Consider the following 144,179-nt stretch of genomic DNA (forward strand, 5'->3'; position numbering starts at 1 on the left):
TCATTTTTGTTGCTCTCTGATGTCAAATGTTTTAATCTCATCAAGGTCGTTTCAAATGAATAGGAAGTGCTCCAGGAAAGGTTGAAATCATTTCTCTGAGCCCTAGGGATCATTCTGATCTTCATTCATGATGCTCTAATTAAAATGTTGCGGCCATGCTTTATGAATGAGAGCCCACTTATTCTTTTGTTCAGTGCCCCTGCAGGGTAGGCCCAGGGTAGGCAAGTCAGTGGAAACTATGTGCTTGAATCATAAGAATACAAGATAAGAAAGGGCCCTACCATCTCACTCACCACCACCCATTGACATCTATTGACACCCAGCACAACCCAGAGTGTCCATCACCACCCACCGCCACCCACTGCCATTCACCACCACCCATCACTCCCATTCTTTAAAAGGTTAATAGCCACTCCATTTTACTCTATGTAGTTGTTAAGCCTAATAACAAAAATTTAAAACCCATGCATAATCTGTAGAAAACCATCCTTTATAGAGGATGAATCCCCTTATTTAGCTGTTCCATCTCTTTCTAGTATATTCAAGCCCATGCAGAGATTTCTCGAGGGCTTCTTTCTCCTAATTCTCCCCAGACTGACACATGGGTATAGAAGAGGGGGTGTCTGTGAATGCTGGCAGTGAGGTGAGGCCTCCAGTCAGCATGCTCTACCCCAGGTTCGCCAAGCTCCCCCTGACCTTCGAGATCGCTGCTGCCTGCTATGGATGTCCCTGATCCCTTTGTCTCAGATCTCAAAGCTTGAGCACTCTCCCCCTTGTGTCCTATGCCAAGACGATGTTGGACATTAGTCTTCCAGGTCTAACACATCCCCCCAACTTCGGCCCACAAGAGCTTCAGCAGTTCCTGCTTGTAGTCACAGGTCTGGGGAACCAGGGCTGCCCTGTCGGGCCCTGTGTCTGCCTAGCTTCACCACTCAGCCGTGTCCAAACTTGTGAGGGGGGCTCCTCCCAAAGTTCTAGACAACAAGAGGAGCAAAGGGTCCTTCCTTTTCAGACTCTCTCCTGGGGAACCTACTAGGGTTTCTGCAGCCTCAGGCCCAGGCCTACATCCCTGCACTATTTGGTTTTCTGTCCACATTAGGTCTAAGTGGTGGGACGTGGCTCCTTCTTTAAGCTTGGTCTGGACACTTTGGCACTTCTCACTTCTGCTCTCTGATGGACCATCTTCCTCTCTTGTCCCTCCCAGTGGTCTCTACTCAACATTTCTCTGTCATCAGTCCTCCAAGCCACAGTGTGTTGGAGCAAATTAATCTTGCCTTCTTCCTTTCAACCAAACATGGCTTTTCAAGTCGACAATAGTTTCTCTTCAGGCTATTCTACTATGAACCTAGAAAGCGTCTTATGAAACACACAGTCTAGGAAAGATTTCTTTGGGGGTGTGCCCTCCCACTCCCAAAGTCAAGAAGAGCTGCCAATCAAATAAGGCACTAGATACATTTCCAGTAATGAGGATACATTGGTTTCATATTTTCAAAAATATTATCGTCCCCTCCCATCCCTCTGCTTTAGACATATATGTACATTCAGAGAACTGCATTCTAGTCCGTATCTCGGAACTTCCATAGTCAAGTGTATATCCCCACAGACTCAGTCCCATTAGGAATGCCATTTTAGCATAGAGAGCCACAAGCCTGGAAGCACATTAAATTCACGGGCGGGGAGGGGAAGCACATGGCATCATGCCCTAATTTGGCTCTTAACATTTCTCTTTGATTTGATTTTCCAGGGAAAACCTGGAGCCCCAGGGCCTCCAGGAGTTCCAGGGGAACCGGTGAGTGCCAGCCACTTACTTCACAGTTGTACTTGCATGCTATTTCAAAGCTTTTCATAGCAATTAATATTTGTCTGTGAACATGCCTATAGGGTGACAGAGGGCCTGTTGGAGATATAGGTTTCCCTGGACCAGAAGGACCCTCCGGAAGGCCAGTAAGTACTTTTTACTATTTAAAATTTGCCAGTTTGAGAAATATTCCAAGCAGTGACTCTTTCCATATCTCCTTGGAAAATCTGACATTTGTAGTTTCTAAGGAAGTAAGAGCAAGTTCCACAAATGGATCTTTGGGGGTGTGCTTCTCGCTGAGTGTCCCAGCTCTGTATGAGGTATCTTCATGTCTTAAACAGTGATGAAAAAAGTGATATTTCTTTGTTTGTTTGTTTGTTTGTTTGTTTGTTTGTTTTAAGAGTCAGGAGATGAGACTCATTATTTCTTAAGTCTTATATTCTCTGAGTTAAAAAACAAAATGGCCTGTCACATCCTAAAATATAAAGAAGCTGAAGACTCACAGATATAACTCCTGGGTGCTAAGCTAAAAACTAAAGTAGAAGCTGTTTTCTCAGATTCCCTTCTTTATCTATGGACTTTGTTCTTATACTTTCATAAATCATGCTTCTAAACATAGCATCGCCTTGATTCCTCAAAGAGCTCTTGGATACTGACATATCTTGCTGTAATGTGGTAATAATTATTCTTACTAATTCAGTTCAGTTCAACAAATACTCATCTAGTCTCTGCTGTTTGCTAAGGATGTGCTGGGCCATGGCGGAGGGGGTGTAAAGATGAATGACAGATAGCCCCCTCTTGGGTTTACTCTTTATAGAAGGTCTCTGCTCCCTCTGCTTGTTTATTTGTGTGGGGGGAGGGAGTGCTATTAGAAGGAGGATACTGAAGGTGAACAAGCAACAGAGTTCACGAGCCTGGTGGTTCAGCACCTCTGGGAAACCTTCTGGGTCTGAGTGCTCCCTGGCCACCAGCTCCTCAGGGAAGGCAACATAAACATATAGGCAGCATATACAATTTAGAGTCAGAAAGATACAGGTTTGAATTGTGACTCAAAGCGTGTTGTGAGTCACTGAAGTAATATGGCATATGGTAAGCATTTCCAGTGCCTGGCCCTGAGAGGGGCTCAATAAATAGCTTCGATCCCTGCCTCCCCCTTCACCTCCTTTCGCAACTCCCTATCCCGGGCCCCTGACCATTTCCTAAATGCTTGCCCAGGAGATGATGCAAAAAGCAATTTGTTTATTCAACAACTATTTCTTGAGCACCTACGAAAATGCTAAGCACGCTTCTGGGTGCCAGCACCTCGTGGCTTTACGTTCTAGTACAGGGACACAGACAACAAACAAATACACATACACACACAATTTCAGGTAGAAAAAGCTCTAAATAGGGTGACGCACTGGAGTAGCATTTAAATAGAGCAGTTAAGAAAGGCATGCCGTTTAAGCAGAAACCTGCATGAAGTGCGAGATCAAACCTGGAGTGGTTGTCAAAGGCATTGCTTCAAGGAAGAGAAATGACCATAGAGGAGTGAGCCTGGTGTGTTGAAGGAACAACAAAAGGCATGAGGTCAAGAATGCACTAAGCTAACCAAGAGTGGGAAAGATACCAAGAGAGAAGTTGGCAGTGGCCCGGCCGTAAGGAATTCTAAGCCATGAGTGGAGTTTGGATTTCATTTGAAGTATGATGGAGACCCGTTGAAACATTTGTAGTGGAGAAGGAAAATGACTGGAGTAGATTTTAAAGTATCAATCTGACTATTATGTGGAGAGCAGACTGTAGGAAGCAGAATGGAAGCAGACAGAGCACTGAGGAAACATTGCCATAATCCCCATGAGAAATAATGACGGGGAGAACAGGGAGATCATGAGGAGTAAGTACATCGAAGGGGGAGTCAGCAAACTCACTGATGGACCAGATGTGGGGTGTGAGGGAGAGATAAGGCACAGCTGTGGTGTGGGGTCTGAGCAGCCATGTCACAGTGATGCTTTTGGTGAGATGGGAAAGATTGGAGATGGGTTGGTTTGGGAGGGAAAACCAAGAATTCTCTGTGTTGGACACATTCAACTTCAAGCACTATTAGACATCCAAGTGGAAATGTCAAGTAAGCAGTAGATATACACATCTTAAATTAATGGAGAGATCAGGACTGGAGAGGCTGATTTGGGTATTTAAATCCGAGCCTGGATGAAATGGAGTCATTGTGGATTGGAAGGGAAGAGAGCACTTCAAGTATTAGGAAAAAGAGCCTTCAAAAAGACTGGGAAGGTACAGCTGATGAGATAGGAAGAAAAGCAGTTGAATGAGGTTTCCTGGATGTCAAGGGAACTAAGTGTTTTAAGACAGAGAAATGATGAACATCTAGATAAGTCATGTGAGAGCTGACAGTTCTCCACTGGGTTTAGAAATGTGGTGGTCCTTGGTGGGAGAGGTTACAGCACGCTTGTATTTTGATAAGAATGATCCAGTTGAGAGGGGAAGTTTTGATGATACCATGCGAGTAGAGAGAACTTTGAGTAGGGGGAGAAGACTGCTATTCCACTCAGAAGTGGAAATCGGTCTTCACAAGAAACAGGGGCAGCTCATCTTTCTTACCGGGAGGAAAGAGGCAGGCAGAAGTTGGTGTACAAATGCGTGTAGGTTGGTGGATCCCGTGGAGGGAAGGAAGGTGAGATGGTTCTCTCCTATTTATTTTCTCAGTGGAAGAAGAATCGAGGTCATCAGTTGGGTGTAAGGAATCAGGTGGTGATGCTGGAGATCTGGAGACACAGGAAAATCTGCGCAAGAGTACTTTGGGAGAGAAGGAAAGGGAGTTGAATCAGGAAATCCAGGATAGCCTGGTAATACAGAGGGGCTACTTGCCATCTGCTTTCGTACGTTTAGATGGGAACAAGTGAGCAAGGAGATGTGTTTCTCTTCCAGTGCACTCAGGTGCTCACTCAGAGGCAGACATGCGGTAGACAGAAAGTTGTTACACCCAGGGATGGAGTTCTTCCAGATAAGTGAGATGAGGGAGGGAAACACAAATCCATACAGGCTATTCTAAAAATCTCTAAAAAGCAGTACTTGTCTAGGGAAAGCAAGTTAATAACACCTTTATATACAAAGGAGAACACACATGATAGTCTTTGATGAACTACAAAAGACAAAAGAAAAAAAAAAAGACTGTAGTGTATTTCTTTTCTTACATTGTTACCAAAAGCATGAATTACATTTTAATACTAGATTTATCTTCTTTTATCCAAGTGATACAGTTGGGTTGTTTTTGGGTTTTTTTTTTTACCCACATCCTCTCCTTAATCAGATTTATCTTTGTTGCTTGTGTTTCTGGATGTAATAAATTCTTTGAACCATGCACCGCAGGTAGCATGTTCTTAGTTAAAGCACTCTAGATAATTCCCAGGATGTTCAGAGACGTTGGGGGACTTTGGTTGGGTTATCAACTGTGACGGATTTTAGTGTAATTTATAGCAGTGAAACATGCGCTCGTCTGCAGTTCCATCCTCATAGAATCCATTCCAGCAAAATAAAACTCCCCTCGGCTTTTCGGAGGAGCGTGTCCGTGCAGTTGCCTGCTGGCTAAGAAATCATTTTCCTCACCTTGATCTCTCTCTTCAAACCAAATCTCAAAAACACATCTGCTATTGGACTCTAGGTGTTTGATTTGACCCCAAGTGCTTTCCCTTCTCACATCTCCCGGCCAAAAGTTCTCTCCGTCTTACAAATCTCTGAGCAGGGGGCTCTATTTCCACCTCCAGAACTGCCTTGTAAAGTTTGGGAAACTTCCAGTTTACTAATAAAAAATCACTATTTAGTGCTCTCAAAAACCGTGATCACAGATCTCCTACTTTTCTTTCATATTCTCCCACTGATAAATAACAAATTGTTCTCTGGCTGACAGTTCATTTCATGCTCTGGCCATGTTATGAAATTTCCCGAGCAGCGACGAGACCATTTACAGAGAATGACTCTCCGTGCTGGAAAATTGTTGGAGGGTAACAATAAATGCCACACACCAGCCACCCAGCACCGCGGGGCACCTTATTTTTCAGAATGTACCTAACGGAATAAGTAAGGAAAAATAATCCCATTGACTATTTACAGTGAGCTAGGCATTTTCTGTTACTTCACCAAATCCTTAGTTTTAAAGTCACGATGTTATCCTCACTTTGTAAGGAAAGAAGCTGATGCTATTAAGGGTCAGTAAATTGCCTGAAGTAAATGGAACTTGTCGGAGACAGAGTCAAAATTTGAACTCAGGGCCATCTCTTCTATCAACTTTGTTTTCTGTTTTGCCATATTGCCTTACCAAAATAGCAGAAATATGGTGACTAAGACCTCCAAACTTCAGCTTTCTGTTGTGTTTAACTATGTCTACTGATGCAGAATTAGAAATATTAATCAACTTTTGTCTTTATAGGGAATAAATGGAAAAGATGGATTGCCAGGTGCTCAGGTATGGAAAATACCACTTCGAGTAAATGTTCTGATGTAAAACGTCATCCACAGTACCTGTCAGAATACTTGACAGCAGGCTGGGGAGGAACCTTGGCAAGCAGTGATCTTTTAGCGTTGACATTTGTTTTTCAGGGTATCACGGGTAAACCTGGAGACAGAGGCCCCAAAGGAGAACGTGTATGTATAATACTCTTGTGATCGTGATTTAAGCCTGTTGGCTGCAATTGCCTTATGCTTTGAGTTATGCAATATGTGTGTGGATCCCTGCAAATCCCCCAGTATGACACATCTAGGGCGTATGTGATCCAAGATCTCTCCTAGGCATAAACTAGGCCAAGTAAAGGACCCAGAAGCAGGCCGTATGGCAGGTACACCTACAGCGATGCCCTTTATTCAGAACTAAGTCTGGTGTGCTATTCCAGTTTGGAAAGCTTTGATCCTCCTGTCTCAGACCCATAGTCCTACTAGAACGATCACCCATTTCTTGTTCCTTGGAGAAGGGTTTCTCAACCTCAGCACTGTTGATGTTTGGAGGCAGACAGGTCTTTGCTGTAAGTGTCCGTCCCGTGCACTTAGGACATTTCGCAGCACCCCTGGCCTCTAGCCACCAGATGCAGTACCACCACCTTCCCTCCAGTTGCGACAACCAAAAATGTCTCCAGACATCACCAGATGCCTTCTGAGGATGAGAGTGGCCCTTGTTGAGAACCCCTGACCTTGTGGAATATGAAGTCGAGTCAAGGCAGTGGTGGGAGGAGGTAGAGCGGTGAGAGTGGAACGGAACACAAAGAGCGACGAGTCATGCCAATTCTGTTATATGCTTTTATTGGAATTGTTTTGGTTGTTATTGTTCCAACGTCCCGTTATTTTCTTTAGTGAATCCTAATGTTTTCTAGGAGAGTTGGAGTCATTCCACTGCAAAGATTATTCACGCATTGTTATTCAGTGGAATTCTCACGAGGGCTGCTAGTGTGTTGTGTGTGTGTGTTTTATGTACTGGTGTCTAGTTTACTTGTTTTTATTTTTTACACAAATAATTTGTGATAACTGAAGGACATGTGAAAACAGAGGTAATATAAATTTAAAAAAAAGAAAAAGGTCTACATTATCCCACTGCATATAGATAAGGATTCTTGATTTTGGACAATCACTATTTTGGACATATTTCTATTTCTCTCTTACACGTGATATACATATATACTTAATGTATCAATACAAATGAATAGATGCTCTTCCAAAAATGTGTTCAGACTGTTTTGTAAATGGCTTTTTTCACCTAACACTATATAATGACCATCTTTCCACGCCAGTAAATATAGACCTACATGTGACTTTTAGTGGCTATGTGTTATTCCTCTGTTTGGATACACCTTACTTCACTTTCCTAGTCCCCTTTTTCTGATATGTAGGTTCTTCCCAGTTTTCATAATAATAAACATCACAGTAATGAACATCCTTGTGCCTAAATTATAAAACAATTTTAATATGCTAAAGACTGATGATTTTACACTCGATCACGGTATTGATCAGCATGTGTTAGTACTTCTTTTCTTTGTTTTTTGTTTTTTTATTTGGCTCATCTCAGCTATTTCCCCAACTGTGAGTTGATATGTTCCTATGCAGATACATTTGTATAACTAAGACAGTAGCATTGGAATTAGGTCCATCTGCTTTTTCTTCTTTCTATATGGCTTCTTTCTACATCTCTTCCTTCCATGATCGAAGAGATCCCTGTAATTGTTCATTTGTTTTCATTACTTTTTTTAAATCCAGAGAAATGGAGTTTGGCCTTTTGCACAGTAGTCACAAATAAAAGAATAGCACAGTGAAATACAGGGCAGCCTCAGTGCACCATTCCATCATATTTGGTGTGATCACCAGCTCCTGCCTTTGTGGAACTGAGTATTTGGAATATCTGTAACTGAAACTCACACTGTGCTACATGTATACACCTCTCTCCTGAAACCCTGCCATCCTCTAATGCACAAACACATGCAGTAGTAGACACCTTGCTGGATAAAGGTCAGCATTAAATAAACTTCATATCACAGTCAAGCCACCTAATACTATCTTACACCTAATTTACTGAGGCACTTTACTCAGTGAATCCTCTCATAGGTCATTTATGTTATGGAGTATATGATCTCAGTGATGACCCTCCACCCCAGGCACCTGCTCTGAACTTTTCCAAAGGCTCTCCTGTCTCATCTTCCTGAGTTGTATGTCTTTGGGACACAGAATGTGTGCACGTGTACACACACACACACACACACACACTCACACAGTCACATCTGTAAAACATGACTAAAGAAACCAACCCACAGAATCTAGCAAAGATTCTGATAAAGGTAAAAGAAGAAGAAAAGTGCATGATTTGGGAAGGATTTTGAGGGTCCTGAAGTTTTTACTTAGTGTAAAATCTCAGTGACCATTCAAGTGCAAAATCCTCTTGGCCATCTTCCTTTATTATTGCCAAGGAGACCCAGGCCTGAAGTGAGAGCTGCTGTTGACTTTCAAAAGTGTCATCATTCTAGACTGGCAATCAAGTACAACTAACATTGTCACTAACTTTTTACTGAGTACCTTCGACATGCCAGGCATTGTTCTAAGCACTTGACTTGACTCATTCATTTCTCAGCATCACCCTCCTTAGAGGCTACTATTAATATCTCCACTTTATGGGACAGGAAAGTAGGGCACAGAGGGCTTAATTCCCTTATCTGAGGTCCCACAGCTAGTAGGTGCCAGTATGAATCCAGAACCTTTTCTCTTAACCACAGCTTATGTGTTCTAGAAGAAGTCATTATTATTAAGTTTTTCCTTCACAGGGTGACCAGGGAATTCCAGGAGACAGAGGCCCACAAGGTGAACAGGGAAAACCAGGCCTTCCAGGCATGAAGGGAGCCATAGGTCCTGTGGGGCCACCTGGAAACAAGGGTTCCACGGGATCCCCCGGGCACCAAGGCCCTCCAGGCAATCCAGGCATCCCAGGCACTGCGGTGAGTGGTGCCAAGATCTCCAGCAGCTCCTGGCTAGGATTGACCACATATCCCTTTACAGTGAAAGCAATCATAATCCTTTTAAAAGAAATACAGTGAACCTAAATTGGTCTCTACAAGGATAGCAATAGCTGCCATTTATTTCAAGGTATTATTTCAAGATCCTTCACTAAGTCCTTACTATACGTCACCTCAGTAGGTCCTCACAACAGGGAGGATCGGTGTCCTATCAGCCCCACTTTACAAATGCAAAAACTGAGAGTTGACTTGTTCAGGGTCACAGTTATTTAGTGGGTTAGACCCAGGTCTGACTGACTCCAAAGCCATGCTCTTAAATACCATCTATAATGTCTCCTTATACTACACAGACAACATATGTCTGTTTCATATTAAAACACTATGTGTTGAGTAGGAGAACAACAAACCCGCCCTGAGGGGTACTTTGAGGTGGAAAACAGGCCAAGAAGGAGCGTTTGGTTAAGGAAGCCCATATTAATATTAATATGCTCCAGGAGGTGTGGTGGATGGCCATTCACAGAGGAACTTAACCAGAAAATATCCTTGTCGGGGAGAAGGGAGGGTCCTGGAGTGGGGAGGGTGGGGCGGGGAGTTAAGGACACACTGTCCTCAGATAATCAGCCAATACCAGATGGAGGGCCAAATTAGGCATTCCCACAATATTGAGATTCTTTATTTTTACCCACTGTCCCTAAGCTCTATTTGAATAAAGCCTGTATAATGAGCTCTCAGTGCTGTGTCAATAATTGGTATTAGATGCATTAACTCAAGTTCATATGTCCCATATTCCATGAAAATAAAATATTGAAAGAGAGCATTTTTGGAACTATTTTGTCCTACAGAAATCATCATTTTATGAGCCCATCACATTGTCTTTAATGTCACACATATACCCCTGGATAATAACCACTAAAAAAAAAAAAAAAAAAAAAAAAAAAAAAAAGAGAGAGAGTAATAAAATACTTCGAAATCCTAACGGTCATGAAAAATAATAGCTCTCTTTTAAAAATGCCAAAGTACCACAGTAAAATATTACTATTATAAATGTTAGATTCTTTGCCAAATTCATGTAGCTTCATTTGTCAAGGGGTTAAAAATTCAACTGACATCATTTACCTACTTTCCTTTCTCATGGCCCATAGCATTTTCTATTTAAAAAAATTGCTTAATACAAATATGCTTACAAAGTGTAAATTACAGAATAAACTATACTGTAAAAATGACTAAAACTTGGCAAGTTTGATCCCATGAATAAAACATTTTAAAGAATAATCCAGCTTACTTGGAGTTCTCTTCCTTTGAAGATGCACAGTATCAGTGAGATGTTGACTTTACCAGTGCCCGGGGATTGGTTAGAAGTTAAATTGTGCCTGGGATATTAATGTCATGATAACACTGTTCAAGTCCTGTAACTTCAGAAAATGAAGTAATAGGAAACATCTTTCCTAATCATATGAAGCCATGTCTCTCCATTTAATAAGAAATATGTTTGAATCACTGGTTATGATTCCAGCCCACAGCTTTTAAAGCAATTATGCACTTCAAGTTCTTCCCAGCATTTGGTCAAAACAAAGATATTTATTTCCTAATGTAGTCAATTGCCAAAAGCATTTTGCTTGCAATGTATCTGCACAAAAGTTTTGAGTATGCACACCAACCCAGGATTCCTATTCTTTCTTCATTTGTGCTATGCTCTACTTTAACAGACCTTTTTCTCCCCTTCTTTAGGCTGATGCAGTTTCATTTGAAGAGATAAAGAAGTATATTAATCAAGAGGTTCTAAGGATTTTTGAAGGTTAGATTTACCTAATAAACATTTCTGAAATTTTCGCCAATTACTACCTCCCATCCACTGTGGAGGACCCCTTTAGCGCTCTCTCAACAGATGGCCATGCAACAACAATGTGCAGAGGCAACCTATTTTATGAGGGGGATGGGGCATCTCTGTTTGATAGAAAATTCTTCCTTACACTGAGTTAAATTTGCCTCTTTCTAACTTCCTCTCATCATTCCTGGTCTGTGAAATAGCACAGGTAAAGTATCTTCCTCTATTCCCATGACAGCCCTTATGATATTTTTCCATATCCATGGTGCTCCTCCTTACTTTTCTCTTTTATGGTGCAAGTGTATCCAGCCCCTCCACTGTCACCACCGTTGAGAAACACTTCATTTTTAAATGGCCCTCATTCACCCAGGAGTATTTTGACCAACAGAGTATAGGGTGTTTTGATCTAGACCCAGGTCGGCAAACTGTGGCCCACCAGTCAAGTTCACCTGCCCCCTGTTTTTGTGCGGCCCACAAGCTGACTTGGTTTTTACTTTTTTTGGGGGGGGGATAGTGAAGGGGAGCACGTAGGGAGTACACATTTTAATGTTTTTTTAAAATCAAAAGACTATTTCATGATATGATAATGATCTGAAATGCAAATTTATTTCCATAAATAAATTTAATTGGAGCACAGTCAGATTCATTCTTTTATGAAATTTCTCTCTCTGTTTTCATGCTAGGGCTGATGAATTGACTAGTTGTCAGACTTAACTGTTTATTATCTGCCCCTTTGCAGAGAAAGTTTTCTAACCCTTGATACAGGCACTTCAATATTGCTGCCTAAGAGAGCATCCCTTAAAAAAGAAAAAAAGCCTTCCTTGATTTTGATTTTTCAATTACCTAACAACCCTGGATCGTGTTTACACAAACTTTTAAAAATCAGGTGTTTCTCATTGTGCGCTGTGTCCATTTTTAAAATCTAAGTGTGTGATTTTATGTTTCTCCGTATTAAATTTCAAAAGGTTTGCATTCACACATTGTCCCAAACTGAAGATATCCTGCGGAATGTTGTCTTCCTGTAGGGCAGGTGGGCTGACCCCCATCACTTTGTGCCATCTCTGAATTTTATAACCATGTCATCATTCTAACTGTAGGTAGAAAATGTTGAAGGAAAGAGTCAAGAGTCAAGGATTAGGCCTTTCTTAATGCCTTAATTGCATTCCTGCTGTTCGCTTATAAATTCTGTTAATCCATTGTTTCAGTGACCTCTGAATCCATATAGTTTTCTAAAATCTACTCTACATTTTTTTAACCTGTACCTAAGATACCACATGATTTTGTCAAATGACTTGCTAAAATCAGGATCACTCCCCACTGTGAGCTTGATAAAGCGGGAAATTTTTGACTTTATTTTTTTTAAAGATTTTATTTATTTATTTGACAGAGAGAGAGACATCCAACAAGAGAGGGAACACAAGCAGGGGGAGTGGGAGAGGAAGAAGCAGGCTCCCAGCGGAGCAGGAAGCCCGATGCGGGGCTCGATTCAAGGACCCTGGGCCTGAGCCAAAGGCAGACGCTTAATGACCGAGCCACAGTGGCGCCCCCAAATTTTTGTCTTTAAAAAATGAATCCACATTGGCTCTCCTGGTTCCTGCTTCTTTTGCACAGCATCCTTTCTTTGCTAAGCTAAACATATATTATTGAATTTTGCAAGGAATAAGATTACAAAATGCCCCAAGTTCACCGGAAGTCTTCCTACTGCAAACATGGAATCAGCTACTTTAAGACGCTCTGATTATTTTAAGCAGTAATTAGTATTAGAGACCAAAATCTCCATGCTTGAGTGCACGTTATCTTATTTCACACGAGCCCTAGAGATGGAGCAGAGTTAACGCAGGAACTTTGGCTGCTTCCATGACAAAATAAAAAAAAATTTTTTTTTAAGATAATGAATTCATGCTGTTGATTTCAATTTACATTGATTTCTACTAAGTATCTTTACCATGCTCTGGCATGATAGGTCATTAATACAGTTGTCTACTGTTTTTATTTCAAGCTACCAGTTTTCTCTTTATAATTCTAATGTTGCCCTTCAATCTAGAAATCCTTTTTTACTGTCTTTTTTTTTTTTTTGATCTTTGAATCAAGCATCATGAAAGAGCCTCCAAACTTTGCAATCCAAACATTCCCTCTCAACAAGCATTCCTCAAGCATCAACTGCCTGAAAAAGAAAAAGGCATCTCAAGTGTTTCAAGAGAAACACTGAAAAATATAGAGGCATAGACAGGTACAGCTAATTTGCAGGACTCGATGCAGAATAAAAATGTAGGTGCCCTGATTCAAAAATGATTAAGACAGCCATAGTTAAACACTATACCAAGCATAGGACCCTTTTGAGCAAGGGACTCTGTGTGACTGCACTGGTGGCTTGTCCTTGAAGCCAGCCCTGGGCACAGGACCTCCAGGACCTCAGAAAGCATCCACACATTTACTAGACACAATCATGGAAGGGAAAATGCCAGTGAATATGTTTTTGAATTGTGATCTAAAATTCTCCTTTAACTCTTAACATCCATGGGCTCTAGTGTCAATCATCTTTTATCTCAGGCAGCTTTAATGTGGAACTTCAATGCCTTTAACGACTTTAGATTTAGTCTGAGATGTGGGAAGTATTCATTCTGCCCAGTGGACACTGGATGAAGGCATGGCCCCTGGTGGCCTGCCCCCCGCATTCAGCAGAGGAGACGTGCCACTTCCACCCACAGAAAGCTTCCTGCTACCCACTCGCAGGCCACTGTGGGGTTGTTCCTGTGAAGGACTATGCTTCTGAGGAGAGAGATCAGGGGAAATGGACCATTCTCCATCTGTCTTGGGGCAGGCTCTTGCGGCTGGCACTTCCCCCTCAGTCTGTGAGCTCCCCCTCTGCTGTCCTGCCCCAGCTTCCTCTCCCAGTCACTCCCTGCCTGCCAGGAAACAAAGGGTGGGTTCTCCCCCATTTCCCCTACCACCTTCCCCAGTCTTTCCAGCCTGGCAAGGTCCTTCAGAAGCCACATGTCTTGTCTCAAAACCACATTTTAAGGTGGCCCACAAGGGAGCTCTTTTGGGAGACTTGCAGACTCTGAGATTCTGAAATGATACCCCCTCTCCTTTCATCTCTGTTGGTACGAGTCCGGCAACACTTTCTCTCAAACAAAATTCTATCTCAAACCCAGGATTTGGTTATTTAGCACTTCTGTTAATGTGTCCCAAGATTATTCGAATTCAGTCCATTTAACTTTCCACTTAGAAGTCACTTTTCCAAGACTTCTGAACATCATTTACAGAAAGGAATAAAGAAAAACTCCATTTTCACAAATCCTAGAGCTCCCAGGCCACATTTCTCCCTTTTGGAAAGCTTTCTCTGTAAAAGCAAATGCTAATCTTCACACGTTACAGTTGTTACCTAACGTTAAACAGTGTGCCTCCGCCTCCCTCTTTGCCCTTTCACAGGACAGTGGTCTCTGTGGCAGCTAATAGTTGTCTCTGCCCCATTCACCCCTGCACAACTACAGCCTCAGGGGCAACTCTCTTTGCCCAGCAAGTCGTGGACTGTCTATGGGGGCTCAAGGGAGTGCTTGAGGGATCCCACTCCCCACTTTATCATCCTTTCACTGGAGGTCCACACTGGAGCCTAGAGTGAAGCCCAGACCAAAACCCCAAACTTGGGCTCTCCAGCTCCCTTCAGGGATTCCCAGGTCGCTGCTTTCTACAGATCTCACACTTTGGGCTCTGCCCCAAGCCAGCAAGCCTCCTTCAGCATCCTGATGCCCCCATCTCAAACCTACCCATGGTGCAAGAAGGTGATTTCCTACCAACTCCAACTCTGGGCTTCTACTGGGTCACAATGGACAAATATGAGCCCAATCCAAAGTTAAATTAAATTCCCTATTTGATTAGCCAATAGGTCAAATCCTTTTGCAAATAAGGTGACTGTACCATACAGAGTGGGGCAAGATGCTACATGTCTCGCCTTAGCCTCTTTTGGCTTTATGAGGGCTTTGCAGCTACCCACACAAATTAGGATCTTGCTAGATCTGAGCAGCTTAATTCTTGCTGTGACGCCACCCTATTATACTTGGAGGTTTTCATCAACATGCTGGAAGAATTTGCCAACCTGTGCAGGAATGTGGACACATATCCTGCTCTCTTGGTTCTTGAGACAAACTTGGAACCAACTGCAACTGTGGGAAGACAGGAAGGTTAGGGCTCTGTGTCCCTGAGTATTTCTGCCTCCAGAGCCAATGTCCCAGAAAGCCCTTTTATCCATGTTTTCCATACGTATATTTCATATATATGTGAATATGTATGAATACGTGTTATCCTGTTCTCTTGTTTCAAGTATAACACCCCTCTTGCATCTCAACAACTAAGACAGTAAATTACATATGTGTACGTACATGCATCATATATGCATACACATCTCATCTGATAGATACACATCTTGAAGATGTACGTAGACCTTTTAAATACTTCCCACAGCATAGCCTCTATTTCTTTCAATGGCCTCTTTCCATTTCTTTGTTTGGGTCTGTCATTCAGCTTATAGGCTTTCCTTAGTGCCAGGAATCCTTGGATGTCTGTTCATACAAAAGAGTAAGTTCTAAAAACCTAATCAAACGTTACGAGGGAATGGTGGGACTCACCAACCATGAGCTTCACTGAAGGGTCGTCTAACCGGGCGTTTTAAATGAGACGACTTCAATTTCAGTGCCTTTAAGTCTTTCCTCCTATTCTGGCTGGATTTCCCAGAGGAAGTGCTTCCATTTCCTGCCTGGCTGCCAGCATTTGGAGAGCAAAGTAGGGGAATAAATGAGCGCTCATTTATTCTTCTTGTTTTCAGATAGGGAAGCCCAAGACTCAGTGGGATCTTGAGCCCCCCCCCCCAGGGCACACATGATCTATTTACCCTTTTCAGATAATAAACCTTCAGTTTTTTTGCTAGGTTTGGGGAGAAAAAACTACCTACCTGTATAGAGAAAGAAATTGCTAAGACTACTTCTTAAAAAGGCATTCAACTAATTCTTTCGGTTTTAGTTCCCCTTCTTTACCACGCTTCCAGAAGTAATGTGCATTGCCAATTCCTGAGCCTTTTAAGGATTTCGCGGTTTAGAACAGGTTGTTTGTCAGTTTCTAGTATGAAGATTTGGTTTTCTTGAGTCTGCTAAGTCATCTGTCACTCAGCCATCTGGGTCTCAGCTTCCAAAATTTTATCGTGTTATCTTCTTCCGTAGTCTCCCCATTCTTATGCTTTTATGCCTTTTTAAAAAATGTTACTATTGCTTTACAGGGATTCTGGTGCATGTGTTTAATCCCCGTCTTTACTGCAGTAACATTTCAAAGCAGCTTGTTTACAGAGGTGGCAAAAGATTAGGTCAGAAATAAAATGTAGCCGTTACAACCACAAAATGCATATGACTCCACCAAATGATACTGTGGAACTCACAGTTAAAATGAAACTAGAGAGTAACTACTTAAGTATATGAAAGGAAATTACTCTCCTGGTATTTTCTACCCCTTAGGAGAGAACCATATCTAATTTTGGTTTCCACATTTAAGAGATGTTATGGAAAAGCCCTGGAATAGTGAAGCCAAAAAGTGATTTACAAAACAGATTACCAAATCTATAGTTAAAGTTATTTAACCTGAAGGCTAAGAGGTAACAATAGTATCAAACAGATGACTGATTTCCCAAGGGAAATACACGTTAACTACTTTCTGTTTCCATCATAGAGTAACAAAAGAAAGTAAGTTGAAGCTGTACCAAGAAAATGGGCAATTAAACATTGGAATGGGGGGCGCCTGGGTTGCTCAGTCGTTAAGCGTCTGCCTTCGGCTCAGGGCATGGTCCTGGGGTTCTGGGATCGAGCCCCACGTCGGGCTTTTCCGCTGGGAGCCTGCTTCTTCCTCTCCCACTCCCCCTGCTTATGTTCCCTCTCTCGCTGGCTGTCTCTCTCTCTGTCAAATGAATAAATAAAATCTTTAAAAAAAAAATAAACATTGGAATGGGCGTTGGGAGAAAACGATGAATTTCTTTGTTTGAAAATATTTACAAATTCTGTCTGTGAAATAGAAGGTAGACATGAGCCGAATGACGTTCAAATGCCCCTTCATTCTCCATGTAACATAGTTTATCAACACATTAATATTAATGTCTGCATTATGTTGATGAGCCCATTCTCTAAGGAAGGCAAGCCATGGTCTTATTTCTGCATTGGCAGATGGCATATGTGTGTTTGGTTTACATAAGCTCCTATCTGAACTCTTCAATTTCCTGCCTCATTAGCAAGCATAGCCAAAAATGGTTTAATTGACCAAAGATCCCTGAAAACAGAGGAAAGGCAATTAAGAATACAGGTCTTTACAATTTATTTAGAGGCTCAAAAATGTATTATTTTAAATTATAGAGCTTTAGAGTAAGGTTCCGAAGAAGTAATTATCCTTTTGCTAAATGACTATTTCTGAGTGTATCTTAAAGCTAGATAATTTATAGCTAGAAGTAATTATCTAAAAGAATTCTGTTTTACTAAAAATATTAAAAACCGCCTAAAGCAAATTGCTTATAAATTCAATTCATGCATTAAAGAGGAAAAACTTAGTACCGTGAATATTTGTGTTGAGACACTGAAGGTATTCAAAGAGATATATCTCAAATTAATAAAAATTATACTCAGGCCCCTGCATGGCTCAGTCAGTTGAGCATCCAACTCTTTTTTTTTTAAGATTTTATTTATTTATTTGACAGAGAGAGACAGCCAGAGAGAGAGGGAACACAAGCAGGGGGAGTGGGAGAGGAAGAAGCAGGCTCTTAGTGGAGGAGCCTGATGTGGGGCTCAAACCCAGAACGCTGGGATCATGCCCTGAGCCGAAGGCAGATGCTTAACCGCTGCACTACCCAGGCACCCTGAGCATCCAACTCTTGATTTTAGCTCAGGTCATGATCTCATGTGTCGTGAGATCGAGCCCTGCCTCGGGCTCTGCGCTCAGCGGGGAGTCTGCTTGGAGATTCTCTCTCTCCCTCTCCCTCTGCCCCTACCCCACTTGCACAGGCGTGCTCACATGTGCTCTCTCTCTCTCAAATAAATAAATTAATTAAAAAAAAAAGAAAAATTGTACTGAAATATATATCTCTTTTTAGTGCAAAACAGCAAATAATATGCAGAGTTTTAAACTGAATTTCATATTTGTTTGTAAAACACCCAGTTTACAATTTCATATAATAAAGAGATATCTACATTCAATATAATGATTTGCAAAACTATAACTATATACTAATTACAAACTTGTTTTATCCATTTAGTTATTGGGAACAAATGTATGAACACCAGCCAAACATATCCCAGGTGGATAGTGAGGTAATAAGTTTTGCCCAAAGGACTGTATTTTAATACCACTCAGGGATGATTCGTCAGATCCTTACTGGTCTTCTACCATCCCTGTCAATCAATCTGCATCCAGAGATTCTCATTCGTGGGTGTTGTGATGCTTCCATTCTGCTTGCTTTATAATGTGAGAAAAGCAGTGCAGAGTGATTGCTCCTTTGATAATTATACCTAATAGTCCATGTTTTTTAGGGCTTTTCCCTTAATAATTTCATTTAAAAATAAGTTTGTTTTACTTTCTCAAGCAGCACAGGGCCTACATTTTTTAAGTAAATTTTTTATTGAAAGCCTTTTGAAAAATAGGTTTTCCTAGGGAATAATTTGCTCTTTATCAGAAGTTTGTAAAACACACATATCTGCTTAAGTGAAATGTGCCTTTAGAGTTCAGCTGAATGAACTAAACTGAGTGAAGAGGCTAGAGAAAATTGAAGTAACTCTTTACAAGGTCTTCATGATTTGGCCTTTGTTTTTCTAATTGGCAGCTATAGTTTCCAGAATGTTGCTGTCCTTTGGTCTTATCTACAAAGTAAATACTAATTTAATCAGTAAGAAAATTTTCTGGAAGGTTTGTCTATACCAAACCCATGCTGAATTCTTTACATTAAAGATTCATTTTTTTCTTACACACTAGGTGTATCCTTGGAAAATTGGGTGTAAGTTAGTTTTACAAATGAAATCATTTGAATTTGCTTTTTGAAGAAAATATATGAAAAGAAAAAAAAAGAAAGAATGCGGTGAATATCTTTTGTCATGCTAAGGACATGCCCTGCTCCAGTTTCTGTTTTAAATCTAGTTATGCATGTATTCTATTTGTTAAATGTGAGGTATATAAAATATAAACAAACCAAGCAAGTTTAAATAAAGAATCCAATGATAGATTGTATTTATAATGAGCTTTGGATTAATTTGCAGTAATGATTTCACTAAAATTAATTCCTATGGTAGTAAAGTATTGAAGATGGTTTTGAGGAAAAATTGAACTGGACAATGGCCTATGTAGAATTTTATAACAGAGAAGTCAATAGTAATAAGTACAATCTTAGAATGATTATTCAAAAAAGCAATTCCAAGAAGGAATGTCTTATATAATGGGACGAGATTTTAGTCATAAAATAAAGTTTATCAGCAGATAATCTTTATAGCATATGGGGCTTATAAAACGTGGATAATAGCATAGGATGATAATCTCTTTCAGGCCTTATCTAGGATTCCTGAACAAGAGCACTTATGCAGAAAGTATAAAATGCCCAATACAGAGCCCTGCTTACAGAGACTGTTTAATGTAATTAATGATATGTCTTATTTAGGAATTTATTTTAGAGTGAAAATTCTCATTTATATTTTCATTTTTCATATTTCCATTTTCTTTGAACTTCCTAAGTTTCCAGATCCTTTCAATTTCATGAGTTACTAATGCACTGACGTTCTGGATTGTACTCACTTTTATCCAAAGGCATTATTGGTCTATTAATAAATCTCTAAATAAAGTACTAATAGTTGCATGACACTAATGCCGCCTATAACGATACGTTCATGGTCTGATGACTGAGCTCACCCCATAGAAACCCTTTTAATCCATCCTCGCTTCCCTCCCTGGAGTCTTTCTTTAGGACCCAGATAAACAGTGTCAGGCTCCAGGCAGTTTGGTGAATGAACAAAAGGGCAAATGGCAATGATGTGTTCCTTGGGAAGGCAGCATTACCTCCAGGGGAAGTATTGAATTCATAAAGGTCACATCACTCAACACCTGCAAAAGATTTTGCTATTTTTATTGACATTTCTAAATGTTCTGGGTAATTTGTCAACTTCTCATAACTCCTGTGTTCTTTGTTTCAATGTTTTCTTCAGGTTCACGGGAAAGCATAGAAGCTTTTTATTGTTTTACTCTGGCTATGATGGGAATTCAGTGAGAGCATGTTCATAGGGACCAATGCTGAATTTTCTTCTTTGGCCAAATTAGATGTAGTCCCTACTAAAACCATGCCTGAATAATGAGACTAACTGGAAATCAAACCAGAAAAAGTGAATAACATTGAGGGTGTATAATAAGACATTTTTTTAAAAAAAGCAGAATTTGGGATGCCTGGGTGGCTCAGTTGGTTAAGCATCTGCCTTCGGCTCAGGTCATGATCCTGGGGTCCTGGGATCGAGCCCCACATTGGGCTCCCTGCTCCACGGAGAGCCTGCTTCTCCCTCTCCTCCCTGCTTGTGCTCTCTCTCATTATCTCTGTCTCTTTCTCTCTCTCTCAAATAAATAAATAAAATCTTTAGGGGGAAAAAACCCATCTTTTAATAGAAACCTAAAATTCTCTCTGTAGCTCATTACCAGGAGTTAATTAGATTCCAGCAGTAGACTTGCTGCATCTCTGAAACACGGAAAATTCTCAGGCCCTCTGATCAGCACAGGTGGTCTGCATTTATATTCAGACAACTTTATACAATCCATTTTGTTCGACCAATCAATAAAACAACTCTCTCAGCAGTCAGGCCAGTTAGTAAATTAGATGTGCTTAAATTGAAAACCAAGTAGGGTTTTGTTGTTGTTGTTGAATTTCATGTAAAAAAATTGGAAAAATGTTGATGTAAAAAATATTTCTATTACATGATATACTATTTTTTTCTTTCATAAATAAAGAAAGGATGGCCGTGTTCCTATCACAGCTGAAGCTGCCTGCTGCAATGTTGGCTGCTCAAGCTCACGGGAGGCCTGGTCCACCAGGAAAGGATGGATTACCTGGGCCACCAGGAGACCCTGGACCGCAAGGTAAGTCTTCAAGTATAGTACTTGTTTAGAACATGCTAATCACAGTGAAAGCAAATATCTATGCATATACATATGTATGTGTATATATGTACATACACATAGTGATTTATCCTAGTGACATTCTAGCAGTTGATATTTAACTATTACGACGTCAAGGTTAAAACTGACTAATAATTACATGCTACTATAAGTGTATTTTAATAATATTTGTTATAAGAATAGCTGCAACAATGATTGCTTATATGCCATTATTTGGTGGGCATCAAGAGTTGTTTATGCCTCCCTATTGATGTAATTCGACAACAACAAGAATCATCTTAGTAGCCCAAAGAAACTGAGGAAAGAGTCATAAGAGATGCCACTGCAGTAGTGATTTAGGTCCAAGTAAAATTTTAAGAAATGTTAGAATCCTTCCCCATATGGTTTCTAAAATTTTTAAAACAACACTTTACTTAAATTGGCAAAAAATTAAGGTTCCACTGGTAACAAATTGACAGAAGACATGATTTTGAGCACAGCTTGACTAAATTAAGCCGGCAAGACCATTTTCTGGAAATCTGGTTAGCAATCAGCAGAGAACCCAAATAGACCCTGATTTAGAAGTCACAGCTCTGACAAGGAAATATTAAATCTAGTAAGTGCATAGCATGAAAGAGAAAAAAAGGGAAACTCCGTTTCATGTGTTACCACTGAGGAGCTCAAGGGTCCTCCTTGAAATAATCAAAAGTTTGTATAAAGGAGAAAACAGAGAGTGAACATCGAAAGTGCGAGAGAATACAGTCCAGAATACTATCTATGCAGAGAATTACTTTTCTTTCACTAGTTCACTGTCCTCCCTACTGCTTTTCTGTAGCATGAGCCTGGTTTTCCATAGGAAGTGCCCAAGTGACTGACAGGCCCTTCCTCATCGGAAAAAACAACTATCTCCAATCACTGGGTCTGTTGGAGTCTTACCTTCCGTCACAGCTGACAAGGCTTTCAATTTAGTTAGCACGATGTGAAGCAACAGAGACACCGCTCTAGTTCACCTAAACTAAACAGTATATTCTACGTGTCCCTGAGATCATAGAGAAGTTTGGCTGATGGTTGGAAGAAAATGTATGGAGACAGGTAGAGCCTTCTGTGTGTAGACTGTTGTCTAGAAGGTAGTTAATTATTATCTTTTGCTAGTTGGGTCTGTTCTGAAGTCAGAGTCTATGAATCTAGAACCAAGAGCTTGAAGGCTCACCTAAAGATGGATGATGGCTCAAAGCACCTGAAGCATAAGATCTGTTAACACCAATAGCAGAAAAAATACGGACTGATGCTACAAATAGCTGTGGTCAAAGAGGACAAGAATAGTAGGAAAATCAGGATTATCAAGGGAAATAGTTGTGGAACTGAAGTCACCTGTCCGCACAAACTCCTGTCTCCAGGCTCCCTCCCCATGTAGGGAAGGCCCATCTGGAAGGCCTTCAGTCAGAGGCAATGCCAAGACAGCCATGTTAGTGAAGCTTTTGGAAAAAGACTGTTCACCACTCAAATTATCTTCCATTTTGTGCAAGATTTCTGTTGAATTTATCTATTTACTTAAGAAATCTTCTAGACGACTTCTACTCTTGATAGGACTTTTGGGCTCAATTCTTGATTTGGAAAGACTTCCCTATATGATTTCCAACTTTTTAAAAACCAACGTTTAGTGAAATTGACAAAGCTTGTGCTCGCTCCAGCAGCACATATGCTAAAACTGACAAAACTTTTGTCCTGCCATGGAGTTTCTAACAGACATACTTTGACTCCAATTCAGTTAGCTGTCTTTTCAACTTTCATATGATAGCTCCTTTCCAGTATTTGTTAAATTTGCCAGAAAAGCAGCAGAAAAATTAAAACCTACATGAAATGGGGTCCATTTTTAAGGAGTACTTGCCTGTAGTCACACTATACTGATAAAGCCACCAAGAAATCTTGCTGTAAAAGAGAAAACAAGAGGCTGCTGTTTGATTTTTGGTGCCTCTCCAAGAGTTCACAAGTAATTGAAGGGTTTGTCTGTGGTAGAGAAATAGGAAGTGTTCAGAGGATAAAGTTATGCATATAGGCTCCAAGTTTTGCTCTGCCTGACTTAAAAGTTTTCTCCAAAAGGAAGGAAACAAAATGCATATAAAACTGTTACCCTAGTGTCCATTGCAGACGTCAGACGCTGTTGGCTGAATTAGTCCTCTTCGTGACACAGCATGATTGAGTTTGAGAAAAGATTGAAGTGAGAAAAGCAGCACAGAAAGGGAAAGAAAGTGTGGGCACTGAGCCTGGCACAGCATGTCCTGCCCACTCATGGATTCTGTTTGATGGTGGCTCTTCTGAAATTTTTAAGAGACTTTTCTTCCCAGTATTTTTTAGGAAAGAAATCCACTTTCATTTAAAAGGTGGTTTGAATTGAAATGTGTCCTTTAGGAGGAGTCCTTTATTATCTGATTATCTTAAGAGCAGGACAGAAATTTTAGGGGTCTCGTAAGTTTCCTGTGCAATCCTGAGAAGCAGGCGACACGCAGAAAGCAATGAGGACATTGACGGGACCCTAGGACCGACACTCAATCCTAGCTGAGAAAGGGAGGTACTGCTCCTACCCAGATTCTGACAATAGAAATTCAGATCCTCTTTCAGTGCCCTGTCTTCTTGCGGTGAAAATAGAAACCACTGTGTTCTGGGTTGACACGCTTCATTTGCATTTTCCCTGAAGTTCCAAAGGGGGTGATCGTTGACGTCTTTTTTAAATTTAAAAGCACTTCTAGACAACTTTATATTTTAACCATGCCGTGGGATTCTGACTATTGCCTTCCCTCTGTGCAGTGGGAGAACTTTCCTTAGTGTTTGTTCCCACCCCGGATCTGCAGCGTACGTTCCGATGGCTTGTGCAGCGGGGGTGAGCAGGAAGGTGCCACCCTAGGATCAAAGAAGCCCAGCGGCAGGATGCAGCTGGGTTTCCATATACACACGAGCGAGGCGGGTCCTCCCAACAGCCCTGAACCTCTTGGAGTTTCATGAGAAAGAACTTTATTTAAACTTTTTCCAAACACAACTGATTCTCCACTTCTGAAAATTCTGAAGAGCAGATGCTACCCTTGAAAGTCCTGTTTCAGAAAGAGCCCCACCCACAGAGTAGATGTGGAATCAGCAGTGTCCTCCATCCATTTTGAAAGGACATTATTGGGAATGGTTGTTCTTACTTTGGAATTTTTAAAGTTTTGCTGTTTGGGGTTTATAATGAAGAAAGCCTTCTGTTCTATGTCAGCCGCTGCCCCATAGAGGAGTTCACGTGACTGATACAGATCAGACCTGTTGCGTCTGTTAGTGTAAGGGCCTCTGGAAACGGGAGGCGAGTGTGTCACAAGGCCTGAGGCGCTCGGCAGCCCGTCGGTGGGCTGGGACACAGGAGCCTGAGTGACTACTCAGGTGTGCCGCAGGCCCCCACGGAAGAACTGTCCCTCCCCAAATGCTGGAGACACTCCTTTCATGGCCATTTTGTCCAGTATCCAGATAGACGCACTGATTTACAGATTTGGAAGTAAATCCCCGGGGTCGAAACAGAAATCTGTCTACGGAAAGTGCCTCAAGTCTGCCATCTAAAACACGCCAACAAGCACCAAGTTTCTTTAATGACTAGGACATCGCTAGTCAGACGCTGTAGATTAGGACATCACTGTGGTTTTCTTTCCCCACCTAAACTACGGTGATATCGAACTGTCACCCTGAATACTTACAGGCCATGGAGATACGTGTCCATTGACGGGTAGACCTGCCTTTTATTCTTTTCTAAATTTCAAGAGAGGCCTACCCTAAAGGGGTGAAAAAGCTTAATTCTAGAAAATGGGAAAGCTCTTTTTGACTTTATTAGCATTCTTATCTGAAGTTTTGTTGTGAAGCAATTATAAGATAAGACCCTATGGCTTTAGGACAACCTTCATAAGGAACTAGCTTGAGACCTTATTAGGAAAATTGAGAGTAAAAGGTCTCATGTGCTTGTACAATTCAACAGCAATAGTAGGTAGTTATTAACCTAATGAACTGAGAGCTTTGTACAAATAAATCATTACATTTGACAGGAGAAATGTACATGTTACCCTCGTCTGCAAATATGCGAACTGCTGTTTCTTTGTTTTGTGACCCCATGTGCACTGAAATCCACGTGGAACGATAAATTATTGCATTGTATTAAAATCTGAGAACTGAATTTGAATATGTAAGTTTTAGCAGATACGGTCTCCGTTTGGAATTGTGTCACAGGCTTGTTAATCCACTTGATAATCGAAAGTTCATACACCTTTTGCTTTTCTTCTTTCTTCCTCATTTTTTAGCCTATGATCTAAAGCACTTACTGAGATAGCTTGAGGGTCAACTTTATAATTTTTCATAATAGTCGGACCTGCGTTGAACTATCAAATACACCTCATGTAACAAATGTTATTTTACTGCAGAAATGTTCAAATAATGGAATTGGATGGGTGTTTTCAAATGACCCTAAAGATAAGCCTTTTTCCTTGCTTTTCACACAAGTTAAATGAAAGTTACTTATATAAAAGAAATTCTGGTAATATTTTAAATTTGAATATGTATCAACTTCAGATATCATGCCACATGTTCAAACCACTATTGTCTCTATAATCCACGATTTTATTGAATGTCCGTAACAGTTTTCAGGTATAAATGTATGAAAATTTCTCCCTGGTTATATTTCCAATATGTGCCTCAAAATATTTCCTGAATATGTATGCTTTTTTCCCCACTATTTTCACATATATGCTCAGGTGACACCTCTAAAGTAAAAAAAAAATACTGGTGTGACCCCATTGCTTATCATTTCAATTATAATGTGTGTACTGTATGGTCAAGTAAAAATGAAGATGCCAGCCCCAAAACTGATGTCTAATTTTCAACAGTAACGGGAAATCATTTGTCTTACATTGTGCTCATAGAAAACATTAAAATTTGTCCTCTTGTCATGTTCTGCTGTAATAACACCCCTTTACAGAAAGGCACAGCTAAGTCAGGACCTACTTCTCCGACTGAGAGGCTCTCCTGATTGTCTCTGTTGTGCGTTTGCAAGTTTCAGCGTGACTGCTTTGTTAATTTCAAACTAGGTGTAGTCTGTAAGCTGCTGTTTAAGTATGAGAAATTAGAAATTAAACTCCATTTACCATCATCATGAAACTTCAGAGCCACAAAACCTTTTCATCTAACAGAGTCTTACATGGATGCCAATATATAAAACACAGGTAAAAAGTGTTTTATACTTTATATTTTTTATTTGCAAATTTATCTTTTTTTTAAGTATCATTGACACACAATGGTACATTAGTTTCAGGTGTACAACACAGTGCTTAACAAGTCTGTGCATTACACTGTGCTCACCACAGGTGTAGCTACCATCTGTCACCATACAACACTATTACAATATCATTGACTATGTTCACTATGCTGGACCTCTTATTTCCGTGACTTATTCATTCCATAGCAGGAAGCCTGTGTCTCCCACCCCCCTTCACCCATTTTCCCCATCCCACCACTCCCCTCCCCTCTAGCAACCATCAGTTTGTTCCCTGTATTTACAGGTCTGTTTTGCTTTTGTTTATTTATTCACTTGTTTCGTTTTTTAGATTCTACATATAAGTGAAATCATATGGTATTTGTCTTTTTGCTTTTTAAAAGCAGAGATAAGTGTTCCCAGAGGCAAAAATTACTCTGCACTAGTCTAACTCAGGTGACAACAAGCATATTCAAGGATAAGAATGATTTTATCTTAAAATGTATACAGATCTTAGACCTAATTCACTTTGGCTAAGGGATCTTAAATTGATGAAGTGAGCTTGGATGAATCTCAACCTCCTTGCTTTCTGGCATTGTTGAAGCACCTAGTCCTTTGGAGTTATGAACTGCCATGTGAAAACATGGGCTTTCTGGTTTAACACTCCTTGGAAGGGATGTAATGTTGATATAGGTGGTGATTTGAACAAAGATCTGATTTGTCCTCTCCTGACCTCTGGAATGGATGTCCATATACTCACACTGTTACTGTCATTTATTAAAATCATGAATTTTTGTTCCTTTCATTGCCTTTAATTCTTGGACTAAGGTCCAGATTCTTGTTGTCATATCATCTTGTCCTCATACTAAGCAGAACTCTGTCAGTAAGCTTCTTATATTTAACCTATATCTAGCCTCCTGTCAGAATTCTAACTGAAGAGGGTTCACGCACCTTGTCATAGCTATTTATAGGTGATATGAATGATTGATTTGAGTTATTTAGGTATCATTTTTCAGGGTCAAAAAATCTCACTATCAGTAGTTTGACTAGTTGGAACTTTTATGGTAGCTGCATATTTCAAAGCTCCTCATTGTGTATTGCACCTAATCTGTTTCATGTGTAAGCCTAAGGAGATGATCGTGCAAAACAGATAGCTAATGTATTGTTTAGGTTAAGTGAAGGAATAACGTAAATTTTGTGGATTAAGAACATGATTCTCGTATGTGCTCTGTTGCCACAGAACACTCTTACTTCTTGTGTCTCTCTTTTATGTATCTCTCATTTAGGCTACCGAGGACAGAAGGGAGAAAGAGGGGAGCCTGGAATTGGGCTTCCAGGGAGTCCGGGTCTTCCTGGGACTTCAGGTAATAGTGATATTGTCTTCACAACCCGAGCAAGCCTCTAAAAACAGGACCTGCACCTTCTTGCCTGTGGCGCTTGTGTGTTGCTGCACATGAAGTTGAATGACCATGTTGGTTGGAGTGAGGGAGGACGAGCCATGTGTGATCTGCATTCTGATGGGGGTCTTTTATTTCATTAGCTCCGGGTTTGCCAGGCTCACCGGGTGCCCCAGGGCCCCAGGGCCCCCCAGGACCTAGTGGAAGATGTAATCCAGAAGATTGCCTCTATCCTGTGTCTCATGCCCGTCAGCGGACAGGTGGGAAATAAACACACCTGAGGAAGACTTGACACTGAGCTATCTTAATACTCTCAACCCTCATGATATGTGGGTGACTTTTTTTTTCTTGGTTTTTGTTTTTGGTAGGCCAGACATTAAAGGCAACAATTGGAATCCTATTCCTATAGTAATTGGGATATCAGCATTTTCAGCTTTTCCCAATTCATTCCATATGTTTTGCTTTACCATTACTATGATTTTTATTCAGGATCTTCTATGAACTAAGCAAGCAAATCTTGTCATTAGTTCTTCTTCAAGATGAAATTATATCTTATGATTTACTAGGCTGATGGTGATATACATTTTCTAGTCTTATCAACTTGTTTTTGGCCTTTGAGTTCTGCATTTTAAAGTTTTCTTGGAGTTTAAATTTGCCATCATTGCTAAAAATTTCAACTTTTTTGACATAGTGCATTGCTCCTGCTCAATGTTTTTTGAATACTTTTATAGCTGAAGAATTCTTATACCATCCTATGTCCATCCTGCTTACACAGAGAAATAGATAGGCAATAAGAGCTTCACTTCATAACTCATTTTGGAAAAAAAAAAAAAACCAAAACCCAGGAGGCTATTTTATCAGGGAGCCCCAAACCCACCATAGCCAATGACTGAAATGATTTTGTTAATTCTGTATAATGAGCTCAGTTCAAAGCAATCACCACTGGCATGAATCTGTGCTGCATGAAAAGAGGGGAACAGAGTCTAATTGTACAAGAGCTCCACAAGAAAAGCCCAACACTGCAGTCTCTTCACTGAGAGACAGAAGGCAGTTTTCCCTAAGAGGTGTTTGATGGTGGAGTCATCAAGCTGCCTTTGGTACCTTTGAAACTTAAATGGCCTAGCAAAGTCTTGGGGTCCTGGTATCCATTATCCTTCTGGCTGGATCACTCTCCGATTTTAAGACAAGAACTGGCCATCAGAGTAAAGGATGGGATTTGTAGCAACTGGGAAAGAATGCCCTTGATCTAGAAGATGAATGTGCGATGTGTATTGAGGAGGTGAAGCCCAAGAGCTCTTACGGAGAAACAGAATTCTGGAGAAACAGGGCAGCCAAGGAAAGCCATGGGACCGGATATGCAAGTAGCACTCACCAAAGAGTTAGCACTAACCTCGGGGGAAACAACAGGCACTGTGAAGACTGCGGCCTCTGACAGGGAACCAAAGTACAGTGACCACCGACCCAACTGCTTACTGAAGTATTTTTATTGCCTAGCTATACATTATTTTGAGAGGTTGAAAACTGATTTTCTAGAACCTTGGGCATGAGGATGTCGCTGAAGTCTAAACAGTGGGTCCCACAGATGCGGGGAGTGTGCCGCGCAGAGCCCTCCTGTTGAGGAAATGGGGAGGCCCTGCCTCTTCAAAGGGCAGCGCAGATTCCAGTTTGGCTACAACAGGCCAGAATGGTTGCTTTTATTTGTTAATTGGAAAATGAATTTAGAAAGACAAGCCCACTGAGACTGGAACAAGCTATGAACCGAGTTGTGTAGGGAGGCTTTTGTTCAAAGGCACCCATGATTTGAACTGGTTTTCATTATAGACGAACGAACTGCGGGTCAGGTACTGTCTACATGGCTGTGCGCACACACAACCATTTCGTTATTTCGTATTGAATTATGTTGTGTATTTCAATTCCAGGTTTGTTTATTTTATTCGCTAAGGTTATTTTATTTATTTCCAATGTTTTCAACTTTAAATGGATTTTCTTCTTCATTTTCTTTCCTGTGCAATACCTACAATGGTGCTGTGTTGTAGATTACACAATTGGAATATACATATGCACTTTCTTAGTAAAATGATAAATTATCCCTCCCAAAAATGTACAGAGATCCAAAATCTGGTGCTATGTGTATATCTTGAGCTTTTAATTCATTGAACTTTAGTTTTATGGATTTTCTGAAAGCTTCCAACTCATCTGCCACTCCTTTATTTACTTGAACTTGTCACGAAGCTACACATTTTATATGTTTTCAGAGATTATTTTTTCATATTAATTAGTAGGTTGTTTATCCTTTGCCTCTTTGCTGATCCAGAAGTACTCACATTAGCATGTTCGTGCTCTCATGAACTTTTTTGCTGCTGGTGATCAGTGTATTTTTCCTTGTTTTCTTTGAGTCTTAGATATCCAGAAAAAGACTCCATTCATTTTCTTGTTTTATAACTTCTGTTCATTTTAATTCCACAGAATACATCATGCATCCTTTCTTACAAATTGTATGTTTAGGAACCTTTCTTTTTCTAAATTCCATTAATTGCTGGGCTGGTTTATTCCTGTTCCAAGAATTTGGATTTATTCAAGTGGATTAAGGGGGACGGGAAATGTCATGTTCTACGATGCATACAACAAAATAGAGCTCATTGATTCAAGCTCATTTGTTATAACTGACACATATGACAATCTACCTTTGGCATAAGTAGAAAAATGGGACTGTGTCCACATGGAGCGAGCTCCTCTCACCCTATTGAACATTTACCTTCCAACGCTTGTTCTTGTCTCACATGATCGGCAACCAAGAGCGAGGACAAAACCTGGGCCCAGCTAACACAACACCAAATAAAGTGGACATTTGGCAATTGTCTAATGCCCTTAATATTAAGGAAGTGGATAATTAAGACCCCTAATTTGGTGGTTGCAAACTCTGTTGTATCATTTTATGCCATTCCAAAGCATTTGTTTACTTTCAGATAGATGTCAGTAGTGTCCACAGCAGGGAAGAATTACCAAATTTCCTGAATTATCTCTTATTTGAACTCCAGAATAATTATAGGCCATGATGAAAATTAGTAAAAAAAACTGGGTTTGTCCTATGTAAGTATGTTTGGATTCCAGTCTAACATTTTGTACCAAGATCAGTTAACACTTTCAGATAGAAGTCTTTCTATGCAAAGAACAAGATAGACTTCAATTAATATTCATAGCCTTTGGAATCTAAAGAAGGAAGAATAATTCATGAGTTTGTTCATTGTTCTTTCCTGTTGAAGACATTAACCACTTCTTCCTAACCATAAGAGAAACACAACCAGTCTTAACCTTTGAAATTTTTCACTATGTGATCGCAGTAATTTAGTTATGACTTTAAAGTAATCCCATACTCTATTTCTGTATTTCATGACATTGTTGAAACTGCAAATTTTGTCACTTATGGAGCTTAAGTAATTACCTTAAGATATGTTGTAAAAATGTCATTTGATGTTTGGATTATAAAATATTTTTTTATGAATATGTTTTAGGAGTTAAATAAGACTTAGCTTTTCTGCAGTCTTTCTCATCTATTGAGAACCTGTGATATACCTCCTTTTGTCCACAAGATGGTGTCTAAAGCAATTTGAATCAGAAGAACTGAACAGACTTGCAGAAATACAAGGCTAGAAGCAGTTTAGTGGACAACTAAATCAGACCCTTGCCTTTGCACTTATTTTATTTTTTTTTACTTTTGTAAATAATTTCTTATTAATTTGTGTTTTGTTAATTTATGTTCTTCCTCATTTTAAATATCTTTATGAAGAAGGCACAATAACCTGTGATTCCTTGGCTGTTTCCATTTTATTTCTTAAGTGGATTTATATAACTAGTTAACTTGCAACTTTACTATTGGTAACTTTAGTTTGTATACTACCCTCATATTTTGGTGATTAACATGAAAACACCTAAGTATTCATCCTACTTTTTAGACAGGATACTCTCTTTTGATGGACAAGTAAAAAGCAATTAGCTTATCTCAAGAAGTAGACCATTTATTAAGTTACACAATGTCTAAATCTCCATAATGTTCAAGGTACCTAAAATTTTTAAATTTAAAAATTAGATTTGTATAATGTTTCTATTTTTCTAGAAATATATCACTATTTACAAAAGTAAGATAAGGAACACTATTTTTCAAATTACCATTTTAATTTTCCTAACAGAGGTAATAATACCCTGATATTGAGAATTCCTAGGTTAAATTATATTCTTCAGTTTTTTCAGTGAATTCTCAGTATCATTTTGCAGATTGGTTCATTGCTTTTGTTCATTTTTTCCCCCACATTTGCCTGTGTTCACTTTCTTAAGACACATAAGTGTTTATCGTTCTTTCTTCCCCATGTTCTTTCTTAGAACTCGAGTGTTGAGGGACATACCTTCTCCCCCCGCTCTCTTTCTTCTCACAGAGACTACACAGGCTTCTAAAAGGAGGAAATGAAGAAAGAATGAATTTCTGTCTTTCATGCCTCAGTGCTTCTAAGTGACTTGCTCATTGAATTCATTTACTAGTTGGCTGGCAGTGGTAGCATTATTTCCATTAATTTTTTTAATTACCAGGAGACTCAGGAACTCAGACAAATGGATGTCTTCGGTTTTACTGTGTTGGTAGCTGGAGCTATAATCCGAACATTTTCCTCAACAAAATCGTGCCAGACTAACCGGTCAGGTTAACCTGACTGAAGAACCAGTTGAGCGCAGAGAAAACTCACTCAGAAGCAAACCCAGACGAGCAAAACTTACCTCAAAGATAAGGCAGGTTTATAAAACCAAAGCTAAGCCTAAGAAAATCTAAATGGAAAACATTTCATGCTCAGACAATACAGTAATGAGTGATACATGGTACAACTCAAGGAGTTAGCTACTTGCTTCATGAATTCGTCAAAAGTGAATACTAATAAAGTAGGAGATTTCATTAAACTTACGGGGTAGTTCAGTAAGAATTAAGTTTATTAGAAGGGTGTGTGTCATTTGACCATAATAAGCTTATGGGTGTAAAGATGCTAATTAATTTACAGTTTTTTATTTTGCTGTATTATTTAAAGTATATTTTAGGGATAAATACTTTTCAATGTATTGATGTATTTAAATTCAGATTGTTTTATGGCATATTTTATAACTATTTATTTTTTAAAATAACATCTAGGGTGTATTTTTCCCCATTTTGTTTGTTCTCTCTCTTACCTCATCCAACTATTTAAGATTTCATTCTACATACTCAAGTTAAGTGGAATGGCACTCGTCTTATTCCAAATCCCAATTGGATATAATGCTTTGAGGCCTTGATTCCTATCTGTCCATGACACATAATGAGCTTTTCGCTTATCTTAGCAATAACGGATTTGACCCTAAATCAGGGAATTCTAAGGTGCAGTTATTAACACCATTTCTACTCTTCACCACTTCACCATTTCTCATGGCTGAAGCTCCACACTTCAGCTCCATTCTGGTAGATCTCAGCCACAAAGGTGCCCCCAAAGCACTCACATACCAAGCGTGAGCCACACAGATGTCCAGGAAACCTGTAACTTGGACTGTTGTAGGGTTTGTGTCTATACCATGCTGGAGATTATGTTTTTGCTTGTGACAGGAATCAGTGCTTAGCTTATAATAATTAAGTGTATTACCCAACTCCCTGGCAGCTCATAAAAAGCCTGGTCTAATGACTGCGGATAAGAATTACAAGCAGAAAAAAAAAGCCAGAGAGCAATCCGTCCTTCGCCCCTTTTGTCCCACAAAAGTGATCTCCTCACTCATTGGTATAGAGGGGCCTGAGAAAGACAAGAAATGTCACAGTTCACTTTTCTCATAAATGTAAGCTCTTACATCATTAATGGTAAGGCAATAGGCAATAAGAAGTTCAATACATGACATGTTTCCTTAGCAGAAATTAATCACATCAAAACATGCCAGTGCATTTATATGTCTGTTTAGACTGGGGAATGATTTAAATGGGTATTAACTATTCTCATCGTCAGGTCTTCTTATGATATAGTCAATTAGCCAGGTGCTCTCTGAAGAATATTCTTAAGTCTTTTCACACACAGACCTTCGACATGGAGGCCAAAAACAAATTCAAATAAATCTTAAAAGAAAGGTAGTTTCTTGGAGCCAGTTTCCCTCATTTGTTCTCTCTCTAGTTAGTCTTAGAAAACTTGTTGGAGTCAAGAGTAAGATGTGGAAGCATGTTAAGGAGAAAGTCAGCATGGATTGCCATTTATGAAGACTAAAAATAATCAGCGTCCTCTTCCTGGTAACTGGATCTAACAAATAGATTATACTTTCCCTAATTAGTCATTTAAAGAGCATTTGAGCATGTGTATTTAGAGTGCTACATTGTCATGGCCAACGGATTGTGATTTCATATTTACTGAGCCCGTATGCACTCAATACCACCACCCCGGATCACAAGCTCACCGAAAAGGGGTAAATACACAATTGGAAAGGATTTGCTTTACTCAATGAAGAAAAGGACTTGACCTATATTTATTGAGCACAAATATTCTTTATTAAAGATATTTAAAACCATTTATGTCCATTGCAAAATTTGTAAATGGCAGAATCACTAGTTTGCCAGTATTTTTTTATTCTCATTAGTACTTTCTCACTCCTTTTACCGGGGCAAACAGAAAACAAATTTCTTGATATTTGGTATGATTTTATGTATTTTTAGTGATCTTCTCCCTATATTGGTTTATTTTTAAATGCATGGATATTTTATGTCAGAAACACTGTCGTAGCCAAAAAATCAAATAATAGTCAGAGGTGATCTTCTAAAGCAGGGATTCACCTTAGCTTATTTCAGGTGGCAAATCAGATTTTACTAATGATGTTTAAGAATAGCTATATTTGTTTAGACAGCTTGACATATAAAGTGTCTGTAATCAAATCAATCACATAACTGATATGACTACTGGTTCACACTCTTCTGCTAGACAGAAGTCGATTATCCCAAACCATGCCAGTGAATTTATGTGCTCAGTCAACCTGGGAAGTGATTTCCATAGTTCTTAGCCAACCTGTCAGATATTTGGGATGAAAATCATATTGTAATGCGTTAGAAGCACTGCCTAAAAATAAGTCAGCAATCATTTGCCCTTGAGTAATATGCCAGTTTCTAACCAACCTTAATTATTCACACACTCTTCTCTCTAGGTGAGTGCTCTAGGTGACACTTCACCCAACTCTCAAAAATATCTCAAAGAGGTTTGGAACTTTCCATTTTGCTAGAGAGAGAGAGAGAGAGAGATTTGGCTTAATTAAATATTTATCAACTCTCTTTCATTGGAGAGGATTTGCTGGATGCTTTTCTTTGCAATTTCTCAGTCAAGTATTTACTGCTTCTGTAAACTATTTCACTTAACTGAATTTACAATGGATTGTTCCCACCATTTGGAATGTGCTAGTTTTGCGTAATCTATTTGTAAGTGGTTGTTTCCGATATTGCTTATGGTATCCGTGAGCTTGTGTACAGCCTTTTATATATCAAGTTTGTAAAACAGTTGAATGAACTCGTCTTTGAAATTTTATTTTTTAAAAATTTTCTTATGAATACAATATTCTAGAGCTGGGAAACATATTTATTTGGTTATCTAATTTTTCTTTTGTTGTATTTGATTATGTCACTCCTGTTAAAATAAAACCATCTTTGTGGGAAGACAAGGCAATTTCTTTGCATTTATTTGGTTAGATGTTGCAGTACCTCAAAAGGTTTGCCATTTATGTAAAGATCTTGTTTAGTAGTTATAACAGATATCTCTATTTCCAAAAATTACCTATTCCACATGAAGGAAAAACATCCTTCTCAGTGTGTGTAAATGGCACTCATTATGCAGCCAAGTTGGAATCATTCTCCTTAAGCACAATCCATGCTCAAATCACAGAACTAGATGCTATAAGCAGTTTTAAAGAAATCCAAATTGGGGGGGGGGGGTAGAAGGAGTATCTGGATGGCTCATTCAGTAGAGTATGCAACTCTTGATCTCGGGGTCATAAGTTCAAGCCCCATGTTGGGTGTGGAGATTACTTAAATAAATAAATAAATCTTTTTTTAGAAATTAAAGAAATCCAAATACAAATTAAATAATGATTGATTTGGCCAAAAGAATGGGGCTAAAATTTTTAAATGTATAGCAAGTATACAGAAGAAAAAAATTGGTATCAAAGATCCTATTAGGGCTCATTTCCCCTTGACTTGAGATAACTGAATTCCATAAACCAACTGGAGATATTGACTGTTTCAAGCATTGTGCTACGCCCCTGGGAGAAGTTACTGTGACATAAAATTAATATAAGTCTGATCAATAGTTTATAGAAATGTCGATAAAACAGCCACTCAATGTGACTATGTAAATAGTAATAAAGTGCTTGAGTGGTCAGGCGTTCTTATCTTATTGATAAGAATACAGTGCTTTAGCTGAGCTGCCATTACAAAATGTCTAAGAAAAATGGTGAGACATAATTTATCTTTGCAGCAGTGAAGTTCTGAATAGGAAGGAGCTAACAAACCATTGAAACAAAAGCAGTGGTTCCTAACCTTGAAACCAAGCACGGAAGTGGTCTATGAAGTCGAAATAGTCTGCAAACATGTTTGTACATATGCACTCGTGTGTTTTTCTGGGATGATGACCCCATAGCTTTCAATAAATTTCCAAAAGGTCCTTGAAGCTCGACCCCACGCTGCACACATACACACAAAGAACTTCTATCCCCAGGGTAACACCCCCTAGGGAACAGGAAGGGCTTTTTAATTTCTCCATAGAGAAAAAGCGCTGATATTCTAAAAATGCCTATAGAAATACCAGTAACTAAAAATTTTTCAATGTATCTAAATAAGTTCAGTCACTTCATTGAACATGATTATTTATAAGAAAACATGCACGAGATTAAGAAACCATATTTATTTCTTCTTTGGTACAACCAGGGATGTTACCTCAAACCTTGAAAATAAATAACCTCGTTAAAACTGATGAATGGCAGGATATTAAAGTTCCTTCTTTGCTTCACACAGAAGCGCTCAGAACATGGATGGGTTTGGGATACGGTGCAGTTCACCCGACATCCAGGCTGACTACCAAACACGGGCCTAAGGAAACCCCTGCGGGCGGCTCCCGAGAGGACGCGCGGCAGGGCTTTTTGAGCGTGGGTTCTAGTGGCTGCAGTGAGCTTTCTCCCTAACTAGCCTGATAGTCCTCGGTGTACCGGAAGCAGTCATCTGAGAACAACATCTACATAAAAAAGGGAAAGCACTCCTGCCCCTTATTGGCATGGCGCCCCCATGCGTGGCATTTGCACGGCGCGCTCAAGTTCAACATCCCGGGGGTAGGATTATAAATTTATTTAAAGGGAGGGTTTGGGGTTTCTGTTTTTGGTTTTTGTTTTTCATCTGATGACTCTCCTGTCTCCCCTCCACGGGAAAAGAAAGAGGATTTATTGAATAGCACCATTGTTTTAAATCTGTCAAATAAGACTTATGTAATAATATTGAAGGTAATGTCTCTTGCCTCAGCTTCGGTGGTGTTTCTCCTCCACGCTCCTTTGCCAGGCACGGTTTATGCAGACAGCCACGTGGCGCTAAGCTTTTCACTGATCGGGCCCTTTGCTAAAGGCCCGTTGCCCAGCCTGCAGGGTGCAGGAGGCTGGCTCACAAAACCCAGGAGGGCCAGGAGGGCCCGGGGGGCCAGGTACCCCGGGAATTCCTGCCACCCCTGGGGGGCCTCGCTCGCCATCCCGGCCATTCCTCCCGTAGCTGGCAGGACCTGGTTCACCTGAAACAAACAATCGCACATGTGAACAGGAGAACCCCCGATGGCTGCACACTCCCTCCCCCAGCACAGCAGGGGGTGCACACAGGGCCTTGGTAACTGCTTTTGGAAAGGATGGATGAGGACCGATGCTGCTGCTGCTGCTGATGATGATAAAATTTCTTCACTGGACTCGGGTTTCTTAGGAATTAAAAATGGAAGGGGGCCTCGGCATCTCCCATATGGTAGCCTCCGGCCACATATGTCTGTTGAGCACTGAAATGTGGCTAAGTCAAATTGGGATGAACTGTAAGAGTGTAAAACACACCTGGACTTTGAAAACTTAGTGTAAAATTTTAAAAATATATTTCATTAATAATTTTTGTTATTACTACATGATAAAATAATACTTTGGACACTATGGGTTAAACAAACTATATTATTAAAATTAATTTCACCTGATTCTTTTGACGTTGATAATGTGGCTACTAGCAGATTTAAAATCACGCACACAACTCTCCTTGTGGCTCACATTGTATTTCTCCAGTGGCATCATCGCTCACAGGTGACCAATCTCCAGACAGGGAGTATAAGTATAGCTCAGCAGTTAGGAGCACAGGACTTAGAGACAAATAGCTCTAAGTTCTTACTCTGCCATTTGTGAATAGGGTGACATTAGCAAGCCACTAACCTTTCAGTTTTTTCATCTCCAAGATGGGATGATACTTTCCTTAAAACTAAACTCCATGCCTGAAAGTATCTAATAAACAGGGGCTATTATGACTACGAGGATATCACCGATGGATGTCCTAGAAGCCTGTGCAACGCACCTACAAACTTCCCAGATGTGCTCCCATCAAGGGCTCACCCCTGTGTGAACTTCCTCATGGCCTGAGTTCCTTGGGAGCTTTTTTCCCTTTGTCAGGTTCCAAGGTTGTTTGGTCACCCAGTGGGGCACATTCTCTGAGGCAGGGCACCCCATAACAGAGAGGAGTCTCTGCTGAGTGTTTACCCACCCCATCATACCAGCAGGGTTTCCATACTATTAACGTAAAGATGGCGGGGAGAAACTGTAAGACAAGCTGTACATGCCATGATGATTCCATCTCAGCCATCCCACCTCGGCCATTCAGCCAAAACGGTGAACATGCTCAATTACATACTTGCTTAGGTTTAGTTACTTTCTTTCTCAGTGGTTTTAGTTTTCTTTTTCTATTTTCGTGGTCTTTTATTGGTCTTATTATAGTGGTCTGGTCTTATTAAGTGGTCTTACTACATATATCTCACTTACTTTCATTTATTTATTTATTTTAGGTTTTATTCATTTATTTGACAGAGAGAGAGAGAGCACAAGTAGGCAAAGCAGCAGAGAGAGGGAGAAGCAGGCTCCCCACTGAGCAGGGAGCCCGAGACGGGGCTGGATCCTAGGACCCTGGGATCATGACCTCAGCCAAAGGCAGATGCTTAACAGACTGAGCCACCCAGGCACCCTCTCACATACTTTTAGAAGGAAGCTAGATTAGAGGTCTTATTTTACATATAAGATCTCATTCTTCCTGTTATGCTTACAATTAGATCCACACAAAGCAAAACTATAGAACAACACATTAAGTTTTAAGAGAATAATTATCTTTGATTCTATCCATCTCAAGGCTGTAGATAAGCAGAGATGTAAGTAATTCCCCCTAATTTATCCCATAAGCTTCCATTTAGCTGTATTAAGTTGTAGTGAAGCAGATGATTGTGTTTTCCTCTAAAGACAAAGCCCCTGAGAAAGTTCTTCCCTAATCGAGAGCACCTATAAATAAGCCTCTAGCGGAGCCTCTTCAGGTCTCTTGACACAAGTGGTTGTTCAAAGTTGCTCTTTTAAGGTTTAAAAGATAGGCCAGATAAAGGTGCGTGTAAAGGGTAGCTTTCATACGCCTTAGGAGCAGCAATGTTCCCATGGAGACATACCAGGTCTGCCTTAACAAAATCAGATCAAGATTAAGAGGAGAAAAATGCCCAAAGGAGAGGTCACAGACCAAATGACCACAGAGGCAAAGCGGGTAAGGCAGGTCAGGGTGGGTGAACATGGGGGAGCCCATGAGCCAACCCCTGTTTTTGCAAATAGTTTTAGAACAGAGCCATGGCCATTTGTGTATGTATTGCCTGCGGCTGCTTTTTCACTCCAAAGGCAGAGCTATGTAACTGCCACAGAGACCGCAGGGCCCACCGAACCAAAAACTCCGGTCCTTCACAGAAAAAGTCGGCTGACCCTTCAGGTAGTAAAGAAATAGCCCTGGATTAAGAAATGTCCTGCTGTCTTTACAAGAAGATAACTGGTAACACAGGTACAACGAAAACTGATATAATGAGCAGCCCCCGTCAGTGGTGGGGAGGCAGCAGGGAGGACGGAGGCCTGTGGCAGCTCTACTCCAGCCACCAGCGGCCACCAGAGAAGACGGCCAGTGCCTGCAGAACCTCGGATAACTGTCAAGGAAAGCTAGAAGCTGCGTTCTTGAATAGGCCTCTCAGTTCCTAAATGTTAGAATTCAAATTTTTACTGAGCATTTGTAGAGCCAGCTTCCTGCCTCAAACCTTAAACTCCTTCTCTACTACACAGTATTAGAAAGCAGAAGGAAAGCTTTTTAGGTTTTCCTATTTAGCTCCCCATCACTACACATTCCAGGAGAGGTTTTTCACTTGCTGCATTTATTCCAGATTCCTGCTCGTCCTTTGAGGAAAGAGTTGATGAAGCCATCCTGTGTACCACCGGTTTATTTTATGCAAAGCACACCTAGTCCAATTCTCCCCTGGGCAAATACAGCGACTGACCCCCTGGAGCTTTGGATAATGTCATCGTCGTCATCCTCACCAACACTTACAAAATATTTCCACTCTGCCGTGGCAGTGAACTGTGCTCGTTATTGAGCCTAGTTTCCTCCTGTGTGAACTGAGCGTTAAGAAGGCGAAATAATCGTCCATCGTCGCACAGCTAGAGGGTGTTGCAGCGAGAAACAAGGCCCCTTCCACGCTTCTCTAACCCCAGCGGATCCCCACACCCACTGATGAGCTAATTCCGCCCGGTGTGCGCGTGCGTGCGCCTGTCCCGCGTGCGTGGCGGGGAGGGTGTTTTTCTGTTTAATTCTTTGCACCTGAATTGACTAGGAAGTAAAAAGAGGCACAGTAACCAAGAGCGGTCCTGATTCTTCTGCAGCTCTAACTATCAGAAGAAACGAAAGATATTTTTTCTGAGGTTTTGTCCCGTAGAAATGACCAGAGAAAAAAAAACGGCCGTCACATAACAGATCATCAGTTTCTGGTGAGTCCAGACCCTGGGCATTTACTCTCAAATGTTCTGCTTACTGTTTAGGAGTGTCATTTTGGGGTGACACTGTGTCACAGTCCAAATCATTCGAGAAGTCCGGCAGCTGCATTAGCGAGTATCTATAAACTACCCTCCAACTCCTCCGGAGAAAACAGCTCTGAAGTGTCCTCATTCTGCTTCGTCTGCCTCATGGGTGTGTTAGCGGCACTAACTAGCTCATCATTGCACAGCTTTCTGAAATTTCAAGGACCTATTCAAACGTTATGGCCAAACAGTTCGTTATTTTAAAAAAGAAATGTCTGTCATTCTCTGTGCGGACACTAGAGGGTAGTCATGTTACACTGATGGAGACCAGTCCCCGGGCCGGAATGTTCTGAAGGCTCTAATACACGCTGCAGAGTGAAAGGGACTGTGTATAAAGGCCTTTAAAAAAAAACAACCTGAAAGTAATTTTCAGCATTAATTTGGTGATTTATCCACGGGTTATGTAAAATGTTTGTATGTGGCAGGGACTTCCTTATGCTGAGCTTACTTTTGTGTTTGACAAAGCATTTGTTTAAGGAAGTGGCAAAAAGCGGTTTGTTTATATAAGATCCCCATAGCCAAATAAAATAGCTGCAGTGATGGAAATAGGATAAATGGCTACCGCTAAACCAGCCTAAACGGAGTGTGCCCTTGGTTTGGGGCTTGTTGGAGTTTTTTTCCCCACTCAATATTCACAAGCAAAGCTCACTTCCGCGCAAACTTTGCGTCAGAAACCTAAATAGCCCAGTTGCCTAGTGTGACCCCACACAAAGCCAGCTCTACCCTTCTCTCCTCGTCCAAGAAGGGAAGAAAGCATGTCGGCTCACAAGCCACATTTCTGGTGGTCACAAACATATGAGTCCTTATTTAACTGACTTCTTCCCCTCATGAATTTGAATGCACGGTGAAGATCAGGACCTATTATTAAATACGTTTCTTTAAAATCCTCAGAGCGTCAAGGAATTGGTCCCAAGTAGGCAAGCTTAGTGGCAGCAGGCATAGAGAGTTACTCTTAATGAGACAACCCAATCAAGAGATACCACCAGAGGCCTGTGGTAAGAAACTGAAGGTGGGGATGGGGGGTTGAGGACATCTGAAGTCCCAGGGATCGCTAATGTGATCCACTCTGCTCTGTGAAAGAGGCAAAAAGGAATCAAGACACTAACTAAGTGGTTATGGGACATGCCGAAGTCATATGGTTAGAGTGGCAAAGACAAACTGATCACATGACTAGACAGCCAACCCAACATTCTGTCTACTGTATGAACCTGGACCTAGAAAGCAGGAATATCTGCATCTGTCACTTATTACCTGAGAGACCTGTGTCAGAACAGGTGACCTTTGTAAGTCTGTATTTACTCAAACATAAACAGAGGAATACAAAATAATAATAGCTAAGTTTGCAACATGCTGGCCAGATGCCAGGCACTGTTCTAAGTGTTTCACGTGTATTAACATGTACACAGATCCTCCTAGGTAACTCAAGAGGGTAGATGTGGTTTTTAACCTTGTGATACGGAGGAGAAACTGAAGCGCTAAGAGGTAGAGTGGCTGCAAGAAAGTGACAGAGCCTTGTGCCCACCCTGGAAGCCTGGCTCCAGAGCCCATCCTTCCTAAATACCCAGTCCGCATCCCTCCGGCTGCGGGAAACAGACTGGAGGATTCATGGGTACTTTTTAGACAACAGAGCACCACAGCCAAAATGATGTCAGCGTGGCGGTTATAACGAAACAATGTCCCATTACAGCCCCACAGGGCCACATAATACTTAGCACTGAACAGAGAGATACAAGATAGAGAGGAGACAAAGAACTAAAACCATCCACAAAGAGCAAAGGAATTCTGATAACTGATAGATAATGTATTAGTTACATTTTTCAAATATGTCAGGTATGTTTGCATCCGGAAGAATGATCAAATGAACTTTTTTCATCCAGGAGGATTTAAGTCCCGAATCCAAGTCCCAGTAGGGACAACAAGGAAGGTTGCGGGATATCCTGTTCTACAGGCTGTTTCTTTTAGGTACCAGACAAGTGCCTGCACGGAGTGCTGTTAGAAGGTCCTCCAGGCCCTAACGTCCTATTACTATTACATTTGTGAGAGACCAGAAACCACAGTCCTAATCACATCCCAAGCTCTGCCAGGGACATTAAAAGGCCCAGCCTCTCAGTGGACAGTGAACTTGGTTCAATAATTTACTGTGGACCAGTACTTTGCATTTATGATTTGGAGCCGGAAGTCACTTGATGTCATAGAGCTAGTAAGTGACACAGGCAAGATTTGAACCCAGGATGTCTGAACTGTGGTGCTCCCAATAGCCCACTTTCACAGTACCAGCTTAAGCGGAGGAATGACCCACAAAGCTCTTGTCTGGATTTGAGAAATTGTTAGCTAAGCGTATTCATAGTGTGGAATGTGAGCTGACCTAAAAACCAAAGCACCAGCTGGCACTTCCGGCGTTGGGGGAAACATGAACCCTTTGTGCCTGTGCGTTACAGCACTTGCAAAACTGCATGCTTTTGAAAGGTAGCAGAAACTTTTAAAATATAATCTGAAACTCAGATTTCCCACTAAATAATGTCAATATCCTTTCAAGGGAAATACAACAAAAGCATAGACAAAGACCAGATTTCAGAGTGGTGCCAGGAAGCAAGGGGCAAGGACTGGCAAAAGGCAGAAAGGAAAAGGCAAAGGGCAGGTGCAGCAGTCCTGAAATAGACCATAAAAGTTTTTTTAACAAATCATATTTAAGTATTAAATCCAAGACCAGCTATAACAAATTAATTTTTTCCTAAGGGGGACAAGATGAGGACCAGGCAGAGCTCGTCCGGCCTTAACTGTTGTGCCCACACACGAATGTCTGATGTATTCAAAAGCAAATCAGGGAAGCCCCTTCCTGGGAGAGCAGTGGCCCAAGAGCACAGGTAAACCCCTCCCAGTCCGATTCAGCAACTCTGAGTGGGTTACTGCACGTGGGGAATAATGAGCCCCTTGCAACAGCCTGGGACACTGTGTAGAGCTGGGTCTGCCTCAGTGTTCCCATTTGAAACTTAAAACAGGGTTTATCAACAGAGTTTTTGAAACTAAGAGTCACCAGAAATAATAATATATTTTTGATAAAGGAAAATCTTGCCAAGAATGCAAGTTGCTGGTCTGAGAACTGTTACATGATTTGTCAATAAAATGGGAGAAGGAGAAATTGTAAGGCAATCTTGTAATACATAGATAATTAAGTAAACTGTAATGGTTTTATCAGCTTTAAACCACCTATTGCTACCACTGATAAAGGAGGAAAGCACTCAGTAAATTCTATTTCCTTTTCCTCTTCTAAACGTCCATCAGTGAATACAGATTTTATCATACACTGAAATCTTCTCTTGGTCTCATGTAGCTTCAACCAGATTTTCTTCCCTTTTCCAATCATAAAAACTTCCTTTCCCAATCACGAAAATTTATCAATTTGTGAAAGCATCTTGACAGACCCATGAATCACAGTTTTAGCAAAGCAGTGTTTGAGCCATCTCCAAAATGTATTCATATTTTTAAAAAAAATTTTTTAATGAGAAAGCAATTCTCAGGAGCAATGAAATGGCTAATGAGAAAGCAGGGATGTTTTTGGCTGCAATTAGAGTCATGATTGAATAGGTGAGCGTCTGTCAGAATTAGAAAATGAGCATTTTTTTTTTTATAAATTTCCCTACACCATGTTTTCCAAATCCACTGTAGAGGCGTGGACCACCTTTTTTCTGCAGAACGTCTCACCCTGACTCTCCTCAGCTCCAGGGTTTGGGAGCCTTGCTTAGCCTCTGCCTCAGCAGCTGTGAGAGTTCGCTGGGAGGCTGCGTGTCATTCACGCCCTCAAACCGAACTGACTTTCCACCCCACAGTGCTGCGTCTGTGGTTGGGCTGCCAGGTCACTTCCCAGCGGAGGAGTGTGCGGCAGCCTGGACTGTGGAGACAGAGTAGCCAGTGTGTAAAGAGCAAACAGACGCCCAGTGAGTGAACCCAGGCTCTTCACACAGAAGCAACTTTGTCGCCTCAGCCAACGCAGCTGCGATACGTGGCTTGTGCATGGCTCTTTGTGGTTATATGAATAGGAATGTTCAGGTCTATTTATTTTATTATTTTTATTTTTGGGATGTGGGTTTCTGGAGGGTCTGGGTATTTGAAACAGGAGCTTTTAAAATAAGATTTCAGTTACTCCCTATGCAACATGAGTAGTTTAAAAACTTGAATTAATTTTCTTGTTGCTCTGACTTTTTGGTTAAAAAATAAACAGAGAACTATCAACGAGGCTGAAAATGGATAGGACCTCATTCATTCAGAATTTTCTAACAAGTGCATTGTGGCTGGACCTTGACTTTTTAGAAGTCATCTATTCAAGAAATTAATATTTTAAGCCCTGACACTTGTTTTCTCACAAGGAACACAAGCATGATTTTCAAATCATTTAACTCGTCGTTAAAGTTGGTCTTGGAAAATCTGTGCCAGCCGTTATTGAGAATCACATGACAGGCTTAAGTAATCAAAGAGCAATTCTTTAAAATGGTATCCAATTCACACTGCCTACTTGCTACCAATTTCTCAACCCCATGCGGCCATATAACACACTTACCTGGGAGACCTGTAGCTCCGGGCAAGCCCTTAGGACCTCTTCCTGGAGGGCCTCGTTCCCCCCTTTCTCCCAAGTCACCTGCATTTCATTAGAGAAATGTTATTTTTCTATATGTTTATAAAAAGAAACTGTCATGTTTTTAAACTGTAAGCACACCCAGCACTGAGAAAGCCAAAGGTCATGAAGTTGCCACAAACTAGGTTGTAGTAAATATGAAGGAAGGCAAAAGTTAAGTCAATTATATGAAGAGATCTAAGGGGGAAAAAAACCAAATAACCATATTCATCAAATGATAAACTAAATCAAATATCAAATGATCAACATTCAGCAAAATAACAATCAAATGTTACCTCCTTCACATGAGAAAATAGACCTACCTCAACCCAAGAGTTAGTTAGCATAATGCTTCATGAGAAACAGGAGAAGCAAGTCCACTACACACAACATTACAGAGATGCCCAGTTTATCACTAGTACTTGTCATTTGGTTTGAGAGTCAAAAACATCCCTGCTTTCAAGTGGTATCAGTAGCTATCTTAAATCCTTGAAAATCAACTCAAAACCTACAAGCAATGAGAGAATTCAGTAAAGGAGCAACATACAAAATTAGTATATGAAAATCAATAATTTTCATATATACAAACAACCACCAGAACTAAGATGTAGTGAAAAAATATCCCATTTATAATAGCAATTAAATTAATAATAAGGAATAAGTTTAATTAGAAATATGCAAATCTAACATTAAAAAATTACATTTCTAAAGGATGCAAAAGGACTTGACAACTGTTCTTAGGTGAAATGATATCATCACAAAAAGGTGTGAGTTCTCTCTAAGCTGAAGTTTCATCATGATACCAATAAAAATATTTTTTTGACCGAAAAAGGGGATTCTGAAGTTTGTACAGAAAAACCACGTAAGCCAGAGTAGCCACAAAAAAAGATAGCCTCCAAAAAAGAAAAGCTACATAAGGGATTAATCATACCACATACTAAACCAATTAAAATGGTGTGGTACTGGTAAGCGAATAGGTTGACCACTGAACCAGCCCAAAAAACAGGCTCCTGTACGTACAGGATTTTGTTTTGTAATAAATGTGCCATCTTAAAGTGGGAAGCAGTCGAACAAGTCAATAAATGGTATTGGAAAAAGTGGGTAGCCAGCTGGAAAGAAAAAATAAAGTTGAATCCGTTCCTCACAACATAATCTAGGATAAATTACAAGTGGATGAAATATTTAAATGTAATTTAAGAACCAGAAGAAAACAAGGGAGAATTATTTTATAACTTCAGATTTGAGTTGGCCTTTCTGTTATGATTCAAATATGAAGCGTTGCTAAAATCAATACAAAAAGGTCAACAACAATAAAAAGAGAATATATAAGCAAGGAAGTCACTAAAAGGAAACAAAAATAGCTCTGAAATAGATGAAAAATTCCTTGACTTCACTCTCACGTCAAAATAAATGGAAATTAAAAATAACACGAAAGCTACTTTGAACTATACAATCGGCAAAAATTCCAAAGTTGAATTAAACATACGCTAGCAAGTCTGTGGAAAAACACATTATTACATATTGCGAATAAGACTGCAAATTGGGACAGTCTCCTGGAGGATAATTTAACAGTTATCATTCAAAATTACAAATGGTAGTACCATTTTACCTGGCAATTCCACTTCTAGGAATTTATCGTGGACACATAGAGGTTATGTTGATAGTTAGACAAAAATGAAATAGCGTTGTCTATGGCAGCTTTGCCGTGGTGGCAGAAGACTGGAAACTAAGTGTCCGTGAGAGGATGAAACGCACTATGCTACTTCTGCAGAATGGCGTACTATGCAGCAATGCAGGAGAACTGGGAAGTCTTCGAAAGATCTCAAGTCCTGATCAGTAAAAAAACTCAAGGTCCAGATCACTACTAAAGGGCAATGTGACTTGCTTCTAAAAGGCTGCAGGGAACGTATGTAATCATATGTTGTACATCATCACTGGTAAGGATACGTAGGAAACTAATAAAAAGGATTACCTAATGGGAAGGATAAAGGAATCTAGGCAGATGGGAGACTGGGGTGGGAAAAAAAAACTCTTCGCTAAATATCTTTTCGGACATTTTTAAATTCTCAAACACTGTAAATTTAGTGTCACTGAAAATAAATTGATGAATTTTCAAAATTTAAAACGTGCTGTCACAAGTGCCTACATTTCACTTATGAGTCATTATTTATAGAGAATGTGCTTTGGATTACAACCAACCATGTGTATTTGCAAGACAGCTGATTGAATTTAGGGATCCAGCAGCCACAGAACCAAGTTCCAATAATTATCCGGGCCCCTGCAGAGAAACCCAGAAACTTGGCCTCATTAACAAAATGCCCTAATACCTAGTCAACTGGCCCTGAATGACGTTTACAGCTCCTAGTAGAAGATATTCTTCTACTATCCCATTGGTGTGGCATTATATTATCCTACTACTCTTTTAGAAGATGCAGTGGCATTTTGCAACAGATTCCATACATAGTCATTTTTTCCAAACATTTGTATCAGCCCAACTTTATTCAATATTGAGTCAAGTTTGTTATAATTTAAAAAACAAAAGCATGCATGCCAAAATAGTAAAAAAAAACAAAAAACAAAAAACTCTAATTATGAAGTGAATGTTTAGTCACCATACTTTGATTTTAGCTGTGAATGTCCTTGTATGAATATTTTTATCAAGAATCAACTATATTTTAAAAACAATTTTAAATGTATATAAATACTGTGTAAGGATACAGAGCTCAAGTTGAACTCATATCCGCATAAGCTGTTTTTTTACATTCATCATCAGTATGGCCTTACTATATTAGGAAGATATGATAATTAGCATTTTAAAAACTAACAACTTAAGCGCTCTTGTTAACTTAGCAATTTAAATGTCATATCACTGTAATTCTGGAGGCTAGCAACGAGAGGAGAACCAATAAATGTGCCACATTTTCCAAAGCTAGGAGATGAAGATTATAAATTAAAATGTAACTTTCACGCAGACAGCGAAAGTTAAACATTCTAGCATGAAGCCACATCCCCTTCACAATGTCACTTGCAAGGAAGAAGACTACCGTCTTCGTGGTGGTGCTGCCATGTGGTTATCAGTCGTAGAAACGTGATTTTTAGATGGGCTCCAGGACAGAGCCACAGGGCAGGCTGCTGCCCCTTCACAGCAGACGGAGCTGCTCTGTGATCCCCAGGGTTAACCCGCTTCTCCAAACCCTGAGCATGTCTTCTTTTGACAGGTCTGAAAAATGGCTCAGGGAGCTAAAAGTCCACCTTTACTAGCTAGCCTAGTGTGTGGAAAAATAGAGCGAGCGAGCTTGTAAAATGAGCTTTAGATAAGGTAAAAGAGGGAAATGTGCAGTGTGAGCAGCAAAACAGCTCCATCTGACCAGAGAGGCTAAAATGAAAGAAATTCTCATTGCTCCATAGCTGCTGTTTATTTCATTTATTTGAAAGCTATAACTGATACTCCGACCCATGCAAGTTTAGATTAATACCAAAAAAAAAGTGTTAATAATGACATGTGTATTTTCTCAAGCTGTCATTTACATATCGACACATCTGTTTGACTCACACTAAAGTATCTAAAAATATATATATAGCCTTACTCAAAGGGGCTTAAAATTAATCCAAACCATGAACATTTAAAAATAGTACTTATGACACGGAAGACTAATACTAAACAAAGTGAACATAAAGCCAATTAGGTATCTCTCATGCTCCTGTTTGAGTATACATAAAAAATGCACATGCGGCAGGGGTCTTGGCCCTGTTTGTGTGATATTGCACAGAACATGTCAATGAAAACAAAAAAAATTATAAATACGATTTAAGATTTGGGTATGACTTCTGGCATATTTCTATTAGTTCCTACTGAAAACGTTGCACTGTGTTTTGCAGACTAATTTTTTAGGAAAAAATGATTTTACTAAAGACATAGTTTGAACTGCTAAAAGCCTTAGTAAAATTTATTTGTTCATTATTTATGTAGTAATTTTCTTGGAAAAAGACTCTCAAAGTAATATGGTGAGCAAGACTCAGACTATGCCTTTGTGAGGCATGGGACAAAGGCCGCAGGTGACACTGAAATACATCTCTTCTCTAATTGGCTGAACATTGAAGTTTCAAATGCCGGAGTATTTGTTCTCCGGGGAAAATTGATCTATAACCTTTGGCTAGTGGGACATTATGTTTTCAATCAAATATTAGTGTTATAATGTATGTGGTAGGACAAGAAAGGCCAAGTCGGGTTACCCGGAATCATACATTTCCAAATTTGTGACAGCACTGGTTGATAAAATCCCGAGGATAGTACTCTTTTCTTCCCACACCCCAAATTTCAAGAAGTAAAACAGAGAAGATGCTGCTTTAAAGGAACCCAGTGATAATAAAGTGATGGAGGAGGGTGGGGAGAAAAAGTTCTTTAGAAAAAACAAAAAGGCTATATCTCTTCTAGACTATAGACTATGTCATAAATACTGAAGAAACATTAGGGGGAAGTCCCTTACACCATCAAACTATGCTTGATGAATAAACTCTGTGCCAGGGGCACTTTCCAGGTTCCAAAAATAGAAATAGATTTTTCTTCCCTTCAAAATACGGTTCATCTGCTAGAGCCAGGTCAGCCCAACCCAGCCACAATTCAATGCTGCCAGGAGCTTCCCAGGAAGCTTCCTGAACATTTCACCTTTGTTTCCTGTGGTTCCCAATCCTGGTTGTATATTAAAACCACATGGGGAGTGTTTTTAAATCCTGCTGCTCAGGCCTATTAAGTCGGAATCTCTGGGAATGGGATCCAGCCGTGGACAGTTTTTAAAGCACCCGAGATGACCCCACGGTGCACCCCAGGCTGAGAAACGCTGCTTCAGGCAGACCCTGCTAGCATAGCAAGTAGACACAGACCTTCTTACTTCTTAGGAAGTAAAATGCGACTTGAGGCAAGTTCTCTCCCTAACTCAAAGTAACGTTCTACCGCACATGTGGAGACTTCCTGTAGGCCACAGGGAATAGGCTGGGATTTCTCTAGGCCCTACAAGGTGTTTCTCTTCAGCCGGAAGGCGGGTGACTATTCTAATGCTGATGCGTTCAGCGGCATGAGATCCACCTGCGGGCTTGCTGGGTCACAGACTGCTGCCCCCCCCCCCAGAGTCTCCGGTCAGTGGGACTGCGGTGGGCTGGAGAATCTGTGTCCCAAACAGGGTCCCTGGTGGTGCAGACGCTCCAGGGAGCCCCCTCACAGAACCGCTGCCCTAAAGGGGACTTACGAGAAAGGCTGAGGAGTCACAGCGGGCTGTGGTTCTACAGAACCAGCCAAGTCAACAATCCACTCGAAGCAGCAGACTTTCTCGGAAATTGTGAACAGAATGAACGGGGACTAACCACAGAGAGTAGCTACTCAGGAGCTCCTGAACCAGTAGCTACAAGCAGGACGAAGGTGAGTGGCGATGTGATTCTTTCAAAGAAAATACTCGGTTCTCTTGAAGATGAGCTCTGAGCTCTCTCCATGTTTGATTTTGTCCAGCCTCTGAAAGCTTGGAAATTGTGCCAGCCTTACAAGGGGCTCCAATTAGGGCTCATTTTTTCACATACGGCAATGCACATGCCAAAAAAAAAAATCAAATATAATTAACAAAATTGTTCCAGCTGAAAGTGTAGTTAGCCAAATACCTCAGCAACTCATTTATAGATCCAAAGAGGCAGCTTGCTTGCCCTCTGACCCTTCACACCATAATATTTATCCCTAATTGGAGCACCACCATTAAAAAAAAAAAAAGCCCGTCTCTTGTTTCTGATGCCACATCTTTCTGAAGCTCCCTAGAGAACTGTCACTCACCAAGGTATAGAAATGCTTCATTTTATTTAGCCCTCTCTGTAAATTATCCAGGGCACACACCCACCCCACGCTAACGTACTCACTTCAACTAGTAAACACCATCTGAGGCAACCAGTCCTTCTGCGGGTCCTGCTGAATACCTAACACACTCACAGTACTATTTTTTTTTTATTTTTTATTTTTTGCAAAACACTGATTTTAAGGGCTTAATTTCAATAGAAGGGGAAGAAGCAAATGTTCTCACATTCCCTCATATGTTAACGAAAAATTTCAATTGTACTTCTGAGCCGAAAAAAATCCATCAAAACTAAATATCCCCAATGTCACTTTTTAAAAGAAGGAGGCAGCCTCAATTGATGATGAAATTTATGTCTTATGACCTGCTAACAAATGTTGTTAGTTTAAGTAACGGATACATTCTAAGGCTGGTTGCTGCCATCTTAGAAGAGCTCCACAGTGATTTTTGAGTCTCAAAAAAAAAAAAAAAAGTCTGAATGATCCTTTACAAGATCCTATAAAGTTTATTTTGAACCATGATGGAGGCAGAGGGTAACTGCAAATGACCAGTACTAAGAATCAAGGGACCTTAGTTGTAGGTTTCAGTCTCCTGTTGTCATACTGCAGGGTCAAGAGGATGTCGTATAATGGTTTTCTGATCTTTACTATCACCACTGTGCAAGAGAACAATACGTCTCCTTGTCTCACAGGATATCTGGAGCTTGGAAGGGTGTGTGGAAATATCTGAAAAAGGACAGTGTGTGTTCTTTTGTTCCCCCCAGGGCAAACTGGCTTACCTTTAGGCCCCCTTAAACCAAGAGCACCAGGGGGGCCTTTAATGCCTGGGAGGCCACGCAGTCCCATCTGGCCTGGGAAACCATTCTCTCCAGGTGGTCCTGGGGGGCCAGGGGGGCCAGGCCGACCAGGGAGGCCAGAGGCTCCTGAGTCCGGTCGCTTGAGACTAGCAGCCATCTCAGCAAGGTGCTCTAGAAAAGAGAATAAACAAAACAGCCCGGAAGAGTCAGAAACATGAAAGTGACTCAAATGAAAAAAAAGGGGTATTTCAAGTGTCTTTTTTTCTAGACGTGTCACCAGAGCTTCAAAATTGGTGGTGGGAAGTGAATAAAGTTGGATCATTTTTCCATGGATTTTCTGCCAAGAAGCTTCACTGGTGCTGTTTGATTTGGCTCTTTTTGGATATATTTGGTCCTGCTGTTCGGAGACAAGGGGAGGGGGATTAAAAAAAAAAATACACAGCAAGGCTTTCAGGTGAGTAGTGTCCTAAAAGGATGAGTCTGTCACCTGAGTCCCAGCTGGTTATCTGAAAACCCAGGATGGCAAGAAAATGAGTTTCTTCACAGAGGGAGAAGTGGATGTCTAGAAGCTTTTTAAAAGTCAAGGACATTGTCCAGAATTAGTATTGAGAGGGCATTTGAGACCTGGCCCCACATTTTCAGTTTGAAGATATTACGTGACCTAAAATATCCTGAGCATTCACGACTGCTTATAAATTCCCCTCTCAAAAGTTTTCTCAGGCTTGGAATAGACAACAGACATTAAAAATAGCCTGCTTCTTGGGAATGTTCACAGTCTGTCTTAAAAATTAATAACTGTGTGGGCTTTTTCAGGAACCATTAAATAGATTAAGAATCATCCACTGAAACCAAGAAGAGCAAGAAAACTTTCCTATGAAAATACTCTCAGGGAAATATGCCAGTGTAATATTTTCTAAAGGTGTGAAGGAGATTATGAATCGGAAACAAATTTCTAACGAACATTTTAAAATTGCTTAAATGTGAGCATTCTAGTTTGCCTTATGTAAGTAAGAGTTAGCATAAAATTATAATTTCCTAGGGATGTAATGTTTAAAATTGAAATATCCTTTCAAGATTAAATGTCTGCCATGAAGAGACTTATATTGGTTTTCAAATATAGAAGTGACAATTTCATTCTGGAAAACTCTATAAGACAAATTAGACTATCTCATGAGCTTGCAAGAGAAGAGTATTTATCATGACAGAATTGGTTCCAGCTAAAATAAGGTAATTATTTGTTAGAAGGCCCCAATGTTTCAGGATCTTCCCAGTTCCTGTCTCCCCAATTTCTTCCTTTTCTATGTTATTTTAGAACTAGACCAATTCTAAAACAGCTATGACAAATAGCAATTGCTATACTATAGATGAATTTAGATAAAGGTGAACAAATGTAAAAACATATCACCATTTTGGTAAAATACTATTCACTCTCTACATACATGATACAGGAGTAGAGAGAATGTTCTTATGCTTCTTATGGACATGAAGACTGTCAGTTACTTCACATATAAGCTACAGAGAGAGCCAGGGGTCAGCACCAGCACGTGTGTGCGTGCCCACGCGTGCGCATGCTTTCTTGCAAATTAACCTCCTTGGCAAAAAACAAGAGCAAAAATAGGCTAACCCAGGGATGCCTGGGTGGCTCAGTTGATTAAGCGTCGGACTCTTGGTTTCGGCTCAGGTCGTGATCTCAGGGTCGTGATCTCAGGGTCATGATCTCAGGGTGGTGAAGTCGAGCCCTGCGAGCCCTGAGCCCTGCGTTGGGCTCCATGCTCAGTGGGGAGTCTGCTTAAGACTTTCTCTCTCTTTCCCCCTGCTCCTTCCCCCACTTGTGTGCCCACTCTTTCTCTCTCTCTCAAATAAATATTTTTTTAAAAAATGGGGTAACCTAGAAAGATAAAATTTTTCTTTGAGGCTATAAGCTATTCTGTGGCAACAAATTAGATAAAACAATTAATATTATTCAAAATCTCCCACCTTTAAAACACACCAAAATTCAAGACATTATGATTTATTTACCTTGCATGACTCTCATGCAAACCTGCTTAATGTGCTGATCTGTCGGTGCTCTACCCTGAGACAGGAAAATTAAAAAAAAAGATGATTAGATGGTTTATACATAGAACCATAAAGAAGACATTGTTAAACGGTAACCTGACAGACTCAGCAAGTGGCCAGGTGCCTGGATTTACAAGAGAACTCGCCCACACTGCTGAGGAGCTGATGTCTGGGCTAGCCTGGCTCCCCACCCCCTTCTGGTGCTATGAGATGGAGTCTCCAAAGGGAAACCCCGGGGACGGCCCACCACTCACTGGAGGGCCCTCGATGCCAGGCAGGCCGGTGGCACCCTGCTCTCCCTGCACGCCTCGTGGTCCAGGCGGTCCTCTTGGTCCTTCCACTCCAGGAAGCCCCCGACTTCCTTCAGGCCCTCTCAAGCCGGGCTCCCCAGGGTTACCCACCTAGGACAAGATGGCACATTACAAAACCAGGGCTATCCACAAGTAATATGTCTGCTTAATATTAATACAAGACTTACATGAAATTTTGGGTTTGCTTACGTTCTTGTCTCCCAAGAGTTGTTTGTTCGGAGGTTACAAGTTCTCAAGGTAAAGACACAGAATGCCACAGTGTCTGAGAATTCCAGTTCAAGTAAAGTTTTTCAAAATCTTTCTTTTTGGTATAGTTAGTATTTCAAAATGTTAATTGAAATAATGCATTTTTAAACTACATTCTTTATACTTTAAGCCACTTCCTAAGAACAAGTTAGTTTTTAATAAGAATTGTGAACTTATTCTGGCCACAAAAAGGCCACTGAGTTCATACAAGACTTGTTACTTTGTATATCACCAATACAGAAAGCACAAAATAAAGATATTTCCAAGGGCATAAGTTATTTAGCTTTATAACACTTTGGAGAATTTGAAGAAGCACATGTACCCAGGAATTATAAAATACTAACATTAACTGAATACATTTAAAATGCCACATTTAAAATATTGCACTTAGAATGAATGCATTTAAAATACTGGAACAAAAAGATTGAGTCCATAATTTACGTCTTGAGGAAGTTAAAAATCTAAATAGTAAAGAAGTTAAAAAATAAACCATTTCCTTAGCTCAAAAGCATATACCAGGTAGATTTTTTTTCCTGAAAGCAGACCCCTAAAAGCATTTTTAAAAGTCCCCATCTACAATAACTGCTTTAAAACGAGACTAAATTAATTCACTTTCTGCTAAACTACCTCTGTTAGAACTGATGGCATTAGTAGTTACAATGTGCCATTGTTTATAGAATAAGAATGAGAAGATAAAAGGACAGGGGGCCTTAGGGGAGTGCTGGGGCTCAAGATAAAGTTCATAAAGCAACTTAATCCTGCTTCTTTTTCGTATGCAACATTTATCTAGAAAGAGTTAACTCTGTCAGTCAGCTGTTTTCAGCTGAAGGGAGAAGGTGATGAGGCAGGGCTTCCACTAGACACATCTGAATAAAGCTCAGCACAAATGCTTTTCCAATCTTTCTTTATGCAAAAAAATTGATAGCTAAGTCAACTTGTCAGAATTGCTTCTATAAAGAAATTATGGCCTAAAAGACTTCCCGAAAGACTGTCAACAGAGAGACCTAAGGATGTGCTGTGGAGGGTTCCGGGCTGACAGATGACTACAGTATGAAACTGTTAACAACTTCTCCAACAGCCCTGAGCAGAAGCCAAAATGAATTTGGAAGAGCCTAAAGAACTGGGAGAAAACAGAGGAGGCCAAACCAGAGTCTGTCATCTTGTTGACACTATCTGAAATACTGCTACAACAAGAGGAAAGCGTTTTCCAATGAAGAGATCAAGGGCCCCGGGGTCTTTGGAAAGAATTCCTCAATTGAGTGGTATACTGAAGTAGAAACTGGGGTACAGACTTCACCCACTTATCAGGTTTGTCTCCGCTGAGATCACTGAGCAAAGTGGAAGTGTGTCTCCCTGACTCTGGGACAACACACTTCAGCTGCATCAGAATTACGTGGGTAGTGTCAGAGAAGAAAGGGGTAGGAAGAGAGGTGATAAATCAGGAGTTAAGTCCTAGTAATATACCCAGATTTAAATGAAACTAACTCCTTTTGACCGCTGCATTGTTCATTCACTTTTTCCTTTTATAACAAATTCTTACCATTGAACATTACCGATTATTTCTAGATAGTGAAGCAGGATTTCTATTATCAAATCCTATCAAGGTTTACTCTTCACATTTTTTCTCAATCCTAAACCATTTCTGTCAAGGATTCTTAGGTGTAAAGATGTTACTTGAAGCCTGAGACTGTCAATGGTGTTTAGAGGTGGTGTGTAAACAGGTGAGTTAATACAACATAATAGTTTCCATCTCAGGGGTATGTAAAGAGCCCAGGGCTGGCACTGCAACCAAGTCTGGGGGCAGGTGGTCCTCCAGGGGAAAGTTGAGCTAAGGATCGGGCTACAATGCCTAGGTAGGAGGTAGCTATACTAAGGAAAGAGGAAGAGTGTTCCAGACTAGGAGAACAGCACAAGGCATTCAATAGCATGCCAAGTAAAAACAACTGCAAACAGATGAAGTTCCAGATAGATAGAGAGGAGGTTGGCAAGGCAGAGACCACTTCACCAAAGACTTTGTATATTTTGCTAAGAGTCTGATTTTATTCTATCAAATGTTATTCCTGAAGGGTTTATGGAAAGGAGGGATAAATAGTGGGCTTTATATTTCTCTCTAGATGACACTGGCTTCTATGAGGATAATGTGTTGTACAGGGACCGAGAAGAGTGGAGAAGATTCCAGAAATAGGAGGGAATAAAAGATTAACTGGCAGCTGGTGGCGGTGGCATTTGAGGTTAAGGTATGCTTCATCTTTTCCCTTATACTCTCTTAAATTTCTTACTGTATCAAATGTGCATTCCTTTCAAATTAGTGAATCATCCCAGGTTTGCTGGTTCTCTAATTGGGTCTATACTTGATTCTATTTATTTCATTCTCATAATTGGTTCTATTATTGGTTCTATAATTCTGAATACATCTAATCTCTAAGGACTTCAGTTTAGTTTCTGTAAAATGATGAACTGAATGATATGATCACTTTCTAGCTTTAATCATTATTAAATTTTCTTATGCATTACGACTTTACTTCCCCAACTAGAACAAACAGGAGATTAATAAAATTACTGAAATATTTGCAATGGTATGAGTGCCCATGAAATTCATTTTTACTCTTGTCACCACAAAGGACAAGTCAGTTCTTTTAAAATGACCCATTTGTGAAAGAAATTACCATGTATACTCACTGACCTACTTATGAAAAAACTTCCTTTAAAGTGGATTAGTTCAAAAGGCAGATCCATTTACAATGTTGTGAGGTGGTCCCCCCTCCCCCACGCCTTGGATGAATCCATTACTTAAAGAATAAATTTAGACATTAATTTCCTTGAAGGTAAGTCTTTTAAGAATTGAATTTTATAGTGATTTCATAAAGCAGAGCATTGCATTTTCTATAGCTTTATTGATATTTTTACTTTTTTATACTATTATTGTTCATTGTACTTACAGATCCCTTTGGCCCAGGTAATCCTATTTCTCCCTAAATCAATAAAACAAAATTATGTTAGAACAATGCATTCACGTTTGATAGTTTACTAAAAACATTTAAAAGGTTATTGCGCTGCTGAAATCTATAAAAAACCATGAAGAGATCAACTCTGGCACTGCAGAAAATCATGAGATTCAAAATTTGGATTCTAGTCCCAGTTCTGCTACTTAGCTTTGTGAGCTTTGCAACCTGCTAGCCTTTGACTGAGTTATCTGTTAAATCACAGGGTTGAATAGGAGCTCTACAAGACTCCAACCAGGTCTAAAATGCTAGGTGTTGAGACTTAGAATGTGTAAATCAAGAGACATTAAACTAGCATGCTGTTTTAAAACACAGTAGACATTTAAACCTGACGGTTTCATTTTTGAAACTCGAATAGCATTGTGAAACTCATCTGCAAAAGTCTATCAAACCAAATATGCCTGATTTTATGCTTAAAAAAGAAAACTTGGAAATCTCCCACCCCTGATTCTAGATATGAATTCTGTTCAAGTTCAAGCACATCAGTTCATCTCTACCACAGAACAACGACCTAAAACATCCTCTTAGCCCATCAAATTTTAACTGAAAATAAAATTAAAATAATCCTTTTTCAAATTTACTTAATAGAGAGCTTTGCCTAGTTCAGATGTTACATTTATATTAGCTCTAAATCCTGAAAATCTGAATAAAACAACATTACGAGATTTTTTCCCCTGCACTAAGTGCTCTCTGGCACTATTTTGTGAGAAATCTATCCCCACTCCAAAGGACCAAACATAAGTTTCCACATTAGGTCGTGTTAGATTGTGTCAAAGCCATAAAGAGGAGCCAGCAGATGTAGGAGTTCTGGCAGTAAAGATAACTTCTTCTCATTCTTGCTGCCTTCCTGGGGATTTACCTGCAGCGTCCTCTGGAGATGGAGGTCACTTCTTTGGAAGGTTTTAGACTACGGAAAATACCCATGGGCAAACTTGTGAGCCACAGCTTTCTAGCTGTAATAAAATTAATTTTGTTTCCACAATAGGCACTATTCATAGACTTTCTATAGTCATCTAAGAATCACTTCGAATGTCTAGGTGTAAACCCACAAGAAAGTCACCACCTATAAGAGAAAAATTTGTTCTCCAAAGGCTTAAGCCAGGCCTATCAGTTTTGGGATGTTTACCCTCTGCTTTACTTGAACTTGGCTGCAGTCTTGGGGAGTCTTTCATCAGTTTAAAAAAAACAACAACAACCATAGCAGCTGCTGAAGAAGTCAGCAAGGGTAGCAGTATCAGAGAGAAGAAAAATCATGTACCTAGTACAGTTAACCAAAGTAACCAAACATTAACCAAAACAAAATGTCTTACAAGTTCGCCCCTTTCTCCTGCTTCACCTTCTTCACCGGAGGAACCCTAAAAATTAAGATTAAAAGTCACAGTTTTGAATTCTTAGTCCCTTGCCTCAGTTGTAAGCAGTCAACATTGATAAGCATTCCTCGGTGGCCACAGGGCCCCCCGGATCATGCCGAAGTACAACATGCTCTTGACGGCTTTTCAATCTAGCTGTCAGTGTCTAGCTAGTCCAAATCAGAGAAGCGCCTAGAGAAAAGATAGCAGGTGAGGTTGAGTTTCTTCTAAAGGTAAGGGTTAATGAGTGTTTCCAGCAATTTTATAATTAGGTAATCCTTGAAAAAAGGCTTTCACTGTACAAAAAGGAACGCAGAAAAAGGACCAGCTCTAATTGACGTTCACACTTGATTTGTTAAGGCCTCGATACAGAAAAACTCAAAATGTGATGATGGGGCTAGAGAAGGCTCCATCGGTCACAAGTAAACCAACCCGGTGACTGGGAGGGAGGGACGCTCTTTTCAATGTGTGGTCTTGGAAGCAGAGCCATCAGCAGCTCCAGCTTGTTAAAGTAGTAGATAAGGTTATAGACCAAACTAAGCTCTAGCTTTCACTCACTATGAAGCGCACTGAGAAACACTAGCGCCTCCATCCTTTTACTCACACCCATAACCCAGCCAGTGCCCCCTGCTGGTGAGGCACCTCCGTGCACATCACTGACTGCACTGCAGACTCCGGACAGGACCTACCTGTTCACCCTTTGGCCCAGGTTCACCGACTGCTCCCTGTAATGAATAAAATATAATACTTTTTCAGTATTTTGAGATGTTCAACGCTATAATTTCAAGTGAACCAACTTCCCTTCTCAGGCTGGTAGATGAGGGCAAGTATGAATAATGTGACAGATGAGGACTTGCTCCTCTCCCCACAACCTAACAACAGAGCTCCAGGCTGGGCTCGGAGCCTACTTAAAAAAATAAGTAAATAAATCAGGATGACAACCTAACAACAGCCAGGTAAGGCCTGGAGAAACAGACAGCTATCCAAAAGCTGGCCACTCAGGGTGCTCCCTGATCACATCCACATAAAATTTAACTGGTAGGAATGTAAATTTAAAACTAAACAGGAAATATGATTACAACTGGAATTTTTCCTTTTCTCAACTTTTATATATTCCTTCTGATAAATTATTATATTGATACTTTTTGCTTCTTAATCTTAACTCTCAGTAATTTAGGATACCTTTCTTGATAGCTGTCTATGAAATCTCCACTGTGCCAAAAGCAAGCTTGTTTCTCAATATAGTAAAACTCATCCTTCCAAATAAGGAAATTTCGGGGGGCGGGGGGGAGGGCTAGATAGCTTACCCTGTCACCTTTCATTCCAGGAAGGCCAGGGGGGCCAGGCAAGCCAGGGAGGCCAGGACTACCAGGAGAACCCTGAAAAACAAACACAGTGTCTCCAGAATCAGTTAGTACCGCACTGTAATCACACGAGGCAGACACAGCCTTGGTTGGGTGTGTGGACTCCTGTCTAAAATAAATGCGCCGTGGTTGGCTTAACACTGCTCCTCAATTCTGCCTCTCTCCCACACTCTCCGGAAAAAATAGGCCAGTCCCTCCACCACCTCGGTCCCACCTCGGCGGTCCTCAGTTCCTGGGTTTGCACCCTTCCCCACAGTGGGCTCTTTCAGTGGAGTCCCTGCAACGGCGCTGCCTCTCGCTGGGTAAACAAGCACTGCTCAAGAAGTAAAAGGCAGCATTCACGCCCACCTCTCTTAGATTCCAAGAACAACTAGGGGCCCAGTGTAGCACTTCACGGCTCTCCCGGTTTCAAAATGTATGCTACAAACCACACTGATTAAAATACCCTCGGCGGGTATCCTAGACATAATTTGAAATTTCGCATTTACATTTTCACGCATTCGCATAACAACAGAAATCAAGTAAAGATGATTAAATCACCCTCCGTCCATTGTTTTTCTCTTCTTGTTTATTTTTAAAAACGAATGGTGTTTTGTAGAAAGCAAATAAACTTCTAGAGACTGAACTTTTACTTACCAGTTTACCTGGTGGTCCTGGAGGTCCCACTGGTCCTATTTCTCCTCTGCTGCCCTGGAAAAACACGAACACGAGTGTCAACTGGCTGGTCTTCCAAAACTCAAAGCCTTACTTACTACGTCAGTAAAATAACACTCTACTTAGGTTTTTGTTTAAATATAAAAGTCATCAAAGTCCTCTCCCCATCTTCGACTGAAGGCAGAGACCTTTACAGAAAATGCCTATAGCCTCCCCAGGGTTTAACCTTCAGCGAATGTGTTCCTGCTGTTCTTTGTCATTACGGCCCAGGAGATAAAAACGATGTCTGCTACATCTCTGTGGAATGACAATTAGTAATTTTCAGCATCTGAATTACAATATAACTTATATTATGGCTGTCTGTGTATATGTCCTATCCTCTCATTTAGATGATAGGTTCTTGAGGTATGGGTTTATCAATGTTGAATTCCACCTAACGCCTAAAACACAGTAAATTTCGGGTCTACAGTACATTTTAAAGCAGGATCTGGCAAATGATCTTGAACTGCAAAAGGATGAAAAAGAGAGAAACAGGACAGGGATGTTCGCCTTTAAATTACTAATGCAACTTCAAAAAGACAGAGATAATAGAAATTTACAAAGTTTTTGACATACAAAATTCTTCGTTCTATTCATTCTTGTTCTAAACATGTCTTAAAAGATTAAACAAACTTTGGAAAGTACAATTTATAATGAAAATACACCAAAAGCAACGTTTCATTTTGTGAGCCAATTTCAATTCTTTATTTGAAACTCTAAGCCCTTTGAGAAAAGGAGACACATGAATTCTTCAATTTCTTTCCCCAAGAACCTCATACAGTCTTATACAGTCTGATGAAAGCTTGTTTTATTTCTAACACATATTCAACTAAACCGAACATGAGATTATTGGATAAATAATCACATTTCCTGGACGGTGTATATGAAAATGAAAGTAGTCTTTTGAGTCCATTTTATTTTAAAATGACATGACAACTTCATCTTCACTCTTGAGATTTATAAATGCTCCTGCTAAGGTTGTGCTGATCTGGCCCATATGCTATTCACTTATCTCTAAGTTGAACCAAGTGTCAAGGTCCATAATCCTTCTGAATTTTCAGTTTCTTTAAAGGATTAAGAAATGTTTGCCAAGTTACAAGTCTCTCACTTTGAGCTATACTTAAGTGGCAGTTGTCTCAAGTGACTTATTGGTGATTTAAATGAAATGCTCTTAAATACTTTTCAAAAAATTTTATATAGGCAACCTGTCTAGTATATAAGTTTGGGTGATACACTGGCCCTTAACCCTTGTGAGCAGCTTAGAAGCCTGAGGCAGTCTTATGAGAATGGGCACTGGAAAGATGTAAGACTAGATGAAAACCAGCCACTGTGATAGATTCTTCTATCCATCTATAAAGACAAAGATTGGGTTCTATCCCATTAATTTAGCCCAGCACTTCAAAGTTCAAGACAGATTTTCTTCAGTATATCTGCTCTCTTGGCATTTTCAAATAATTTCTGAACTGCATCATGATTAAGATCCTAAATGTCATCGGGCTAACATGACTTTAATTCTCAGAATAATTGTCACTGGTGGGAAAACTAATTAATGGTGTCAGAAGGGGAAAGCAGTTCTTGACACAATCTCAAGTATTCACTTCTAAATAAATGAACCATTATGCCAAATTAAGATGATTGATGTACTTTTTTTCTCTTTCACAAACCAAAGGGCTAAGTTAAAACAAAGGATTGTCTAACTTTTCATTTCTTTTTGGTGGGATTATTTTGTCAACCAAAGACAAAGATTTTCTTTGCGGGTATCTTATTTTCTCTGTCTTTCATGAGCTCCTATTAGTCAATTCATAAGTGTTTTCCAACCACTGGCAGGCCCTTGGTAACACATATGAATGGCTCAGAACCCCAGCGTAGACAGCCTGTTCTGCTGACCTTCTGTACCCATGAGAGCCCAGCATGCACAGCACTAGAGGGTGAGTAAAATTACAAGCATTTGCTCCTTTGTTACTGTACAAACAGACAGCACGTGCTTCTCATTTTTTTCTTCTTCCATCCTTTAAATTCTTGGCCTTTTTAAACATAGGTATTTCTATAGAAATCATCTCAAGGTTGAAAAAGGTAGTGTTTATTTTCACAACAATGACCAAGCAGTTATGAATAAAGTGTTAGGACAGGATTTTCTGATGGTCATTCCTATGATTTCTATGTATTCTAATAACATGTAAGATGAACGTGAATAATCAAGATATAAATAGTAACCTCTAAAAACACAGGTTAAACTAAACACATGTTGTAGGGAGCAATTAACCATGACCTTGTAACCACAGGTGTGCTAAACTTAGAAATGGCAAATCTCCTATGTCTCAACAGCTGTGATGTTAACCATCTTCTCAGATGTGGGCAAGGGAGACTGATAGGGCTATGGCTTTTGTGCCCAGTAGCTAATATTTACGAACCCCGTGACAATAAGAGTTAGGATTTGTAACAAAAGAATTGTAAGAAACCAGAAAAAAAGGCAAAATCCTACCATTAAAAACATGAGGACCATAATAAAAGGCTTTTTTTCCCCTCTTGGATGCTCTGTGCCGCCATATACGTCTCCAACATGTTCAGACACATCTGCCAACCGCTCCGTACTTAGGAAGTCAATCGAGACTTTAAAAAAAGTTGCAGACCCTCTACCAGTGATTCCCAACTCTGGCTGTGCATCAGAATCCCGGAAAGAGTGCTTTAGAAATATATTTCACGAGATGTCTTCCACCACTCCATCTCCCTGTTCTTCCTCCTGTCTTCCCCCATCTCCCCTAGATTCTTCCTCTGTGATTTTGAGGTCAGACCCAGGAATCTATTTGGGTTTATGTTGTGTTTGTTTGTCTTCACCAGCTTTATTTTAGACCTTTGTTAAATGCTCACTACGAAAATTCCATACACACCAAAATTTAAAGCTAAATATGTCTTGTACCATTAGAATTGGGTAAGCTAACTTCAAATAAAAACCGTCCTGCAGAGCCTTGACTCGAGCTGTCGAGGCACTGGAGGGTGGAGAGGAGGCCGCGGGCACTGAGCCCCACTGCCAGGTCTGAAGCCTGGCTCCACCAACTCCAGCCCTGCAACTTCACCTCTCTGTGCCTCTGTTTCCTCACCTGGAGAGTGGGGATGAAAACAGTACTGATCTCATAGGGTTTTTGAAAGGATTGAATAGATACATAAAGCACTTAGAACAGTATCTGGCTCACAGTAAGCACTATGAAAGCCTTAGTTATTTTTATTCAAGGTTTTACCCAAGAACTATAGAAATCAATCAAAATTAAGTATTTTAATCTATTTAATTAAATGTTCTTTGCCTTTCAAATCTCCCAACTTTCTTTAAAAATACAAGTTGCTCTTGAAAAATAAAATAAGTCTCTAGTCATCATTTCTCCAGTTTCTGTCAAGACCACTAATCACCAAGAAGAAATCTTTTTTTTTTTTTTTTTTTTTTTTTTTTTTTTTAGAGAGGGAGGGTGGAGCGGCAGGGGGAGAAGGAGAGAGAGATTCGCAAGCAGGTTCCACACCCAGTGCGGAGCCTGATGTGGGGCTCAGTCTCACAGCCCTGAGATCATGACTTGACCCAAAATCAAGAGTCAGACCCTTAACCGACTGAGCCACCCAGGCACCCCAAAAGGCACCTTCTTTATAAACAAGTACTGAGAGCTATTTTGTAAAACTCATTTCAATAAATACAGACAAAATAATTCCACCTGGAGGTCTTCCTTTTAAAATGGAACTACTAGACTTTTAAAATATCACAGAAAAAAAATCTATTTCATTATACTTGTGTTGTCTTAAGTATTTTGCAAAAAAATAATTTTTTTTAGATTTTATCCCATTGTGCTCTAGATTGTGATAGTGGTTGTATTTGCCTGATTACCCAAAATGCTAACTAGCTGAAGAATGAACATTATTCTTAGTACCATGCTAATTTTAGAAATGAAAAATTATAAATCATTATACTTAGTCTGAATTATATACTTAAGTGCCTCTCTCTGGGAAGAAGGATGCTGATTAACCCAGAAGATCAATTATGATTTCTATAGATTGTTGCTTTTACAAACCCATCTTCATATTAACATTGGAAGATCATATTAGTCCTACTACAATGATAATTTTTAGGTTTGCCACAGATATTTTAAAAATCTATTCAATTTCACAGCATTGTATTTTTATCTGGTGTAGGCTTAAATATTCCCTCACACACAGAAGCAGATCACAGTCTATAACCATCAGAGCTGCTTCACGAATTATTGACAGGGATAACATTCCGTGGCTTGGGTGGCACAGGGATGCAGTTTCAGTCATTCAACAATGCGCCGTATGGGGACCTCTGTGCTCAGAGCTGTTGGTGATAGGGTGAGGGGGGACTTCAAGAGACAATGAGAGAGGCTTCTGTGCTCCAGGAGCGTATAATCTTCAGAAAACTGGAAGTAGATCAGCATGGTACTCATCCCAGTCAGAATCACAAGAGTAGAGCAAACACAAGTCACTCAGCAAAAGCCCTGGCAAGTTCTGGGAAGCCTGAAAGAGGGAAATGGACCAGGAGCCGTGGCATCCAAGGTGCCCACCATTCTCCTGCTGGAAACCAGGAGTCACCCAGATCCAGGTATAAGCCAGTAGAGTGTGAGCGAGAAAGCCAGAAGCACGATCCAAGTGGTAAAGATACGTGCTCATATGTAAGCACTGGAGGTGACCAAAAAAACTCCAACATATTTTGCTGGGGCACCAGCTAAAACTGTTATAACAATGGCTTGAAAGGAGAATACCACTCAATTTCAAAGACGTGCTCCAATTAGCCCTGGTCCATTAGTAGAACACATTAGAAATAGGTTTTCATTCCTTCTACTCAGCTTTTCGACTTGACATTTGCAAGAAAAACTGATAGAACTTGTGAGGAATCGTTGAAAATGTGTTAACTTATCTATGAAACTAAAGGTAATGATGTAAGATGAAAGAACAAATGTATCTTTCAGTCAGTAGATTTGGTGTTAAAACTCTGCTCCAGAACTATAATCCTTCCAACCTCTCATGACACTTTCCTATAGAATTTATAGTAGGTGAAAAGTCAATTATTACCAACATAAGCAGCATAGCAAGATTTATTATACCTCCAATTCAATTCATTCTTAGAAATATTTATTGAGCACCACCCTGCGACAGGCCCTGAGGGAAGGGATGTAGGGAATGCAAAGGCGGGTCAGAGGTGCCCCTGCTTCCCTGCAGTTTCCACAGCATGTGGCGGAGGGGCCCCGGGTTACAGGGTCCGGAATAAGGAGACAGCACTTCTGTCTGGGGGATAGAGCATGATCAGAGATGGTTTCACTGTCGAATTAACATTTCAATTCCATCTAAGAAGGTACAGGGGATGTTGAGTCAGAGAAACAGACAAGAAAGCCATCTGAGGGCAGAGTGTAACAAAAGAACACAGGTGGGCTGAGAAGTGCAGAGACTATTTGGAAATGAGCATGGAGTCCAGCTTGACTTGAACACAGGCTCTGAGCAAGGCAGAAGTGAGACATAAAACTACAGGATAAACAGTTTAAGATTTGGTACTTCCTTTTCTTGCCTGTTGAAATCCATTGAAGATCTTTAAATGGAGAAGAAGTGATGATGGAAGCTGTACTTCAAAAAGACCAATATGGCAGTGTGCGCAGACTGGGATCACTGCCATTCCCCAGGCCTTTGACATTGTGTCTGACACTCTTATTTGTCACCATGATTGGCGGAACCCTACTGGAGTTCTAGGGTGGAATCCCGGGGAACGAAGAACTATCCCAGCCAACATACCAGGAGTACCTTGTTGGGGAACACCAGTTGAGGGAAGGAAAGACACGCTGGAAAGGCAAATCGGGAGACACCTGATAATCTAAGCAGCAGCTAATGATCTGAGCTGGGTTGGTGGAGGTGGGCTTAGAAAAGAAGAGTCAAATACAAGAGACCTTAAAAAGGAGGAGGTAGAAAGCCCTTGGGTGGCTCAGTCAGTTGGGTGTCTGCTTTCAGCTTGAGTCATGATGCCGGACTCCCAGAATTGAGTCCCAAGTCAGGCTCCTGCTCAGTGGAGAGTTTGCTTCTCCCTCTGCCCTTCACCCCGCTTGTGCTCTCCCCCCCACCTCAAATAAATAAATAAAATCTTTAAAAAAAAAAAAAAAGGAGGTGGTAGATCAACAGGTCCTATTGGAGATAGGAAACATGATGGAAGAAGAACACCAAGGCTTTGAGCTGCAGTGATCGGAGCAATAAGAATCTGGAAATTTACAGAAACTCAAAAATCAAAACCAAAATCAGGCTCAAAGTTTGCATAGGCATAACAGATCTGCCTCCCCTCACATGAGAGAACTGAACACCCCCCACCCCATCTCCTTCTACAGTTCTTGCCTCTAGTTCTCCATATATCCCATGGCACGTAATCGATGATGGGCCAAGCCCTCTCTGCTGTGTCACTTCAGTGCATGGACCTGACATACAGCAGGTGCCCCTTCAACTTTACTGTTCTCTGCTCTATAAAATGAATATTAGACTTAATAGCCAACATTCCCAAAGTTCCAGTGCCCTCTCCCACACTGTTATGGTGTGGACCAGTCATGTAGCATCTTCATTGTTTTAGGAATATGATCTAGCTATAAACTCATTGCTTTGGCAGTCAATTTCTAAATATTTTAGAAGTTCACAGGCTTCAAGCAAGAGAAAAGAAAAGGATAACTGAGCAGTGAATGAGCAAGGACCATGATGAGGAGCAGTAGCTAGTTTCTCTGGCTGCAGAGAAACTTCTGGAAACCGTGTGATAGAGGTCAGTTGACAAACACCTGTGAGAAGTGGGAAAACTCCCCTCTCATGTCAAGACAGCTGGAATATTTCACTTCCTTGAAACATGAAAATCGTCATTCAACATGCTCATGAAAATACTTTTAAAAAAATAACAATATTTGGAAATGTTTCTGGGTTCTCACTTCGAGTTCTTTTTGTTACCCAGCAGATTTTTAAAACAAGAACTTAAACTGAAGGCCAGAGAAAATTTTTTAGAGTTAACATTAAGTGTATAGTGTTTAATTTCCTAATCAGTTTCTCTCTAAGGGTTAAAGTGTATCTAGTGAAACAATACACGTTGCTGTATTGGCTGCAAAATAGACACATTTATAAACTCACCCTAAAAGATGTCTAGCAATCTCTCAAAAGATTAAATATAGTTACCACATGACCCAGAAATTCCATTCCTAGGTGTTCTACTCAAGAGAAATAAAAACATGTGTCCACACGAAAACTTGTAGAAAAAATGTTCACAGCAGCATTATTCATAATGGCCCAAAACTGGAAATAACCCAAATGTCCATTAGTGGATGAAAGAATGAAGGGAAGGTGGTATACCTATATAATAGTGTTCATATTACTGAACATTAGTCAGCACTAAGAAGAAAGGAGTACTGATAGATGCTACAGCATAGGTAAGCCTTGAAACATGCTGAAGGGAGCCATTCACTGAAAACCCCCGTATTGTGTATTCCATGTATATGAAATTCTCAGAACAGGTAGATCTACCTGAAAGTGGATTAGTGGTTGCCTAGGGCGGAGAGGATTGGGGGCGGGGCAATGCTGAGTGACTGCAAGTGGACACAGAGTTTCTTTGCTGGGTGATTAAAAGGTTTTAAAATTAACCATGGCAATGGTTGCACAATTCTATAAATATGCTAAAAATCAATGACTCATATGCTTTAAATGGTTGAATTATATAGTATATGAATTATATCTCAGTAAAGTTGTTTTTTTAGCCACGCTAAAATATTTCCTTCAACATGAGATGAGAGTAAAAAAGGGTCCTCGTGCTTTTAAAAATACTTTAAAAATTTTTTTGAGTTTTATTTCCACTTTCTGAATTTAAACACGCAGATTGTATTCATGAATAGCATTCCCGTTTCACAGTCTTTCTCGACTAGCCCGCGCTCACACTGGAGAAGGCATTCACAGATAAATGAATAAATGATTGGAAGGTCACCCAGCAAAAACCCTGGGAAGGTACTTCAGAAGGTTCTACAGAAAAGGAGTACTCACAGGAAGCCCCCGGGGTCCTCGGGGTCCCACCTCTCCTGGCGGCCCCTGTTGGCCCTGTGATGAGGAAGGCAGGGAAAGAAAAAAGTTAACACTCCCTAACTCTTTGCTGAGTGATTGCAACTGGTAATAACATAAGGAAAGGTAACTCATGTCGTCTTACCGGTTTGCCTGAATTCCCCAGCTGACCAGGCTTCCCTGGAGCACCTGTGTTACCCTAAAGGTAAAAGGCGACATTCTAAGTAATTCAGACAGCAAGAAAGCAAAATCATCAACCTGTCCTACCCTGGCAGGGCCTTTCTTACACCTGAGTAGCATTAACTTCCCAATTTCACATGGAGAATTTGGGACGATATAGGATCTCTTTCTTGGCGGATACATTAAAGTTCTTTCGATTCAGGATACTATTCTGTTATTCCCAGAAGTATAGTAAAGGTATCAAAAAATGTTGCAAAATGAAGGTCAAATGTGAAAAAATGAAGGTCTTTACCCAGACAGGAATAGAAGATTTTTCTTTCTTCACAATATTAATTATATGTGTCTTTCCTTTACCATTTCTATCTCCCGTAAACTTCTTGGAGCCCTTTTACCTGACACTGACACTATTAAAATTAAAAAGAATCCTGTGAACATGAGGAATAGGAGGATGTGCTGTTGAGAGGACCCTGGCAGCAAGGTCCAGGGAACGCACACGTCTGGGGATCCATCGTCACCATCAATCTCTCGGTCAGCTCAGGAAGCGAGCATCTCTGCTGAAGATGCCATGGCCCCCAGTAACTGGAGAGCTGTAGCCGTACAACCTAGTAGTGATCAAATTCTACGTTACTCACATTTTATCTATTTTATTTAAAGTAAAGCTATATCTTATCCCTTCAAGTTTTCCTTCACCTATTGTTTTTACTTGCTGCAATGTCAGCCCTGGTTGATCAGTCTGAGAACAAAATGTCTAATATCTTTTTAGTTTAAACGATATCATGTTAGTAATATTCACTGCCATAATTTCTATAGCTTCACCATAATTTCCTTATTTTCAGTGGTAAAAAGCAATAACACTTTCTCTGTTTTATACTGGCAAAGGATGACACATCTAGGAAGAAAGTCTAATCAGCAACACTTTGTCAAAGTATTCTTTCTGTAGCTAAGAAAGAGATTAGCATTTGACGCTTCAAAAAAGACTTTTTAAAAATTTTTCCTTAGGGTCACATATAAAATAAAAGGCAGGTTGGAAATACTAAAAATGATAAATAAAACATGTTAATGAAAAAACAAAGACATAGGGAAAAGTACCAATTAAAAAGTTTTCATCTTTTACCTTTTCACCAGCAATACCCTTTGCACCAGGAACCCCAGGTACACCCTAAAAGAGGGCACACAGAACATCGGTTGAATCACCTCAGCGGAGAATCTGTGAGGTGCCGAGCCCACTGCACATCGCCGAGGGGCTCAGGGGATCATGACAACACCAAAGCTTTAGTGTGAGGGAGCGTCTTCCTGGTTCCCAAGTTCTGAACAACTCCAGAACTACCCACAGTTTAGAAGGAATTACTTTACTCTATCTGGCTTGTTAAGTCTGCACATCCTGAGGCAAATCCTACCTCTAAACTACAGTTATTTTTCAAGCATGAATTTCCAAATTATAGTCCAGTCAAGGGGAGCTCCTACCAGCATGACTCCATGTATAGAATATAGAAACAAAGACCGATTGAAACGCTAACCCTTAAGGAGACAAACAGAATGGCGGGAGAATGCTGGCTCGAACTAAAATTTGGTTCTATTGGGAGTCCTAATGTTCTCGGATTACTTTAAAATGTCAGATATCATAATAAATTGAGGCCAGTCCTCAAATTACCAAGTATCCCTTTATTACCTTGAAACATTTGTCTCCAAGAATACATCTGTATAACCCACATTAATCTCTAGCCACATCAATGCAGGGAAACACCAATTTGACTAATTCAAAATAGCATACAATCAAAAAAATGGTATCGGATACCTCACATCATTCCGTGAGCATACTCTCAAGCCTCTTATGACTCACTTCTGCTAACAAGAACTTCAGAACTGGTGAAAAGGAGGAGGGAGTATGTGCTCCAGGCCCACAGCTCAGAGTTAGTAAAAAGAGAAGACAGATTGAGTGAACTAAAGAGAGAAGAAGAATGCAAAATACAAATTAAAGCTTATATAGTTATTAGAGAAATAGTTCCTTCCTCAGGAAAAAAGTTTAAAACATCAAACTGTAAAAATGTAAAATTAAAGCATCATATATCTTCCCCGGAACTTATCAAATTATTTGTTTCTCCCTAAAATTCATATTTTCCAAATATGTAGCTAAACCAGTAAACATTTAAAGACCCAAATACTCACAGGTAAGCCCTGCAATCCTGCATCACCAGGAGGCCCAGGCTTCCCCGGTTCACCCTGAGAAAAGAAGTTTTTATTGCATCATTGAACCTGTGTTAACTGCTGTATGTCTTTCAAGAAAAGAAAGGACACAGGGCTTCTGCGTAGAAGGAGTCTCCCTACAGTTGACCTTACATGCACTTTTATAATATGATCCAGTTCGGGGGGGGGGGAGGGAACGGGGAGGATGGACTTAGGACATAAATTTAATCAAAATACACAATCTCTTTCAGCTGCTTTCATTGACACAGCAATTCTACTGAGTTCCTAAAACCAAGTAAACAAACATACTATTCTAATAGTATTTTTGAGTTGACACTTGATTAAAAAACTAAACGGAGGAAAAAAGTCCAAACCAGCTGAGTAAATCTCCCAGTAGTGTAGTAATGGAAATGCTGGGCTTCGTTGGCCAGGGCTACACAGCTACCTTTGTTCCTGGCATTCCAGGTATCCCGTCACGGCCATCCACACCTGGCAAGCCCTAAAGACACACAAAGAAACACACTGTGTCTTAGAAGCAGTCACATTGTTCTTCCCTTCATTATTTTCTAAAGTTCTATTACAAGTTAATAATCATTTGGAAAAACGTGGTGGGTGACTATGGCTCAGGACATACCGTGTCTCCTTTGGTCCCAGGGAGGCCAGGAATTCCTCTAGAACCTTGAGGCCCCTTGCAGGGCAGAAGGGAAGGGATAGACAAGACATGCTCATTTATTATGACACTTCAAACACATCAAAGAGATAAGCATAATCAGCAGAGGACACCAAAAAAGCAAAATGTTTGTAGTGATTAACACTAATTTGAACTCACTCTATCTCCCTTGGGACCTATTTCTCCTGGAGGTCCTCTCTGTCCTTGATCACCCTGTATGAAAATAGAATGTTGTTAATATAAGCAAAAGTTACTTCTTGATAGACGTTTGAAACTATAAAACACCATCCATATTACTTTATTACTGCTCTTTCACCCCATGCTTTGCTCTGTCATGGATGCCTAGCTCAAGAAATCTTTTTATAAAAATTACATTGTCTTAAAATTTATATTGCCATAGGGATCATAGAGACTTGCTTGGAATATTTTGATTCCATTTTAAATGTGTAAAGCTTCTGTGCTCTTTGGATGTATAAGTATAATAAAATTAAGATCCATACTGCAGGTAACCTTAACATCAGTAACTAGGTCTACATATTAGCTAAACTCATTGAGTACCATGGTGGATTGAGGTTTGGGTCAGTTGCCAATCTTTTCTCCATATTATTTCATTCTCCAGGCAATAATAATGGTTTCCGTCAAAATTATCTGGCTAATGTTGACTTATAGTACAGATAGTTATAGATGAGACGATGTGTCTTCCTAAAATATAGCTTTTGTTGAATTGCATAAGTACTCTAAAACCTCAAATGGTTTCCTATTGCTACTAGATCAGTTCAAATTGCTCACATTGGCATTAAATACCCTCCACAATGTGATCCGACTTTATCCACTCAATTTCATCTTCTCAACAGAAACTTTCCAAGCCAAGCAGTAACAATCCCTATGAGACAACACACCCCATCACCACCACCAATGCTCCTTCTCACCTGTGCTCTGCTGCCCTTCCCACCCAGAATGGCTTTCCAGATCAACCTGCCTCTAGGATCCTCTTCTTACATGCATTACCTCTACCACATACTCCAATGCTGGATCTTGTAATGCATAATGTAGTTACATTCTGTCTTTCCCACTGGGCCATGAAAATTCTATTTTTCTCATACCTTTTCTTTTTCTGTGATAAAGATGGTTATTAATGGGTGACTTTTTAATTTATTTCTAGAAAAGCTGTGAGGCAGCCTATAATAATGACACATGTACATATAGCAGTCAAAACATAGAATAATGAGATCGGAAATCATAGAAAAGGAAAAGGAGAGAATTACCCAAGAACCTGACATGAGACAGTTACTGTGGCTCTAAGCATCCTGTCAGCCAAAACGAAAGGGAAACCCAGCGAACATAAGAATTTAACAATTTGACTTCACCTTCACCTAACAAAAAACCCATATTGAGTCAAAAGAACTTTTCTCTTTATTCAAGGAAGTGATGCTTATCTTCATTAAAATTTGTTTAAATAAATATAAAAACTGCCCATTTTACCACTTGCATTATTCACATGTAAGAGACACTTGCACACACACATGTGCGTGCACATCAAATAATCTATCACTGATCATTGCTAAATAATCTATCACTGGGTCTTGTAAAAGGAAAACTACTTACAGGTGCACCAGGAAGACCCTGAGGCCCAGGTTCTCCATCTAAGCCCCGAGCACCCTGCAAAAAAAACAAGACAAAGAAATGAAATTGAGATCCGTCATTAAAGGGCACATCGGTCTTCCCATAGAACGTTAATAGCCAGATAAAAAGAAGGTTTTGTGTCTGTAATATATACTGTATTCATCAGTGAACCATTGGACACCTCAGATATGAAAACACTAGTTTACATCTCCTCATCCCACCAAGAGTACTGACAGCCAATCTTCGATACCACCCTGGATATTTTAAGTTAACACAGCAGCCATTCTTGATTGATGACATGAACTAAAAACACTGGTACCTATTTGGAGAAGTTGGCAAACCTATCGGAAGAGGTTTGGTAGTCACCTCCCAGGGCTCTCAGGATTCCTATGGCTATTCATTAATGGTGAAGACCAAGGAGCCACCCAAAGAATAGGATAGTTTCCATGGACCCTGCTGTTGCCACAGCTGTGGCTGGGATTTTGTGACACTGGATTTCCACCAAGATCCAGAATCAGAAGTCCAGTCATGTGATTTAGAAGAATGAATTGTAATAAGGATTTGAGTATCCCCCGTTCCATCCTACATAGACGTTCGGTTAGGTTTATATAAAATAATCCACCTATCTTCTAAACAACAGAGTCATCCTACCAAGGGATGGAAACTACAGAGCTTTATAAATACAATTATCTTGAAATCAATTGTGACTTGGTTATATTGTACATATCACCTCCTTATTTAATGGTAAGAATCAAAATGTGATTTTAAAACAAAATATGGGGGTTTTTCTTAGTGCTTTCTATGTACGCTGCATGATAAAATACAACCCTCTTCTTTAAGTCTTTTTCTCATCTGCTAAGTGGATGAGAAGGCAGAAGGGCAACTGAAGTCAACAGGCCATCTCCTAATGAATAGGGTTGAGATAAGGAGATGATAAAATAAATGGAAAACAGTCAAAAGAGTGCTGGATGGATGTCAGGCCAAGAAATCCAGGTGGACAGCATCTGTAGTAAGAATTAAGAATTAGAAAACCTTTAATAGGAGGTTCAGAAAAGGTAGAATCAAAGAAAGAACACAACTGAAGCAGAGGCACCACGGAGCCTTGAAATTCTTTGATCCCTAAAAACTAGAACAGAGCAGAAAGCATTTTACATTCACCAGGGAAGAAGAGGTTTGGAAGACCCGAAAAGGACCTTGACTTCATCCTTCACCCTGCGTTGTGAGCGCAGAGCCTGGCGCTCGCATTATAGAAATGGCTGTGATGCACTCCCTCTCTCTCTTACTGCTGTTCAGCAAGAGCTCAGACCCAAAATGCTGTTACTAGGCAACCACTTCAGGGGTCTGAGTTCATGAGAAGAGCTTGCTTTTTTTTTTTTTCCTTTTTTTTTTTTTTTGTTATTGAAAGCAATTTGACAGAACTCAAAGGAAATGAGAAATTTTGAAAAATGCCAAGTAAAAAAAATACCTCAAATAAAGAGCATATCAAAAACAGTAATTGGTTTCAAAGTGTGGGGTCACATATTTTAGATAATTTAAACTCAGAAAAAGCAAAGGCCCAGGTATCAGCAACTTCAAAATAAATGGGATTTATTATTTAATAACAGAAGAGATACATACAGAATGTTACTTAAGGTAACATGAATGTACAAATATGAAATATGTTTCTTTTCAAATACAGTGTTTTTAGAAAAGAAATATTCTAGAGGAAATGGCAGAGTACAACAGGCAGAATGAGGGACAAAGAGGCTGAAAAAAAATGAAGGAATTAGTCACAAAATAATTCCTTCAATTTCCAAAAATGTGCTTTTCTTTTAGAAAAATTTTATTTATTGAGCACCTACAATGTGCAAGTTATTCTGGCTTAGTTGTTAAGAAAAGTCTCTGTGCTTTGTGAAATGACACAAATTAGCCATAGAGGTTCTAAAGAGAAAGAGGCAAGGGTCAGAAGTGGTGGTAGGCAAAGTGGTTTTTTTGTTTTTCCTGGAATCTACAAATTGGCTTTCCTAATATACTAAGTGGTAATCATTTTCTTAAAACCTGATAGAGAAGCTAAAACAACCCTACACGCATGCACGCACACACACACACACACACACACACACACAGAGTGAGAAAAACATTTCTGAGCACATCAGGAATGTTCAGGTTTCCACTATTTTTGTTTATGATATTCACTCAGCCAAGCATTCCCCATCCTCCACCCTCCACCAGTGGGAACACGTCATCCTTCTAGGCCTGGCATCCTCCTAATGCCACCTCCTCCGTGAGACCTCCCAGTCCCCTGATCAAGAGGAGCCACTCCTTCGTCTTCACTCCCTTATGCCACTTGCCCTCAAATTTATGTGTCTCTCATTTACCTTGTAGTTAGCTATCTACTCATTGGTTTCTCCCAATAAATAACAAATTTGAAGTCCTTATTCCTCTTTGAATCTCCCCATCATCTCACAGTGCCTTGCTATGGAAATGGTAGGAGAATCTGGTTTTTGAGACTGGGCTAAGGACAGGTTGGTAAACTCTAGCCACAGGTGTATGATCCTTGTTGACGACAGAGCTCAGGGATCAGCCTGGAGGGAGAGCCACGCATGGCCCTAATGTCCTTGGGGATATCCTGCCTTCTCTTACCTCTCTCTTTCCATTCTCCCCTGTCTTTGCTTTGATTTCCAGGTATTGTGTCAGTACTATCAGTATTAACTACTGATAATGATAAAGAGAAAAAAATGTAACATCCCTGCTTATTTCTATCTACCTAAGATAATTTAAAATATATAATACACAAGTATCATACATACTACTCATTTCTGTCATCTATGTTTATAACAAATGTAAAAACCTTGCCAAACATCTACAAAGCAAATAAGTTTTAAAAAATGATGTTGCTGAAAATAACAAGATACTTTTAAATGGCCAAAATTTTAAATATTTATACATTTTGATATCATATCATCATCATCTTACTTTTTCCCCTTTGGCCCCAACTATGCCAGTGATGCCTCGTAATCCTTGAGCTCCCTGGAAATATAAAAAAGAACAGTGAATTGTTTTAGTTGAAGCACACACTTGTTTATCTCATCACAAAAGTTGCTCCAGAAAGATGTTAACATAACGAAAGGTAACATTAAGAAATAGTGACATTATGTAAACAAATGTTTCTAGTTTAGAAAGAAAAATCCAAGGAGAATTCTTCTGATGGTAAACATTCTTCTAAAACTCTGAAGATGTACATAAACCTGGAGCTGGAGCAATTACTGATGACAAAAAAGTAAACATCATTAGCATAAGAGAACTACAATCATGTATCTTGACGTACTTTTTACTAGGGTACAGAATACACTGCCATTTCTACTGCCTTCATGATTCGTAACTTGGTTACATGTAAGATGGTTGGGATTTTAAACTTTGGAATGAGTTTTCCCCACCAATGTATGCCTTCAGAGGCCATTCGGTTTCCAGGCTAGTCCACAAAAGCTTATGTAAATGGAGCTGAAGTCTCGACTAACCACCAGGAGTCACTATTCATTACACCATCTCTGACAGAGGCATTCTGAGTTCCCTCCTGGGGCANCAGGAATCCATCTCACCCCACCTCAGGCATCGGAGTGGGTAAGCCTAAAAATAAGGATGTGAGTGTGATTTCTAGACTCTTCTTCAATACTGAAATGTCACCATTCTCAATTCTCTGGCCCCACAGCAGCAGGGCTCCAGGGGTGGATCCTGTAAGGGGTGAGCCTGGGTGCTCTTGTGGGAGCAGCGGCAGGGGGATGCTCCTTCAGGAAGGTGGAGCAGCCGCTTCTGAGCAATTTGCTAACTGTCCACTGTGACTGGCTTAGGATACAGTAGCTCTAGGCCAACCATTCTCTTGTGTTCTCACTTGGAGAAAATGGGGCAATTCTCTGGCCAACCCTGCCTGCCTCCAGATAAGTCCAAATTCTGAGTAGATCAGTTAGGAATGACCTAAATGTGTAAGATGATCCAGCTTAGGTTAACCACTTGGGATATAAAATGAGATGTGGCCATATCAGACTGAAACTGCTCTTCCTGAAGATAATTCTACAAAAGGAATTCCAAAAATATTTGAGCCAATGGCAGTGACGTGAGAATGCCATGTATTATCTCTTAAGGTGCCTACTTTGAAGGACAGAGCTTGTGTATAAATGTTCCCAAAAGCATATTTAAAAAAAAAAAATCTGTGCATTACTTTATAGATGCACGTTTAAAAAGTGAACATTTGGGAAGTTTATAGAAACATTTTGGCAAGCCTACAGCCAAACACCAGAAGGTCAGCAAGCACTAACAACAGCCCCCAATGGACCACTTGAGCCCTGCCGAACCCAACAGATATCCTTAATCCATGAAAACATTTTTAAATACTGCTTGCAAAATTCTGTTCTGAGGATGTGGGGGGGGGGGTGGCTTTAAAAATAACTTTAAATCCCCACTAAATTTTCATCAGGAAAGAAAGAAAGAAAGAAAGAAAGAAAGAAAGAAAGAAAGAAAGAAAGAAAGAAAGAAAGAAAGAAGAAAGAAAGAAAAAAAGAAAAGAAAGAAAGAAAGAGAAAGAAAAGAAAGAAACCATCCATATGTCTCTTATGCTATTTTTATCTCCCTCCTATGAAATAGAGTCCATCTCCTTATTGTCTCCTTTCAAGGGCTCAGGGAAGACAAGCTTCTGAAATTTCTTTTAAGTTCTCATGTGGCTTAAAAGCAGAAGCCATTTCTGACAAATGCTCAGACTCATTTCCTTTAGCTGGAATTTCCTTAAGCTCTGGGGTAAGTACTAATCTACACAGCTCCCTGAACTCTTTCATAAAAGGCCAGTTGTTTGGGGGAAGAACAGAGCAGGGCAAGGAAGGGTGGCCTCATGTTTGTCCTCCCTAAGCTGAGAATAGGACCTGAACGTGTCCTTTACATGGTAAAGACCTTGGCTAGCTGCAATGTTCAGTGAATATTCAGAAATTATTATTTCCATAATTGTTAACTACTCATCTTGATAAGAAAAAAAGTGTGACAATTCTACTTTCGTATACAAAAGTAATGTAAATTTTGATGTAGCAAACACTTTAAAGTGAAGTATGCCAATGCCCCAAATTACCTCATGGTGCATATAATTGCAGCAATCTGCCAAAGCACAGGGGACAAACTTTTTATTAAAAGGCATGATTACAAGCAATTAAGAATGGTCTACTTATAAAGATTACATGCTGGCATAAGGTGTATTCAATCCAGTGGATGATGCACGTGCTGCATATTCAGGGTACGTGAAATTTTCTATGTCGTGTGAAAGTGCCATAGAATATAAAAGATATGTATCAACCTCTTGTGTTCAGTATTTGCTTTCAGATTGCCTAGCCCTGAAATCTAGTAAATGAATGTATGTAATTACAGGTCAAAATTTTTCTGTTAAAATGGTGCTTGAATATACAACGGGGATCCCTTCCTATTTTGAAAAAATGGTAATCTCCCAATGCTGGCTTGGTGGGAAAATATGTTAATGTAATACTGTTAATCCAAATGCTAAACAGGAAATATTCCAAAAGTCATGAAAAAAAGAATATTTGCATAGCCTAGTTAAATTTTTTTTTTTTTTAAATACCTTACCGGAGGTCCTTGAGCTCCAACTTCTCCCAGTTCCCCCTGGTCACCTTCTTCACCCTAATAAACAACAGAAAAGCACACCAAATGTTATCCCAGCAAATGAGCATAGATAGATAACTCAGCACATTTGAAATTCACTTGGCATCCCCTGAGTTGTGTTACTATACTTTCTTAAATTAGTTTATATGAGTAATCCATATTATTTGTAGGACATTCAGAAAATACAGAGAAATATGCAAAAAAAGTCACCCAAAGCCCATATTTCAACTATAAATATCAGTAACATCTTAGATGCTTCTCTATAGAGGGGTCATGGGGGAGGAAAGGACAAAGAGAGAACATATATACATTCACAACCCCAGTGTGTGTGTGTGTGTGTGTGTGTGTGTGTGTGTGTGTGTGTGTCGGGGGGTATTATTAGGAAAATATGATCATGCTATGCAAACTTTTCCATCCACTACAATATTATTTATTTGTGATTTTCACTTTTAACTTTTCTTATTATAATTTTTCCACCATATACAATTTTTAAAAAGTATTTAAATCAGTCTTTCTTTTCGTGGCTTATTCCTTTGACGTCACCCACAGAAAAGCTTCCTCCACCCCCAAAATACATAAATCTTCATCTGTATTTTTCTTCTATAATTTTATAGTTTAATTTTTTACATAAAAATCTTTAATTGATTTTAATGTAAGATATAAAGTAGAAATCTATCATTTTTGGATGTGGTTGGGGGGATGGGGTAACTGGATGATGGGCATAAAGAAGGGCATGTGATGTGAGGGGCACTGGGTGTTATATGCAACTGATGATTTATTAAACTCTACATCTGAAACAAATGATGTACTACCTGTTGGCTAATTGAATTTAAATTCAAGGAAAGAAATCTATCATTTCTTTTTTCCTGGTAATTGGTCACCTTCTCTAATATCATTTGTTGAATACTAGATTCTCTCCACACAGGCTGGAAAATTCTTCTTTAACATATAGCAAATTGTGAAGTATACTTGTTTCTAGGTTTCTGACTCTGCTCTTCTCATCTGTTGTATGAATTTGCCAATACCACATTTTTATTATTGAAATGTTATAATACATTTTCATCTCAGATAGAGAGAATTCCTTTACCTTTGTTTTTCCTTTATGGTTACTCTTATCTTTCTGTTTTTCGTAAATGTTTACTCTTCCAGATGAACTTTAGAATTATTTGGAAGATCTTCATAAAAATACTACTTGCTTTATATTAGGACTGCACTAAATTAAAAGATTAATATGGAGAGAATTAGAATCTTTACAATACTGAGTCTATCTGGGAACTCAGTGTATCTCCCTATTTAATCAAATCTTTTTCTTTCCTTCAATAAAGCTTTGTTCTTTTCCTCATATTAGTCTTGAATATTTAAGTTTGTTCTGAAGTATCTTGACTATTTGGTAGAGATTGCCAATAGAATCTTCTTCCATTTTGTTTTCTAACTAATTATTATTTGACTTTTTGATATTAATTTTATAACCTCCGATATACTTTAAAGTGTTAGTATATTCTGAAAAGAAATCCAACTGCTGTTTCTTACAGAAAGATTACTTGACTGACTCCGAAAAAAAGTTATTATTCCCTCTGATGAGGTTTTTTTTATATATATAAAAATATAGTGCCCTACATTTCCTGTGGTAATGGATATCTTAAATTGTAAAATTAATCATGAGAAAAATTCTTCATTTTTAATATTATGTGCATAATATTAGATAAAAATCTATTTCTGTTGTTTCTTTATTACATATTTCAATTCACCCATGTTCTTGCTCTACAGACTATAATGTATAGATACTGTCTCACAGACACAGACACAGACACACACACACACACAGAAATACAGAAAACTGAATAGCAATATTAATATAGAACCTTTGCGCATATATGTAAAGAACTAGGTTATGCCTAAATCATTTATACTTGATTTTTGAATCAATTGTGAGAGTATTACATAGTGGTTTCAGTCTCATAATTTTATTCAGATTATATTCCATAAGAATACCTGATTGACAGTGAGGAAAGGCAGTCCCAACTGGAAAGCCAGTGAATTAGCTATTATTTCAAGGAATGGATAATCAACACATGTGTGTAACTAAATGCTACCTGTATGTACCTGCCCAAATATCAAAACAACAGTGATTGATACGTGCACAGTAAGTTTTCATTAGCAAGGTTTGGGGTATTTTCCTACAGAGTCTAGGATAAACCCTAGAGTAATATAGTTGATGCAGATATTTCACCAGCAGATGAATAGCGCACAACTAATCAATAACTACAACATAATGACAAATTTAGGAACAGCAATTCATTATCATTTTACTGAAAGATTTTTGACTATTCATTCCTATATCCATCGACAAATTTTAAAATTTTCATTAACTAATTTGTAGAGTAAATTCAAGGCAGAATTATGAATCCACTTTCAGGTTACAGTTCAGTGCATCTATTACCCTTTTAAGGTTCATTCTTCAATGAGCTATTGTCATCTTATCTTCCCACGTAAATTTTCAAAGACACCACTGAAAGGTGTAAGTGACACAACATGTGAAATAAATTAAAGGAGTTTTCAGCAATGACCAATAAAATTTTGGTCAATTACCTCACACACCAAAACAATTTTCAGGTTCTTCACTGAAAATGAAACCAAATTTGAGAGTCTGGATAACTAACGTATGTATAGGTATCAATAGTACTGATTTCTTGGGGAGAGGGGTAAATACTCTAATTGATAGTTCCATCCCCAAATGGGCTTGTAAAAGTTCCCCCAAAGAAAAAGTTCACTAAAAGAAGGAGGAAGGGAGCATGGCATCAAAAATGACAGAAGTCTACCATATCTACTTGACTACATGCATTACCTCATGAATATCTTTTGATGTAATGTAATATTCTCACACACCTTTTTCTGTGGTTAGATAATATTCTATTATATGGCTATGTCATACTTAATTTAGCCAGTCTCCTGTGGTTGGACATATTTTTTTTTCACTTCTGTGCCCCTTGCACTTAGAATAAACACTGGCACACAGCAGGTACTCAATAAATATTTGTTGAATTTTTTTCAATTGCGAATTTCAAGATTTAATGGAGGAATGAGCATGCAGAAAAATTTCTGAAGTACTCAACTTTTTTCTACTTTCTCCAATTCGACATTAAGAACCCCGCTGTTATATTCCAGATAAATAAAATGCCTTAATTACTCAGGGCCCAAGTAATAAAAGACTAGAAATAAATGTCCAAACTGTAATAGGGTAGAGAAAATTGGCTTACTTACCCTGATTATCTGAGATTGTTCAACAGACTGATTTTAGCTAGAGTTCAAGGATATTAATGCCTGACAATACAATAAATTGCCTCTCACCGATTTTTAACTTCCAAAGAAAAACTCTAATTTTCTGCCTCCACCCAGTAACGGTATACAAAGACATAGTCAACGACGTCTAGGAAACCCACATTAATAAGAACAGTTTGACTTTGTAAAATACCACAGAATTCATGGGGACAAAACTTCTGTTATGCAGGAAGTAAAATTCTTAGACACTTAAAGGCAATTTACACTAGTGGATTTAAAAAAAAAGCAAGTAAGTCATCTTACTTTAAATTTCTGCCTTGGTTTTTCTGCAAGGCATGCCAGTCCCAATGCAAGTTGTGCTGTGGATTTCATGTTTCTATCTAGACAATAACGTAAGTCTATCACTCACTTCCAGATTACTCAAAATCTAAATTCTATTGAAACGGAGTCAGAAACAGACAAATTATTTCAGAACTTAAGATGAAAAGCTATCAGCTATCAACCTCCTTTTTGCCAGTGTCAGCAACACTTGTCATAAAATTTTACATGTGTCATAAAATTTTGTTTAGCAGAGTGGAAAAACTAGCTGAATAGTGTTTGACTATCAAAAGCATCAAGAAAAAAAAGCTGAGTGTGATTGATTTCAAAAGAAAAGCAAGGGGTAGCAACACAGGAAAGAATGAAACGTATGGTGTATTATTGTTTTTTATAACTGAATAACATGAGAATATTATGCGTAGTCAGAATATTGATGCATCTACTGAAAACCTGTCAATCACCATTTGAAAAGGAAGGATAAAATATCATGCTTTCTTATTCCTTATAATTCCTTGTAATAAAAGTAATCACTACCTCCTAATCACAATTTACCCACTCTCTACTCATTTTCCTTACCTTGTGACCCTGTCTTCCGGGTTCACCAATTTCTCCTTTAGCCCCTTTATGACCCTAAAAATGCAAAATGTATAATTAACAAATACATAAACAAATTAAAAAATAATTCTATTTGGTTTGTCACAGAAAGTGGTCAGAAGGTTCATAAAGTGATCTTGCTTCCCTAAATCTGTCAGTGTGCTACACAGGAAAAGGTTATGTCACAAGGAAAATGACTGCCTTCAACGACCTTAATACCGCCATATGTATTACATGACTAGTATATATGATAAATATTAGCTCTAGGTAATAGAAAAACACTGTTCTAGAATAACAAGGGGTGATTACCTGGTTCAGCAACATGATTTATTACCAGCTGATCCCTAGATCCCTCTATCCCAAACTTCCTCTCACAGTTGGGTTCAGAGCAGTAAGTCTTCTCCAGCATCAGTAAGTTTTTTCTCAAAGGTGACAGTCCCGACTGAGCTCAGCTGGCTATCCCCTGCTCTCTCGACGCTGCTCTGAAAACCCTTCTGCCTCCTCTATACCTACCTTCTTCCTGGAGGTGGAAGAAGGGCTGATATAAGAAGGGGAGCTCCCAAGACGCACAACTCCCACCTCTTCTTGTACACAATTGTAAATGCAAAGGGAAAGCCATAAAGGGCAGTCCGGGAAAGCTGCACAGCATGAGAAGAAAATCCCTATCTCTTCTTGTCAGGCCACCTGTCCTAAGCATATGTGTGCTTTGGGTGGTAACATGAGGCAAATGGGAAATGAACATTCCAAAATTAAGTCTATCAGAGCTTTCACCCTCGGAGACTTTCTTGTTCTGAGTGTAAGTCTCGGTGAAAAATAAGGCACCAATCCAGGACCAGATCTTCTGCAGTTGTGCGAATCCACCAAAACTAACCTTAGAGAAAACCATAATTGGAAAACCAGTGCCCTGGGGCCTTTCAGATCATAGCATAACTCCTCTGGTCTGGAATTTTCAAAATCACTCCAGACTCATAGACTAGAGAGAAAAAGCCACTTAACCCCAACGATTGGTATTTTTTTATGGGAAATTTTAAAGTAATTATGATATAGAGTGAGAGAAAAACATTTTGGGGAAGTCTCTTTTCCTGCCTATTTTGCACTGTTTTCCCAATTTCTTAACTAAAATAGTTTCAGATACATTATGTGTGCAATTACTCCCCAGTCTTCCTCCATAGGAAACAAACTTCGGAACCTTAATTTGGTGTTATAGCATCTCTCAAGCCAGTACAGATTATTGGTATTTCCTCCCTGAACAATGGAAGCACTGTGTAATCAAACATCCATGTCTCCATGTACCTGCCAGGGGAAGCAGCTGTTGTTTCTAGGACTGAAGAAGGACCACAGACTAAGCCAAAGAATAAGCAAACACAGACTTGCCTAATCCATCAAAATGGGGTCTTGCACACCAGAAAGGCCAATGCTTACAGGAAAGGATCTATTTTATTTTTCCGAAGGATAATACTCTTGAATATAAAATCCCCAAATTATTCTCTTACCCTCATGCCTGGTAAGCCTGGATATCCTGAGCGGCCTGGTGGACAGGAATTGGGACACTGCCAGAGACAGAGAGAGAGAGAGAGAGAGGTAGAGAGAGCATAAATTAGAGCCTCCCTTTATGACAAAATGGTATATTTTAGGGATTGCAGCTTCAGAATCCCAGTATAATTATATATTCATTAAATAAGTCTGAATACCCCTTTTTTTCAATATTTCATTTTTAAACTCAGAAATATTCCTAGCTTACAGGAAAGTACAGAGAATAGAACATGCTTCCCCCACGTGTTCACCATCCAGATTTAATAAATGTTAATATTTTCCATACTTATTTCAGATTTATTAAAGAAATAAAATGTTTCCAGACCTAGTGTACTACAACCTGATCCTTTTCCCCTCCTCCTCCACCAGAATAGCTCTATCCTGAGGTCCACAAAACCTTGTCAAATTGGCCAAAATTGCATTTAGCACAGTTTACGAACATCATTTGAATATTAGTCTGTAAGTAAAACAAGTCTCAGAGGGAGTTGTTTGACTTCTAGCTTCTGAAATGGGGGTGCTCTGGTGAAAATGATGCGTTACTCATAAAGTAACAAGGCTATGGAAAAACAGAAGCATTTCCATAATGAAAACCACTTACAGTCTGAGTGTATACAAACTAGTGCTATGGATTGCTCTGCTATCCGTGTAAAGTAAAACACAGAAATACAACATAGTCCAGCAAGAAATTTTAAAGAGACCTCATCTGAAGATTACATGGTCTTTGACTTAACTGTATTTCATTCAAAGGTAAACACCTTACCAATGGATCGCCTTCATGAAAGCCAATTGCTCCCTAAAGTAAACAAAATATTAAAGTTAAGAATATTGTTAACTACCCTATTCAAACCTACTAATAATAGGAAGTCCATTGGATAAGAATATAATAAGTATATTTGTTCAATAGAATATAAGGAAGAAATAGCAACCTATAGTATGCTAATATTCTAAAAACTTTGACTCATGGGCATATTCCTTCTAGAGACCCCTCTTTCAGGGAACTGAAATGAGAGACAGAATAGATAATGTGGGGAACTCTGGATCATACATTTAAAATATGAATTATCAGGGCACCTGGGTGGCTCAGTCAGTTGAGCATCTGACTCTTGATTTCAGCTTAGGTTGGGATCTCAGGATCATGAGATGAGCCCCACCTTGGGCCCCGCTCAGCAAGTAGTCTCCTTGAGGATTCCTCTCCCCCCCCCGCCCTTCCCCCAACTCACATGCTTTCTCTTTCTCTCTCTCTCTCTCAAATAAATACATCTTTTAAAAAACTGAAAAGAAATAAAATATGAACTCTCTCCTACTTAAACTCCTATTTTTTAAATTGCTTACTATGTAAATCCTTTGTAAAAATTAGTTCACTTGAAAATGTCCGTTTTATACATCCAAGTTTTAAGCATTTGAGAAATCACAAATGTCAAAGGAATTCAAATATAAGAGTAAGCCATTCCCTGAGAAAACCACCTTTTAAATTATTGTTATTCTTCTACTTTTCTGGCCTAAAAAGACCCATGCTCTGAATGAGTGAAAAAATTGATAGCCATTTTGGAATTTTAGAATGACTAGATTAACAAGTACTTCCATTTTTGGTTTTTAGGTTTCTTTAATCCTAAAGAATCTGTTTCTTAGATACAGAAAAATTGAAGCGCAAATAACTTACACTGGGTCCCGGAGGGCCAGGGGGGCCAGGTGGTCCTCTTCTCCCAGGGTCACCCTAAGTTATTTGAAAATTGTGACACGGTGGTTATACACATGTCAAAACACAGTGCATAAAACTGGTGAGGCATGAGAGAATATTACTAGAAACCCCCACAGAGCTCAGCCATGCATAGACCTGCCACGAAAATCGATGGGTGTCCCATAATCCAATTAGCGCCACATAACTAGAAGAATAAAGGAGCTCCGGTCTCACCAAAGTAATAAAACAAGGCAGATGGGATTTGGGGGAAAAAACAAAGCCAGTGCTTCTCTATAGAATGATCACTTTTTTCTGGAAACACTACATATTTTTTTAGTTGATTTACACAGGAACTAGAACAGCCAATACTGCTAGTGCCATCCAGATAATGGTAGCCAAAGACAGCTTGCACCTGGCCTGCAGCTATGGAATGGAAGGTTAATCTCTGCAATGCCAGACTCTCCCTGGTACTGTTGACCCACAAGCTATTACTTGGCTTGTCACCGTACTCTCTTGCAAATGAGACAGAAGATCAAAGATGGCTAAATTCGAATGAAAATGGGTTTCAATTTGTCTTAACATCCAGAGTTCACTCCTTGCATACCTTTTCCTTCTTAATACTCTAGCATAAGAAGTCAAAAGCATCTTACAATTAATTTAACCTCACAACCATTTCATATTTATTCATCTCTCCAGTGAATAATTTAATCAAATAGTAAGACATATAGAGAAGCAAGAATAAGTATATAACACATGGCTTCTATTCTCAATGCGTTTACAATTATCTATCCTCCACATAATGTCACTACTTCTCAACCTTTTTGAAATATTTATTGGATAGTAACATCAAGAACTTATTACCAGCAATTTCTCCTATGGAGTTCAGCTCTTTATTGCCTAATGTTAAGTTCTGTTGGTTCAATTATAATTTAATGATCCTAACATAAATATACTTGGCAATAATTCTCGGCTATTCACTTTTCATTTCATGCAGTGTGCCTAATACAAAAAGACATTGGACCTTAATTCTGGCTGAGAGTCTGTTAGATGGAGGTGACACCCTTTTGACTGATCACTAATCCTGGAAGTTGGGAAGAAAAGTTTAGCTGATAACTTTGGGAAAAAAATTAAAATCACTCTACAAAAATGAGGTAGCATTATTATCCCTGGTTCCCATCAGTGTTATGAACTGGAATGAAATTCATCTGCCATTTTTTGGATTTCCAGGGGAAAGCATACATTAGCGCAATTTGTCTTCCTGAGTAATGTCTTCTACTAAATCAGCAAATGTCTATCAAAACGCACTGTGGTACTCACAATTGGTCCAACACGGCCAAGCTCTCCAGGGAGTCCTGCTGCCCCAGGGGGACCCTGTATGTATATATGCAATGGAATATTACTCAGCCATAAAAAAGAATGGGATCTTGCCATTTGCAACAATACAGATGGACCTAGAGGGTATTACGCTAAGTGAAATAAGCCAGACAGAAAAAAACAAATACCATATGATTTCATTTATTTGTGGAATCTAAAAAACAAAGCAAGCAAGCAAACAAACAACAAAGAACCAAATTCTTAAATACAGAGAACAAACTGGTGGTTGTCAGGGGGGTTGGGTGGGGGTAAAAGGTATAAACTTCTAGTGATAAAATAAATAAATCACAGAGATGAAAAGTATAGCATAGAGAACATAGTCAATAAGATGGTAATAACACTGTTTGGTGACAAATGATGACCACACTTATTGTGGTGAGTACTGAGTAATGTATAGAATTGTTGAGTCACTATACTGGACACCTGAAATTAATATAACACTGTATGCTAATTATACTTCCGTTTTAAAAAGACATGTAATTCTAAATAAATAAAGGGACATGGTGACTTATGGATGTTTTTACAATCTATCATAAATGATATCAAATATGATAAGTAACTGATTTACAATTATCTATCTGTGCTAGCTTTGGTTTCCAATGACACAACAACTCATTCAACCGAATTTTAATTACTTAAAATGGAACAGAAATTTCTAAAATTAATAAAATTTTTTGTTTAGCAGAACAGAGGTATGTCATAGTAGCTACCTAATGTCATGTATATAGGACACTGTAAACACTACTGGGTAGTGTCCGTTAGAGAGTAAGCTTGGGAGCTGAGAAATAGACCCTTGTTATAGACTAGGTAGAAATAAACCAAGAGGTGATACTTACAGGGGGCCCAGGAATACCACGGCCCTAAAAGATTAAAATAAAAATTGTTATGGTATGTGATTTACACTTAGTATAAATACAGACAAACATAACTCAGTTCACAAAAAAAAAAGTACAAACTTTGTCACTAAATAAATATATGATGCTCATTCTAAAGAAAGGCCTGGATAAAGAAAAGCAAACAGGGCTCTGCTTCTAAAGGAAAAAGCTTGTTTCTTCCTCAAATATAGTGTGGATATCTAAGCTGACCCATAATACTTTTTCCAAACTTGTTTTTAAGAAAATCAAAGTAAAGAAGTCGTTCATGCCTGCCGTCAGAACTTAGCATCACTCACAGAGAAGCACATCACAACCTGAAAGTTTAAAGATTTTTTTTTTGCCATGTTTTATAAGAAATCTACATTAAACTCAATGCAGTATACTGCTTTATAATTTATAATGCAGTGTTTGGAAATTCCCCCAAACAAACATTCAGCACAGAAAGGCAGGGGGAAAAAAAAGACCAGAAGCCACCCCCTTTTGGCAGGTGGGACTATGTTTCCTGACACCAAATCCATTACGTGAAAATAAAATGGTGTCACTCCAGAAATGACTTACTATGGGATCCTAATTTAATATCCTGAATTTGATCTTAAAGCTAGTTATTTCATTTCCCTCTCCTCTATACTTTATATCTCTTTAGCAACACCGAACTGCATATAATCGAGGATTGACACCACATCTTACTTATCCTCCTAGCCTCAATTCCTACCACAGGACCTAGTATATGCTAAACCCTAACTGTATGCTTCTTGAACTTCATAGAACTGAACATCAGCTGCCTACAATCCCATTTTATCTATCTTTGCTTTCCAGATTCAATACTCCCCCATTGGGAATCCTCATTATTCCTTTCTCTCCTGCATTGGCTTGGATAACTTTTATTCACAACTATCTCTGATATTCATGTAAGCTTTTCATTCCAGACTTCCTTTTCTAAAATATCCATTCATGAAGCACTTAGTGGAATCAGTGTACACCCTGTGATAATGATATTCTTATTTCTAATTATTTAGGCAGCCAAAACAATCACAAATTTCACATGAGCAGTATGTTTTAATAATAAGTGGGGCTTTTTCAAGGCATTTCAAGGCATTTGAAAAACCACTCCTATTTGATCATTTTAATATGTAAATCAATTTGGGAAATAAGTGTTATGCTTGAAAATACCAAAGTAATCAATAAGTTATTTCATTACCATAGCTCTAGATGTTTGACTAATTTCAAATTTCACTTGTTTTTTTTTAAAAAGCCATCTCTATAAGATGTTGAGCTCTGAGTGGAAAAATATGGGAGAAAGGCCAGCAAGCTATTCACTTCTGAAAATAGCCTTATAATGGAAAAGTTGACAGACAGTGAAATATGGCCATGAAAACAGTGCAAATAGAAAACAAAGACAAAAAAATACAGATTAATGACAAGAACAAAAGAGGAATAAAGAGCGAAATGGAAAGGAAAAGCAGTCTGAGAACCTAGCCCTCTTATAAATAGAAGTAACACAAATCAGCCAGATCGGACATTGCAGGAAAGGACTAACTGGGGAATCAGGCTGGTAATTATATCTGATGGTTGACATTCCATTAGAGATAAAACCAGTTGTGAAGAAAGTGGTGTGATATTATGGTCTAAACATCAAATATTTAGATTTGCTGTTATTATGCAAGAAATGTTTTCCATCAAGGGGAGTGAAGGAAGGGTTGTCTATTGGGAGATACTATCTGTAAGCAGACATATATATTTTATACTGTGCATTCAAATTTCTCTAAAAGTTCTCTACTCATACTCAGAACGCTTACCATAGCAGATAAGTCATGAACTCCTTTGTGATGCATATTATGTCAAAAGCTGCATTTAAACATTTCACAATGACAGGAAATGATAGGAGATTTTCAATTCTGTCACTTTACAATACTTACTGGAAATCCACGAGATCCAGGAACACCGGGTTCTCCCTAAAAATAAAAATAGCTTCATTGTACTTAGCTTTTTGTAGCATGAATATGTAAATATGTAAATTGCATAAATTTTGAAATAATTAAAACACTCCATCTTGATGTTTTTCGATTTAATTTAATTCAACTAAAACACGATTTTAGTTGAACAAGTGCATTTTCTCTGTTTCATAACTAATTTTTCAGTTGATTTGCAAACACTATAATAAAATAATACTTCAGCATCTAACTAATACCAGCAATTAATACCAGGTAGCTGACTTACTTTTTGTCCTCTTGGTCCAACAGAACCAGGGGATCCATCAGGTCCTGTTAATCCCTAACAAAGCAAGATGATGTTAGAACTATTATAGCACCCTTAAGCAAACCCCTAAGTGAATAATTGCATTTTATTTATTAATTATGTACGGATGGTTATCTTTGTATGATGTAAATATTTACAAAGAAATACCTTCCTATATTCTTACTCAAAGGTAATGTTTAACGTGAAATCTGCCTGTTACTTTCTGTTGATAAATTTTATCATATTCCTAATTTCCTGCTAACAGGGTCCAATAATTTTAGTATTTTTTGTCTCCGCTTTGGAAAAATACATATAACAATTGTAGCGTTCTAATAGCTGTGTCTAATGGGACAACAGATCTTGGCTCTGTCAATTACCCATGTTTATGCACCTCCTTTACTTTATTTATATAAAAAAAAACATACCATATGTCTCTATATCTCTCTAATAGTGTTCCAAGAGTTAATAAAATGTTTCTTCAATAGGAATTAAAAATACTCAATCTCATTATTGCCTTATAGCCATCTAAAGCCCTCTAGCCATCTTCCAGCAATAATGATCGCTCCTTGAAGAACATCAACTTTTAGAATGAAATGTTTGAGACCATGCATGTTTCTATACTCTCTGCCTTAATAAAAATAGCTATAATTAATATAATATATATTTTCATGTGTGTCACTTGGTATGTAGAATTAAAGCCAATCACTATAAACACATTTTATAACTATCATATTTAATACCAAATATGTTATTTAAAGCATATCCTCTAAACATTCTTATTTTCCCTACCAGTACTTTTTACCATCATCCTCAATATTAAATAGATTTTAAAGCATTAATAACACTACATTGTACACCTGAATTTTCATATTTGATGAAGATGCATTTTTATTTTTTAATTTTTCTTTACTCTTTGACATTTTTAGATATCATTTATAATGTAATCTTGAAATTATACCTTCCCAAAGATAAATATGTGTGTTTCTGTGTGTATATATATATATATATATATATATGTGCATGCATACATAAACATCTTATGAAACTATTTATTATCAAGACTTTGAAAAACACTCAAATGGTATTAATCAAGGGATTCCTTGCAAATATGAAAACTCTACTTAAAAATGGATCACCAAAATCCATATTTAATCTGTCATAGTCTACATATCACTAAAACGCTTCCATGTAATTTATAGAGAAAACCAGTTCACTGGCTACCATTTTTACATTTTTCTACATCAATCCCTTATGATTCCAAAGGGTGAATCAAAGAAAGTAGAAAAAAATAAGTTGAAAATGCTAATTACTGGAAATTTACCAAAGAAAATTATTAAACACACATAAAACAATTATTCACAGACTGTCTTTGATTTTCAATCACCCTAGTCTAAATAGAACATTGTAATTTGGGAACAAGCCCCAGCATCTGAGGTGCTGAGCACCTGCAGTAATGAAACGTTGGCTTTTGATTTGGGTCAACAAACCGTACATCTGGAGCATTCTCCGAAGGCACATACAGCACGCAGATTTTACAAACCTGAGAACACGTTTGACTAATGGAACCCCTAACTCCCACTTCATGTATATACCCTCCAAAATCAATCCTGGTCAATTGCCACACAGGCAACCAACTAACAATCTTTAGTCTGTGACTGGAATAACTGACGAGATTGGTGAGCAATAGCTACTATATGTGCTAGAATTTCAGCTGCATTATAATAATAAAGCAGAACCAAGTAAGTGGTTGGACAACACGGAAGCTCACTTCTTATTTAAAGGTCACTTCTTATTTAAAGTACCTTCTATAACACGTGATAAATTATGTCTATCACTAGGAAGTTCTTCGAATTAAATTGATAATACATTTTGGTGTCAGATGTTACAGTGAACTCTGTTAGGAAATAGCTATGTAGAAAAGCATAAGCTTCATAAGGACAAGGACAGCATGTCCACCATAATCCTGACACGTTGCCCCTGGTATCTAACACACACTCAATACATGAGTACTGAATATTTAATTTAGGTTAGTCTGTTAGGGGGAAGGATATTACACTTATCCCTGTATATCATCTTTATTTGGGGTTCAAATCCCAACTTTGCCACTTATTAGCTGTGCAACCATAACAAGCTGCTTAACTGTATAGTGCCTTCATTTCCTAATCTGTAAAATATTATATTATATATAATATATATATTAATATTTATATAAAATATTAATATCTAACTGATATGGTATATATTAATATCTAACTGATATGGTATATATTAATATCTAACTGATATGGTAATTTTGAAAATTAAATGGGATATTACACACAAAATGCTTACAACAGTGCTTGGCAGAGTGGGCCCTGACACATGTTAGCTATTCTTATTATTCATTATTATATGGTCAGCGCTGCTATAGATGTTGTGAAGAGTTCACCTGAAACATAAGACATGTTTCCTGCTCTCTCGGAGCTTAAAACCTCATTCAGAAGGGGTTCTGCAAACAAACAAATGAACAAACAAACAAAAATCTAGATATTAATACATGGGTATTTCATGGCCTCCTCACATTTCTTTGATGTCTGACTATTTCCACTTAACACTGACCTTTCAGAATAATTTCTTAATAACTCACTATTCTAATCATATAAACATCTGCCAGGGACAGTAGTTGTACATATCCTGAGGATGTTCTAACTTCTTTCCTGTAACACGTGGTATGGTTTAACTGTAATGCCTATATTTCATTCTAATTCTTCTTCACAGCAAATAGCGCCGGTAAGAATATCTCTATAGATTATTGATAATAACGCAGTTGTCCTTTGGGTGCAAAGTTATAACCAAGCTCTGACATCTCTAATCTTATATATATAATCTTCCACACTTACACACACAAATTCCATTTTGCAATAATTCTTATTTGTCAAAGAACTGACAGAGAAAAATATTACCAGTGGCAGAAAGAATTGCTTTCATATGAATGTTTATGAAGATAAAGTTCTGTATGGGATGATATTGAAGCTGTGTTTTGAACTTTCATGCTGCTGCTTGGCAGCGAACGCCAGGCCTCAACAGTAATTTCCTTCTAGCATTCCAACTACTCAGCTCATGAGACTCAAGGCATAATTCCACAAGCATAGCTGCCATGAAGCTTTTACATTTTCTGTCAAAATATCTACTTCACTTAGGATAATTACCCTTTAAATCATATTCCTTCCATATTCTTCCAAACATCATCTGATTAACCATTTGTTAACATTACCAAAAAGTATGGCTTTGCAATGAACCAAAGATCAGAAGGCAAAGAGGTTGGAGGCTTAAGGTCCCACCACTACACTCAGGCTTACCTAATAAGAAAAGATCATTGCAGCTCTCCTGCTTACTTAGGTCCCCTATGGCCAGGGACAAACAAACAGCAAACTCTGATCCAGTTACTCATTTTTCATTATTCTCAATGTCTAGCCACAATTTAAGGTAAAAGATTTGTTTAGAATGTCAAATGAGCCAAAGGATACAGTAAGTCAGAATCTTGTAAGCCTCATGTGGCTCTATTTCAAAATCTGGTGGAACCATACTGATATTTACAAATAATTAGAACATATCAATTACAAATTATTTTTATGATCCATTTAATTACCCATATCATTTTTCTTGGCTGGGAATTTAGATAACTAAAAATTCACTATCTTTTTCTATTTTCTCTGATTATTCATCTATTTAAGATACTCATTTGTATCCACATGAGGCAAAACTATAAGGAAAGAGAGTGAGTCTAAAAATGAAGAAATCTAGTTTCTTTCACTATCTTTGCCGCTAAATAATTCTGGGTCCCTGAGGAAACGGCATGTCCTCAAAATTATTCTGTGTTCTTATCTGTGGAGAATAATATTAGCCAAACTTGCCTTCCAGGTTATTGTAAGGTTAAAAGAAATAATGTCTGTGACTGCACTTGAGGAAAAAATTTCTACACAAATGCATATTAGTACAGTTAACTTTTTGCTTAGTATGGTTAACTTTCTGTTCTAGGAAATGCCTAAAAGACTAGCACATACACGGATGTCTTACTAGGGAACTGCAACTATAGACCAAGACAAAAACTCCTGGTTATGACATTGTTAACTACATTGTACTTCTAAAGATTTTTAAGCACTTTCATTTGTTTATCCAAAATTTCTATTTAAATGGGGGAATTAGATTATAAAACAAAACCAGGCATTGTCTTTATGACCTTATGGTAAAAGGTAAAGAAGAATGTGTAGCATGTTGAACATGCTACAAAAGCACCATTGAACTGACTGCACAGATAACTCTAGCCCTCTCTGTCTGAAAGTATTTCAACTCAGTACCAAGGGAAGACTTCAGGTGATTAGTTTATGCTTCAACCACCACAAAATTAATAATAATAATAACAATAACATAATCATATTTTTTTTCACACAAAAGCCAGGTTCAAGTTTCATAGGAATGCAGAAATCAACCCATATTGGCTACTGTTTTATAGAGTATCAGACTTTTTTATTATGATGTGACAGTTTCAAGTAATTCAGTGTTGCAGAAAGAACTTGAAAACCAACAAGTTATATAATTTCAGTTCATATTATACAAATATTAGTTTGATATTCAGTTTGTATTATCCAAATATCAGTTCTTGGGGGATTCTTCCACACTCACTTTGCATCACAGAGAAAGTTCAAACTTGGGGCTTCGAACCGTAAAACAAAATCTTTCCTAAAGTACTAAATAGCATAGACAAATCCCCCCATAATGGTAATCTTTATAAAGAAAGCATATCTTAATAAACATTAAAATCTAGCAGTTTTTTCTTCAATATGTATAAAGACTAGTCAAAAATTCTTGGGAATTACAATCACAGGTTTTCAGGTGCTTTCTTTGACTTAGAAAAGTCCTTAGGTTTTGGAAACCACATAAAGTAGTAACTTGACAGATAACTTGATGAATGCACCACTGTATGTTTTCTGAGAACAGATAACTTTATTTTACTTCACTTTGTATCCCAGTTTTAAAGTCAAGGGCTGGCCTGCAGTAGGACTTCAGTATCTACTAGTCCAGCACATGGAGACCAGAGAAGCAGAGTCCTGAAGTCATTATGCTCTGAGGAAATATTATTTACTGCTGGTTTATCCTACAATTTAGCTTGAGCTTTCTTCAGTCGAGCGAAGGGACAGGTGTAGAGGTGGATAAACTGGAGAAAAGATGCTGATTCCCAATTTTCAAGCCACCCTACTCAGCTTATTTCTGTCAGTGATGCCAGTCAAGAAAACATGGGAAGAGGAAAACTAGTTTTGAAGTTCCCATTCTTTGTGTGCTGACCATTTCCCTGCCCCACCCCCACACATCCCCCACTCACTCCGGGCCCTCCCCTCAAAAGTATCTTTCTTACTTCTCTTCTTCATGATTTAGGAGTACTCTGCCCCTGCCTGCAGGTCCTTTTCTAAATTACACTAGGAAGTGCCTGTGAAAGGGCAGGATTAAAGGCGACTGGCTGCGAAGCCTCACCAGAGCCCCAGCAGAGCCCAGTAAGGTTCGTCTTCCTCCAGCACCCCTGTGCCGGAAGTGGGGCTGAGAGTTCAGGCGGCGAGCAAGGAGTGGAGGGTTAGGGGCAGGCGCCGGGAACCCGTGGGGGTTTTCTGAGCGCAGTGTGCTCTCCCCAGGGGGCCGCGAGCTCTCTCCACCCTTTGCAGAAACGGCTGCCTCCACGCCACGCGGGGACTACAAGGCCCAGTTCGGGGCCACAGCCCTGCCTGAGCGTGGATTCCCGCAGCCCGCATCCCCACCAACCAGCACATCGCCACGTCTCTCCCTCTCCTCGCCCCCCCCCACCACCTCGTAGCCCCATGCGTGCGCGTGCGCCTACTCACGTCGGCGCCCGGCGTGCCCGGCTTGCCCGGAGCTCCTGGCTTGCCCGGTTCTCCAGCAGGACCCTGAGCAGGGAGGGGGCGAGGCCGGGAGAGAGAAAGATGCAAAGTTGAGACTCTTGGGACTCACGTGGCTGCAAACCACGTCTAAAGGAAAGAAGTGAAGAGCGAATGCACTGATGAACTTACCGGAGGGCCCGGGGGACCCTTTGGACCTCGGTCACCCTGGAGCGGTAGTAGAAAAGGCAAGAACAGTCCATGAGTGGGAGGCGCTGAGGACCCAGCTGGGAGACTCCCACGCGTGTTCACCATACAGCTCGGGGACGGGGACAGGATAAAGCTACATGGCGGAGATTCTTGACCAAGGGAAGCAACTGAACATGTCTACCTCATCTCTCCGAAAATCCCCAGGCTTCTATAGACGTTCCAACCCAGCTCTCATCCATGTCCTAGCCCCCCTTTGGGTGGCGGGCATCTGGCCCAGTCAAAAAACCCATCCCGCTGGAGAAAGGGTAGGAAACGGCAGGACTGGAGGAACAGAGAACTAGAGTAGAAACTTACGTCGATACCATCGATGCCTGGAACTCCAGGGGGGCCCGGGGGCCCCGGGGGCCCCTGCTCGCCCGGGGGACCTCTCTGACAAAAACAGCACAGACGGGTTAATGGAGCACGTTGGGCGACAAAGAGAAACTGGCGCGGTGTCCTGAGGCCCCCACCTCCACCCGGTAAGGACACTTCCCTTTGGAGGACTGAGCCTTGAAACTCAATAAATGAGTATGAAACTCCCAAGGGACCCCAGGTTTCTTTGGTTCCGCCATATTCTGAATGAGGCTTAATAGTGTGGTTCGAGCAGAATCTAGGCCCCACGGTGGGCACTGGGGTCTCATGGCCTCACTCCTACAGAGACCATTAAACCAAAGGGGGTCTTGAAGAAGGGAGAGGCTGATGCGTCTTTTTTTAAAGGGACTCAGTGATGAAAATGGTGGTCATTCACTACCTCCATTGGATTAGTAATTGAGAGTCAGTGTTTTGGCTAAAATGAACTGCTCAGAATGGAGGCGCTCCACCTCGGATCGTTTTGTAAATCTTTGTATGTCCAGTGGAAATCAGGGGAAAATACTAGAGGAAAACTGGGGAGGATTGGGGCAAAAGAGCCTTGAAACCCAGAGAGGGCCTGGCCTCATTTCGAATTTACCTGCATTGACACTCTCTTGCATAAGGTCTTTGCACCTCGCTTTAAAATTTCAGACTGACCCTAGGGTATTACCGCTTTTATCGCTTGCAAAGAGCTAAGCTTTGATGGTGCTAGAGGGAATACTGGCGTCTGAAAATAGTGTGAGCATGTTGCTTAGGGAATGTGGGATTTTTTTTCTCTACTAATTTAAAAAAAGAAAAAGAGGGTAAAAAAGCTTCTTTCATCAAGGAAACTTTGTTTTTCTAAACTCCAATGACCAGACAGGTTACAATGGGGTCTTTGTAAGTGAAACCTCAAACCATGGCTGGGCTCACCCGCCCCCGCCGGGTCCTCTCCCGCGCGGGAGGGAGGAGACGCCGGGGCCTTCGGGAAATTGCTGAAATTTTGACTGATGCCAGCCAAGGCCGCCTGGTTCCAATCCTAGAGCGGCGGGCACCGCTAGCAGGGCTCGAGGTTTAATGCTGCCACCGCGGGCTGCTGGAGCTGAGAGGGAGCTTTAGCGCCTCTAGTCTGAATTCCCGCCTTCTCCAGAAAGGCCTGCTCTTGAATGCAACCAGGACGGGCGAGGTGGGGGAGTTAAGAAGCAACCCGGTAAACCGCCCAAGTTTAGTGACGGGTCCCAAGTCACTAATGGCCATCAGAGCCTCTGCCTGCAGCGTTGGGGCCCAGCTGGGGGAGGAGACGCCTTTCTCGACCTAAGGGTCATCTAGGGTCCCCGACTCCGACGGTACTCGCAGCAGGTGCTCAAGGCTGGAGGAAGAACGCGGCTGCAGAGCCCAGGGAAAGCATTGCGCCTTCCCCACAGCTCCCGCGATGGCCGCTCCTCCACTTTTCCCTGCGTGCACTTGAAAAATGCAAGCGCTTCTCGCCCTCAGCTTACCTGGTCGGTGGTCTCACTGGGCTGGAGAAGAAAAGACGGGGAGAAAGTGAGAAGGCTCTCCCCACCCCCACCCCCATCCCCACACTCGCGCACAACTTACTTGAGCCATGCACAAGCAGAGCCCAGACAGCAGCAGTCGCAGCCCTAGGGCCCCTCGATCCCGCGCCGTCCAGGCCATGCCCCCGCCACCCTCTGCTAATCCCCTGGACGGACTCTGCCTCCTGCCGCCCCGCTAGCCTTCCGGACCCGTCACACGCATAAAGTGGCACTTCTCCCCCGCAAAAAACGCCCCCGGGAGTAGTCTTTGCAAAGGTGCCCAGCCAGGGGAGGCGTACGTGCCTCCTGTTTATGAATGGCCCTGGAGAGGGTCCTGGGGATTGGAGGAGAGCTTGCGGGCTGGAGGACGGATAGAATGACAACAGTCCCCCTTAACCCTTTCCCCGCCGCCACACAGGCAAGGCCTGAAAGCGCACTTCTGCCTCTGCTTCCGCCTCTTCCCATCCGCCCAAGTGTAGTCTCTCGCTGTCCACTGCAGGGAGGGGAGGGGGGGAGGCGAATGGACAGCCAGTGTTCTCAGATAGGTGTTTGGAGGAGGAGGAGTGAGGGTCATAAGCCACCAAAGGTAGACCCAGACACCCCAAGGTGGTTTCTACCGGCCAGGCTGTGGGTGGGACCTGTGTTTCCTTAATATCTATCTGATAATACAGTAAAGCCTGAAGTCTTTAGAAAAAGAGTGAGGAGGTGGGGAGTTTAAGGAGGTGGTGGGAGGTAGGCTAGGTGGAAGTGTCCTTTGCAGGTGGTCAGTGGACTCACAGTTATTCGGACTGGCAGCTCATGGCAAGTTTCTCTCCTGGGGCGTAGTGGGTCACAATGGATCAGCATCCACTGAAGTTCAAACTGGAGAAAGACAGTGGACAGTCGATTCAGATTCTTCTGAAGGACAGAAGCAGGTCATTTAAGAGAGAGAGAAGTTTGTAAGTGTGGCCCAATTGTTAAGTGACTGGAAACCAATTTGAACTGGTTGACCTCAGTGGACCAATACTCTTGTTCCTTGAATACAGATTTTCCAATGGATATGGGCTGGAAGCCTTTCCCAAGTTTCTCTGATGATTGAATGTAGATGTCTGTAGCTCTGTAGTATTCCAGTGTAGCCCTAGGCAGGAACAGACCACAGGCACTGACTTTCCATTTCTGTCCTTCCACACCCTCAAGATGCAGATTCTGTTAAAATGAGGCCCTGAGAGAGCAAGGAACTGTCCATGTCACAAGCCAGTGTGAGGGTCTGGATTGGAACCCAGGGCTGCTGAACTTCAAGGAGAACACATGAGCCAAGAGTTTACATGGGAGAAGATTACAGACAGAGACAGCCAAAGTGGTAGCATCTAGGAGGAAAGGAGAGGAGAGAAAATCCAGTCCTAGAAATTTGCGTGCTAGAGAAGACATTCTCCATGGAGTATTCACAGCTTAAAATGGAAATAGGAAGGACTGGAAATGAAGGGAATGAGAGGGAAATCTGGAACTCAGGGGAAAAAAAACAAGAGAATAGAACATTTAAATTTGGTGTTATCTCATTCATTGGTTGAAGAGATACAAAATTTTCAGACACTTGAAATTCAAATATGCCCTGACAAGTTCTTACATTTTAGCAGGTGTTAAGAGAGAAAGAAGGAAACAGGAGAGAAACAGTACAACGAAAGAGTGACCAGTTTTGAAGCAGAAGGCCTCAGATGACAAGGTTAAAAAAAAAAAAAAAAAAAAAAAAAAAAGATGTGCAACATCCAGCACTTCCATTCTGGCCTATCTTCTTAAATTGAGGAAGTTCTTTGCTAGTCATCTCATTTCAGATCCGTATTTCTTGGTCAGTTGATTCTTCTGGCATTATGCAAATGTCTAATTAACTATCAAGGTCCCAAATCTAAAACATTATGTCTTTTCTTTCATCCAGTAGTGATTTACACTCCATCCCACCTGCCAAAATGTCCCTAGATCTCCTGGATCTAGCATTGAGTTAGATACATTTTTTCCATTATTATGGAAACATCCAGAGTTGAGGTTACTGAATGAAAGATCAGACTTGGAGAGGATGAAGGATGAAGTCCTTCCCTTCTACTCATTATGAAGGGAAGTTAAACAAAAGGAAGTTTTCCCTTCTATAAAGGGGTGAAAATAAGACATTAAGCTTTCAGATTCCTGCATTTGCACCTCTTCTTAGATGATTCTAACTGTCCTGGTTGCTCCCAACCCTACCATGGCTCTTCTCCAGAAAATATGGGTATCTGGAAAAATGAAGTAAGTGGGATGAAAAGAAAGTGAACAGCTAAACCAAGATATATTTTAAGATGGAAAGTTCTCTATAAATTTTATGAAAATTGTGTATTCATGGTATGAATTATTTAACAATAGTATACTGACATCCTACAAAAGAACTGCTTTTCAAGCCACACAATTATCTTACAGTTAAGCACATCACTTTGTCAGATACTTTATCTTTATTAGAGTAGTCTCATTTGCTTGGGAAGGATTTTATTTTGGTTTTGTTCTAAACTGCAGTGGAAATTTTAATAGGAAGCTAAAAGAAAAGAGAAACAACCTTCTCTTAATGACTACTAAATACCTAGCTGTGGCTCAAACAACTCTCTAAAGCCATTCACACATGAGTAAAGTGGGGCAGAGAGGTTAAATCATTTGCCACAGTCACACAGCTAGTAAAAGACAGAGCTAGCATTCCAAATGTGCCTGATTGTAAACTAAGGGCCTTCTCTACTCCTCTACTTAGCCTCCCCCAAGAATACATCCCGTCTCCAGAAGCGGCCATCATTTTCTAAGCCAGTAACCAAGGGATTTGGTGATTGAACTTTCACATTAAAGATGAATAGAAAAGAAGAGTGCTCTAGAAATTAAAACTTTGTAAGCTTACATCCAACATCTGCTAGAAAACTTCAGAACAAGACTAAGGAGTGTCCCTAAGAAGTCAGACCTCTCCCTGTTTGCATGATTGTTACGCAAATACATCCAGAAGCAATTTTCTAATGCTTCTCCAAAAACTGACAACTATTTCTATATGCAGTTACATATTCATGTGTATAATAAAATATCATATAGGAAAGAGGGTTATAATTCTTTTGCTTCAATGATTAGATAAAAATATTACCGGAATAAGTAAAGGTGTCTCCACCCTCCCTAACTCTCAAAATAAGAAAGACCATTCATATATTTTATTAACTAAGTCCTTTGTGAACTGGTAACTAACACTAGGCATGCATTGTATATGTTTGATATTTTGATTCTCAAATTCATAGCCTAATCACCTTGAGAAACTAGTTATATGGCTAACCGGGAAACCTATATCCTTTGTTTAGATACTTCATTAAAGTTACTTATTGTAAATGCAAAGTAATTCATTAAGCTGTTTTCTGAAAAATGTAATTCTCTCTGGATAAATTGGTGCACCTGCTTAAATATGCAAGATGCAGTTGTGGCACAGGATAATGGGGGAATGAAATGTAATTCATCTGTGAATACAGGCTGGGTTGTTTGGAGTGCCACATAGATCAAAGGTTTCTGCACACATCTGTGCATCCACATAAACACCACCTACGCACTAATAATCATCTATACAACAACCATTTTTTGGCATGCAATATGAATTCCAATTTGCATGTTAATTATTTTGAAGGAAGATTGGCAGAGTTCCTTACTAAAAGTCACTTTCATTACACATCAAAAATGCTGATTTCCACACGTTTCTCATTTTCATACCTGGAATCACTGTTCTCTTTGAATACCCACTGACAAAATATATGTGACGAATATTTTAATTTAGTCCTTCAGTCAACATTTTTGAAGTGCTAATATATGCCATGCAATATAGCATAGGGAAAATTCTAGGGAAACTGAAGATATTCTCCTCCCCATAATGAGTTTACAGTTTGTAAGACTTGAGATAAATACAATAGAGAAATAAGAAGCTTTTTTTTTAATCAGTTAAACAGAATGCCCTAGCACAATTCATCCTTCTCAACATGAAATACTTCATCATTGTCTCAGGGAGAACTGAGCTGTCTGATTGTAAGGTGCCTTACATCACCCAGATTTGGCATTATCCAATTCTTTTCTATGGAACATTAAAGTATAATTCCATCCCCTAAGCCAGAGTAGTGTCCAGCAGACAACACATTGAAACAAAGAATTTTGGCACCAACTCTGTACTCTTGTAACAGTGCTAGTGATTTCTACTTATTTCGCTAGGTTGTTGAGAAAAATTAGTAAGGTATTTAAGCTTTTCATAAAAATTAAGGAAAAACTAATAGCAGACAACTATCTTTTCCTCCTGAGAGAATTCTAATGGCAAACTATAGAACTTCGTTCAGTATTAATGAGAATAGAACAAGGCTTGATTTTTTTGCATACTGAATTACGATTAAATTTTACAAGTATATAATACCTAAAAACTAGCTCTTCAAAGATAAATTCTTTTAACAGGAGAAATGTTTCATTAAGCTTTTGTCTACTCAATGGCAACAAAGATTTAAAGAAATACTTGAACTCTGAGATCTCATTTTTCTTTTCAGTTTATGACAAAGTGTTGGTCTCTACCATCATGAGAGACCTCCTTCAAGTGAAGCTTCCTAGTTGCTAAGCAGAAGGCCCTAAACCGCCCTGAAATCAGGCATTTCCCCAACTCTCTGTAGACTAGGCCCTGCAGTTCGAGACATAGTGCTAAGAGTGGTCATTAAATATGAGTAGGTGACAGTCAACCGAATCATACCAAGGGCAGAGGCAGAACAGTTAAAGGTAAGAACAGTAGACTTAGAGTTAGCAGACCTGGCATGTAGTACTTTATTCATCTTTTTATCCAGCATATCCTTATATAACACTCTTATGCGTTTTGAGATAGAAGCTATGGAAGATACAAAAATGTTTAGTACATAGGGCAGCATCTAGGCCAAAAACTGCTTTTGATGTTATATATAGTATCTCAGTTGATGTACAACATGGCTAAGGTCATCAGCAAGAGATCATATAACCTGTAACATGCGAGTGAGGCCCTGAAGAGCGATTGAGATTCTCATAGGCAGAGATGGGGAGGGTAAAGATTAGAGTTCTAAAGGCAAGAGGTCACAGTAACACAGCACGAGAGGAGAAGTGATGTATCAGAAGGGATTAGATTCACTGTGGCCAACAGTAGACATTCGATTTTTTTTCTCTGTTGAATTCTAAGCTAAGGAATTTGAGTAGTATTGGATAGCTAATTATGGACCATCATCAAAGATTTTCCTGCACCAGGGATATGGATGGGGAAAGGTGGCCTAATTTAAAAGGGCACTTCAAGGGGATTCATGTGGTAATAAATGTTCAATCCTTGGAGTCAGAAAGAGGTGACTTTAGTAGAGCATAAAGGAATGTTACACTCTGAGCTATGGTGAGGCATCCTCAGTTATCTGCCCGTTTAAAAAAAAAAAATCACCCCCTCATACCACATCCCTCTTCACCTGCCATCCTGTTTTCTGCTCTTCTCCATTTAAAACCCAGAAGAATTGTCTGTATTTGTTGCCTGCAGTTCTTATCCCTTCTATTCTCTCTTGAAGACTTTCCAACTGGGCTTTCACTCCCAATACTCCAATAGGTCTTTTCTCAAAGTCACTCTCATGGGTTTCTGAATCCAATATCAAATCTCAGTCCTCATCTAATTTTATCTGTCTATGGCGTTTGAGTGAGTTGACCATTCTATCCTCCTTAAAATTTTATTTCCCCTGTAAGTCAGTACCACAATCTCCTGATTCTCTCCGATATCACAGGCTGCCCTTTCTGGTCTCTTTGGCTGAATCTCCCTCATCTCAGCAACCTTTAAATGTTGGTTGTTTCAAGTTCAGTTTTGGATCTTCTCTACTGCATTCGTCTCTCAGTGATTCATCTCACTGCATGGCTTTAAACACCATATATACGCTGACAACTCCTAGAGTTCTATCCCCTGCTGGGCCTGCTTGTTGAACACCAGAAAACACACCTAACTGTCTGCTCAGCATCTTCTCTTAGATGTCTAATAGTGATCAAAATCCTGATCCAACTTAGAGGTTCCAAACCAACTCTTGATATTCTCCCTGATACCTGCTCTTCCCATAGTCTTTCCCATCTCAATAAATGGCAACTATATAATTCTGATTAATCACTCCAAAAATACTGGTGTCACTCTTGATTTTGTTCTCTTACACTTCAAATCCGTTTACTTTATCCTCAAAATGGGTCAGGATCTGACCACCTTGTACCACTTCCACCTCTACTGCCCTGTTCCAAACCAAGACCAGCCCTGCCTGAGTTATTGCAGTAGTCTCTAAGTGTCTCCTTATATTGTACCCCTAAGTGTCCTGTCCTTCTCTTCCCCTACATTTTATTGAGAAAACAGCAGCCAAGGAGATACTTTCAAAAAATGAGAGCATATTACTTCATCTTTCTAGAACCATTGGATAGCTTCCCATCCCACACAGCATGAAAGCCAAAATGCTAACACAATTTCCCCACCCTCACTCCATCATGTTACCCCTCCAGGCTCATTGGCTACTTCTCTCAGTCTCACTTCAGCCGCACTGGTCTCCGTGCCCTCCTCAAACATAGCAGATAACACCAACATAAGTCCCTTTTCACTCTATATTCTCCCTTTTTAGAACCCTCCTCCCTCAGAGAGCCACATGCTAATATCCCCAACCCCTTCAGGTTAAAATGTTCTTTTCTCAGTGAGGCCTTCTCTCCAAGCATCCAGTTTCCTGCTTCATTTTTCTCCATAGTATTCATGAGCACCAGGCATTCTATACATTTACTCATTTATCCATTTGTGTCCATATCCTCTCCCCAGAATGAATGTAAACACCATTGGAGCTTTAATTTCTGTCTATAACTTAACAGATGTTTAATAAATAGTTACCAAATGTTAATTAATGAATATATAAAGGTGAACTATCGTGAACTAAGAATTGATAGGATTTATCTTCTGGTTTGATTATCACTTGGGGCAAACCCCTTCCTGTGTCTGGCTTTCAGTTTCTTCACATGTAAACTTAGAGGTTTGGAGTAGATACAATCAAAGTTTCCTCCAGCTTTAAGAGTTCATGATTCTCTTGACACCACATTGTAACCAAAGAAACCAAACACACAGAGATTAACACAAAGAGGAGGAACAAAAACACTGAATTAATCTCTTGACTTACAACCACCCAGTCTACATAACAAAGATTTTTTTATGACCTTAGCCCATATACATTTTAGTAGAAATAGGAAAACTAATAGCACTTTTTTTTTTATTATTGCAACAGTATGGGCACAGCTGAGGCCAATAAAAAATTTCAGTGTTTTCAATTTTCCATTAAAAGCAAGTTTGACCCTCATTTAGTTTATATTCTAGTTATCATAGTCCCTTCCTTTGATTATGGCCCCTCCTATGTTAGCAGATTTTTTTCTGTGTGCTTGTCATTTCATTGCTACCTTGTTGAAAATCCAGCTGATATTGTTAATATGGTTTACAATGCAGCAAGCTAGATTTTATCTCCAAAAAATTGTCTTCACAGTCAGTATTAAAAAATATTCCATCAAATCACACCAAAGTGTTGTAAAGAGAATTTCCTGTGGTTATGTATACATAACATAACTATTTCTTTTGTATTTATTTCATACTTACAAGTGAAAGAATATTTGTAAAAGGAGTATTTGTCAAAAAACAACTTAATAAGCAAACCTAATAGTTTAGATATTATGCATAGTAGAGAGTATGCATTTCTTATATCACTGAAAAATAACTTTCCTACAATATTTCTTAAATACCAAAAAGAATATTAACCACAACCTCATAGATGATTTTCCCGTGTTATCATTTATGAAACTTTCAGTGTTTCTGTGTGTGGAGATTAGTATGATTTAATTCTATGGAGTAGAAGAAAGGACTGATAGCTTCTCTATCACTAGTTTTGACAGTTCTTTCTAATTGCTCTCACATTTTCTCTGAATTTAACAAAAATAACATAGAGTAGGACTCTTGAAATATACTTTTAAAGGCACTATATCTTCTGATTATTTTCCACATTGGTTTATTTTGAATAAGCATAGGTAAAAAGAAAAAGGTTTTGAATCATGTATTTGTAAAACCACATAAACTCGTGCCCTTCTTTAAGCCCAAACCCCTAGTGTACATCCCTGAAAAAGGAGAAAGGCTAACTTTGTTTTCTAATAGAGCTGTACCAAATAACTCTCCTAGGCAATCATGCTGACAACAAACAATAAAGAAGCTGTCATAAAATAACACGTTTTTATGGTATGCTGCCAGAAAACTGAGCTTTGCAGTGGGATAAATGCCACCATCCTAAAATATGGGCACAAAGGAGAATAGGAAATATGGGATTTATTGCTATAAAATCAAACTAACAATGTATTACAGCAGTACATTGGGAAAAAATATAAAATGCTCTGAGCCCACTAAATAACCATGAATGATGAGAAGGTGTTTGAGTTGTAGATCACGTGAGCCCCTGTACTGCAAGCTTTATGAAAAACCTCTTGAAATTGGTTTCCTTTTCCAATTTAGAAAAGGGAAAGAGACACAAGATAGGATAGATATGGGGAAAATCACAAACAAGTACAATATAAATGAGTCTTTTAGCATTAGTGCTCCATCAAATGTTGTTTTCAATTGCATTTTTTATTATGCAGTTCCTAGGGCTACCTTTTGACATTTGTTAATACCTTTAGGAGGGATGTTTGCTTTTGATTTATTTACTAAAGAGAAGCCAGTGTTGATCCTGAGAAAAGTATTCAGTTAATCTGGAATGTCAAAGATTAGAATGAATCCAATTTCATGAAGAAAAATAGAAAAATATACTCTTCTTTATTGGTTTTTTTTTTGTTATTAGCACATTTCACTCTAATTTAAAATTTCTCACACATAAATATTGACAATTTGCTCTCTCCAGATGGAGAGAAGGGTGCCCTATCAGTATACTTCTACCTCCCAGAATGTAAGGATATTATTACTCATCCCTCTCTAAGTCTTCTAAGGGATATATGGTCAATGTTAAGCTTCAGTAATAGCCAGCAACTTCAGATTTCAGCCAAATTGGTGAGAAACCAAAACATAAAACAAGAGTAAAAACAAGGGCTTGGGATCAACTCATGGACACTTGAACTTGGACTTTGGGAACTTGTATGAGTATTTAACTATTCTTGGTCTAGAAAAGTAAGGAGCAGTGTGGGAAGACTAATAAAACTTGGAAAGGGAAGAATTGATATATGTAGGAATTCCCTAATGAGAGCCCCTCTTCCTAGAACACTGGACCCTGTCTTCTCCTGGATAATGCTCATTCAGCCCCCAGGGTTCTCTAAACATCAGTAGACATGATTGTACCTGATTCTACAGTAGACGTAATTGACCTCCACTCTCATGCCTCCCTGGCCTGATCTGAGTGAGGAGCTTCTTCCACGTGCTTCCAATCACTATCATGATCCTTATCATGTTGTATTGTCATTGTTTCCTTATCTCAACCCCTCACCCTCAAGGGACTGAACTGAAGAAGACAAGATCTGTGATTTATTTAACTTTGTATACCGAGTATATAGGCACATGATGCAAATTTACTAAGTTAATAAACAAGTAGGATTATTGTCTGAGAACATGTTTTATACCGTACAATCCTCCTTCTTTAAAAAAGAAAGCATTTATTTTGCTTGTCCTGCAAAATAAATTCTGAAAATTCTATGCACAAATGCCTTCCAAAATGAAAGAGAGGAAGTGCTTTAAAAGGAATGATATATGGTTATACAGATTTTTACTTTCCTCAAAGGAAAGTTAGTTGGTACAGCAGAAAATAGGTAGATTAGAAATTTTATGCCTAACATGGCTTCTTACAAGCCAAGAAGCCCTCTTGAAGTCACATCTTCAACTGAGAAATGGAGATAATCCTATCTGTGCTTGCTATCTTATAAAATTGTTGCAAGGATAAAATAAATTAATGGGAATGAAAGCATTTTTGAAACTAAAAATGGCATATTAAGGGTATTAAGATGCTTAAAAAGCATAAATGCGTTTTCCTTACATAGAATTTTCAATTTCTTTGTCTAATATAGGGTAAAAATTGAGGAATACATTTTGGTGACAAGTTTGAATTTGACATTGTCACTGTCAGTCCTTGGATGTAAATAGGATTTTTTTGGCCTATAACTTTGACCCGTTTTAGTTATTATTACTACCACCACCACTATGTCATCAAATATGAAATTTTAATGAAGCTTTAGGTTCAAGTCCCTTTTGTCTTTCCTTGTGGGAGAGTGAAAATTCAGTATAAAGGAAAAAAAAGTGTTCATGCCTGTTTCAATTACTTCTAACATTGGCTATTGTGTACTGACTTTGAAAAGCTCCTTGGTGGACCAGAGGCAAAATATAGTATCAGCTGCCAGGTTCTTTGTTGCATGCCTACACATGACAGAATAAAATAGAGGATAACTGGTCGTAACTGGTCTCCACTCTGATATGAGACTAGACTTGGCAGAAAACCTACAATCAGCTATAACATTATTAACTAGACTATAATATATTGAAGTAATATTGAGACTTTACCATTCTGGCAATCAAAGAGTTTAATAATGTCCTCGCATCCAGAATTATAATGATTTGAAATGTTTTACAAGGGATGGGTTAAATGGGTGATGGGTATTAAGGAGGGCGCTGGTTGAGATAAGCACCAGGTGTTGTATGTAAGGGATGAATCACTAAATTCTACACCTGAAACTAATATTATGCTGTATATTAACTGGAATTTAAATAAAAACTTGAAACTACAAAAAAAATTGAAATGTTTTTCAGGCCAGTGAATCAATAAATCAATTCGCAAGTACTTGATTGATGTTCATTATATTAAAGAGGTGCCTTAAGGTCTCCCTGCCCTTACCACATGGTCCAGAAATGACACAGATACTGCAGAAGTTTGGTGTTGTCTGCAAACCAATCCCATGCCATTGCAACAATCTTGCTGCACAAAATTTCAAGATGGCACAATAGTGGTCCCATTGGCTTTTTAACCCAGCCACTTGAGGTGTGATAACTCATTAGTTGAAGAAATACTTTCTCAAGTGTCTACAAGCCAGAGCAGTAAAGTGGCAGTTACAAATTGCTTCCTGTCCTTCACAGATATAGAAATTTCACACTACCCTTCACACTAATCACAATTCTTCCCTTGAAAATACGTTATTTGAACAATTCCATTACTGAGAGCCTGATAACCTTTTTCCTTTGGAGAAGTACACAGAAACAATTCAAAATCATTGTATCACCCCTGCTACATGCCACGATATGAGTTTTGTGACTAGAATTTAACAGTTCTGTATGAGAGAGAGAGAGAAAGAGAATATGTTGGCATCAATAGTTTATTGAGCTCTAAATTCTTTAAGTTCCCCGAAAGAACATTTATCCTATAAGATATATTTTTTAAATTCCTGTAATAGCATTATAAAATATCCTTTTAAAGGATTGTTCAATGAAAGTTTAACAATTCAAAATGATAGAACTGTATGGTTCTAGTTGGCACAATTATTCTGTTATTATATAATTCCTAACATTTATATCCATGGAACTCAACAGCAAAATCCTGAACAGAGTTCTAAAATCCTTTACTTTTTACTTTTATATGTCACGCAAGACCTACTTCTAAATACATATTATACCATCTATATACTTTTCATTCTTGTTAATCAGATACCATATGGCTTCCTAACCTTCTCTCTCATGCCCTGCAGTTAGTATCACCTACCCTTCTTCCCCTCATCACATACACACACACACATTTTCACATATACATTTCATCCAAACCAGCTGGTCTCCAGACCTTTGACTGGGCCCCTTATTCTCTACTTCCTTTTTATTTAATGCTCTTTCCCTCAGCTAGTTCAGATCCTTCTATTTCAAGGTTCATTGCCTTCAATAAGCACAGAATTCTGGACTTACCGAATTCACCATTCATCTTAACCTTACTTTGAATATTCTTATTAGCTATTTATGCACAATGTGTACCACATCAGTATTTACTTCTTTTACATTGCCTCTGAAGGATTCTGGGAGCTCCAGGTCGGCATGTAGCATCTTCCAAGTAGACTTGAAATTCCTCAAGATCAGGAGCCATTTATTTGACTTTCTCTGATTGCCCATTCCGTTTGATACTTGCTATGCTCAAAACGGGCACTGAATGCTTTTTAAGTGCTTGAATGAATTTTGAAAATGAATAACTGTTCATTGGCTAAGATGTTCAGATGATTATCTAAGATACCTGAAGTATTAGTTTTTAAGCAATCCGGTTTTGTTTTAATCAACCATAGTGTATGGTTTTATACTTACCGGAACAGAAACTTGAGGATTATCTGCAAGTTTTCCCAGCACAGCAAAGCCATCAACATCGATTTGGCCTCTTGGCTTTATAGGTAAGGATTGAATCCTGTTGCAATCAACAAAAAGAGTAGCACTACTCCTTTCCACACCAATCATGATCTTATGCCACTGGGAATCAAATAAGGAAGGCAGATTTGGAAAGGTTACAGTCTGGAGATTTCCATCCAGTCCCTTGTATGAAAATGCAACAGATTTTGTTTGGCCATTAATCTTCACGCCAACTTGCTCCTTCCCTGAGGAATCCTGAATCTGCCAAATGCTCCAGTTCTTTTCAAGTGTGCCTCCAGTCATCCGAAAAGTAGTTAAAAAGGAGTATTCTTCAGGCAGACCACTGGGATATAAATTCCTGAGTAAAATTTGAAAACGGTAAATAAAAGTCTTGTTTTCTGTACCCATGCATATTACCATATTCCCTTACTATGCTTTCGTAGATTCTAGACCTACAGAAAGGCTACAGTGTGAAAAACTGTGCCCTGTTTGTTCTTTCATGACTGTCCGTAAAAACCTTCAGAGAAGTTCAATCATTCATGTATGTTAATGCTCCATCCTAAAATACACATTAAAAAAAAACCCATTCCTCATAGCTAAAGAGGGTTCCCAATGCCACATAACCCCAACAATATTACTATTTATGCTACCTAAAGAGCTCCTGTTCAGCAATTCCATCTGAGCCAAGAAACACATTCTTGCAAGGTTCTTGGCAGTATTTCTTCTACAAATTAAAGAAGAGATCATTTGGAATCCAGATCAGCTCTACTAGTTAATAAAGCCATTTAATTAAAGCAGCTTTTCATTTTTTTTTTATTTTAATATAGTACATTGTTAGGAGTACTTGTTATTTCCATAATTGCTTGGGTTGTTCCCTCCACAATTATATCCTAGACCCACATATGCATTTTGAGTATCAGTAACTGTATAGACTTGAGAAGCTCCTTCACACTGAGCATGTTAGAGCACACTGAGCATTAATTTTGTTTGGCAAATAATCATATTTGACATTTCTGAAAATAGTTACAGACCAGGACTCAAAGCCCCGAATAACCTTCCTTCAGGTCAGACTCCTGTTAAATAGCCCCCTCTTGTGAAAGTAAAAAAAGAGAAAGGCAAGAAGAAATATCTGAGTGGATGCTGATTTGATTTGTTATAAAATGAATAACATATAAATTTATTGTATTGGCATGTGTTACTGCCAGTTGCATTAAAATATATTTTGGGGGGTCAAGAATTTCTAAACCAAAAAATTATTCAGTTCCAAGAATGTTTAGCAATAAGTGAAATTACTCAACTTACTAAGATTTTCTATCTTTAACTATCAAACTTTATCATCCCTCACAATAGCGCGGTTATATGTTTAATATAACTTACTTTATTGCAAATACTTTTGTACACCTTCAATAAAATGGGTCAATTATGTCAACAAATTTCATTGCTTTGCTGATGTTATAAAAATAACAATAATATGAAGCTTTTCATCTGAACACCCTTTTAGCATCCACGTACTTCTTTAACCTTTGTTCTCAAACAACTTTGTTTTTATTTATAATACTGGGTGAATTCCTTTGTTAATACACATTCTTAAATGATCACTGGTGATGTGTATTATACTTATTGCAAAGCTTTCGATTCATTAAGTATTTGCCAAGTATACAGAGGTTTTGGGGCACCTGGGTGGCTCAGTCGGTTAAGCATCTGTCTTTGGCTCCAGTTGTGATCTCAGGGTCCTGGGATCAAGCCCCACATTGGGCCCCTTGCTCAGTGGGGGCTGCTTCTCCCTCTCCCTCTGCCCCTCCCCCCTCATGCTTACTCTCTCTGTCTCTCAAATAAATAAAATCTATTTTTTAAAAAAAAGTATACAGGAGGTTTTAACATGTACATTTAAAAAGATTCTGTTTGGAGCTAAAGAAGAAAAAAATGTGTGCAAGAACTGTTTCCCCAGAATAAAGATGTCTACATCTATTTTGATATTTACTTTTAATATAGATTTTGTTTGAGGGGCCACCTGGGTGGCACAGCGGTTAATATAGATTTTGTTTGACATATTTCCTTTGACTTTAAACTTTTCAGGAGATGCATATTCCAGAATAACCTCTAGAGAAGAAGCTAAGGTTCACTTCAGGCAGTGTAATATATTGCCTAGTGTATAATTATATAACCTTGTAGAAGTTTATACATTTCATTTAACTGACCTCAATTAGCTTGGAGCTGGTAGATAAATTTTAAAAGTTTTATTCAATGGTGAAATTTGACAAGTATCCATTTAAATTATGAATATGTTATTTTAATATTCTTCTCACTTAATGATCTGGATTTAACCAGATGCTTAAAGAATTTTTCTTTTTTGTCTAAATATAGTTATTGTTGAGGCATGAGCCTTTCACAGAAGAAAGATAAATCTTAATGTTTTGTTCTCTTCCTTAAAGCATTATTTTTCTAGGTTTTTTTTTTTTTAAGATTTTATTTATTCATTTGAGAAACAGAACACAAGCAGGGGGAGAGGCAGAAGGAGATGCCTCACTGAGCCAGGAGCCCGATATGGGGCTCGATCCCAGTACCCTGAGATCATGACCAGAGCCGAAGACAGATACTCGACCATCTGAGCCACCCGGGTGCCCCTCTTTTTCTAGGTTTTTGTAAACCTATGCTACCAATGTATTTGTTTACAGATGCACTGAGCGAGGCTGTAGAATTTTATCAGTCCCTAAATAAAACAAATCTATTTTGCTTTGATTCCACAAGTCACAGTAACTTGTCTAAGCAACTCTTTTGCAAAGAGATCATGAGGTTGACTGAGGATCTCACCCAGTTTATACTTCACCTCATCTTTCCTGCTAAATGAGCAAAGAGATTATGTTGAAGGTAGGATAGAACATAACGTCCCCATTTACCTCTGACTTGGTTTTGTAATGCCAAAAACTTTTTTAAAAAATGAGTTGGTGACTGATGTTGCTAGAAGAAAAGTTCATTTATAGACATATTGTTAAATCAAAGGTATCCATCTGCTCTCTTTCTTCATATACATGAAAATAATATATATGTGTATGTTTGTGTATATATACAAGTATAATCAAGATTATCATGTTGTTAATCTTTTAAGCTAGGTAATACAATTTGTCTATATAAGAGAAGAAAATTCCTTTCAGTGTTCAAATTAATAAAATATATATATGTATTTATATATACTTAAAACCTTTTAGAAGTCCTCACAAGTCTAATTTATATACCAGTCAGCAGCATTGTCTTTTTTGAACGCCTGAGATTCTGTTGCAAATATGCTGTGCACATCGATAAGTAAACTTGACAGCATACATAATATAAAAGAAGCTGGATCTATAAATGATTTATTTCATTATGTTACAGTCTGCACAGAATACCTTAAAGGAAGAACTATAAGGGTTTGAATAAAAGATAAGAAGACTTTAGACCTTGAAACGTTTGTTTATGACCTTAACCCAAAAAAGAGCTAAGAATTGTATTTGTTAAGGTAAACAAACATGAAATGTTTATAAATTTGAGTTGAGAATATGATACTATTATGTCTAAATAAAGAATAAAAAGCAGCAAAAAATTATGTCTCATAATCTTTCCAAGAAATTGAAAATATGAAAGTAAATTGTGATTCTATCACATCAGCTTTATATACCATTCTCTCATTTCCTTCCCACAAAAATCCTGTTAAGGTTTTGTTTTGTTTTGTTTTCATTTCCTCAGAACCTATATTCTTCAGTATAGAAATTTCCTTTAAACCAAGACTATTCCCTTCATGGTCTGAGAGCAACTCCAGTCCCTACTTTTCTTGCCACCTGGTTTTTGAATGAGTAGGACTGGGAGGACAGCTTGAAAAGAAAGAATCCACTAAGGAGAAAAGGTTCCCATCTGCACACACTCTCTCCTTGTAGTGCTCTCCACTACTTGAATGAATACTTAACTAATACCACTGTGTGCCAGGTTCTATCCAAACCCTCTCCAACTTATTAACGTTTGCTCCTCGTGGCAAATCTATGACACAGTTATTATCATTCCTAATTTATGCTGAAGGGACTGAAACAAAGATAGTGTAAGTGCTTGCCCAAAAGTAAGCTTATTACCTATTTGAGACTCCATTTATTTCAGCATTCTGGCTCTCCCCTCCTCTTTTTATTTCTTTCTCCTACTTTTTTCTACTTCCTACCTAATTATTTTTTCATCTTTTAATAAGCTTTGCCAGTAAAACAGAGTTTTTAGTCTTTGGGGGACAGGGAGTGAAGGAGATAGAGAATATGGACATTGGTTATATACTGTGAAAAATATTTAGTGACAGCTCTGGCACTTAGAGAAGAGCAACAGCAAAGATAAGCAGGAGGTACGGGTTTATGTGGCCTCAAGTTGGTCAATATCTGAACTTAGAGTTAGTTAATGACCGTCCAGATTGTACCTGAAATTATAGAAGAGGGAATTAGGTCAGCATTGGGGGGTTTTGCATCATGTTTATTTTATTAAAGAAAGAAAAAAATGTTTTTAAAAGCTTATTTAAGAACACAACTAGGGGTAGGCATGGAGCCTATTTAAAAAAAAAAAGAATACAACTAGCACTTCTGTGCATGAAAAGAAAATATAAGCAAAAAAAAAGTCTGTATGATAACAATCATGCCTATAATCTTTCCAAATGTGAATAATTTTCCAGGGTCAGTATTGAATAGTGGTTGGAGCACCATTCTGCCTGAATTTCAATCCTTCTAGGACCTCCCAACCCTGGGACCTCATGTAAGTAACTTAAATTTTCTGGCCTCAGTTTCCTGTTTCATAAAATATGGATAGTAATGTCTCTACCACAGGGCTATGATGAGGATGAGATTTAATTTTAATTAGTAAATTTATTTTAAAAAGCTTATGCAGTGCACTATTGTCATTTTATAAAATATAGTTCATATTTAGAAAAAGTGTAGTTCATATATTCAAAATATGAATTTCTATCTGCAATCTGGGACTACATCGGAATATTCTAATTTGACCAAAATTTTCATTATTGTAAACATTTAGAGCTTTTATAATACCCTTTTACTGTTATAAGTAATCATTATTGACTTTTACACCTTAATTTTATCAAAACCCTAATTTTCTTGTTCACCTATCGAAGGAATCTTAATTCAATTATTTTGCAGTGCACTAAAACGTACAATAATTATGGTAATTACATATAAGGTATTTAGTGATATAAAACTGAAAATCCCGAAGCTCCTTCATAACAATGGCATGACGCAAGACTTACATACACTAAAGCACCACAGTTATAAATAATTTAAAGGATAAAAAACATAGTTCTAGAGAAGGAGGTAAATGAAGTGGAGGATTTTTAAATTATCATCACTACCGTTGCTTCGGTTATCATTATTCTAGTTTTGCTTTTGTTTGATCCCTGCGAGGAGCCAAGCAGTACATGTGTGGTTCAGTTTCAGCACCAGAACGCTTGAACAGCACCATTGTGAGTCTTCTAACCACTCCGCGGTTCCTAGTTAAATTTATGCTTAACCTCTGGCACTTTTCACAGAGGGTCCTTTCAGCTAAAACCAGACAAATTATACAAAAACAGAGAGCAAAGTAATAAGAACATGTCCTGAATCAATGTATAATGGTTTCAGTGATTTTTTTTTTCCTCCCTGGAATGAAAAGTAAATTACATACTGAAAACATAAAGAGTATTCACATATTTAGACACTGAACACTGAAGATAGATAGGTAAATATATTTCTTCATCTTCAAATCAAATCATGATCTAAGAAGCAATGAGCATGAGAAGATTTTCTAACATTGCGTAGCTTTTCATTTTTTAAAAATGCATTTGAGGCAGATAATTAGATAAAATATTTTTATATACCTTGTTGGAATCCTGAAGTCTACATTATTTCCCAATTTGTAAGCCACTTGTAATGCAGTTGATCCCACTACCCTCTGAATAGCTCTTCTAGATGCTGCTTTATCTATCTGGAACTGAGAAATCAAGTCAAAGCCTACAGAAAGCGAACACAAAATAAGAAGTCTAAAATGAGATTGGTTATATTCCTTTCCACAACCTTCCCAAATAAAAGAATATAGGTAGGTTTATAGAAAGTATGCATTTTCAATATGATACAAGGCTACTTGCCTGGTAAATCATCTTGGCCAATCCTGACCTTTGGACAGAGTTCATTTTCACCATTCGAATTTGAATTAACAGGGAACCCTGCAAAAGAGATAGCATGTCATCCTACCCCAACCCCTACAAGGACCATAAAGATATATCAGTAACAATAAGAGCTGAACAACTATTTAAAGGAGAATAATATGCCAACTAGCTTGCTTAGTGTATTTGGCTTTAACTCTATGACTCTGTGATTATAATTAATTCATTTTCAACTCATCCTGGAAGAGAAACAAGGTGCAAAGTTTTAATAATTTGTACTGGGAAAATATTCCTTTGGGAGAAGTTAGGAATTTGTTCCTTTTGGAACCAGAGCTGTACAATGTTGTGAATGACACAGCGTCAGACGCCGTTTGGAAAACTTCTGGTGGCTTGGACTAGAAAATATTCCTTAAACACCACAAATTTTAGAATTCCTAAGAGAATCCAGAGCCAGCCTTGAGCCAGTTAATGGGACTTCTGGAGAGTGGAGTTCTTAGGAATCTTTGTTAAATAGAGGAGTTTGGGGGGAGACTAGGGATTCGTTAATCCAAAATAAAATATATAGGGTGCTTTTAATTTTACAAATTCATTCCAAGAGATCAAAAAAGGGTCCCAACTAGACTATTGCTAGCATCCTAGAATGGGGAAAAGTAATGAGAAAAAGAAAAGAATCATGAAGATGATTAAACATGTACTTCAATGAGAAATCCTAGAATTAAATTGGCTGCTCCTTACACAGGTAGAAAGTTGCAGGGAGAAAGCTTTTTAAGAAGGCTTCTTGTAACTGTCCAACCCCAGCACCCTGCTGAGACTCACCTGACAACAGAGACTTCCTAGACTTCAGAAAAAACATTTTCCAGCTACAAGTTTTGGCTCAGCCATCCCAGTATATCAAAATACCTTTTACACCTCCACTGACCCCAGGTCATTCATCCATCCATTCACCCATCCATCGGTCCACCCACCCAACATTACCAATCACCATATGAACCAAGCAGGCACTGTGCAAGGCACCGAAGTACACAGCTTGTCTTTCCTGCCAATTGTGATCACAGCCAGGACTTCTCTTCTATACCCAACACTGACCACGTAAAACTAGCCATGGAGTAAACCCATGGCTAAAGCAGTATTGAAGAGCGAGGCTGTGGAGGACCGTGGATGCATCACTCAGTCCTCACTCAGCCACAACCCTGCTTGATCCTTTCTGGGAACAAGTGATATTTCAAAATCCAGAAACTGTGGCTCTTACTTGGGCGACGCTTGACAGCTGCAGATGCCCAAGATCCCAGGAAACTGCACACAAAGAAGAAAACTGGAATTTTCCTGAAGAGGAGAAAAGAAAATGGCTCAAATAAGAATCCCTCCAGGTGGGAACTACTTAATTGTTTTGAAATAGGGTAAACACAGTTAATGTAGGTGATCAAATCTCAGTATAGTTTATTTTTTCCATTTGGCTTTGAAATCTTGAGAGATTTAATGAATTCTCACATTTCCAGCTCCTACACTAAAACAATCATGAGACTGCTGTTGGCTTTATCTCACTTTCTCCATATCTACCTATTTCACCATTTCTACATCTATTTCCTTGTCTATGTTTTCTTTCACCTTAGTATTTCTCCTTCTTCAGTTTAATAGCTCTCTCTCCTTTCTCTGTCTCTCTCCTCTCTTATGCTTGTTCTCTTGTCTCACTCTCATTTGTCTCCCTTTCTTTCTCTGTCTATTTCTCTGTCTGGGTCTCTCTCTTTCTCCTCTCCCTTCTCCCATCTTCCCTCACCTTCTCTCATCCTACCACCACTGCAGGAACACAGACCCTTGGTTCTGAGGACCCCCAACCCGTTCTCCCCACCTGTCTTTCCAATGTCAAGGTCTTACCAAAAGTTCTTCATTTTCCCAACCGGTTTTCTTTGGTCCCAACAGTCCTAGTGATGAAGGGGTTGTGGGGGGGGGGGTCACTGCTCCCCCCAAGACCCCTTCACTGTCACCCCAGCACTAATGGGTTCTGGGCCCAGCCTTGGTTCCTCCTGCCCTTGTAAGGGCTTAAAGCAAAGGGAGTGAACCTGGGGCATCTGGTGACACTTTAAACCACAGCAGAGGGAAGGGGTGGGGAGAGGCGGCCCTGTGAGCCCAGGCCTAGCCAGGGGTGTGTCCTCAAAGCTAACAAGGTTACACTGAAGGAGGAATTAGCCAGGGAAAGTTTGCTGAAAAGAAAAAGTCAGGATGTGGAGAAATTCACCAGAAAAACTCAAGCAAGCTGCTATAGGAATACAGTGGAAGCTTTTAGAACTGCTATAGGAATACAGTGAATGCTTTTAGAGGACTGAGGTAAAGAGGGGCTCACTGGAAAGCAGAGATGTGGGAACTCATGGGTGCCTTGGTGCACAGCCAACCTAGATTTGAATCTCCATTTGTTCTGAAGCTTACTAGTTTTATGTTTTGGGGCAAGTTAATCTGTCTGTAACTCAGTTGCCTTAAATGAAAAGTGGGTTGAAAATAGTTACCTAAAACAACTGTTTTGAGAATTAAACAAAATAGCAGCGTCTAATGCCTGGCTCAGGAAACAGTCATTATTCTCCATCATCATCATCATCATCATCATCATCATCATCATCATCATCATCATAGCTAGTATAGCCTCACTCTTTGCCCCCTTCTGTTGAAAATGCTTAAAGCCTGATAATGCTTGATTCTCAAAACACTATTAAGTAAAACTAAAATTATTCCTATTCTACAGGTGAGACAACTGAGGCACAGAAAATCAAGTAATTTGTAACTTGCTCAATGTTGCGCAGCTAATTAATTACTCAATACATGCTAGGTCTCTGTACTTCATGGGTAGAAATCTTGGTAAAATGTAACATCAAGCGCCCTAGTTTTTATTTCTTCTTAAACTCTATAATTACCAGAGCTAAGCAGAATATTCTGGGAAATAAGCAACATATTTTCCTCTATGAACAAGTTGAGAGCATATTACAATGAGCACAGACCTGAAGAGAAAGGTTTTTATTAGCACCAAGTCATACAAACCCATCCTCTCTCTAGAACCTGAGTATTTCAAGAGAGAGCCTCCACCCCATACACTTGGGATGGTCTGCTTCTTGTCCCAATTTGGGGGACATCAGTATCCACTCCAAAATCAAAGACTTTCAGGCTCAGATGATCCAATGATCTTAATAAGTTTTGGACTCTAGTGTGAAGTAGTTTTGTTTTCTTGAAATTTCTTTAATTTTTAAATCAATTTAATTTTTCAATTGCAAAATAAATGGTATTATTTCTTATTTTTTGTTTGTTTCTTCTAAAAAAAAAAATCCTTTCCTCTTCTGCTTTCCTCAGCTCGATGAAAAATTTGTTTCCCCTGATGAGCTGAGAACCAAGTAAACCTGAACATCACACCATTTGTTCCCCTTTCCTTTTCTACTCATGACCTACCTGTCTCCCCACTGGCATCAGGACATCCATTTCCTCACGTTGTTTGGGCTCTCCACAGTGTCCTGTCATTCTCCTTCCATCTATCAAAATTATGATTCCCAAGGGTAGCCATTTTGGCTGAGTCACAGAATTATAAATGGTCCTACCCTAGTTTTTTCTTGAAAGTTGACCAGGGCTTATGTAAATGGAGCAGTTTGCTAACCCGAGAAAACCCCTGAACTTCTAATGGTAGGACTTCAGAAGAGAAACTGTGCGGCTGGCGACCTCCCTGAAATCACACAAGGTAAGCCAGCCCTAGATCCACAGGGGAAGGGACATTTTCCAAAGCGACCCTCTCCACTTAAGTTCTTTATTTGTAGTCCAGATCCTCTACTACTATTTACTGTGGGAAACAAGAGAGGCAGATTTTCCTATATAATTAAGTGTTTGAGAAATCCTTTTGTTAAGTGTTTTAAATATCTCACTTCTGCTTTTGTCCCCTCCTCCTCCCACTTTGTAGAATCCTCTACAGCTAGAATGAGAAGGCAAATGAAGGGGGACTTTTATAAAAGATTTTTTAAATGAGAAGAAAATAGGTTTTCTTATAAGTGGTTTGGCTTTATTCCAGCTTGGCAGTTTTATGTAAAATGATGAAGAGCAAGCAACAGCTCTATTAAGAAAGAATATAAGTCCAGAGAAAACAAGATCTCTCTCTCTCTCACACACGCACACACACACACACACACACACACACACACACACATGCTCATTTAAGGGCACTTTTTTCTCCTTTTTCCACCCCTGTCTTATTTTTTTTAATTTATTTATTTTTATTAACATATAATGTATTATCTGTTTCAGGGCTACAGGTCTGTGATTCATCAGTCTTACACAACTCACAGCGCCCACCGTAGCACATACCTTCCCCAGTGTCCACCGTCCCTGTTTTCTATTAACCATATTTCATAACTTGACATGACAGTCTCACAGGGAGCAGTGCAAACCCCACACTCTCTGGTCTGGGTCAGATTGCACCCTAAAATTAGACACATAAGCTTTTTTATCACTAACACTGCTCCCTCACTTTACCTAACAGGTTTGTTCCTGAAAAACTATGTGGAAATGAAATCTGATCAATTATATAAGATTGTAAATGCACTAAGACAGTGTGATATTTGAAAATTATCCATTTTGTAAATAGAAGTATTTTATACAGAATAGTTGTGCTTTCATCCCTCTTTACTCCCTCCCTCATCTAACACACACTGCTCTATCACACACACACACACACACACACACACACACACACACACACACACCCCTTTCCCTTTCTGGAAATCCAGAATTTTACTTACTTACAGTTTATAACAGGGAACATCATCACAAATCATCTTTCTTGATCATCTACTCTTTTTCATTTGTGTACCCAATCATTCAGCAAACACTTATTGAATGACTATATGTACCAAAAATATAACCACCTTGCCCTGAGGAAGCTCACAGCCCAGTTGGGAAGTCCAATATGAAAATGACTGCAAAATAGTGAGGGAATAAGGTTGCAGCATCACTGAGAACAAGTATGAACTCAGTCCAGAAGCATCAGGAAACTTTTCATAAAGGAAGTGAAATCTTAAAGGGTGAATAGAAGCCTACCAAGAAAACAAGTGGGAATAGTACATTCTGGGCAGAAGAAATAGCAGGTACCACGACAAAAAGGTAGAAGAGAGTATTTTAGGAACCACAAGTTTAATTCAGGAGCTCTTTCATTTGGTAAATATTTATTGGTGACTCTCCTACCATGAGCCTTGAGCTGGTCTCAGTACAGAGGTGCAGCAGAGAAAGACCAGGTCCCTGCCCCCATGGACCTTACAGCTTGTAGGCAGACAGATACTAAATACATTTACAAGAATAGACATGATAATTTGAATTGGAACTGTTATAATATATATATATATATATATATACAGGGGCACCTGGGTGGCTCGATTGGTTAAGCATCTGCCTTCAGCTCAGGTCATGATCCCAGGGTCCTGGGATCCAGCCCCACATCAGGCTCGCTGCTCCTCGGGGAGCTCACTTCTCCCTCTTCCTCTGCCTGCCGCAACCCCTGCTTGTGCTCTCTCTCTCTGTCAAATAAATGAAATCTTTAAAAATACATACAAAAGTGGGCAATGTGTTTTAGAGAAAGGCAGGGGTAGGTTTAGAGGCTGATCATGATTGAGGGGTAAGGGAAGGCTCCTCTGAGATGATAAGTTTTGACTCAGACTTTATGAGAATCCAGAGACAAGACTGATAGGGTGTGGGGCGCCTGGGTGGCACAGCGGTTAAGCGCCTGCCTTCGGCTCAGGGCGTGATCCCGGCGTTATGGGATCGAGCCCCACATCAGGCTCCTCTGCTGGGAGCCTGCTCTTCCTCTCCCACTCACCCTGCTTGTGTTCCCTCTCTCGCTGGCTGTCTCTATCTCTGTCAAATAAATAAATAAAATCTTTAAAAAAAAAAAAAAGACTGATAGGGTGGACTGGAAAAGGAGAGGAGGGCAGGTGGAACTACTTGGTTTTTAAGCTTGAGTAACTGAATATATGGTGATTTTTTTTTTTTCGAAATGACAAGTTGAAGGACCATGGGGGAGACTTTGAGTAAGGGGATATTGAAAGAGTTTGGACTTTATTCTGGCTATTAAGGGAGCTGGATGAAGAGTTTGAAGCCAAAAATGACTTTTTAGATATGTCTTCAGAAAAATGGTTCTGGCATTGCTGAAGGATGGACTGAATGGATTTGATAAGTATATGTGCATATTCACAACTGAAACAAGTTTCAGAAGACAGTATTTATCCATGTAAATGTAGTGCAGTCTATTTTCTGTTTTATTCTATTTCATTTTTTAGTGATAGTGACCAACTCAATAAATTGATTTCAGGACCAGCTAATGGGTTGCAACCCATGGTTTTAAAAACATTGTGTTAGAATACAGTAGACACAAGGTGTGTCAAAATATATATTTCCCCTTATTTCCTGCCATAGGGCATAATAGTTGGGACATCCCATAAAGTTCATAGAATAGTAGAGAATGCTCCTTAGTTTTAACACAATGATATTTTTTAAGTATACTTTTGAAGTGAAGTTACCATAAACACAATTTTTTTAAAGATATCGTGTGTCCCACATTTACTTTATAAATTAAAACTAAGAAGACACCCTTTTAAAATTAGCTTCCTAATAGTATCTCGTTGTAAGCTCTCTTCTGTATATCTTGGCTTTAAAAATAAAAGACTCGAATGTCTAGTGACACATAGCAGTTGTGCAAGGATGCTGCAAATTAGCCACAGCTAGAGCTTGAAATTTATCAAAGAAATCTCGCTGAGAGGCTGATTAATAATCAGAGAGTTGCTAAAACTAGGACTCCCACAGTTTTGCATTGAGTTAAGTTTTACTGTAAAGAAATCTCACCACAATCAAAGCTCTATTTTAATCTGCTTATTTTGGTTCTATACTTGTAATTGTAGCCTAATCATATGTAGCAAGCAAATAGGGCCTCATGATGATAGCCATTTCTCTCTGAATCTCTCACAAATGAATATGTTCTTGCCATGGACCATTAATACAAGAATGTGTTATTTAACATAAACACCACCACCACCTCCAAGCTTCTGGTGTATTACTTTTGCTTGCTCTAAAATATGAGCGTTTGCATTACCCCAAGGAAAGGAGAAATCAAATCCCCTCCACCACACATGTGCTTCCAACACTTGTTGCTACATTTGCTGCCATGTGGATCTTCAATTTGTAGCGGCTGATTCATGTCCTAAGCCTCTTTTGCATCTTCAAACCTCACATACTGATCATTCAACATATTTTTCTACATGCTGTCAACCCTCCTTTTCTAACAGTGGTTCCCAAAGATATACCAAAACCACCCGAGGATAAAAATGTATCTCTGGGCTTCACCCCCAGAGTTTCTGATTCAGGAGATTTAAGGTGGGTCTGAGAATTTATATTTCTAACAAGATCCCAGGTTGATGCTGGTGCTACTGGTCCAGTGAGAAGTGCTGCTTGTAGAAGTAATGTTTTCAACTCCATTGAGCTACCCCTTTCTTTTTATAACTGATATGGACTTGCAGACTGAATTTTTTGAATAGTTACTTGCAGAATAACTTTTTAAAATAAATATCAGTTGCACCCATAAGAAAGATATACTGGGAACTTTCACACTTATGAAAACAAATTGTACTAATTTCTTTACATTACATGTATTAAGGAAATTTACTTGGCAGAATGATGTACAGAATCCAAGGCTTCCCTTCTGCACTACTCTCATTTATCAAGCAAAATATATAAAATGTGTTCCTGGATCCATGTTACCTTTTATCAATAAAATATAGAAAGATCCTTCATTCTGAAATCACTCTTTCTCTTTTACCAAAGAACCCTTAAGTGAACATTGTTTTATGTTGCATCCTATGAAATTTTATATGCATTCACTAGCTTTCACACTCTGGGAAAATATTTGTCTACACTAGGTGACAGTGTAATCCTGCAATTTGAAACCTGAACTAACGCATCAGGCTAGAATTTGATTTCTAGTCTTTAGGTAGATAACTTTGATTTTATGCAAATCTTCCATTCTTGGTTGATTTCCATATGTATATATCGAAGTATTATAATTTATTCCATTTTAGGGCTATTCTCAGAATAAATGTGCAAATAAAATGCAATCTGATTGTTCAGAAAGCCTATTGAGGGAGAAAGACACTAAATGAACACTTAAATTTTTTTTAAAAATTTTTGTTTGGTTAACATACAGTGTTATATTAATTTCAGGTGTACAATATAGTGATTTGTCAGTTCTATATATTACCCAATGCTTGTTAGATAACTATACTCTTAATTCCCTTCATCTATTTCACCCATCCCCCTACCCACCTCTCCTGTGTAACCACCTGTTTATTCTCTATAGATAAGAGTCTGTTTTTTGGCTTGTCTCTTTTTTTTTCCCTTTGTTCATCTGTGTTGTTTCTTAAATTCCACATATGAGAGAAATCATATGGTGTTTTAATTATTTTTTTAAATATATTGTTAGATTCAGTTTGCTAATATTTTGTTGAGGATTTTTGCATCTGTATTCGTCAGGGATATTGGCCTGTAGTTCTCTTTTTTTGTGTTGTCTATATGGCTTTGGTATGAGGGTAATGCTGGCCTTAAAGAATGAATTTGGAAGTTTTCCTTCCTCTTCTAATTTTTGGAAAAGTTTGAGAAGATTCAGTGTTAACTCTTCTTTAAATGTTCAGTAGACTTCACCTGGCCAGCTGTCTGGCCCTGGACTTTGTTTGTCAGGAGTATTTTGATTACTGAGTCAATTTTATTGCTAGTAATTGCCCTGTTTAAATTTTCTATTTCTTCCTGCTTCAGTCTTGGGAGGTTATATGCTTTTAAGAATTTATCTGTTTCTTCTAGGTTGTCCAATTTTTTGGCCAATAACTTTTCATAATAGTTTCTTATAATCATTTGTAATTCTGTGGTGTCAGTTGTTACTTCTTTTTCATTTGTGATTTTGTTTGAATTCTCTTCTTTTTTTCTCAAATGAGTCTGGCTAGAGGTTTATCAATTTTGTTGATCTTTTCAAGGAACCAGCTTCTGGATTCATTGATCTATTCTACTCTTTTGGTTTTCATGTCATTTATTTCTGTTCTGATCTTTATTATTTCCTTCCTTTTGCTGGTTTGGGATTTTATTTGTTCTTTTTCTAGCTCCTTTAGGTGTGTAAGTTTATGTTGTTTGAGATTTTTCTTGCTTCTTGAGATAGGCCTGTATGGCTACACACTTTCCTCTTAGAACCACTTTTGCTGCATACCAGAGATTTCGGACCATTGTGTTTTCATTTTCATTTCTCTCCATGTAATTTTTGATTTCTTCTTTGATTTCCTGGTTGACCCATTCATTGTTAGTAGCATGTTATTTAACCTCCATGTATTTGTGCTCCTTCCAGATTTTTTCTTGTGGTTGACCTCTAGTTTCATAGCATTGTGGTCAGAAAAGATGCATGGTATGACTTCAATCTTCTTGAATTTGTTGAGATTAGTTTTATAGCCTAATATGTGATCGATTCAGGAGAATGCTCTATATGCACTTGAAAAGAATGAGTATTCCGCTGTTTTAGGATGGAAAGCATGTTCTAAATGTATCTGTTAAATCCATTTGGTCCAGCAAGTCATTCAAAGCCACTGTTTGCTTGTTGATTTTCTGTTTGGATGATGTGTCCATTGATATAAGTGAGCTGTTAAAGTCCCCTGTTATTATTGCGTTACTATTGATTAGTTCCTTTATGTTTGTCATTAACTGTTTTATGTTGGGTGCTCCCATGTTGGTTACATGAATATTTATAGTTGTTATATCTTCTTGTTGGATTGTCCCCTTTATTATTATATAGTGTCCTTTATGTCTCTGTTTTAGGGTCTATATCATCTGATATAAATATTGCTACCTTGGCTTAGTTTTGACATCCCTTTGCAAGATAAATGTTTCTCCATCCCCTCACTTTTAATCTGCATGTGTCTTTGTTTGAAATGAGAATCTTACGGGCAGCGTATAGATGGGTTTTGTTTCTTTATCCATTCTGTCATTTTGTATTTTTTGATTGAACATTTAGTTGATTTGCATTCAAAGTAATTATTAATAGGTATGTATTTATTGCCATATTGTTACTTGTTTTGTAGTTGTTTTGTGGTTCTTCTCTGATCCTCTCTTTCCTGCTCTCCTTCATAGTTTGCTGGCCTTCTTTGGTGATATACTTGGATTCCTTTCTCTTTATTTTTTGCATATCTATTAGTTGTTTTTGATTTATGGTTACTATTAGATTTGTATACAACTCCTTCTGCATGTAACAGTCTATAGTAAGTTGATGGTCACTTGAGTTTGAACCCATTCTTTACTCAACCCCCCCACCATGTTCTAAGTATAAGATGTCATATTTTACATCCTTTAATTTTGTGAATCCCTTAACTGATTTTTACAGTATACCTATTTTTTTTTTTTTTTTTTTTACTGCTTTTGTGTTTCCTACTTTCCTTACCCTTATGACGTCTTTCCTTTAACATTTCTTTTAGGGCTGATTTATTGGTCAGGAACTTCTTTAACTTTTGTTTGTCTGAGAAACTCTTTATCACTCTTTTATTCTGAAATGATTGCCTTGCAGGGTAAAGTATTCTTGGCTGCAGATTTTTTCCATTCAGCACTTGAGTATATCATGCCCCACCCTTCTGGCCTGCAAAGTTTCTGCTGAAAAAGCAACTGATAGCTTTATGGGGTTTCCTTCGTATATAACTGTCTTTTCTCTTGCTGCTTTTAAAATTCTCTCTTTTTCATTACTATTTGCCATTTTAATTACTACGTGTCTTGGTGTGGACCTCCTTGGGTTGATTTTGTTAGGGGATCTCTGTGCCTCCTGGATCTGGATTTCTTTTTCCTTCCCCAGATTAGGGAAGTTTACAGCTATTATTTCTTCAAATAAATTTTGTGCCCCCCTTTCTCTCTCTTCTTCTTCTAGGGCCCTATAATATGAATGTAATTGTGCTTGATGGAGTTGCTGAGTTCCCTAAGAATATTCTCATTTTGCGTATTTTTTTTCTCTTAGCTGCGCAGCTTGATTACTTTACATTACTCTGTCTTCCAGGCAGCTAATCCATTCCTCCACTTCCTCTAGCCTGCTATTTATTCCATCTAGTGTATTTTAAATTTCACTTATTGTGCTCTTCATCTCCAATTGGGTCTTCTTTATAGCTTTGTGAAGGGTCTCACTGATGTCCTCCACTCTTTTATCGAGGCCAGTTAGTATTTTTATGATCATTACTTTAAATTCGCTGTGAGGTTTATTACTTGTATCCATTTTGTTTGGGTCTCTTGCTGTGGTTTTGTCCTGTTCTTGCATGTGGGACAAATTCCTCTGTCTCTTAATTTTGTCTAATTCTCTGTGTCTGTTTCTGTGTGTTAGGTAAGTTAGCTATGTCTCCTACTCTTGAAAGTAATAGCCTTATGAAGAAGAGGTCCTGTAATGCCCTGCAGAACAGTATTCCCTGTTCATCAGAACTTGATGTTTCAGGGAGTGTCTCCCATGTGTGTTGTGTGTGCCCTGCTATTTTGTCCTGGCTGCTTTTTTCTTCAGTCCAGTCATCTGCAGAGGCTCTCTTTGTCTATTGTGGGCATTGTTTGGTCCCCAGCCTGGTGGGGCATGTGGTTTTAAAAAGACACGTACCAGTCTGCTTATGAAATGAGAACTGACGCCACCACTTCCAGGACCAGGGATGGTCTGGGCAGATCCACAAAGTATGCATGTACAGGGCATGTGATTTTAACAAGGTGTGCTCAGGCTTCTGCATGGCCCGCCACTGCCACTGCCACTACCACCACCAGCACTGGGACCGAGACCCCCACAAAACACACAGGTTTGGAGACACAGTGTTGGCAAGGTTTGCCGCAGTTTTCTGGGAGGGGGACCTGCAGCACTGGGACTGAGGCAGACATGACTGGGAAGGGCCAATCTACCAAAGCACAGGAGGTGGCGTTTGCTGTAAGCAAGTTAGGTAATGAATGTTGGCACCTCACTGGTTCTCGCAGGTGGCCATGTGTTTATGCAGGGCCAGGGAGAGGAATGGTGCCTGCCAGCTACTTTGTTCCTGGAGAAGTTCCTCAATGAAGCCTGCCCCTTTAAGACATGCTCTGAGATTAGTAAATAATTCTCCTGTATAGCTCGGGAGTTTTTGAAACTGCTGCTTCTACACTATATCTCTGCAGGCTGTTTGTTGTTATAACTGTTATAACTAAACAGGGCCATCTCCAAGGTTACGAGTGTGAATACTTAGGTTCAAATCAGCACCACCACTTTCTAGCTAGGAGACCCCGGAGAAGTAACTAATCTCCCTGTGACTTGGTTTGGTCATCTGTAAATATGAATAATTAAAGTACCCACTTTTTGGTATATTTTATAAAGACTAAACTAGAGCTTAAAATAGTGCCCGTTACTCAATAAATTTTAGCTTCAATTTTTTTTTGTTATTATAACTTACTCTCCTCTGCTTAATTTTCCCCCTCAACTCCACTCTGCTACAGTAAATGGTGGCTTATTTAGATCTCCTTGGGAGAGAAGGATGTGACTATACTTGAGGTTAAAAACTCCTAGACAATATTTAACTACTGGAAAAACCTACCTATAGATATCAAAGTAAATCAGTCAAAAGCCCTCTCCTCCCTTCCATACTCACATCTTTTGTTCTCTGCTACACTTTTATGATTCTTCTTCTTACAAAGCTTCCCTTAATAAGCCCTTTAAGCTCACCTCAGTATCAATAATGCCTTCTCTTTCATTATATATAACTGAGCATTACATATACATATGACTTCTAAAATGAAAAAACAATTATATGTAACATTCTATAATATATATTTGGGTTTTTTTTTTGTTTTGTTTTTTGTTTTTGTTTTTGTTTTTTTGCTTTAGAAGTAATATGTAAACATTATAGAGAAGCAGAAAGCATGTAAATAGAAAAAAGAAGAAAAAACACTCAATGAGACAATCTACTATTAACATTTCAGGATGTTTCTTTTCTCTTCTTTTTTAATTTAAATTCAATTGGCCAACATATAGTACACCGTTAGTTTTTGATATAATGTTCAACGATTCATTAGGATGTTTCTTTTCTACGCACAAGTTGTAGTCATACACAGATTTACAACTTTCATAAATGCACATCGCTTGAAGTACTTACACATTTTCTTTCACAAAATTTAATGGAATCATATAACATATACAAAATAAATAGCAAAGCCCAGGTGTGAGAACTTTGGCTTGAAGCCAGTATTACAACTTTTAATTCTAACTGCTGTAACCTCGAAAGAGAAAACAACTATAGAGAAAGAAACATTTGAGTAACTGGGAGAGATTCTTCCAGCAGCTCATGGTTTTTGAAAGACATTCTTTTTCTCACCCAAAGCCACTTGGAACTGTAAACTCACAACCAACTGACTAACCACAAAGCAGCACAGGCATGCACAGACATTCCAGAGGCACCAAAGGGCAACCACAGAGAAGTCCTGCCTCCTGCCTTTCCTGCATTTCAAATATCCCTGAAACCATGATTAATGCCTGGAATAGCAATAGCCACTGACATGGGGACAGGTGATAAAGAGGCTTTGTTCTTGAGGACTGAACTTAGAGCCCTTACAAGCTGAAGGGCTCTAGCATTAGCACAATCAGTTTCTAGGCAGTGGTCAGTCCAGGGTGGACCAGCAGGGATGAAGAAGTGGGCAGGGGGTATCAGATGGTGACAGAGGCTCAGGATTAGAACTGCTGATGTTATCCCAGTCTGTCTTGGCCAAGGGTTTCCCCAGGGCTTCCAGGATTTTTCTAGAACTACAGTGTAGAAGAAAGTAGGAGAAGGAATACCTCTACTATGCCAGGAACTGTGCTTCATACTTTAAAAAGAAGTTATCCCATTTAATCTACACAACTCATTATAATTGCCCTTTTACAGGTAAGATAAGTGAGGCTCAAAAATGTTAGGTAACTTGCTAAGGGAAGCTCCAGATGGCAGGCCAAAACTAACCTTGGGTTTATCTGCCACCAAAGCCAATGTTCTTCCTATAATTTGTTTCCCAGTACACACACATGCACACACACAACACAATGTGCTTAAGTTCATTTTCCATTTCACTGTGCATCTAGTCCTTCACAATTATTTTCTTTTCTTCATAAACTTCCAAGGTGAAGTACTTCTTCAAAAATTGATAAAAATTTGCCCATTGTGCTGGTCACCAACTTGGTGCCCTAATTGACTGAGCTGCATGCAAATGTTTTCCTTACTGGTGCTTTGCTAAAAGTTACAAAAAGTAGTAGTAAAGTTCTCTTCTGTATTTTTCTGTGGTTCTATACATACCAAAACTTGTCCCAAATTTTCAATTCTCCCAGGTTAGGGACCTTAACTATTTATAAACTCACCCACACTTTCTTTATTACCACTAGTCATCATTTTGTATAGTCCTTAGCAGTCAAAACTTCAACCAACACCATATAAAAGCACAATTCTGGGGCACCTGGGTGGCTCAGTCATTAAGTGTCTGCCTTCGGCTCAGGTCATGATCCCAGGGTCCTGGGATCAAGCCCCACATTGGCTCCCTGCTCAGCGGGAAGCCTGCTTCTCCCTCTCCCTCTGCCCCTGCTTGTGTTCCCTCTCTCGCTGTCTCTTTCTCTGTGTCAAATAAATAAAATCTTAAAAAAACATAAAAGCGCGATGCTGGATACTAAGGAAACTCTCAGAGCCAAATAATACCCGTCTGCCTCTAAGGAAGAAGGACTCACACACACCCCAAAACTGTGAAGCACTTTGACCGAAAAGGACCCCCAAAAGAAAATAAGTAGAATCAAAAAGTGTTTTGGAGACAGAAAGGCAAAAGTAACTGATTCTGTTCAGAAGGATTCAAAAGCATTTCACAGAGGAAGTGACATTTTACCTTGACCTTGAGAAATGAATCATATTTTACAGTCAGAGAAATGCAGAACAGGTTACAAGGCAGTTGGAATAATGAGAGCAAAACCTCAGAGACATGATAATGCATGGAGTGTATTTAATTATGTTAAAGGCGCAACTTAACTTTTTGAAAATATTATTTGTGTGCCATTGTTAACCCAGAGGTTGAAAAAATTAGTATCATTAAACTGCCTTTGGTAAATAAAGAAATGAGTCTAACAATGTTTATAACTATCTTCTGTTAAGCTGCCTATCACAATAATAAAGTTTCCATTTCCAGAGGTATTCCTTCTTCCAATGAAAAACAAATCAGCAATCCATTTTTATGGGAAACATAGAAATAAGAGTTTCAGTTGGAGAGTGGCACAGTTCTAGGAGAACCTTTTTGTTGTCTGCAAAGGATTCTCAGTTTAGGGTTACTGTCAAAACATAAGGAACACCAGGTACCCTGATGCGAGCCGCAAGAGTAAAAGAGGCAAGATGTCTATATTAAAACACAGGTTATTTTCTACCACAAAAATTACAATTCTTTTTTTTTTTCATTAATACTAGTAATAGGCTATTAAACGCTTGAAGTCGGGTGCTAGGGTCGCCTGGGTGACTCAGTCATTAAGTGTCTGCCTTCAAAGAAACAACAATTGTTGGAGAGGATGTGGAGAAAGGGGATCCCTCCTACATTGTTGGTGGGAATGCAAGTTGGTACAGCCACTCTGGAAAACAGTGTGGAGGTCCCTTAAAAAGTTAAAAATTGAGCTACCCTATGATCCAGCCATTGCACTACTGGGTATTTACCCCAAAGATACAGACGTAGTGAAGAGAAGGGCCATATGCACCCCAATGTTCATAGCAGCAATGTCCACAATAGCTAAATTGTGGAAGGAGCCGAGATGCCCTTCAACAGATGACTGGATTAAGAAGTTGTGGTCCAGGGGCGCCTGGGTGGCACAGCGGTTAAGCGTCTGCCTTCAGCTCAGGGCGTGATCCCGGTGTTATGGGATCGAGCCCCACATCAGGCTCCTCCGCTATGAGCCTGCTTCTTCCTCTCCCACTCCCCCTGCTTGTGTTCCCTCTCTCGCTGGCTGTCTCTATCTCTGTCAAATAAATAAATAAAATCTTTAAAAAAAAAAAGAAGTTGTGGTCCATATATACAATGGAATATTACTCAGCTATCAGAAAGAATGAGTTCTCAACATTTGCTACAACATGGACGGCACTGGAGGAGATAATGCTAAGTGAAATAAGTCAAGCAGAGAAAGACAACTATCATATGATTTCTCTCATCTATGGAACATAAGAACTAGGATGATCGGTAGGGGAAGAAAGGGATAAAGAAAGGGGGGGTAATCAGAAGGGGGAATGAAACATGAGAGACTATGGACTATGAGAAACAAACTGAGGGCCTCAGAGGGGAGGAGGGTGGGGGAATGGGATAGACCGGTGATGGGTAGTAAGGAGGGCACGTATTGCATGGTGCACTGGGTGTTATACACAACTAATGAATCATCGAGCCTTACATCGGAAACCGGAGATGTACTGTATGGTGACTAACATAATATAATAAAAAATCATTAAAAAAAAAAATAAGTGTCTGCCTTCAGCTCAGGTCATGATCCCAGGGTCCTGGGATTGAGCCCCACATCGGGCTCCCTGCTTGGCGGGAAACCTGCTTCTCCCTCTCACACTCCCCTTGCTTGTGTTCCCTCTCTCGCTGTCTCTCTCTGTCAAATAAATAAATAAAATCTTTAAAAAAATAAAAATAAAGTCGGGTGCTAGGAAGGGTCAATGCCATAAGCAGTTAGCAATACTTTCCTTTCCTTAGGGGAAACTTGATCAGTAAATAAAATGTATATTACTTTAAAAAAACAAAGGTCCAAGAGAATCCCGGGTACATACTAAGTGACAACTTCAGGCTGCAAGAATGAAGGCACAGAGCCAAGAACGGGAGATGTGTTGTGTGCAGGGAAAAGATTTGAAATTGAAGTTGCTCTGAATGGTGAAATGAGCTCTCAAGTGGCACTCAAAAGGGAGAGAAGGAAAAATGTGGAGTGTAGCTGGAGCAACTCGAATGGAAATCAGCATGCCCATGGTGTATTTCCTAAAACCTATTCAGTCAAGTAGAACAAAATAGTAAAGAAGCAATAAAAGAATAAATGACCTAGAATTATTGGCCTCACCGAGCATAACTTGCTACATAGGGTTGGTTTCGGAAGCAGACGTAGAAAAATTGCAACCCCACAAGGCTTTCATCGCTGTAGATGTTCTTTTAAGCTTTGTTATCTGACAGGACACTCTTGAAAGCCAGAAGAACGTGTAAAATGTTATTACTAGAATCACCGGAGTAACCAGTAGAAATCTGTCTCTTGGTGCAATATTGGGAAATGTCATTTGGCTACAGATTTGTACCATAATAAAGTTGTTCATACATACACACTATAAACACAGAAGGAAAGAAATAAATAACTTCAATGTTATATCCAAAGGCTAAATGATAGACCCTTGGTGTGTTACTGTAAGCAGTTATTTAAGAAGAAGAAAACCCCACCAAGTTAGTTGACCTACGTTAGACTGTAAATAACCATAAAAAGACTTTTTAAAGAAATCGAAAGATTATAAAAAGCCTCAGGGTTTTGCTGTGCTGCCTACAGAGCCCACCACAGTCATTCCTATTGCTGGGTCCAGAGTTACAAATTCAACTGTAATTTTAGCTGCAATTCATGCGTTTCCTTTAACAATAAATGCTCTCTGCAACCTAAGTTTTTTCAAATATGAAACATTGAAACTAGTTTTAATACAAAACTTTTTATGTACTGTATCTTCCAAAACATTATTCACCTTCTCTCTGCCTATTATACTGCATGTTCTTCCAAGGCACACTTCCAAGCCCTTCTCAAAGCAAGCCCCACCTCTTCCACAGAGCTCCCCTGTATCTCCAGCCAGATGTTCTCCATTCTGATCACTCAGGAAAAGCTATTTGCATGAAATGATGTTACATTCAGTTTCACAGACAGGAGAGTATAGCAGAGAAAGCAGAGACATCTAAAATCAGAAGACTTTAACTTGAGCCCTTGCTTGTTCCACCAATGTGTGTCCTTTCATTCATCTTCTGCCAAATGGGGACTTCCCTTGGAGGCTCACCAGGGTACTCAATGAGCTGATCCATGTGGAAAAGCTTTGTAAAGTATAAAGTATTCTGCGAAGGTAATTATTGTTTCAGAAAATACCTCTTATATGCAGGACACAATTTTGAACACTGTAGAGTAAATACAACTGAAGAAGCCAGATTCCCACCTCACAAGGACTTTAAAATATAGCAAAGAAGTAAAGAGATATACCTTAATAATTAAAACACAGGTTAGTAAATAGTAAACGCCTTAGGAAGTACCCCCCAGGACCTCAACACAATTTGGCAAACGTCCATGAAACAGACTCTTAAGATACAAAGGTAAACACGGTGGTCACTGTCACCTGTCCAGCCCGAAGGACAGACATGCAACAACATCAATGCAAGGCAGGTGATGATAAACATGCTTACTGGGAATAAATTAGGTCTGGGTGGGTAGATAGACTGAAAGGCTTAGGGCTAGATGCTCAAGGATGAGGTTTGATAGATGTCAGAGCTTAAAATCTCTTTTCAAAGACTGGGTTTTCGTTTCCAGAAAAGGTGAAAAGGATCAGATCTGGCATCAGATTGACCAGCGCTGTAAGGCAGATGGACACTGGGAAGAAGTGGAGGTGACCATGGAGATTCAGCTGAGCTGGAAAAACACTCTGGTAAGAAACCGAGGGCAGGTTAACATTTCTACGAGGCCTTGGCAGAAACCTAATCATAATGAGGAGAGAAGAGAGTAATGTCAGCAGAGGTGAGGGAGCCAAAGGATGGGAAAAGCTAAGACAGTGGTGAGAGGAGAACAGGGTCTAGCAAAAAGTTTTCTTGTTTGTTTTAAAATAATTGAAAGATAACAATTGTATGGTGTTTACTACATGGTGCGTACTGTTCCAAGCATTTACCTGGATTGCCTCGTTTAATCACATGGCAACCATCCGTGGCAGGTGCAATTATCCCCACCGTAGTGATGAGGACGCTGAGATGGGGGAGAGCTGACCACATTGGTGGGCTGAGAGAAAGGAGCCAGTGCAGAGAGAGAGAGGGAGAAGCTGAAGACAAGAAGGAAGAAAAGATGCTATCAAAACTCAGAACAGGAAGAGCTCAGAACTTAGGGTGATCATTATTTTCCCTTCTACACTTTTCTTTAACTCCTAACTTCTCTACAATAGACATTATCACTTTTATAATCAGAAAACTAAACAATGTAAAAATATGCAATCACTTTGGTGATTTATTTTGTCTAAATTATTCTTTATTTCTTCTATGTAAAAATAAACTTTCCAATAAGAGAGTTAGCTTCCTGAGAGTAAGAACAATGCCTTATTTTCCTTTTCTCCCTATCCCAGCCAAACCCAGACACTTGTTAATATTGCCCCCAAATTTAGCTTTGCCTATACTAGCGACCCTATATTACTGCCTTAAGTACTTTCAGGACCTGCCTTTAATTCTTTTTCCTTCCCTCTGTCCCCTTCCATTATTCCACTTCCTACCATCGCTATTTACAGACCTTAGAAAACAGGGAAACTTCTGGGGCCAGCCAGGTGACAGATTTATTCTGTTGTTGGCTCTCGATTGTCCTGTGTTGGGAATTCACAGCCGTTCCCCTATTGTAAGACCTGGATATCCAAGTAATAATTTGGGCATACTATCATTTTTTTCCTTGTTATTTTCATAAGATGAGTTTTATAAATTAAAGTGCAGTCTTTTCCACTTAAAGTAATGTGGCTTTCCTTTAAATTATTGGTTTTTAGAGTTGTTGTCACTGTTGTTGTTTATTTAGGCGAGGAGAAAGCACAAATGGCTGTTTTCTCTAAATTTTGATATGCATTTCTCCCCCCTTTCCTCTTAGCAAACCCATCACCGACGTTCATGTTTCTCTTTATTCCTGCAAAGAACCATTAGCGTTAGTTTCCTCACTACAATAAAAATTCAAGGATGGAAGCCTAAATTCCCAGCTTCCATTCGTGAGAAGCACTTCTTCCCAAGTTTCAATGCAGGTCCAACAGGGCTGTGTCCAGGGGAAAGAAGACAGTGATTTGGGAGGAAGAAGGATAAGCATCTTTCTTATCTCTGTACATAGGCCCTTGTGTGGACCTACATTTAGCATGCTCACAAAAGAGGTAGGTGTTATAAGTGTGCACCTACTTTACACTTCTCCCTAGATGTGCAGGTGAGAGGAGTCTCAGGAGGGGAGTGAAAAGAGAACCCCTTAAAATAGAATGTAGGTTCTACTCTCAATATGATTACATTAAAGCTGTCATATAGCGCCTGATATTCTGTAACTATTTGTCCCCTGAAGTTTTTTTCCATAAGAGATGTTACAGTTGTTAGAGCATTTAGAATTGCTTGGGGATCTTTTTAAAAATTCAAAAGTTTAGGGACGCCTGGGTGGCTCAGTTGGTTAAGCGTCTGCCTTTGGCTCAGGTCATGATCTGAGGGTCCTCGGATCAAGCTCTGTGTTGGGCTCCCTGATTAGCCAGGAGTCTGCTTCTCCCTCTCCCGCTGCCCATCTCCCCCCTCCCTACTTGTGCTCTCTGCTCTCTCTCATGCTCTCTCTCTCAAATAAATAAAATATTTAAAAATAAATAAATAATAAATAAATAAATAATTTAAAAAATAAAAATTCAAATGTTTGGACCTACCCACAGAGATTTAGATTTAATTGATCTGGGATGGATGCCCACCTAAGCATTGGTATTTCTTAAATTCCTCCCTGCAGCCCACCCACCCTCTACCCCAAACCCCAGTGATTCTAAAGTGTAGCCAGGTTGAGAATCACTGGTAGAGAGCCAGTCCAAAACCTAAAAATTTAAAAATTTGAACACATATATATCCTCATTGGATCTTGCAATGCAGTCTAGATCTAGTTTCTTTTTAATTAAAATTAAGATTGTGTCTGAGGTTAAAATAGAGTTAAAGCTATTCACCAAATTATCTCTTCTTTTCCTACAAAAATGCACACAAATATTAAACAAAATAGCACTTAAGGGATGCTCAAGGGACTAATCAAGAAACCTGACCTAGTTATCTTTATACCAGCTGCATGTGACATCGCTAAACTTGTTAATGAGACAGAAAAGTTGTTTGGGAAGAAAAATTATCTTTAGGTGTAAAAAGACTCTGAGCCAAGAAAGCAAAAGAAGCATATTCTGTCAAAAGTCTCTAGGATAAGATATAGTACTTAAAAAAAAAAATCACAGAGAGATTGTATAATTCTGGCCTTGAACACCAAGATAAATGGGGAGCTTTGGGATACAGAAAGTCATTCTTTGCTTCAATTCCTAGTTTCCAATTATGCAACAGATAAACGTTCAGGTGTCCAAGTGTCATATGTTCATACTTAAAATAACAAAACCATTTTTTTCTTGCAAAAAGCTTTATTGTTTCTATTTGGTCCACAGCTTGGAAGAGGGCTCCAGGGTGGTTAAAAAGATGCCTAGTGGATGTGGGGGGAGGTTCAGGCAGGAGCCCTGGCACCAGGGGGATGCCAGAGGGGTCCCTCAAAGGCCGCTGGGCTCCAGAGGTTCCTAGTCATGCTTGAGGGTGAGCCTTTTAGAGAGAGACACGCCCAGCCCAGCCTGGGGGCCAGGCAGCCTGTGAAGGTGAGTCAGATGGTCACCATTTCTTGATAAGTTTCACCTCCTCATCCAGGAAGTGGTTCTCCAGGAATCCACAGACAGTCGTCTGTGGGGGCAGAACCCAGGGCATGCAGATCCAAAAGGGCCTGGTTCATGTTCTTCTCCAGAGCCATGGCAGTTCTACAGCGTCCAGGATTTTACCCCACCCATTTTGGTATGGTTTCTGCCCAGGCTGGAAAAGGGAGCGGTGACTGGGCTGGTTTTGCATCTTCAAGATACACTCAGCACCCTCACGCTTCTCCGCCCACTCCAGGAAGAAGTGGCCCACACCCTCCAGAGCCACAGGGTTGGTGTGGAAATAAAAGCCCAGAGAGAGGTAGGTGTAGGAGGTATGCTGGCATGCTGACCAGGTGGTTGACGGTAGCCTCCACCTCAGTGGAATAATTCTGACAAATACAGTCAATTATACTGTAATAATGTTGTGTGGTGACTACACTTATCATGAGCACTGAATAATGTGTAGAATTGTTGAATCGATATACCATACACCTGAAACTAATATAATATCGTATGTTATAATATTGTATGTTAATTATACTTCAATAAAAATTATATGTCAAAATATATGTCAAAAAATAAAATAACAAAGCATTTCATTCTTCAGTAACTAGTGAAAACTGAAGAATTGTACCCCAAAGTTAGAGGGCATTGAGATAGATTTGTGCTTCAAAGTTTAAATTATGAGCTAACTGCACCAGTGGTTGTCACTCAATTGCTTGGCCTTGTTTGCAGCTACATTTCATTCCTAGTTGGTTTTGTCCTAAGATTAGGCTGCTAGATGGAGAGCCTTTCCTCAAGGTGCATGGACTTCTTTCCTTCAATAGACAGGGGGCAGTGAAACACAATCTTCATGACACTCAACTTGAGTGGCTCTTTGTCTTATTTATAAAGCCTCTAGGCTTAGGTTCATGTCACACACACACACACACACACACACACACACACGAAGTTGTCTTTGCAAAGAATTCACATGGCATCTTCACTTATACCTAAACAAATATTTATGTTGACCATTTATGGTGACCAACAGTTCCCAGTTGCCCAGGACTTTCCCAGTTTTAGCACTAAAAGTCTGGTGTCCTGGGAACCACCCAACTACCCCAGTACCAAGCAAACTGGGATGGATGGTTACTCTAAAAACAACCAAAATCAGAATCCAGTCTGGGGTAGTCTTTGAGCTATTGGACACATCCTTCAAACCAGGTCTTCTTTCCTGATAATGCTAATCAGCACGTGCCGAAGAGAACCAGACTGATACCATGAGCCACCGCATAAGAGCTACCACCATGCTTTACCCATGTTATCTGGAATCCTCCCAACAATTGTGGAAGGTAATTATCATTGTCCTAATATCATCATATAAAGATTGAGGCTCTGATAAATTAAGTGCCCTTCCCAAGCCCACACTGGCAGTAAGTGGTAGAGCTGAGATTCAGGCCTACTTCTGTCTGACTTCAAAGCTTATGCTCAGTCTGTTTCATTGTCTGCTTCTTGCATTCTGAAATCCATCATCCATAATAAATTTTAAGAAGACCTACAGAGAGGAGATTTTATAAGAGCTAAAGGAAAACCAAGTAATAAAATATAGAGGGAGAATGGAAATAAGTATCAGAATCTATATGAATGCAATAAAATATAGGGCATAAATAAGACAACCAGAAGCTAATTGATGGATTACAAATTGCCCGAAGTCAAATTCATAAGATTCTTTATAACATCCTCCCAAGTATTCAAATAAAATACTTATTGCCTTAGGCAAAAAGAATTTTCTACTCATATGTATGAAATATTTTATTCCTAATTATTTATCCTCAGAGTGAGAAATAATATGTAGTGTAAATATGATTTGTTGCTTAAATTTTTATATTTTGATTTATCCTATATGCTTACAAAGAAAAATAAGATTATGAACCTACTATTTAAGAACTGTCTAAAACAGGCAAGAAATTGTTGATTTATAATTCAATTCTTAACTATGCAGATTTGTTCTCAGCATATATTTAAATCTGAGTTAAATCAGCACATATTCTTGGACGAACATAATTGCAAGAATATTCTTCAAGAAATTCATGTCTGCTGCTTTTTTACTTGACACTCTTGTATACTTGTAATTTCTCCCTATGTGTCAGTCCTGTTAACTACCCCCTTACACTGGATCTTAGGAAAAGTGCATACCAAAGGAGATTTCCTACTAGTAACTACACATAGAAGAAAAGGAGTTGATGTCCATCAGTGTTAATGTGAGTGAGTCTTGACAATGTGTGACAGTTAATGGCAGGGTCCCCATGTGAATTCTCAGCAGAATAGCAGAGAAGCAGCCTTTTGATGTTGACCTTTAACTGATTTTTTTAAATGTGTGCTCTTACTTCACATCATCTTAAAGTTGTTCAATAACTTAAAAAAAATGTTTAATACTCTTAGATGTGGTAAAACAACCAGATTTACAAGTGGCAGAATCAATAACCAGTCCTAAAATTGTCAGGATCTCAATTATATCCAAAGTCTCTAATATTGTGGCTTACCAAACAGTATGGAAATCTTCTGGAAAAGTTGACTAAAATGTCTTTAGGGTATCATTTCCTACCATCTTTAAGATTTTTTCTCAGGAATGCCTGGGTGGCTCAGTTCGCTAAGCGTCTGCCTTCGGCTCAGGTCATGATCTCAGTGTCCTGATATCGAGTGCCAAATAGGGCTCCTTGCTCAGTGGGGAGCCTGCTTCTCCCTCTGCCTGCTCTGCCTGCTGCTCCCCCTGCTTGTGCGCATGCTCTCTCTCTAAAATAAATAAATAAATAAATAAATAAATAAATAAATAAATAAATAAAATCTTTGAAAAAAAAAAAAGGATGTCTTTTTCTCAGAGAAGATCTAGTCATGGCACATTTCAGAGCTTTCCGTAAAGGTCTTTGTCTGAGGAAAACCTGTATGGTCTTTATGTTGGCATGGAAATGAGAGACCACCAAAATGTTATATTCTATCAAAAATGGACTCAAGTATTTCTGGCAGCTTTTACCTACTGGCCATTATAAAGCAAAATGGGTGTCATTTAGTCTCTCTGGATTAGATATTTTCTAAGAGATATACAATATTCCCTGGTAGCGAAAATCACTTCCTTTGAACTTTATGTGTAAATTAGTTGGACTCTGCTATGGACTGAACGTTTGTGTCCCTCCCAAAATTCATATGTTGAAATCCTAATCCCCAGTGTGATGATATTAGGAGGTTGGGCCTTTCGGGGGTGATTAAATCATGAGGCCACATGGAGCCTATAGCTAGGATTAATATCCTTATAAAAAAGGACCCTGGGAGCTATCTTGTCTCGCCCACCATGTGAGGACACAGCAAACAAAAGATCTTCTGTGAACCAGGAATCTTGTCCTCACCAGACACTGAATCTGCCTACTGCTTGATCTTGGACTTACCAGAGAAAGATTTCTGTTGTTTATAAGGCACCCAGTCCGTGGTAATTTGTTACAGCAGTCCAAGCTGACTAAGACACACTCTTGTGGCGTCTTAAACTCATATTTGAGGGCATGAAGAATCAGGGTTGGGAACTCTTCCACCAGCTGATGAGAAACATAAGAGAATCAAGAATAAGAGCAAAAGTTCCTTTTATTTTAAATTAGGTACTATATGGATTTAGTATAATCTCATAGTGTTGCCAGACTTTTAGAAATTGTTGTAACTGCTTAATCTGTACTTTCAGAAGGAAAAAGTGGAGAAGAATAACCTGAAATAAAAGCAAACCAAATGTTATGATTGTAATACCTGTGAGCTGAAATCTTAGTGGTTATATTGTATTTTTTATTTGGCTAATAAGTATGTAGATGTCTTCTTTCTTTGGTTATATTCTGCTTCATTACCAATGGGGAAAAAATAACATGGAAGCTTCACTATATTCCCAGAACTTATGAAGAACAGATGGACACTCTGAAATGTGATACAAATTGACCATGAAAAGAGAAAAACCTCTAAACTAATTAAATACTTCTTTTGCACAAAGATTCAACTCAAAGTGTTAAGAGCTAGGCACTGTTTCTAAATACAAATTCAGTACAAGCCAACACATATGTGTAATTATAAATTATCGGTCATGTTTCCTATTTACCTATGCTCTTTTCTACACCAATCATATACATTAGCAAGCCAAAATTGGGCACAAATGGACAACTTAATTACCAATGCCTTTAGAATTCCCATATTTCTGTAGTGTGAATGAAATTGCAAATTAAAACTACTAATTTGTGTATTTTTAAAAAGGTCACATTGTTACACAGGAGCTTGAATGTGAAGAGAACAGAAAATAAAACTTAAGGTAGCTGTTGAGTGGGGAAGTTGGCTTTTACAGTTTCCATTTTGTTGAAACTTTTACACATATCTTGTTGGTTGTTTTTTTTTTTTCCAGAAACTTAGACATTGTGTGAAGCTATAACAGAGTGAGGTAGAGAAGGCGATGATCTGGAAGAATCCTGGATCAAGTGTTTCGGAATTCCTACCA

The 144,179-nt window shown here is 39.1% G+C and overlaps 2 protein-coding genes across 2 annotated transcripts in view; one reads left to right on the plus strand and one right to left on the minus strand.

Moving 5' to 3' along the window:
- Positions 1-28,677, plus strand: part of COL19A1 (collagen type XIX alpha 1 chain) — a 299,548-nt gene extending 270,871 nt beyond the window's left edge. The window contains exons 43-51 of the mRNA XM_008684899.2: positions 1,745-1,789; positions 1,882-1,944; positions 6,219-6,254; positions 6,389-6,433; positions 9,085-9,255; positions 11,002-11,068; positions 21,095-21,223; positions 27,785-27,862; positions 28,039-28,677. Of these exons, the coding sequence (XP_008683121.1) occupies positions 1,745-1,789; positions 1,882-1,944; positions 6,219-6,254; positions 6,389-6,433; positions 9,085-9,255; positions 11,002-11,068; positions 21,095-21,223; positions 27,785-27,862; positions 28,039-28,166 (762 nt within the window). The 3' untranslated portion in view covers positions 28,167-28,677. The remainder of the gene's footprint in view (positions 1-1,744; positions 1,790-1,881; positions 1,945-6,218; positions 6,255-6,388; positions 6,434-9,084; positions 9,256-11,001; positions 11,069-21,094; positions 21,224-27,784; positions 27,863-28,038) is intronic.
- An 8,821-nt stretch (positions 28,678-37,498) lies between these two features.
- On the minus strand, positions 37,499-119,917 carry COL9A1 (collagen type IX alpha 1 chain). The gene is made up of 38 exons (XM_008684819.2): positions 119,895-119,917; positions 119,272-119,345; positions 118,005-118,082; positions 117,738-117,870; positions 111,836-112,232; positions 100,285-100,368; positions 99,472-99,492; positions 97,958-98,032; positions 97,586-97,621; positions 97,400-97,462; positions 91,512-91,565; positions 91,211-91,246; positions 89,256-89,279; positions 88,363-88,416; positions 87,028-87,081; positions 86,128-86,160; positions 85,328-85,384; positions 83,817-83,870; positions 79,608-79,661; positions 76,968-77,021; positions 73,995-74,048; positions 72,549-72,602; positions 72,354-72,407; positions 72,165-72,218; positions 71,702-71,755; positions 70,650-70,694; positions 69,501-69,554; positions 69,341-69,394; positions 61,253-61,306; positions 60,560-60,631; positions 59,942-59,977; positions 59,214-59,258; positions 57,841-57,873; positions 54,599-54,745; positions 54,306-54,360; positions 52,269-52,457; positions 45,609-45,686; positions 37,499-37,683 (listed from the first exon to the last, which is right to left on the minus strand). The coding sequence occupies exons 1-38, from the start codon at positions 119,906-119,908 to the stop codon at positions 37,499-37,501; spliced, it is 2,766 nt and encodes a 921-aa protein (XP_008683041.1). The 5' UTR covers positions 119,909-119,917.
- Positions 119,918-144,179: the final 24,262 nt, after the last annotated feature.

The sequence above is a fragment of the Ursus maritimus genome, unplaced genomic scaffold, assembly GCF_017311325.1.
Source record: "Ursus maritimus isolate PB19 unplaced genomic scaffold, ASM1731132v1 scaffold_29, whole genome shotgun sequence".
Classification (NCBI taxonomy): Eukaryota; Metazoa; Chordata; class Mammalia; order Carnivora; family Ursidae; genus Ursus; species Ursus maritimus.

Bases quoted from the DNA above. Each gene is read 5' to 3' on its own strand.
- COL9A1 (XM_008684819.2), bottom strand. The intron at 59,978-60,559 runs GTAAGCTATCTA...TATTCATTACAG, and splicing joins CTGGAATGAAAGGTGACAGG to GGAGCAGTCGGTGAACCTGG. The intron at 52,458-54,305 runs GTAAATAAATCA...TCTCTTTTCTAG, and splicing joins TTGCATGAGAGTCATGCAAG to AGCACCTTGCTGAGATGGCT.